Source organism: Brachypodium distachyon, chromosome 1, assembly GCF_000005505.3.
Source record: "Brachypodium distachyon strain Bd21 chromosome 1, Brachypodium_distachyon_v3.0, whole genome shotgun sequence".
Taxonomy (NCBI): Eukaryota; Viridiplantae; Streptophyta; class Magnoliopsida; order Poales; family Poaceae; genus Brachypodium; species Brachypodium distachyon.
The window spans coordinates 72782535-72902081 of NC_016131.3; the positions used below are offsets into that span (position 1 = coordinate 72782535).

The window sequence follows — 119547 nt, forward strand, 5'->3', positions numbered from 1 at the left end:
GCCGGCCGGCTCTAGCTCGATGGACTGATGAGAGAAAAAAGGTTGCATCCAAGAACCAATTAAGACCAGCTAGCTCGATCGTTCGATATAGCTTTGCACGCACCGTTGCACTGCTCTGCCTTAAATTGGATAACTCCTGCAGGCTGCAGGTGGTGGATTGGGTCTTGTTTGGGGTGCAGTACGGCAGCGTGCGGGTCCAAATCGAGATCGACCCGGTGTCCTGGAATTGATTGATTGGAGGGAAGCTTATCATCTGAGGGCCGTTGCAAAAGGACGCAATTTGCCCAAACAACCAGGCACACTACTCCGTGCCATTGTTCGTTCACAGTTCCTTCCTTCTACTGGTTCCTGCAATAATCCTACCCTACTGACTGACTGTAGTACTGAGTACTACTAGTACTATAAATCGTACTAATTGCGTACTGATCTATGTGAGTATATTGGTCGGTACGTTCACACTCTTGTGTGGCAGAAAAATCCGGACAGAGACATGTATGTACCCGTCCTTCTACTAGTATCTGACTGAATATCTGACCTTCTGACCACAGAATATTAATGCTGTTTGCCGGGTGAGTGCTCCTTCCAAGTTTCTGCCAATCTAGGTTTCCTCATTCTAGCTACTAGCCTAATTGCAAATAAGAAGAGGGAGCACCTCAAGAAGAAAAGAAAAAAAGGAAAAAAGAAAGAAGAAGATGGAAAGTAAAATCTTGCACGTACTGGAACTTCCGCAGATATATACGCAGTATATGGTTTGTAAAGAAACATACATACAGTGCAAGCTAAACAAAACATATACATGCACCGCCAACCTGTATATAGAACATTATTAGATCTATATACGTACATGTATATATGCCCATACGTCCATTATCTATTCCAGGGGAGCACGCACGCGTGCTACACATGCACATGCACACAGCTTGCATCACAACACAAACACACACTTAAGTAAACACTACACACACACTACACGTCTACGTTTTGTTTTATTCCGATAGAATGAACCAGCATTAACTAGCACGTATACGTGACACTTATGAGTACACACATTTCTATACGTACGTTGCATGTACGTGTCTGCTACGTGTAGCTACGCCCGTATACCTTCTTGCGGCTGGCCGAGACGTGTCGTCCACGTACGTACATACGTACCTATACGTTCCAGTCAAGAAACTAGCTTAGGCGCCACCATGCAGTCCGGTCCTCCTCTTGACCGTGACGGCGAGCCCGTTCTTCATGTGAAGTATGATGGACAGCTTAGGCTCCACGACGTGGCCCGGAACCGCCCGGACCACAAAGTTCCACAGCACGGCCGCGGCAGCAGTCTTCATCTGCACGAAGGCCATCTCCTTGCCGAGGCACGTCCTGGGCCCGGCGTTGAAGGAGATGAACTTGTAAGACGGCTCGTACCTCAGCCTCTTCTTCCCGTCGACGTCCTCGCTCACCCACCGCTCGGGCCTGAACTCCGCGCAGTCCTTTCCCCACACGCCCTCCATCCTCCCCATGCAGTAGGAGAAGATGAGGATCTTGTCGCCGGCCTTCATCTCGTGCCCGCTCGGGAGCACGTCGCTGGCCACTGCCGCCTTGTGCTCGAAGGGCACTGACGGGTACAGCCTCAGGCACTCGCACAGCGCCGCGTGGAGGTACACCATGTTGCTCAGCTCGCTCACGTCGAACACCACCATGTTGCCAGTGTCCGTGTCACCATCGCCGTCCATGGCTTTCTTCTTCTGGGAAGCGATCGGCGCGAGCTCGGCCAGGATCTTCTGCTCGACGCGCGGGTTCTGGGAGAGGAGGTAGAAGAACCAAGCTAGCGCGGCGCCCGTGGTGTCGCGGCCGGCTAGCAGGAGGTTCACGGTGGTGTCTCGCAAGAACTCGTCGCTGTACTCGCCCGTGTGGTCGTCTTGGCCGATGAAGGAGGAAAGCATGTCTGCGCCGTGGGCGGCAGACGTCTCGTGACTGTCGGCCCTGCGCTTGGCGATGGTCTCGGCGGCGAAGCGGTCGATGGTCCTGCGAGCCACGGCCATCTTCTTCTCCGGGCCGAGCTCCAGCCGGTACATGAGCTTCCAGCAGGCGGGCGAGATGAGGTGCCGGAGGAAGAGCGTCTCCAGCACGTCGTCCATGGCTCTCGCGAAGGGGATCTCGGGCAACCCGATGGCCAGGCACCCGGGGTCGACCCCGAAGACCAGGTTACACGTCATGTCGAACGTTAACCTCAGGAAAACATCGTGCAGATCACATGCCGTGCCGGCGTCCGCAGCGTGTTCGAGGAAAGGCAGGAGGCTCTTCTCCACCTTGTCGCGGCTGTACTCTGCCGAGAAGGCCCGGAAACGTGGCCCTGCCATGAGAAGCTGGGATTTCGCCCTTTGGCGGCGCCAGGACTCGCCGTCCGCGTTGAAGATGCCGTTGCCGAAGACGTCGAAGATCTCCGCGAACTCGTCGCCTTTCGGGTAGTTTGCGAAGTTTGAGGTGAAGATGTGGCGCACGTTGGCCGGGTCGCAGGTGACGAAGAACCGGACGCCGGTGACCCCGGCACGGGCCTCGAAGTTGTAGCGCGTGCCGGCCAGGATGCCCGTGGCCCAGTCGTGGAAGTCGTTCTTGTGGGCGATCATGCCGAAGAGATGGCCCAGTACCGGCCATTCCGTTGGCTCCCTCTTGCTGATTTTCTTGGATTGGAGGTGGCGGTAGTAGAAGATGAAGCAGCAGAGGAGGGAGAGCAGCTCCACGAGCCAGTATAGGGGATCCATGGCTAACTTTTGGAAAGGATGCAGGATTACCAGTGCAAGACTACGGGCTCCTTATATGCAACGCACTCTCGCATGCATGCGTGACCGGTTGATATATGTGTGCTCATAGGTAGGTGAGGCGTCTCACGTCAGTTTACAGTAAGATGATTAGGGTGGGTCATTCATGGTCAGGCCATCAATCCGATTTTTATCTAATTTTCTGCCACAAGACTTTGGTTTCTTAATTGTTTTCAATTGAAATGGTATGATGTGTGCTCTTACACGTATATATCTAATACGGGGTGTGATCGAGAATCGGATGGTCCATATGTTTTCTTTATCATGCATGGGAACTGTGTGTGGTCTATGTTTTTGGAGCAGGATCTGCTAAATTATCCCACGTTTATTTCTCATCCTGTAGCTTGTAACACACCATTATTGAGCAATAATGTTCCCGCCTTCGTCGTAAAAAATATTCATGTTGAACATCGGTTGATAATTTTGGCACTCTGCTCCTTTTTATCTTCTTCCTCCATTCGACTGAAACAAGTGAACAATTGCAGTTGAGTAGATAGTGAGAGGAAAAGTGAACTAAAACCAGCGCAAAATAGAGAAAAATTATACTACTAAAAATCAAGGCAGATGGGTGTAGAAACTAATTAATATAAAGGTGCAGTAGAAAGTAGTGAAAAATTGTAGTCAGCAAAGTACAGGTACTCCCTCCGATCCTAAATTATTGTGAGAAAACGTAGAACATACTGCAAAGGTGTTGCGGAAACTAGTGGAAAATTGTAGTTGAAATAGTGAAATGAAAACCATTACAAATGTGTAGTAAAGAAAATCGGTGTCAAAATGGCGGTGTTTGGCTCAAGAAATATTTTCTAGCGAGGGGAAAATAGATCTTATCGCACCAGGGAAACTAAGAAAAATTGCGGGCGTGCCAGTGTACTGTGTACACAAGAAAAAGGGGAGGAATCGTATATTTTATTAATCTGTTTGAGATTACAAAATACAATTCCTCGTGCGCTCCGTGGCCTGCTTGCACGGCTTGATTGACAAGGCGATTGTGGTCATCTCCTGGTTCACGGGGCCTCGGAAGGCTCCCACTTAATTACTCCCGCGGGGTTAAACCCGCGAGAAACCTCCGATTAAGTTGTTGTGGTCGTCTTCATGTCTTCGCTTCGCGTCACCTATGCATGTGTGGGTGGTGATGGTGTGGGTGCCGACAGAACCCGTGTACAAGACAGTACACGCGCCGTTGAGCGTGGCCTTAACCGTGGCCACGCCCACCCTGTCGCCGAGCATCGTCGGTCTCGACGACCTAAAAGTGGAGTTGGTGTAGACGCATGATGCCGCTTGGCTCGGACATGCCCACAATTCGGCAGCTTCGTCGGGGACGCGGGGAGTCCATCCCGCGGGAGTGATTAATTGGAGAAGACCTGCAGGCCGGCGGGCGCCTCCCGCCGACATGAACAACCTGCTGCTGATGACGATAGCGTTCGAGTGACCGCCTCTCGTGCTGCAGCAACCTGTACGTCGGCTCGACATGTTCATCAAGGTAATGCTCCGCGTGGAGCGGCCACTGTGTAGACGTCGCCCACGTCCGCACCGTCGCGCATGGTGGCGCTCGGGCGGACGTCGGCGGGTTGTCGATGAAGACGGCGCCCCGCGTCGCGCGGGCGCCATAACACGGCGATCCTCTTGTACCTGGCATCGACGGCGGCGCGCGATGACCATCATGATCACTTTGAAAAGCGACCAAGGACATCAGGTCGCCAAACTCCGTAGATGGCTGAGCAGGGCGACAGTGCTCGGGCTCTATAGCACCATTACCATGCTAGATGCAAGAGAGGATCGAGCCGAGGATAGGGGTAGGAGTAGATTAATACTCACCGTAGTCGTTACCTGAAGCCATGGAATTGATGTTGATGAAACTTGACGAACCTTTACGTCTCAGCTTCTCGCCGGCGTCCGGCCGTACGTGGTGTTGTCACCGGATGGCCGAGCGCTAGCAGTCTTCGCCTGTTCGTCGGATCTACCAGCGCCTCCTCTCCGTCCCTGACTTTTCTGCTCAGAAAAAAGCCCCTTGTGCCGTGTGTCGTGCGCCTTATATATAGGCAGGCTGCGGACGTACCTGGCCGCTGGCCGTTGCGATGCGCTCGGATACTTCGGACGCAAGTTACGCTGGACGTTCTTTTCTCCTCCGCCCGCACACGCGATCTTCCCTGTTGTGTTTACTCTCCCAGAGTTTTACGCGTCGACGTACGTGATCCCCGCTGTCAGGCGGTTCAGCCCGACTCGAACGAACAAGAGGACTCTTATTTGATTAGCTGGTTAGCTCTCCGGCTGAACTCGAGCGCACGCGCCTGCTGCCTTGCAGCCTGCCACCCAGTGCACGTACGTGCATGTACACGCTGCTGCATGTGTCTTATTCCCAGTTTTTTTTTCTTCTTTTTCTTAATATCCAGATCAAGTATTGAGCTTGTAAAAAATATCATCAAACAGGCGGCTAGAAAATGATCCCGATGATTGGGGAAGGTAGCTATTTTTAACTATGTTAACATCAAGTCTTAGGATAAGAAAATACTAAAAGTAGTACGAGTAGTATTGAATGTTCTGACACATAAAAATACTGGAGTACTATGTTTCCAAGACAAACATTCAATATATTTCTTTTTTTTTGACGCAATACTTCGTACTTGTTGTCAACCATCAACACATGTGTTGTTTCAAGAAAAAAAAGATATATACGTCGGCTCTTATCAATATGTCAAACTTCGCAGAACCTTTGGTTCGATCGTCAAATCCAGTAAGTAAGCAAGCAACTGGTGACACGAAATGTAAAAAAATTAAAATAGAATAAAAATATGTGGCCCGATACCTCCTTCTAGGCCGTAGCGGGCAGTATGCCGTCACGGGCCGGGCATGGTAGAAGCATACGAGACCAAAAGGAAATACCCCCAGAGAAGGCCCCAAGCTGCCAAGGCCCAGACACGAGACCAAAAGGAAATACCCACAAAGAAGTCTCCGTCACGCTGTGAGGCAATAATTGGCACCGTGCCGTAGAGCGAGCGCCGCTACTTAATGAAAGATTTTGGAGGGATGGAACTCGTGTCTGAATTGAATTCAAGTAATCAAGCCAGACTGCTCCTGATGCAGAGTGCGATATGCGCGCAGCAATCAAACAGGGCCACCCGTGTACGTCGTCCACGGGCGCGCGCCTCAATAATGAGAAGCATCGCGATCCGGCTGTACGTACTGCAGGGACACACGGTTTAGTTGAGCCACACACACTTTGCTGCCCATGCCGTGCTAGCGAAGCCTCACGCACCACGTGCCACGATTCACTTGCTCGACACGCACACGCGCGCGGGAATGACCGATTCTTTTGCGCGGAGGAGATGGATCTGGCCGGGGCTCTCTGCCAGGACAGGACAGAACGGCCCCGGGGATTGGGGATTGCACCGCACGTAGGGCCTTGTAGCTAGCCACTGCACGAGTGCGACGCGGTCAGTACGTGCCCATCTTTCCACTGGAGCGCCCCGAGACTCGCTCTGTCCTTGCCGGACTGTTTGGGAGTAGTTCGGGACATGCCTTTCGTCTTTCCGGACGGTCCCCGGGGAATCATCATGGAGCCAATCTTGACTCCGTCTCGAGATCGCTAGACGTTCTTTCGCTGCCAACGTGATCGAAAGCGATCCTAAGCTTCAGGACTCCATGTCTGCCTCGAAAAGGAGATCGAACCCTCTTTCAAAAGAAAAAAAAAAGATCCAAGTGGCTCGTAAGGGCACGTCCGGTGCGTACGAGAAAATATCAGGCGATTTCAACGTCCCAAAACAAGTGACGTCTGTGACGGAGGAAGTATGTTCTTTCTGTAAGATTATTATTTTCGCTACAAGGAGGAATGTACGCGCACATGTTACTCGAGGACGAACTCTATCACCGAGCCGCTGCATGCTCGGTTGTAAAGAATTTTTGGATTTAATAACCCTTTAGACTGAAGAAATGTTCTGACGTGCCTGCATGAGATTGGAATATTTTGCTCCAACTCTTTATTGCTGCAACGCGCTTGGAAAGGGGGAGGCTCGTTTTTGGGGGACAAGAGTACAGAGTGCTCGAGTAAGCACAGACTGCGAGTTACGACCGGCAATACAGACATCACCGCTAGCTAGTAGTAGTGGATTAATTTCAATCAATTCCTAAGCACCTAGCTGCCTCCTCTTAATCCTGGCCATGAATCCGTTCTTCATGTGGAGTATGATGGACACCTTGGGCTCGAAGACATGCCCGGGCACGGCCTGGACGTCGAAGTTCCACACCACGGCGGCCGCCACGGCCTTGAGCTGCACGAACGCCATGTCCTTGCCGAGACAAGTCCTGGGCCCTGAGTTGAATGCCAGGAACTTGTAGGACGGCACGTGCCGCAGCCTGCTGCTGGCCGATTCGTCTTCGTCCACCCACCGCTCCGGCAAAAACTCCTTGCAGTCGGCGCCCCACACGGCGTCCATCCTCCCCATGGCGTAGAGCGACACCATGATCTTGTCCCCCGGCTTCACCTCGTGCCCGCTCGGCAGCGTCTCCGCGGACACCACGCCCTTGTGCTCCATCGGCAACGGCGGGTACAGCCGCAGCGACTCGCACAGCGCCGCGTGGAGGTACGCCAGCTTGCCCAGATCCTCCGGGTCGAAGCTCGCCATGCCGTTAATGGCGTTGGCGCCGCTGGTGGGCTTGACGGTCTCGAGCTCTGCCAGGATCTTGGACACCACGCGTGGGTTCTTGGTGAGGAGGTAGAAGAACCAGGAGAGCGCGGAGCCCGTGGTGTCGCGGCCGGCCAGCATCAGGTTCATGGTCGTGTCCCGGAGGAACGCGTCCATGACAGCGTCTTTCTCCTCGTTGTCGTCGTCGATGTAGGAGGACAGCAGGTCGGCGCCGCCTGCAGCAGTTCTGGCTAATTTCACGGCTTCCCTTCGCTTGGCAACGGTGTCGGCAATGAAGGCGTCAATGTCGCGCCAGGCGGCGGCCATCTTGCGCTCGTAGCCGACACGGAGCCGCCTGACGAGCTTCCACCACGACAGCGGGAGCACGTTGCGGACCAGGAGCACGTCCATGGCGTCGTCCATGGCGCGCGCGAACGGCACCTCGGGCAACCCGATCTCCAAGCATCCCGGGTCGACCCCGAACACGAGCTTCGTCGTCGTGTCGAACGTCAGCCTCAGGAACACGTCCTGAAGGTCACACTCACACGCCTTCGTCTTCCCGGCTGCGACATGATCCAGCAGCGGGAGCAGGGCGTTCTCGACCTTGCCGCGGACGAACGTGGCCACGAAGCGCTTGAACCTCGGGGTCGACATGAGAAGCTGCGCCTTGGCCCGCTGCATGCGCCAGGAGTCGCCATCGGCGTTGAAGATGCCGCCGCCGAGGATGTCCATGATCTCGGCGAACTCGGGGCCTTTCGGGTAGTTGCTGAAGTTGGAGGTGAAGACGTGGCGCACGTTGGCCGGGTCGGCCGTGAGCAGGAACTGCATCCGGGAGCGCGGCGGGCCCGTGAAGCGGAAGCTCAGCGGGCTGGCCACGAGCACGGAGGTCACCCAGTCGTGGAGCCACGGGAGGTTGCCCAGGAGCGCCGGGAGCATGCCCACCAGTGGCCAGTCGAGTGGGATCACCGGGTTCTTGCGCTTGGATTTGATGTGGAAGTAGTAGAAGAGGGTGAAGCAGAGGATGGAGAGCGAGAGCTCCAGGAAGGAGACGGAAGCCATTGTTGCTGCTCGATCGTGCGGCTGAAGGCAGAGGACGGAACGGAGGAGCGCGCCAGTGGTTGTGGAGAGTGTGTGAACGTTCGGAGGGTCACAGAACTCACAGATGTATCATCTATACTGGGAATTCCTGTAGTCTCGTTCCTGTATACTGATCCAGATCAGTATGTTTCAGAGCTCTCGCACCTGTATCGTGGAAATTGAAGCAAATTCGAGTGGATTGCTCCATGCTTCTTTCGGGTTTGATTTGAACAAAGTTGTCGTGTTCTTTTTCAGGATCGATCGTCTCGTCATGCATTCGCAAGTCAGCTCTCTGAAACCATGACCGGTAGTCTACGTGAACTGGTGAATTTGATGCTTGTTCACGTCGCTTCAACTAAAAATACGATCAGGCGAGTACTCCTGTCAGTTTCAAAAACTTATAAGTCCATAACTAAAATTTGACGGCTCTTCACCAAAAAAAAAAATCGATGGCGTTCTAAGTGCGTAAATAAGATCTTCCAAATTAAAACAGAGAAAGACATGGCCCATGCATGCTCGAGCACGTTGAAGAAAACCAAAGTTCTGGTTTCTGACACGATCGAACTGCTTGGCACAAAATTCTACAGAGTAACAATCTGTCCCGAAAGATTGGCCAAATGCATGTCGAAATCCACGAAAGAGATCTCGTGGGGAAACAAAATCACAAAATAAATCCGACGCGAAACTATTTCACAACTCCTAATCCTTTTGCTCAACGCCCAACAGTAATGAGTTATGCTATGTAGCTCAGCGCCTCTCTCCTCGGCGCTATGGCCCTGCCAGCGTGGCTAAGCCAGCCAGCGTGGGCAAGCATGTCCCAGCCACTGTTCATGTAGCGCCCTTCCTTGGGACGCTATACCCAAGATGTTCACGCCTAGATGACAGACGCTATGCTGCAAAAACCTGTGGGCATTCGAGTTTCGGTCTCCGTTTCATCGAAGTACTACATGGTGCAAGTACTCTTACTTCTTCTCTTTTGCATGCACAACCATCATCAGGCTGCTGCCGGTGCATTTTGTTTTCAAGCCTGAACACTGCTGCTGCATGAAAAGATGAGAAGCACTTTTGGAACCACGAAACATGACACCATCAGAAACTTATAAACAGTGCTGGCAATATTCAACTCAATATACAACTCTAGTGGGCAACGCATCAAACACCTAACTATGCTAGCTAGAGTGAAATAACCACACAGGTCAATGCCATGCAGGTAAGGAACGATCATTGCAATGTTTCTATAGCAAAAGTGCGACCAACCTTACGCAGTTAATTAATCCTTACTGAAGCAATCAGATTTATATGCATGAAAATCAAACTCATGCATAGGGCCTCTCATCTAGGCGTGAAAATCTTGATTATAGCACCCCACGTGGGCGCTACATGACCAGTGGGTGGGGACATGGCTGGTCACGCTGGATGGCTTGACCACGCTGGCAGGGAGAAAAGGCGCTGAGCCACAGAGTATAACTCCTTGCTGTCGGGCGTTGAGCAAAAGGGTTAGGAGTTATAAAATAGTTTCGCGTCGGGTTCATTTTGTGATTTTGTTTTAGCAGGAGGTCTGCTTCGTCGATTTCGACCAAATGCATTCACGAATGCCACCCTATTTTTGCTATTGCGCGTTTACGCATGCAGCTCCATCTTTGATGTCACTTTCCGAGCAGTCTTGTGACTTGATCGCTCGCGCGTCTTGATAGCAAAAGCTAGAAAGGGGACGCCGGCCGTCACATGGATGCACAACGCAGTTGACAGCCGCCGTCCAAATCATGAACGGATGAGCCCCCCATGGAAGGTTGCCGGAACGAACAATTGTCTGGGACCAGCGGTTGGTGCGTACGTGCAGGCTCCTATATACGGCGTAGTACGCAGAACTCTCGAGCAATGTTCCGGATGGCTTGCCTAGAGTTGATCAATTACTAGATGATTTAGTAGTTTGCAGATTAGGGGGTATCCACAAACGCCTACGTGGCTCCTTATACGTCTCACTAATTAATCACTGACTACTATAGAGCATTACATGTATGTTGTATGTATACACAATCATATGATCGATCCTACTCGTTGCCTGCTCAACAAGCTTCAACTGGCCTCAATTATAGGCGCACTGTAGCCCGCTTCCGGCCTGATTAGTCAACAGTTCGGTATATACAACCAGAGGAGAAGCTAAGAAAAGGGATCGTTTGTGTGTCACTCTTGGAAATGTATCGGCATCATTGCATATTTGTAAGAGCAATTTCTTTGTTCCAAGGGGTAGATAGATTACTGATGAGAAGTCATTGACGGATCGTGCGCAGGAAAAGAAAAGGTGTACCGAAGCAAAGGGCCAGAGAAAATAGCCAATCCGAGGCTTCGAGTCGAGTCCATATATGTCCAAGAGCATTGTGTTGTGCATGCAGCACACGTACGGTACCTGTGATGTTTCTCGACGATCATATATGCGTGATCTCCTTGTAACGAGCAGATCGAGGTGGGGCACGCCGATAGTTCCAAAAGCAAAGGCATATGCATGCATGCATGGGAGAGATCGATCGATTGGGTATGTTTGCGATCAAGACAAGACATGTGTGGCAGTGGCAGGTCGGTCGTTCGGACAGCCGAACCCGGCCGATCTCACCAGCTGCTAGCTAGCTGCGTGCTCCCGCGCTGTCTAGCTAGATATGATCTCGATCTTCTTATCTTCAACAGTTCACCCTGTTGCAAAGCAAGCAAGGCTAGCTAGCTAATTCGATCCCATGCCATCCTGCTCCTGCGAGATCGATCGACGGTACATCTGCTGTTCCATTTCCCCACTTGTTTAACGTGCTGACACGGTGTGCAGAATATTCTGTTGTGTTTGCATTGCAGCACGTTGATAGGGCACCCATGGATCTATTAAGTTGTTCAAGGATCTCGGTGTCATGCATGCATGGATGAAACGAGATCGATGAGCAAGATGTGCCACCAAACCGATCGAGCAAACTAACGGACGAAACGTACCGATTCATAGCTCTGTATTACTAGTATATATACGTAGCTAGATCTTGACAACCTGTTGTTGTGCATGCCGATCGACAAGCCGATGGAGAAGTCGCAGCTGCTACAAGTTGTTCTTTGTTGTGGCCTGCTGCGTGCCTTCTTGATTGAGCCGTTGGATTGGATCCAGGTTTAGCACAAATTAAGATCAGTTGCTAGCTTGCTCTGCTCTTTTCGAAAAAGAAAAAAAGCTGGCTCTGCTGGAGAAACCTGCCGCAGAGGGATTTACGTCGTTGCCAGGTCCATAAATGAATTGAATTTCGTTGCATGGAACTAGATAGCCATATCCATTGGTCGAGAGCGACGTGCACGTACATGACCACACGAAAGAGGCTCTCCTTAATGCCCATTAACTTTGAGCATATCCAGCCCGTCAAAAACTTTGAGCATATATATCCATATACCCATCAATTGGAGAACCGCTGCTAAATTTTGTTTTGTTTTCAAGTAAGCGGAGAACTGTACGCAGTAATTCGGCTACAGATCAAGAATGTCGTGCTCTATACTATCACCGGGGTCCCTCTGTTGGCGCACTAAACACGGCAGATCAAATTAACAGAGCAGAGAGTCAGGCAGAGCAGAGTGCTAGTACTAGCTAATTAAGCAGACAGCTGAGCTTTCTTTCCAACCATGTCGCCTTTTGTTTCCGTCTGTTCCATGAGAGTGGACGTGATGTGATGTATCGGCAGGGAGCGACGGGTGCGTGCTAGCTAGAAAGATAGACCTTGCCGTTGCCGTCTTGTGAAAGCTAGGGCGCTTGTGGGCCGTGTGGTTTGGATCGATGGACCTGCAAGCAACGGGGCAACAAATCCTGCCGCTGATGGGTCGAGGTCTCTAACCAAGCCAGGATCGATCGATCGCCCGTTTGTGCTAGGCTGTGTACTGCGAGCTAGCTGATTCTCGTCCAACGTCGCCATTAACGAACGAGTTCGACCAGATGATGTTGGATTGTAGACGAGCCGAGTTTGATGTCAAAATCGTTGTGGTTCTCAAGCATTCTCGATCGCGGTAACGGCGGGGAAAGCGTCGCTGTAATCCGACGCTCTCCATTATTTTAGGCTGAGACCCCACGTGATGGAGGTGTATGTATGTAACATCCTGAAATGACAGCACCGTGGACCACTCGCTAGTGTAGTAAGCACCTATCGCTGTTTAACGGGAGTTAAGCGCGTACAATGGCGTCGAGAAAGACCGTCCCGAGTAGTTCCGAGAGTCGCCGTCTGGCATCGCACGGGGGAGGGACAAAATGGGTGCTGTGCAATTCCCTTCGAGTCCGGCCATGCGAGACGCCGCAGAGAGCCCGGCGTGCCTTCGGCGACAGGCCTGCAGAGGATCGGGGACTTTGGAATTTGGAAGTGCGCGCCCTGCCGACACCCGGTATGTGAGCACGGTGGAGGGCATGCGTTTGCTGTGATCTGCTCTGTTCTGAGTGTTCGTGTCCAAGTACATGCAAGTCTATCGTGAAACTCATGCGAGTCCAAATGGGCCAGCCCGCTGCCTAAGCACTGTCCGGAATATTGAATTTTGCAGGCTAAACGTGGCTAAAACGACGTTCAGAAAGCTAGGAACATTGCCGGGGGAGTGTAGGTGAATCCTTTCTTGAAATACTACACTTCATCCATGCCAAGGGATAGTCGGAAAAATCCATGCCGTAAGGCCGTCTGGAACTCTGGATAGTGGAGTTCAGAACAGTCGTTTCTACGTTCCACCGTTCATCAGGTGAAGGTGAGCACTAGAAACATCTGGTATTCATCTTCGATCTGTACCTCAGCTCCTAACTGTAATCCTCGCATAGAAGTGCCAGAAATGTTTACATACAGTAGGGAACGCCGCTTGCCGAGCTGGGGCCAAAATCCTGGGTGTCAAAGTCTTCTAAAATCTTTGGCACTTTACATATTCTCACGCAAATGCCACAAAAATTGTGTTGTGTTGCGAAAAACATGTGGCATTAACTCACCCCCACAGGTTTTGAATATGGCTCCGCCTCTTAACCGCTCTGCCCACTTCCACTGCGAGCAAAGTCCAGAACATGTATCATCTCTACTCACTGACAGGTGATTTTGCCTCTTCCATTTGTTCATCTCCAGGGAGCCCAAATATACGTAGATTACGATCCATGGAACCTACAGCAACATACTTGGCATCCGTCCCAAACTTCACAGATGTCACCTTCCCTGGAAAGGACACAACAATGTTAATTTCCAAAAAAAAAGAACGAACCTACAGCATTGGAGAAGAGCACATAAATTTCAAACCTGTGCCTGATAAATCTGGTAATGTCTTGACAAGATTCCATTCCATCTTGACGTTGGCTACTTGGTAAACCCTACAACCATGCAGAAGAGATTGTTTTCAGTGCGATTCGTTGTGAGAATGCTAAAAAGAACATTATTGTGAGCTGATCAGACTCCAGACACCCAGCCACTTCACTGGTTATAGTATACCTTATATCTGAACCAGCAACGGCAAGATAACTCCCACTAGAGTCAAATTCCACTGCAGGAGAAAATGTATTAGCCACCGATCATGTACATCAATTCTTCATGTAAACTGCATATTCTGGTACTAGGGAGGTCTGATTCCACATTAGTGAGGAGCCTACGCATTAATGTTTTTTGACCTAACATATCTGGAGTGAACAAAAATGAAACTAGGAATCTACTTCCAACATTCAATAAGTCCACATGTACAACTTGCAGCTCATGCCGAAACTCTGTACTTCATTATTTGTGAAACAATTAGAGATCTCCTTACCAGAACTTGTTGGTGTGTCTGGATCATAAGGAGAGATAGTCCTAAAATTTCTCAATTTCCTTAGATCCCAAAGCTTGACACCATCAACAGCTGCAGTCTGTAAAGTGTTGCTGAAAACATCAGTACAACAAAGGTATAAACCAGAACTGAATGTCTGATGAGTTAGTGTGCAAAAATCTGGACAGAGAAATAAAAAAAGAACACACCGCTAGGAAATAACCATTTTCTGAGAAGGACATGGCAGTGACCGCTCCAACATGCCCGTCAAACTTTGCAACATTTGACTGCAAACATAGACTGTCAATCACGAGGCATTGGAAGAGCATGGCATGCATGGGCATGGATACCTGAAAAACAGATGAAGAATACATTTCTTTGTCATACCTGAGTTTTCACATCCCAAATTTTGACAACCGCTTCAGACGTGCCTGTTCCAAGGATAAGACCATCTGGGTGGAAAGCCGCTGCTGTATATCCATCTTGTCCAGAAGCCTCACCAACCTGAAAAACAGCACAACCCGAAGCTGTGTAAATCTCTAGATGTGCATGCTTGTGGAAAATAGGAAACTCATGTGAAGTACAGGACCTGTGTGAGACAAGAGCCTGTTGAAATATCATAAAAGCACCAAGTGTTATCTCTGGAAGCAGTTACGAAGTACTTCTGAGTTGCATGGACAGTGACAGCTTGAACCTGTTATATTTTGAAAAGAAAAGTCAGAGCTAAGATAACAAAAATACCAGCACTGACAGCATGATTTATAAAATATTGAAGGGTTTACATAAGATGCATACTCCCTCCGATCCATATTAGTTGTCGAAATATTACATGTATCTAGACGTTTTTACGCATAGATACATCCATATTTGGGAAAATTTGAGACAATTAATATGGATCGGAGGGAGTAGGATCTACAAGAAATTACAAATTATCGAAATGACATCTTCTGCAAGCATCTCTACATAGTGCATGCATGTGAAATGCAATATGTACTGGATCTACAAGGTGTGTAGGGCCTCCAATGGTAATAGTGACAAAGATAAAGTTTTGTGGACACTAGATGTTCAACAGGTCACTAATCAGGGAGGGGATCCTTGTACAAAAGGTTGATTACACAATCAAATACGTACATTTAGCAGAAACAAATGTTCATGCAAACTAACCTCTGCATTATGATCTTTCAATGTGTGCCTGCAACCATAGTTCCCGTCTTCACTACCTTGCCATATACGAACAGTCTGCAGAATTTACAGACAAAACAGTGGAGCCCAATATAAGAATATGGTGTTATCAGATTATGGATCAATAGGGGTGTTTGGCTCCCGGATTTGTCTTCTTTGCACAGGGTACAGAACTTATCATTTTTGCATGAAAATTTACATGCCCTTGGAAAACTTGAATGTTGGCATGTGGAAACATGTGCTCCTGCGTGCACCTTCAAATTTCCCTTTAATTATTTTCTTAAGGTTCAAATGAGTGGCATTTACTCACTCTTTTTTTCTGCCAATAATTTTGCTCAGGAGTGACAAACTGACAAATTCAGAGCAACAAAGCAATCTAATCTTTCCAATCTGCCACTAGGAGGTTGCCAGGGAGGCTTAGTTAGCAGAACTGAAATGGATAGAGCTAACTACAATATCATACCAGTACATCAACAGTAACAATTTACATAACCACTATGTAGTTGGTGCAGGTGTTTCCTATTGAGTGTACCTTATCTGCTGATCCAGTTATCAAAAGCTCATCCCAGGGAACAAATTTCAAACTGGTAATCTGTGCATCAGAATAAGCTAATGTTATTACAGAGAGAGAGAGAGAGAGGATGGATGGATGGAGGGAGGGAGGGAGAGATAGAGATTGGCGAGCGACCTTCTTTGAGTGACCAGTGAGAGTGCACAAGACTTGACCAGATGGCCTATCGAAAAGAACTGCATTGGTATCAATACCCCCAGTAGCAATAATATCCTGGTGAGGAAGAACAGGAATCAGGAAGGTGAACAATCTAACCATTTGTGCAGTATCACTATTAGGGCATATAAAAATCACTAACTATAAAACTAAATTTTGTATACACCATAGCCAAACTGCAATTGATACTTCAAAGTCTTCTCAACTAGGAAAAATAGTAATCTAACCTTTGAATGATGAATATCAATAGATAAAATGCCCGGTTTGTTTGTCTTGTGAAGTGGATGACTGGAAACTTGAGTGTATCTTTCAAGTGCATCAATTGATGCCAAACTTGGAGGTACCTGATAAACACAGTATTTAGTGTACCATTTCCAAGAGACAATAATGAAGTGGGCAAAACCACAACTCTTTTGGCATAAAATCTGTATGTAACCAATATAGGTGGTGTGTTGTACGTATTAGAAAGGGAAATATCAGTTTTCTTATGAAATAAAACAGACAAGCTTTGGCACACAGCAATTTAGGTTCTTGTTTAACTAATAGTACGAAGCAAAATGCCGTACCTGTCGTTTCTTACGCTGTGCTGAGAGCATAGAATTACACTCTGTTAATTCATCGATCATAACAGGATTAATACCAGGACGCATCTTCTTCCCGTCAGGACCCACTTCATCATCCAAAGCTGCATACGCAACAAAGTAAAATGATTATAAGCAAATAAAAATAAGAAAACACAGGTTAGTTTTTGACTTTTTTTTAGTGAAAACCTATTTTCCCATTGGTAACAACAGCAACAGGTGCAGCTCCTGCAGCTGAAATAGGAATCTGCCTTTCAGCTTGAGCCAAAAGTGTCCTAGACTCATCTCTTTCCTTCTTTAGTCTGGCGATAACACGGCAAGCAGCATCATGCTGCAAACAAGCAAAAACAGCTAGTAAAGAGACAATTGGGTACATGATGATCATAATCATTCAAGTAAACTAATAAAAAAAAAGCATATCTAGCATTAATTTCAGGAATCTCCTCCTCTCCAAGTGGTCCACAAGCTATCACCATGTCCTAGCTATCCCTATCGCTTCAAAGCTCAAAACCCTCTAAACACATCCACAAACATCAATAGGCTGCAATGTCAGATATTTCACTAACTCCACAACTGTGCAATTATCAGGATCCTGACATGAAATGGCACAATATTTCCCCTTTAAATGAAAAATAATTTGTTGTTGAATACAACAAAAATGTGCATACAATTTAAGAGTGTTTGCAAAGATCTGATCACCTGATATAACGCGTGACTAAGTTCTTGTCTTGATGTATGTAGCTGCTGCTCCAAAGCAAAATTAGAGAGCATAAGGGCATCCCACTCCTGCAAGATCAAGGGCAACATATGTTAATCTACACTTGCAGCTCAATAAGAATCCACACAATTTGACTAATAGCACAAAAGTTCATTATAAAAAAAGGATATCCAGAGGCCAAATGCTTCACTCACTTGCACACAAGACGGAAATATATTAAGACCAGGATGCTTTCACATACTTTAGCATTTTCTCAAGACCATCACGATTTTTTATGGCACAATAGATCGACAAAAGGTCAATTTTAGCAGGCTTGCATAAAGAAAGAAATCATGAGCCTTCTTAAAACGTAACTGAGAATCAGGGAAATTGTAAGAGTTAAATGTGTTCACAGTTAAGTACAACTTATTTCTTCCTACAGAATTGGGATATAAGCATATGATATCTGGCTCAGATCCGTAGTCTTTACAAAGAGAACTCAACTTAGTTCTTAAAAATTTATAAACAGGGGAATGCAATACAAAAACATGCTACACATTGCACGGAACAAGATAAGAAAGATTATGAACTATGGTGACTTGAAAATCAAATATAGACTGGAAACTGAAAAAGGGAAGGAGTAGCATAAGTGAATTACTCCTGACAAACACTTACATTCTGAAACATACCAAGAAGTCCGGGGACGCTTGCAGCTTGCAGAGGTCTAGGCTTGGTAATCTGCAAACAGCAATAGTTCTTCAAGAACTTTGTATAGGTTTGACAACATTACACAACACATTAGAGTATGGTAAAAGGCTTATTTTTAACAAGGTATGAATGTCAAAGTTAAAAATAAAAGGAAGTGTATCTATTTGATGGCATTCCCTGAGTTAAAAGATACAGTGCCGCAAGTATTGGTGCATGGATAAATGTGGAACCAAGTTTAACAGTTTTGGATGAACATAGTACATAATCACAAAGATTATTGGAAGACCCTACCAAAGCAACCACTATTTCAATCACCTGGCGGGGAATAACTAACTTACTCTGCCTAATACAGTACTTCATGAAGTTCATGTTTTGTACAGAAATGGCCAGCACCTCTATGTATCATAATGAGCATTGAAAACACTAATGCCCGCTCAATTTTCTAACTTACTGGCATTACTGCAGAAGGTGACTTGTGCAAAGAAGCCAAAATTACAGTAAATCAAGATAGATTGCTTATTTTGAAATGTGCATACATTGCATTATTTAGTGCCCTTTCTCCATCAAGTAAGATCTAACTTGGTTTCAATAAGGCACGGCTGTACTTCAAGAAATACTAGGAATCAATCCTTCTTTGGTACTATCAGCAGGTTGCATGAACAAGCCCTACTATCTCTGTTTTCTTCAGAACAACAACAGAAACAATAGAATCGCACTGAAGAAAAAAGAGAAACAGTTTGCAAGCCTCACCTTGTTGGTTTTGACTGCCACGAGATCGTCCATGGCGAGCTCGTCCTTGGTGACCGGGCACTTCCCATGGTCCTGGACCACCAAAATAACACAAACTCAGTGCAAAAGCCCAAGGTTGAAGATACCCTAACACGAAATCTAGAGCGAGGAAACGGTGGTGACCTCGATGTAGCGCTCGATGAGCCTCCGCTCAAAGAGCAGCCCCGAATTCTTCGACACAACCGGTTCCTCCGGCACCTCGCCGGATACTTGAGAGGAGCGGATCCCGCAGCAAGAGAAGGCGAGTCAATTAGTGCTTGCGGAAGGAGAGAGCGGGCGGAGAGCTAGGTCTCGGTAATGGGGAGAAGAGGCAGATGCTTACTGGCACAAATCATGGCGTCTGAGACGGGAGCGTGTCGGCGGCTCCTCGATGCGGTGGGTTCTCCGGCGGTCGGCGGCAACGTTGGCGCCGACGAGGCGGAGGAGCGGCCGAGCGGGGGGTTAGCCGCTAGGGTTCAGCCTTGGATTTGGGAGGGTATTTTCGCAAAAAGGAAGGAATTTGCGTAAGACACCCTGAAATTTTTTGCGAGTGACATTTGGCTTGGCGCCTTGCTCGTGGGCCTCGCGTGATAGATTGGGCTGATCGGACCCGCGGATCTGAAACGGTCCAACAATTTGGGCCCACGACGTCGTGGAAGGTGGCGAAGGCAGCGGAATGCGCGACGAGGACGATCAAGATAAGCATGCAGATCAAACACAAGTTTAGATTCCCAGCCCTCTTTCTGAGATCAGGATTCCCCAACGCAGCCATTCCGTTTACCACATGCCATCCTTTACGTGGACAGCACAATCTCCATCTCACGGCACGGAGGAGCCCGCCCACGACGTATCTATCTATCAATCTATCTCCCCCTCTACCATGTCAATTTGACACTGCGGCAAATTAACTCTGTGTCACACTGTCACCCTAATAATTAAGTGCTAACAAACGCAAAACCCCGAAGCGAGGCCGGACCGGCCGGAGGCGCCCGCGATGAATCTTGCGTCTCGTCGCGCAATCGGAATATTGTCGGGCGGATCATGGATGGGCCAAAGCGGAGAGATCTTCCATGCGGTTCGCGCTGCCCCCCGGCCGGGTACGGTACGACCAGTCGTACCACCGCCCATTTCCGGGCAAAATGACGGAAAGGAACTCCATCCTCGCGCGCGACGAGCCCGATGGGAATCGTATGCAGGTCGCGCCGTGTTCCGCTAAAGCGGGGACACCCGCACCGCGGCCCAGATCAGTGTGCTCGATCGCTAGCTACTTACTTGTTGTTCTTGCAGGGTCGCCGCGAGAACCTCGATCCCAAAGCTCAAAGCTCAAAGCCGAAAGCTTTTGCGTTGCCTTCCCGTGGCAGGGCAGTGTAGAGGGAGGGATTTGGCCTAGCTAGCTCTCGGCCTACCTACGGCTACGGGATAGACAGATTCCTCTGAACGACGAGCTAGCAGCGATGTAGGGTGTGGTGGTGCCCTAAACTAGCTCTTTAATTGGCCTTTGTGTTGGGGGGCTTTTACGGGAGACTGGTGACTGATGGGCATTGGTTCCGTTTCGGTTGGGTGCAACTTGTGTGCACCAGGCACCGGCCGGCCTACACCTTTCGATCCGTCGTCGATCGCCTTTGTTCCCGCCTTACTCTAACCTGTCAGAACCATATACCAGGGCCCTGCTCTCGTCTACTCCATGCTGCTATCATGTACCAACCTTTTGCCCCTGCACTGCACGCACGATTGTCGGAATTTGCATTGTCAAGTTTTGGTACTGCCACCCTTCCTAAATATTACAATCTTTGTCCTAAGTCAAACACTCAAACTTCTTAAACTACTACCTCCTTTCGTAAATATACAATATAATCTTTGCCTTTAGTTGAACTTCTTAAACTTTGACCACTACCGGAAAACCTTACAGGCACAGATATACCGTGGGCCTAGACTAATTAAGTTTCTAGAGTATCAAAAGCTTGGTCTAAGTTTTAAAAGTTGGGTTTATGAAAAAGCTAGCACTTCTTACAGAATCCGAGTGAGTATTTAAGAGCATGCCAATGCCACTGGCTTTTAAGCGCGTCTACGATGCAGGTGCTTAAAGAAAAAAAAACACGGTTTATTATTCTTAAACACCATTGCTTACTCGTACGCCAAACGTGCTTAATTAAGACCCATCCTATAGAAATAGGAACCAGTGCTTAGATAAAAATAAAAATCAGTTTAATCATTTTTACTCTAGTCTCACGCACTTGGGACCGGTAAGCAACCCTTATATTCGACCCTGGGGTCTAGTTAATTATAGTACGTTGACCATGGAATCTGGAATATGAACAGCTAGGCACGTAGGCACGTACGTTACGTACGCACGCTTGGCTGTACCCCGCACAAACAGTGGCCGTCTTTTTTGGAACAAAAACAGTGACACTGTCTTGGCTCAAAGTAGAAAAAATTCAGTGATACAAAGCGACAGTGCAACATGCTACTAGTGCAGAATCGAACTCTATGCTGCTAGCTACCAACACCTGTCGATCATACGAGAGAGAGAGAGAGACGGACGGGCGCTGCCGCTGCATATTGACAGTGGAGATTATCGGTACGTAATTACTGGCCTGCATGCTGCTAGCTAGCTAGCACTGTTTGTCACGGCAGAAACATAACAAATCCGTACTGTACGTGCGCTGAGCCAAACCCAAAACTCATTTAGTTGATCAGCGAATTAAGCTAGGAATGCAGGGTCTAGCTAGCTAGTAGTTTTTACACTGCTGAGATCTCCGGCTCTGGACGCGAGATCGGAATCTGTCACGTACGCGATCGAGTTTCCGGCCGCTCGATCGACCCATGGATGCCCGATATCTTCGGATCCGCTACGTAAATCTCCGTAAACTGCAAAGGCTAGCAGCTAGCCCTCCATCCAATCCCAAGCAAGCAGTTCGTACGATCGATCTCGTGGTTAGTCCCAATTTACGGCCGCAGCTAGCTACATATATGCAAGTGGTAGCAGCTAATTTAAGCTAAGCCAGAGCCCAGAAGAAGCTAGCGGTGAAAAGCTCATCGACCCTTAAACCTGAAGATACATATATATGTGAAGTACTCCGTACTTCGTTAGCAGTAGCCAGTAGGGGTAGCTTAGCTATAGCCGGCACAGGCTGACACGAGGTGACCCAAAGCAGACAGCCACGCGACCAGATTCTATTCGGCGAGACCTACATTGTCGAGTCGTCCGTCCATCGATCGATCAGCTAATTAACTCGAGCCTAGCTGCACATATGCCTTCTTCCTTTTCCAAACCCTCCGTCACGGGTAATCACATCAGTAATCCCAACTGAAACCCACTGCATGCATGCAAATTAATCATTGTACTGAAAAAAAGGGGGTCTAGATATATTCGTCTTCAGCTGGGTTTTAACGACCAACAAAACAAATAATTAACCTCCGGTTCTTCTAGTACAGGATGCCAAATATAGCAGGGCTCCTATCTATAAATAACGGGACCGGTGCCTTGGCCATGGTCCGGCGCCGGCGACTTCCTTTTGACCTTCCTTCTTCCTCTCTTCCCCTTTGGCCCTCCTATATATATACACAGCTACCTCTCTCGCTTTCCTACCTAGCTAGCTTCAATTCACTACTCATTGACCGCCGCCGTACGTACGTCTCTAGCTCTCCCTTCGATCAGGTCCTAGGTTTCTTGCTGACGCCCGTCCATATATACACATAGCTGAGAGTTTGCATAGATCGATGATGAAGATGTTCGAGGAGGATGTGGCCGGGGCGGCAGCGGCGGCGTCGGATGAGCTATGCCGCCTATGCATTGTAAACTTCTTCAACCCTTTGCTCGATGATCTGTTTCGGTTCATTTCTTGCATTTCTTCACGTAAGCGAGGAATCATCAAGAAGCTCTCTTTGATCGATCTCCTTTGCGTTGCTTGTTAGATTCTGCCAGTTGCATCGATCGTACGTACGCGTAGTGTGCAGACATTAGTAAATATATACTCCGCATACTGAAACTGAGCATATTGTCCATGCATATATGCTTGGTTCGCAGTGTTGTTTCCTGAACTTTTTTCTGATGTTTATTTGAGTCTGTTTGTTTATTCTGAGAACTAAGCAAACATGCCTTGAGGATTGAGATAGAGATACCATTTGCTACAGCTTAAGATTCTGCATTCTGGATTGGAAACATGGGTATAAGTTCTTCCTTTGGGCATAAGCTCTAACCAGAAACTTGCCGTCCTTGTCCTCACTAGCCAGTGAAGTCGACACTTCAAGCGATGGATGCACATTTACAAACGACGATATGTCCACAGCATATATTGCACTTTATTGATCTTTTTCTTGTGTTCACAAATATTCCTCATTCGTCCGTGCATGACACAACCAAAGGAATAAGATACCTCTCGGATCAATCCATATATCAGAAGATAAAACCTACTATTATTTTATCTACAAATGTCATCAAATGCACTTGGTCAACAATAGAAGGGGAAAAAAAAACTTGGAGGAAAAAATGGAATCCTGAGCAAGGCAAAGTATGTGCGATTGAGACGGTCAAATGACTAAAATCAGATAACACCATGCAAATTCAAATGGCATCCTGCACAAGAATAGCACCCTTGCATTTACCACGTTGGTGCTGACTTCTTAGCTCCTGCCTTGTTTTCTATCCCAGTCCCTCTCCTGAGCGCAAGTGTAGCACAGAAATTTCCGGCGTCTGACTTGCATGGACACCACCTTATAAAAGGTCTCATTTGCATCTGCATGGAGAAACATGCTCCTTTTTGCCTCAATCCTCTTCTCATAACCATCTTCCTTGTGTACGTGATTCGGCCTTCACGCCCTGGGCAGAATCATTCTTCTTCTCGGGAGCCAATAGAACATTTTGGAGGGAAAGTAATTGCCCAGTCAAGCAGCGGAGCAAAACAATCCGGTCGTGGTTGAGGACCGACCATGCTCTCCGACGATGATTGCTTCACCGTAATTATTTCTCCAACACAGATCTTGCTCAGTTCTTTTTTATATGTAGCAGAAATGCTCCAAGACATAAATTCTTTCTTCCGATTCTTCTGGAAATGTTTCATGCTGCCATCTTCCTGGTGTCCAGTTCGTGCTTTTGTTCAATTGGATTGTGACTGAAATGGCCATGTGCTGCTTCATAGGCCAATTGGCACTTGCCTACATGTAAGATACAATAATTGTCAGGGGTGTGTCATGCTAAAGCAAGATCCATGTAAATAAACACTCAAAAGCATCCAGTCCAAATTAAAAATTTCAACTCATGCACAGTACCCAAAGTTCATTGTTTTTTATTGTTCATCTCCCTTGTTCTTTTTTTAGAATATCGTTTGTTCTTAATCTTGACAACTCTTACAAATATCCACTTTTGTGTTGCTTTTGCTTACAATATCCTTTGATGATTTCTATACAAACAGAGAAATAAGTATTCAGAGGATGGGGGTATGGGGGCAGAATGATGCAGTTCTTGATCCTCATTTTTATTTTATGTTTCCTCAGTTAACTATATAAACAACATTTCTGCTATAGCATCCTGTAGGCTTCTCTCTAGTCAAAGGCATGCATATTTTTACTGATATGCAGACTGACGTTTCCACAAAGTATGTTATTAGAACAAAACTCATGTGATAAAATGTACTTACATGTTCTTTCCCGTCTGAAATTTGCAGGAGGGCATCTCAAGCCCCATAGCTGCTCACATACTTGACTTCTGTGATGACGGCCTGGGTGATAACCTCTTTGCTGCAGTGACCTCTACCTCCGACCCATTTGCAGCCTCCTCTGAGGATGTTTCGTCTTCCTCCGCTGCCACCCCTCCTCTCTGCAGCTACAGCGATGACATCACAGCTGTTGCAGCAACAGCCTTCTCCCCATTACCCTTTGACTCTACTCTCTCAGCCCTACTTGATGAAGAGCAGAACCCTGTTCCCGATAACGAGTTCCTCCCCCCCACTGATGAGACACTTACAGCACCGGCATACTATCCAGCTGCCACAGAAGACACCAGCATAGAGCAATTTGGCCAGATACAACTTCCAGAGACTATAGCTGCACCCATGTCGGTAATGCAAATGAGCAGCATAGCACCTATGTTGATGTCTCTTGCTCCAGGGTATGGCGAAGAATGCATCACAGCGGCACTATCTGGAGGGTACATGAGCCTTGATGGAGCCCTGTATCAGCAAACAGGGGCAATGATTCCAAATTGCAATGCAGAGGCACCACAAGTAGGGTTCTTCAATAGTAGTAGTACTGATAACAACGGTATGGTGGTGCTGGATATGAATGAGATGGGTGAGTATCAGAGGATGATGGAAGGTGAAGGACTGACCACAACGTATAGTGACACAAATTCCATCCAAGGAGCATATAGTAACACTGCAGATATGCAGGTAACACTCAGGGCCTATTTTCAGAACAAAAACAATCACGATCGAGTAATATCATACTGCTTACCATAGTAGTACCAAATATACTTCCTTGCAGCGCTGATAAATAATAAGAGTGATTAACTCGAGAAATAAGCTGTCTAACCAAACTATTTTAATTAACAGATGGGAGGGAACAACCAGCAGCTGGTAAATGGATGCAACGGAAGCCCGCCAACATTACCACCAACAGAAATCTCAGGCTTAGAAGATTCTTTCAAAGTTGTGCGCCTATCAGCTGAACAGAGAAAGGAGAAGATCCACAGGTACATAAAGAAAAGAAATGAGAGGAACTTCAGCAAGAAAATAAAGGTAATATAAAGCATTCGGGCAAAGCAATACTTGCATAGGCATCTTACCGATTCAATTGCAATGACACACAACAAAATGCAGTATGCTTGCAGAAAAACTTTAGCAGATAGCAGGCCTCGTGTCCGTGGAAGGTTCGCAAAGAATGATGAACTTTGTGAAGTCACAAGATCAAGCTCCCAAAATCATGAACAGTACGAACAGAGCGTAAGTTTCTAGTACAATTACACAGTCTTATCAGAAACAACAGCCCCGTTTAGGTGAAAACTGCAATGGCCAACAAATGTCAAGGGAAAAGTTACTTCATGATTTTTAAAGACAATGCATAAGATATGGCCATATAATCATCTAATCATCTTTTCCCAATTCCCATTGCTCCAGTGCACTCATTCATTAAAAATTTCCATTGTTTGTACAAAAATCGTGTAGTTTTCTAAACCAAGCTGTGTGCTTGTCTTTTCAGGCAGGTGCAAATGCTGAAGACATGCTTGACTCTTCTGATTTTCTGGCACATTTGAGTGGGATAAACTCATATGAGTACAAGTATAACTGTACCATTGAATCATGGATATAATTACCACAGCTACACAAACTGATGTCAGCATGTTTGTGCCACCATAAACCAAAGTTTTCCTTTGATCCCAGCAAAATAAGACTACAGCTATAGTAGATCTGTCACAGGAGAAGTGCCTTAGTTCAAGTTATTGTAGACTTGGTGTATTGTATCAATATGTTCTCACTTGTTGCCATTTTTACCAGAGAACGTGATAGTTAGTTTCCAGAGCAGTGATTTGTATATGGAACTGTGTCCTTGTCATAATAGAACTAAACAGTACTTAGAGACTTAGACTCACCCAAACTTTTCATTAATCTAAGGTCTAAACCTACCATGTACCTAAAAGGATAACATGAATCGAAATTAATCAATTGCGAGCCAAAATCTGACCTTTTTACAGCTATGCATTTTGTAACATTAAAGGTGTGATGAGAAATTCTAGCCAATCCGAACATAGACTTTTCAGTTAGATAGTTTCTGCTTCTATTTGAGTTGTCCAACAACAAATCTACAAAATTGCAAAATCCACACACAGTGGTTAACGGCGGAAATCCTAATCTAAATTAGTTATTCTTTTTAATTCTTCTGAAATTCAAACACTGCCTGTCAGATTCCAGGGAAAGTTCCAACCTGAAGAAGACATAACTTAGGGAACTAAATTTGAAGTGCAATACACTCCAAAAGTAACAACAAAAGCTGGTAGCATTGCCACCTTGACGAACTACCATCAATACCAAAGTCCAAACCTACGGCTTACTGAACCTGAAAACCATGAATTCTAATCTAACTGAAAGAATATATGGATTCTCGCAAAAAAAAGAAAGAATATATGGAGACAATGAGTAAGCACAACCACCAATTTTATTTACTTTTACTTGGTGAAGGTGTGCATATATACAGTTTGACGAACCAAACTTAAACTGGCATACATGAACTAGGAGGCAAGCACTGGATCAAAATTGAAAAGCACGTCTACATATAATATAAGCAATTGTACAACAGTTGTGTGCTCATTGCTAACTCACTAATTTTGCCATCTCAGGGACGGGCACCGCAAGGCACAGCAACTCGGAGAACTCCGAGTCCTCCAACCAGCACCCCTCGTCATCCATCTCAACAGCCCCAGGATCAAACAGCAGGACCTGGGCCTCCGCTTTGCTACACCCAGCTAGGACGAGACCACCCGGTCTGGTAAAGCCAACGAACCGAACGCAGCGTTCGTGCCCACCATCGCGGCCCCAGCAGCGGCCGCCGACCCAGACGGCGAGCTCGGAGGCGATGACGGCGACCTTGACGACGACCCCGAGCGCGTCGACCCCGTTCCTGAACCCCTTGTGGACCTGCAGCCCGAGGAAGCCCTCGACGACCTTGGCGGAGTTCTTGGAGAGCTTGTAGCCGGACTTGAGCAGGGCGAGCGCGGCGAAGGCGGTGGGGGAGGACGAGGCCGCGGCGGGGAGGAGGAGCGGCGTGGCTGAGGCGGCCGCGAGGCGGAGGAGGGAGGCGGCGGCGAAGGCTGCCTTGACCCGCTTGGAGGAAGGCAGCGAGGGCAGGCGCGCGGCGGGGTCGAGCGCGCGGGCAGCCTTGTAGGACTTGGAGGCCGCCTTGGACGCGGCGAGGAGGGCGGCGAGAGGGGACGAGGCGGCGGCGAGCGCTCGCGGCGCCCTGAGGGCGGCGGCCGCGGCGGAGGTGGCGGCGGAGAGCGGCTTGAGCGCGCGCGAGCGGGAGAGGAGCAGGAGCAGGCGCACGCCGAGGGCTACGCCGAGGGCCGAGGCCGCCGCGGCCGCCGAGAGGGGGAGATGCGCATGCATGGGGCGCGGGCAGCACAGGCCATAGGAGAGCGGAGGGTTTGGCGTGGAACACGACGGAGCCGGCCGGCTGACCCCCAGGGGTGTTGGGGGAAAAAAGAGGGGTGAAGAAGATACGGGGAGAGTGACGTGGAAGCGGCCGCGATCGCTCGTTGGGAAGGGGACGTGGCGGATCGGGCGGAGCGTGTTGGACGAGCCAGATTTCCGCTGACTCGTCCGGCCCGGCCCAGAGAATCCGCGAGATGCTGATTCCGGACCGGGTCGGATATAGAGATATCGGTCGTGGCCTCGTGGGATATGCTCACGGCTTGTACTACGAATCTGTCCTCCACGATGCCTCGATCTTTCTTCCGGGAAGCAACGTCCCAAGACGCTGGGCTTTTGCTGCATTTTACTCTTGTTGCTTCGTGGGTGAGAAAGGAACCCCAAATGCATCACTGGTATACGTAACCACTCCCTTAATCCACGCATCGATCGCCGGAATGTGCATGCAGATGTGGATATATGCATGCTATACTAACTGATGACTAATCTGTTCTCATGTACGTGCCGCTATGGTTTCACCTAATAAAGCATCACGAGTCACGAACATAACATGCATTTAGCCAGTGCTATTAATCGTTCGCGGTACTGTTTTCTCCAGTGATATCTCATCTTATCTCGCACAATTAATCGTTGGCACGCAAGAGCACTTCTCCCGGACTCCCGGTACGATAATCTGTCCTGCCTTTGACGAACCTGCAACGTCCCTTTCCCTGAACAGTAAGTACTACTTCTACTTGCATCTCTTTAACAACCAATCTCCATCAGCCACTTGAACGCGCGCCAACCATGTTCGATCCACTTAATTCGTGCTTGTGCATAACTGCTTGCTGTCTCGCCCCACGAGCTGATGAAATATCAAACATCATATACACTGCTGCATGTTTGGAAAATTGGAAAGAGCTCGATGCTCATGCACATACAGTTGTTCCGGGCAAAAGTACGCCCGTCCTGTTTTCTCGTCTTGCCGGGAATTACGGAGCCATGCACGAGCGCGGCGAGCATCGACGGCGACGGGACAGCACATGGGTCTGGCTTAATCACTCAATCAGCCCGCTGCTTTGACCGGAGATCCACGAGAGCTGCAGTGCAAAGAGTACCGATCAGCAAATTCTCCGGGCCTTTTTTCCTCTTCTTTCCTTTTTCTCTTTTTTCTTGTTTTGGGTTCCGTTGGGTTCCGGTTTTTTGTTGGCTCGGTGTACTCGTGCTTTATGCGTTTTCATCTCAATGAAAATGACACGTCGATAGGCGTACTCGAGAAAGAAGAAAATTTACGAATGCATGATCGAGTCGAGGGCGAAATTTATGACATGCAGACGTACGTCACGGTCACGTCCAATTCGGACACTTGACTAGTGACCCAGGTTTGAAATCGCGTGTATCTACCGATACCTAACACAATCCATGCATGCAAGCAAACGTACAGGGGGCAGATCGATCAGGCTAACGGTACTACCTGCTGACCAACCTGCCCAGAATTTACATCATCCCCCGTCACCACTGCCTAGAGCCTAGCTAGCTAGGTCATGCACGGGTCAGTGGAGATCACCGTGTGATTTTTTTTGAGGAAAACACCAATTGCGTGCGAGCGTCTGCATCGATCCGGTGAAAAAGACTCGGCAACTGAGGCCACCAGCCATGGCCGAGAGTCAGTGTTCGTGGGACAAATCCCTTGGTCGGCACGTCCAACGATCGGCTAAAATGCATGTCACCGTCCTCGATCGATCGATGGCCAACTTGATTTGATCCACTTAATCCAGGATCGGTGGGCCGAATACGCGCGTGGCCGGCCGGGACGGGATAATATTCCAATCGGAAAGAAAGAACTCAAGAAAGGAAAATGCGCGCAAGCTGCAAACATTCTTCTCTCCTGAGTACTTTTTCCTCTTATCATGAATTCTTGGCTTAAAATTGTCTAAATATGAACGTATCTATTCTTAAAAATCGTCTGGATACATGTAATATTCGACAACAATTTAGAATCGGAGTGAGTGGTGTTCTGCGTACGTGGTACGTCTTGCAGAGGCAGAGTCGTCGTCTCTCGTCGGGAGTGTGTGTGTGAATCAACCGGACTGAAGTTGTTCTTCCAAGACCACACTCCTCTGCTGCCAAAACAACGAACGTACCGCATAATTGCTATCTATCCATGTTACGTCACGAGTTCTGTGCTCTGGATCATTCGTGGCGTCATCCTGCCAAGACGCGGTCCGAGGAACGGGCCAGTGAGCCGTGGCTGGCGCAGAGGAGAGCAGATAGAGGCTAACTGCATCAGCTACAGCCTACAGAGGCAACGGCATCTGCTACAGTGAACGGTCTCGAAGAATAAATTAAAGAGTGGAGAATAAACTCGTTGCAAAGCCATTACTCCGCGGGGACTTAGTCACTAACTAATCACTTGATCAGGGACATGCTCACGGCATTACGAAGTCAAGTGAAAATTATGTCCGTGCAAATTAACTTCCTATGTTCGTGCAAAAACTGGTCAGCAGGTTTCCTGTCCATGGTTAGGTTTCTTATGTTTTGTTCCTCCCCTACTTGCGTATTTGTATCACATTATATTTCCGTTAGCGATAATGGAAAAGGATATCCAAGGTGGTAACTTCGTAAAAAACACTTTCGACTCTTCGGTTTCAAAAAAATTCTAGAATAGACGGAAATTTAAGTGCATCCTCAGTTTTGTGTGAACGTCGGAAAGACAAGTATATAAACTTGCCTGTAAAAAATTCTCCGAGAATAGAACGAAAACTCAATTACGCGCGAACGTCAAAGATAAGTTCTCCCGTGACGAAAGGAATTTTATTGCCGTGACGAAAGAAGGGAGTATGTAAAAAGAAAGGATGGCAATACGGCACAAAGGTTAGCCTCCCCTCTCACGACAAGACAAGCACGAGTGAGTCACTGCCTTACAAAATCGGCGAGAGCGACCTCGACTTCCAGCTCAACAGCGGTCGCGCTTTGAGACAATTGAGCTTACGTCCACTTCATATATTTCTGAACGGAGGGTCATATTCAATCTGGATTAGTTTTTTTTTTCTTGATGCCGCAGTGACCCATTCTAATTTCGAACAAGCTTGTTGTTCGTGCTTTATAGACGAAACATAAGGACTCGAGTTTCTACAAGTATAAATTTACAATGAGCTTCTTGGAGTTTCATCGCAAAGTTGTTTCACGAGTCATGAGATTGATTTTTTTTGTAGAGATACGATATCTCATTTAATGCATACTCTTTATACGAGATTGTATCTCTACAAAAAAAATGTTATGCCACCTATATCTCACGTTAATTTTCCTCTACTCGTAATGGTCCAATTTAGAGCGCGACGGTTCTTCACGATCCCGTGTGGACCCAACCGATCCTTCTAATATTCTTGCAAATATTTTCCGCATTATTCATATCGCCACGAAAGGGGCGCTTCCAGTAGATCTAAATTCAAAGGGAAGGAGCAGAAAGGATTACAAGTGTAAAACCTAAATGGTCCAGAAAAAAAAGGATCAATTTCTGAGAAATGAGAAACAGAAAGGACCAAAAAATTTGGTCAACAAGATTTCCAAAGGTGAGTTGGACCCCACATTCCATTTTTGTTCTCTATATCTACAGGCTGCCAGGCGCCTCCTCGTGACCCCGTCTCCTTGTCCCTGTCCTCCACGCCACGCTCCACTACTGGCGCCGAGTGCCGCCGAAGTCCAAGCCGCAACGTTCGGCCACCAGCCATCACCATGGCCGAGAGAGAAGCGCACAATAACCACAGTGGGGGATGGAATGAATGAATAAATCCCCCGGCCGCAAACACACACAGACCTTCTTCCTTCTTCGCAAACTCCATGGAATTTAGCACCTCTCCCAGAACCAATCAACCGAACCCACCTGCGCGCCCAAGAAATTCACCTCGTGTCCAGACACCGCTTCTCGGGAGCTGCGATCCGGTCTGCTGCTAGGTAGTTACTCCTCCTATATCTGCTTATCGTGCTTAGTTTAGTTTAGTTTCAGTCAAGCAGGCTTGGAGTCTTCTTCCCCTTTTCACAAGGTCACATGGTCTGCGCGTAGCAGCAGCAGCAGCGCAGAGCCAAGCCGATCGATCTTCTTTCTTTCCTGCCGTTTTGTTTCCTCGTCTCTGCAGAAAGGCTGCCGAGCTCGCAATCAATCAAACCCATCTTCCTTCCGTAAATTTCCCCAGAACCTTTTTCAGATTTCCTTCTCCATCGACAGCAGCAGTAATAACTTCTTGCTGTTCTTGACGAGCCTTTAAAAATGGAGGGGAGTTACGCTGCCGCGGCAGGCCATTAAGGCTTCTCGCTCTGATCCGGCAGGCGTTATCCATCCTTTCGCGTCCCTGTTTCGCTTCCGATTCTTCTTCCCCAACTTGCCTTCTTGCATCTGCGGGCGCAGGGGGGAGGCAGAGCTGGGAACCGTCCGCGTTTATCGACCGAGGAAGAAGAAAGCCATGTGCGCCTCGATGACGAGGAGAGCGTGAGGAGTAAAAGGGGGACAGCTCTCGCCTTGACGCCTCCTCGCCCTCCCTCTGCTCCTCTCCGTTCCGGAAACCTAACTGCCCCACGGCTCAGGTCCCGTCTCCATCCATCGTCTTCATCCACCTCTCAATTCTTACTCTTGGGAATTCTTTTGGTGTTTTGGAGGTCTCTCTGTCTGTCTCTGGTGGCCTGTTTTAGGGGTGTTGGTGGTGCAGGAAAGCGGCCTCCTTTTGTCTCTTCTTCTCCATGGTAGCAAGTGGTGGTCTTGTGCCTCTCCTTTGATTCTTTCTTGCTGGCCCCTTTGATAGCTTCGGTTTAGGTCCCAAGTCCTCTTCACCTAATCTTAATTTTTTAGAGCCGGTTGGTGTGTCTGCCTGTTGGCCCAGTGATCTATCTCCTTATATAAACCCGCAGCCATTCTTGCTCTGTTCCTACACTCTTCAGAGTTCAGACTTCAGACCAGTCCATTTCACTACTCTTTTCAGGCCTTCATTTTTTCTCTCTGTCTGCTGGGTGGTCAGTAGGCAGTGCGTGCTTGCTTCAGGGAAGGGTTTGGGGTTCGGATGCTGCGTGCTGATCTCTGAGGTAAATTATCTAAATCATAGTATGATCTGAATATATGATGTCCTCTTACAGTTCTCCATCTTGTGACCAAATGATGATACATGAATATTCAGTGAACTTTGTTTTTTCAGCTTTAATTCGACTATGAAAACGAGCCTGTTTTTTCATCCTATAGAGTTTAATTGTTACTTTAACTTTGGTTGCTGCTGTAAAGGCTGTTCTGTTCTTGCTTGTTGCTTGAGAAAAGATAGCGTCAACTTTCTTGCTTCCTTTGTGTTATTGCGCATGGGCTTCATTCCTTTAGTGCCCGTGTTAAAACCCGCTACACAAAGTGACGTTCTGGTGAATAGGCTCTTTAAGCGGATGATGAATGCAATTAAGGTCTTCTTTTTGGGTTGGGCCATGGTAGTACTTTTCTGCAGGCTGCTGCTTTTGTTTTTATTTCTAACTAACCACTCCGCCTTTTCGCCGGTTGACTCTTCTTGATGCACCTCTTAATGAAAATTGGAAACAATTTCCCCTTATTTAATCCTGCCCTCTTTTGCTTCGTTCCTCCCAAGTTCTCCGAGGTCAGAACAGCAGTACTTTGGTTATTATCCTTTAGCTGTTCACCTCCTAATCCCACACACTTCAAAAGGATGGGAGCATGTTTAGATTAGATTGTCTTTCCTTGTACAGCATGTTTTCAAGTACCGGGTACTGGTATTTACTTCCAAATGCATACCCAATGCTTCAGGGGCAGTGCACTCTAAGCAATGGAGTACAGTTAGTACTGGCATGTTCTCTTGCTTCTATGGGGAAGGAAAGTCTTCATAATTTTGGTAATACTATTTTCATGGGTAGAGTATACGCGAGGGTCTTACGGAGGAAGCATTAATTTGTGGTACTATTGGTATCGGCGGTGAGACTGTACATGTGGGACTTTTTATAATCTTGGGAGCTGGTTAAGTCGTTTCCATTAGGGAGTAGAAGAGATCAAGAGAGGTCCTCTTGATGTGTTGTTTATACTAGTAATTACATAGCATAGCGTGTATAGCACTTGTGCACCACTATCGGTACAGGTTTCTTCGAATGTCCTTATTTTAGGCATAGGATGTTCCATAAGAAATGGCCATCACATGGACTTCTCCTTTTGAAAAAAAGAAGCTCACTTGGACTTCTCCCGGCAATTTGATGGCTATTGTATTGTTTATACAAGTTGATTGGCCAACAATGAAATGTTTGTTCCATGACCATGTGCATGATTTAGATCCTTGATACAAGTGATTGGATGACATATTTCGGGGAGCAATTTATTTGGTTTCTATCAGGGGAATCTTTTCACTTCTAGTTTCAATGCTTTCTGATCTGGCGCTGATAGCTTGCCTGTCATCAGGATAGGATGCCTGTAGTTTTTTAAATCACCTGTTTGTCAACCACACTTGATTTTTATGTGGACTAAACATTCCTGTGGTGTTACTTCTGTGCAGGTGATCAAGATCTTATTCACCTGATTCACTGGAGTTTTAGTCATTCAGCAAAAGATGGAACTTGTCTGCTTGGAAAGGAGAAACAGATTACATGGTAATAGCGCTACTCCAGAGTTCAGTGGGCGGTCAGAAGACCACCATCAACTCCAGCCCGATGCTGCTCCCGAGGTTCAGTCTGATTTGGTCCAGGTAAACTACAGGCAGCCATTGGCTACAGATGAGAAGAAAAGCATGAGTTGCCAGTCATGCCAGAGGTTACCGTGTTCTTGTGGTGACGGTGTGCCATGTTCGGACTTATGTCCGGCGCTTCCTGCCATTCCTGCCAAGATGATGATCTTGGAGTACCTCATCAGAAGCCTGAGGCACCCAACAAGAACTCACAATGTGAGCGACCTTGATGACATGATTAGTGGCAGAACTAGCACTGGGGATGTAACACTTGGTCCTTCAGAGAAGATGATGATGGACTCTTTACATGCACTGGTGAATACGAAGACAAGACCGAAGAGCCCGTCGTTCTACCTTTCAGGAGCTAAAATGAGAAAAACTCGGTCAAGATCCCACATCGTAACACAGTCGGAGATATTGAAGCTGATATCTCCCGAGACATGGGAAATCTCCTCCCTTGGAGTATCCCCATTGAGGAAAAGCACGGCCGAGCTGTGCATGGACGCGGAGATGGCGCCTTCTTTCTCAGACACAGCGCGTATGAGCGCAAGTGAGGCTGTTCTGTCCTCATACCCATCATCATCATCTCTTAGTGCAGGCCTTCTGCAGTGCATATGGAAGGACGGGCTCCCTCACTTTGAACTGTCGCTGGACAGTCCTATGGCAGTGTACGCTGCAAACCCTATCAAGGCACATGACAATGATAAAGCCCTCGACTACGTCTATTTGTTCCACTCAGGGGAGCCAGGGAAAAAAGATTGGATGGGGAACTCGAGCAATGTTTCGAAACTTGTTGGCAAGATGAAGGTGTCAAGCTCTCTAGTTCTGAGCTCAGGTCAGCCAAGTTCTATGCAAACTGAGTTTGTCCTGTATGGTTCGCCTGATGACTACCTGAGGCAAATGCAGAGCACCTATAGTGTTACAAAAGGCAAGGGGCTAGTCCAGAGAGTAGCAGAAATCATGAAATCTCCCAATGTTTACTCCAGTCCGAAACATGCCTGGAAGTTCAGCAAACCTTCACCGCAACAGTTCGACGACATGCGCGAAATGCTTGGAGGCGAAGTGACCAATATTGCAGAGTCAAGTTTGGTAAGCCTCACTGCCGATGATCTGCCGACCAACCAGGAGATAGCAGCGATTGTGGTGAGAGAACAACGGCATGAACGCCAGGAAGAGCCTGCTGTTGGTGGCTGGGGCCTGAAGTTCCTTGAGAAGGCAGGAGCCGTTCATTCAGAGGAGAGCAAGGACAGTAAGGGTGCTGCAAGGAGCATAACTGCTATTGTTCCCAGAGGCTACCACGGTGGTGTGGCTTCCAAGAATGGCCCGTCGGGGCTCATCGAGAGATGGAGGACCGGCGGGCGTTGCAATTGTGGCGGGTGGGATCTCGGTTGCCCCATCAGAGTGCTGAACAATGACGGTGGTGGATCATTGTCGCCTCAGTCTGCGGCATATTCACAGGAGAGCAAATCAGCTGAGTTGTCAATGATGGTAAACGACTATTCCGGGCCTCTTTCGCCACAAAAAATCTCTGTTGTAAAATTGTAATCAGATTTTAAGTGGTTTTTATGTTGCACAATTTTTTTCATCGCTCTTCCATGCATTTTTCAGGGCGTGAGGAGGAATCACGAGCCGGTGCTGAGGCTTGTGAACGTCGCAGAGGACCTGTACATCCTCTATTTCGAGTCGACCCTGCTCTCGCCGTTGCAGTGCTTCTCCACAGGGGTGGCGATGATCCACAGCCAGGCACCTCAGCTCTACCCCAAACTGTAGGATGTTTAAATTTTGTTTTTGAGGGAAAGGGCAGACAAATTGTTTTTCCTTGTGCTGTTAATCTATCAGTTTATTATTCGTCTGGATTAGCTGACAGCCTGGACCCTGGAGCCATGAGTAGGAATGCAAATTGCATATGTACAAAAGCTACTGATAAAAATATAGGAGTATAATTTTATAAATACTAGCACAATCGCATTGCTAGATAGACGAATGTATTGCGTCTTGATTTAGAACGTAGACCTCATGAACGGTAAAACTCTATTTCTATGCGGTTGGGATTATCTGAGATACTGACAGAAGTTCATGATTTAGCAAGGCAAACCACAAGTCACACGTAACATTCACGGTTGAGCATTATCTAAGCTAGGCACATCCCCAGATACGAATCGATGTTAGGTAATACATATGCCTCCGGTTTCTATGGTTTCTTCGTAAAAATATGGACATCCTCCAGTGAAAAGAAAATGCAGGATCCGGAGAAAAGACATCCCCGCCCACACAATCTCACGGATACCTTGTTGTCCGTGCAGAAACGACCTTTGTTCAGGGATGCTTCATGCTCCCCCCTGCGAGTTTTAATCCAAAGTTTAATAGTGGCACGATATAACTACAATCGCATGGTATTAATATCTGTACCGCCTACAGGTCACAGTAACAAAGGAAGAAGAGTACTCCATATGCTACTGAGAATATATCTAACCGATCCTAGCATATTTGAACACTATTAAACAGCATTATCCTAGAAAACATTGCCAAGCAAAGAACTAAAAACAATGAGGAGGTTACCAAGATGCTTCACCGGTGTCGGGTCGCTTCCAAAGTCCAATTTCAAACCAGACATGAGTGCTTTGCATGCTCGGTCATAATCCTCAAGCAAACATAAATACATGACCCGGGAATGTTTTTTTTTTTTTTTTTTTTTTCGCGAATAGCATGACCCAGGAATGTAACACAGTATGAAAACAGAATCTGACTAGAAGCTGCGGCCGCTTACCTTCGTCAGTATCAGAGCTGCTCCTTGCTCATAGCAGGATTTTGATACATCCAGCTCCATATCTTTGTAGGTGTTAGCATCATCCAAAGCCTTGTCTTCTTCATTCATATGCAGCCAGCAGAGGCTCCTCTTGGCATACAAGGTTGGATCATCATGGTCAGTCTCCATTGCTTGCAGAAATAAAACGATACTGCGTTTTCATCAAAGATGAAACTAGCTGTAGATAATACAACTAACACACTTTCTTTCCTTAAACAAACAAGTAAACATTGACTAGAATAGACATCTGATTTACAGATCCTTTTAACAACAAAGTTAGGACCTAAAAGGTGGTAAACTGAAGTACTTCTTTTAGAACCACCCAGTTCCCCAGCACTGGTTGATCGAATCTTTAGTTGCTTCCTTTAACATGAGTCACATCAAAATAAATATTAGTGAAGTGGCGGTAATCTAGGCCAGTATCTAGGAGAACTCTTTCAGAATTCAGAGCATTTTAGGCGAGAAAGGGATTGATATCAGCAAGTAAAGTGCTAAAAAGAACTAATGAAGGCATATATGATGCAAGAATTTACCTTAGTATAGAGAGCCACTGCATGAGCATAATCCTTTTGCTTGAATGCAGCATCCCCGTCCAACGAACATCCATCACTCTCGTCGAGCAGAGGATCCTAAGCCAAAGGAAGAACTAAAAGTCAAACAGAACATAGAACGCACATTTACTCTCGAACTCACGTAGTTGGCATGTTGAATCATTACATCACTGCCTGTAAATCTAGCTACAGGGCACATGGGAGGGGAGAGAATATCAACGCACTCCTTCCATCCTTGGATTGCAGCAATTTCTTTTGGCGTTCTACCAAACTGTCAAGAAGAATATCAAGGGTAAATTTAACATATAAAAAAAGGAAGGGCTTAGGAATGAAAAAATAATTAGGTTTGCCCCACAAACTAGTCTCGATGAGGATATCCTCAACGAGGGAACTATTAATGTACAGAAGAATATGACACAGCTTAGATAAGTGTATGTGCAACCAGATTCTGTTATGTCCTGGACATGTGAGTGAACAAGTGAATGAATGATTAAACCAGCCTCTGTTAGTTCCTTTTCTGTGGTAAGCAGTGACAAGAAGCAACTCACTTCATCGGGAATAGTTGCATCAGCACCAGCTTCCAATAAACACTTGATGCAATCAGTTAAGCCATAAGTTGCAGCTATTACTAATGGTGTTACAGGCCTACCAGCATTGACATCAGCACCAGCCTGGAACATGGAATATATAATTCAGAATGTTGAAGATAGTGTTTATAAAATACTGTCACAACTTGTGCTTACGTTAGAAATGACAAAACCAAATATGTTCCGCTCCCTCGGCAAAAACTTTCCAAGCAAAGTAGTAGCTTTAAAGGAACAAAGTCACTGACCTTAATAAGTAGTTCCACACATTTCAATGAAGAAGCGAAGAGAGCCAATGTAAGTGGTGTATAGAATAAGCGTACAACTCTGTTAGGCTGGAGAGAAGGCAAACAACAGATTACTTGCAGACCAAATAATGATAAAAAGGGATACTGGAGAAAAAAAACTATCAACATTTAAATTTGCAACTATTCGCAGAAAGTAAAATACACAAAGAAGTGTTTGACTAATCATTTAATTTTCCATACCGAAAAAAAGATGCAAAAGGGAAACAGTGATGCGTCGATGCCCTATCTTCCTTCCTTCCAACATACCATCTTATATGTGCACTAATGTCTAATAAGAGGCTTCTTCTTTTCTTTGAGGAAGACGGGGTAAAAAAGATCCCCACAGGTTGTTATATTACTTGAAAGCAGCTAGGCAGCCAAAGTACACAAGTGAGCAAGAGGGGAGAGGGGAAATTACAGAATGGCGTTGAGGTAAAGATCCCTAGCTAACAAAAGGGCTCTTTGAAGCCACCACATTAATATACCAAAAGAAGGGCAAAAAGGAAACAGCAATGCTATGCTTCTTTATGCAATTATCCACTACATGAACACTCAAACATCATGTCACCTATCCTCAATGGTTGCTGACGTGAGAGTAAGCTCACGCACAAACTACACGTTACAAACACTTGGAATGGCCAGTAAGTAAGCAGTTGTGATGATAAGGTCATGGTAGCACCATCACAGGGGTACAGTACAATAGTAGATGCATTAGAACTTGGCTTACAGCGACTTACCCTAATATGAATATGCAAGAGAAACAAGATTTTACCATGCTATTATCCAACACAAATCATAAGGGATTTACTAAATTTCAAGGAAAAATCTGAAGAAAAATGCATAAATGATATGGCAAAAGAAGAAAAGAACACTAAGAGTTACAAGATTAAAGCTAGCCAATAAAACAGAATTCCTGGCTCAGCATGCTCAATGAAGTAAAGTTAGCATCCATGCCACCCTGACAGGGCCAAATTCTTTGAGTAAGCAGGGTTGGGAAAAGGGAAAAAAATACATAAGAACACTGCGATGTCCAATCGAATTCATCCAGACATTTTTTTGAGCGGTCACCGAGGGGGGTTAGAAATCACCACCTGAATTTCATTAGTCAAATGCGATAGGGTAAATAATTCACAAGGCGCGAAGATAGGTAGTCTCGCCAAGATCCAGACATGAATTCTCGGTTATCATAGATAGGTAGGTAGGTAGGTAGGTAGATAGATAGATAGAATACTAACATAACACATTTATCCTCTTTTTAAATGACAACACATCTAATATTGATCAGAAAGCGCATAGCCTAGATGGGGGGAAAGAATTATTACATTTGCCTGGTGACGTAACAACAATTCCAACATTCTCACATTTCCATTTTCAGCAGCGACGTGTAGTGGTGTCCCTCTGTTGTTTATCGGATCAACATAAGCTCGTCTGGACAATAATAACTCAGCCATTTGACAAGGATCTGGATGAAATAAATGAAAATGCTCTCGTCACATTACAATAAAGGATTCAAGAATATATTAATGAACAGGTAAAGAGCTTACCACCCCGGGTGGTAGCTCCCCGTAACATGGTTGCCTCTGTGGAGAAATCTGCGCCTGGATCAGCGATTTAGTTTATTACTCTATTTCAGCATGATTAGGACTGCTAATGGAGCTGGACAGAGTTCGCAAGTACAGCTCTTCTTTTTTTGCCAGGATGCAGACCAGGTGCAGTGCACCTTTTGGCACATTTACGACTAGATTCTATTTGACTGTTTTCGCGCCATCATTTTTTTTATTTAAATTAGAAAGCCATCATGCTTCATGCACTTTTTATTTATATATATGCTCCATAAGTGAAATCTAACCATGTCCAAGCGCCAACTATTTAAAATGTATCCATCAAGCATTTATATAACGTACCCATATCTTAAAGTCATTACGTACGCAGTAAGAAACAGGAAGTGGTTTCATAAGTAGTAAGCAAATTGGGAAAATTATTAAAACATACACATAAGTAGGACTTAAAAAGGATCTTTCACAGCTGAGCAACAAAACCTGACCCAGCCCAGCATAGGCAACACAGCTCCCAAAAACAATCCTGACTGACTCCCAACCAGCCGGGTCAAAGTTAGATTTTCTCATCCGGGGAGGGACTGACATTTTCAAGCAATCTAGTTTAATTTAAGTCTTGCTTAACTTTGCTTGCTTGTATTGTTCAATGGAAAAGCTTTTGCACATAAGATTGGCATAGCTATCTGAAGATAGAACACATTGTATAACAATATATATAGTTCTATTGCCATTCCTCAAAAAGAATTAGTTTAGCGCAAAAACTGAATTACTAAAACGTTGTTGTCACCACCTTTAGTTAGTCACAACAAAAGTATAATATGCAAGACAAAAACAAAGAGAAGAGCAGAAATTTACTGTTGGCCATACATTGCAACCTGTTCTGGATTAAATATAACACAGACGAACAGAGTTGGCAGGATGAATAAAGCTACAACTCATAAAAACTGAAACAACATGTGCAAGGACAGGGAGAACCTAGCATTGCTGAAACATAATGGAGCGCGGTAGTCCCATTCTTATTTTCTTTGTTTGGATTAGCACCACGATCAAGAAGACACCTTAAAACTGATGTAGATCCAGTACCAAATGTTGCATATAATAGAGGTTTTGCACCTGGCAAGAGCACAAGAAATGGCAAAAGCTTGATCAGAATGATCAACAATTCTGGCTTCCAACCAACAAAAATATTAATAGATAAATAATATAATCAAGAGCAGTTGCACCAGCAAAATGCATACTAGAAAATCAAACAAGCAAGTACTACAGCAGTACAGTCTACAGGTGAGTTACGGCATAGATTAACACGAAGCGCAAGAATGTTCACTTGCAATGCATCATCATGTCAATGTGTTATCACGGAAGAGTGAATTTTAGATTCATGATTCAGCATGCATTTCACAGACGCAACCTATTAGCAAAAACTTTTTCCAGAAAACAAAAAGGGTAAAAATGCAGAAATACTTAGCTAGGGGCATCCCACCTTCCATCAACACCAAAACAAAGTTAAGAAACTAATGCTTGCATCATAGCGGCCATAGGTGGTCAGTGGTCACAGGTAGGCAGCCATAGGACCAGCCTCATGATGATCTCTGTCAAACGTCACCAGAGCAACGTTTCAGCAACTATTCTCTCTTACAAATACTCCTAGATCACTCCATGCCTCTCTGATGTGGCATTCATGCAACTCCCAGATGACACCGAGAAACCCACCACACCACGGATCAGGTTCTCCCATGCCCTACAACATAACCCCATGCTCCCCAGCCCAGCACCTGATAAGAAGTTTCGCACAAATCGCAATAGAGAGCAACAGCAGTACAGCACCCACCAAAAAGTCAAATCCAAACTTAAATTACTTTTGTCACCAGCTGGAGCGTTGACGTCGAGATCCTTGATCAGGAACTTGCACATCTCGAGCCTGCCAGCCCCCGCCGCTATGTGGAGTAGCCCAGGCTTGACGTCCTTTGAGCTATAGAGCTCCGCCACCGCCTCCTTCACGCCTTTCCCCGCCTTCCTCAGCTTCTCCGCAAGCTCTGCACGCACAATCACCCCCCACAAAAAAAAGAAGCAGATCGAAACCGCATCAGATCCCCGACTACCGAAACCGATCCGGCGGCGCGAGACCTTACTCTTCACGCGGGGGATGTCGCTGTCGGTCGCGGCGCTGACGATCTGCATGGCCACGCAATCATCCTTGCAGAGCACACGGTCCCCGATCTTGTACTGGGGCTGGCACTGGCAGGGGTCCATGGATCGAAGAAGCTGGGTAGGGGCAGGGAGAGAGAGATCCCGTGTCTAGGCTTCGGGATGGAATGGAAGCTTCGAGAAGGCTAGGGTTTGGCGAGGCGGAGAGGGGGAAGGGAACGGGAAAGAGCGGGAAGCGTGAGAAGGCGAATGCTTCCGAACAGTAAACATATACTCCAGCGTGAGAAGGGGAAGCGGGAGTACTATGTTGAGAGGCCAGCCCACGATGCCATTATATGGTGCCAGCCGTAAGAAGACCCATATATTAGCCTGCCCTTGTTTTCTCTTTTCCTTTTTCGCTTTTGCTAATAATGTGGTTTCGTTTGTTGAACTGTACAAAATAAATTAGGACGGCACTAGGCATTTGCCAGCTTTTCCATGCCCTGTCAAAAACATGAGAAAGTATTTCGGGGAAACTGCCCATTTCAGGAAACATGCAAACCAACATATAGCTGTTGGATCAAAGATCCGCGGACTAAGATTAAGCGCAATCATATGAATTATGAATGAAATTTCAGTGATATACCAACGATGTAGTATTAAATTATTTCAATGAAATAATATATGTGGATGAGATATAAAATAATATATGTTAATGAACCATCAATGATATATCAATGAAATAGTGATGTGGAATTGATATCATAATCAAATCTTACTGACATAGTAAACTATGTTAATGAGATACTATCGACTTTTTGTGAAGATGTGAATGAAATCAGAATGCTATTCCAATGAAATTAATGATATATATTTTGCGTAGCAAAACTAGAGGGTGTAAATGAAACAAAAAATGGATGAAAAATCCACATCCTAAAGAAATGGGTGGACCGCGGGTTGATTCCAAACAAACTTACGGGTCTAAGCGAAAAACCATGATTCATTTCAGTTCACACATCTTTGATCTAACGGCCAATTTTGGTTTGAATGTTTGCATGGGAAAAGGTGGTTTCCACATGATAATTTCTCCAAAACCTCCTCGCCACATGTTAGATGCATCTGCGAAACAATTTTTTTCTGTGCTTGCAATAAATCTCATCAAATTGTTGTGAAAATAGGTCACAACATATTCAACTTCGGAAACAAATGTATGCCACATGATTGCACTTTTTGCGATAATGGACTCCTCAACCATCACGGCATCTTGTCTGTATGTACGCAGGAAAACACGTGGACGGCAAGAGGCATGAAACAACGAGTTGCAGACGACAGAAAATGTTGACAAGAACTCGGCCATGCTGTCCACATCGACTGTCCACAGCGATGTCTTCCCCGGTTCGTGTCGGAGGACGGCGTCGTGCGCGCCCGCATGCTGCGAGGCGGCGGCCGGCTAGGAGTATCAGTGAAGGGCTTCTCGGTTGCTCCATCTGAGTGCTGAACAAAGCGATGGATCGTCTTGAGTCTTGACTCAGAGCCATGAGAGCCGCACGTTCGCATGACAACAAATCAGGCGAGGTGCCAGTAATGGTGAAGGACTAATCCAGGCGACCAGGCCTCTATAGCTCCAGAAAATTATGTTCCGAGTGAAGTCTTATGTTGTAAAATGTTGTTTTCACTTTGTGTGTGAGGTTGCAATAAAGTGACGATTTAGAAACAGGTCCCAATTTGACATTTAGCATTGGCCCATCGCAGCAACAAAATACAGGTCAGCAGTGTTTTCGTCATCTAGCTCCAGTTTGATTCATATCTGCAGCCAACTGGTAACACTTCGACAAGAATCAGTGTTGTACAGTACAACCTGAATAGCCCTGGCCTGCTATCAGGGGCTGCTATACTCAATCATACATAAAAATTCGGATCAGATCAAACCGAGAACACAAAAAACCCAGCACGCTTGTCCAGGACTAAATTCAGTTGCCAGCAGCAACCAAGAGGCTGTAGAGTAAAATCATGACAAAAATTTTTCACAAAAACAGTGCATATAACTGATAGACAAAGACTATACTGGTAGACAAACTTCTTCTGTTCACTACTAAACCACGAAGCCAAAACAAAATGTAGTAACACAGCTGTTCCAAAAAATTCCTAGCAGCACGGTTGCAAACAATACTGTCTCATCAGCTCTCAAACAATGGCATTTGCGTTGCTGGCAATCCTTGGCCAAAGGTCAGCACACTCCTTGCCAACGGGTCCAGTGATAGCAGATCCTGCAAAAGATGCATAATACCAACATTACTAACAGTTCAATGTACAAAGTTGCCTTATCTAACTAAACAGAGCCTTGGCAAGGTATTTGTACCTTTCATCTCACCCTTCGGATTGACAATCACTCCAGCATTATCTGCAAGTGAAATTTACAATAAACCATCAGTTTAAACAGCTACAACTTCAAGATAATCATTAAAGAGTACCTACAAAACAGCAGAACAAAAAACTGCAGACCAAGATATCCTTCTCCAGAAACTAAGAGATGAGATGAAATAACAGGGGTATGAGACAACTTTAAAATGGAGAAATTCTCAACAATAAAAGGATTACTTTGTGATGGTTCTGTAGGGCTATGTAAACATTTGCTCCACAAAATGGAAAAGGACGCGGATGTCCTTCAATCACTTAAAAAACCATGTTTGAATGTGAAAAACAGAAATGAGCCCACAGATTGCAATAAGGCCACAAAGAACTGATTGTCACATGGCATGTCCCAAAGTTTCAGTGCAGCAACGCCGCTACCTAGGGCAATGGAATATGAGACGGACTTAAGATGGAGAAATTCGTAGGAATAACTAAAAACATCTAGAGGCTTAATTTGTGACGTTCGCTTTGGAATATGCAAATATGTTAGTTTTGCTCCACATAAAGCAAAAGAACTCGGATGTCCTCCCGTCATACGAAATGGGTTTTATACAAGAAACTGAATGAACCAACAAAGTCATGCATCAGTATAAGACAGTAGCATCAGTAAACTGAAATAATGGCTAAGACAAATGTTTGCCTCATGGCAAGTCCCAAAGTTTCACTGCAGCGATGCTGCTACCAAGGGCAATGGAATATGAGACCGCCTTCTGATGGAGGCAAGCCTCAACATCAGAAAGCTTACTTTGCGACGTTGGCCAAGGAATATACAAACATGGAATGTTTGCTCCACAGATAGCCAGAGGACTCGGATGTCCTCCCGTCACACAACAGAATGTTCCATACAGCATGTAACAAAAGGACATGTGCAGAAGCAACAAAATCATGCAACCAAAGTGTGTAGTTGTAAGATAAATTATTGTTTGTCTCATGGCAAGTCCCAAAGTTTCAGTGCAGCAACCCGCTGCCAAGGGCAATGGAATATGAGACCACCTTCAGATGGAGGAATTCCTAAGAAAAGCTCAACATCCAAAGGCTCATTTTGTGACGTTTGTCCAGGAATATGCAAACATATATTGTTTGCTCCTTTGGAGGCTGAAGGACTCGGATGTCCCTCCATCACACTGCATTTTCACTACTAAACACAAGCAACATGCTAGGCACAAAGGTACACTAGTACAACGTATATGCACATGCAACAAAAACATGCAATAAAAATGTGTGGAGGTAAGATTTAAGTATTGTTTGTCTCATGGCAACTCCCAAAGTTTCAATGCAGCAACGCCGCTACCAAGGGCAATGGAATATGAGACCACCTTCAGATGGAGGATTTCCTAAGAAAAGCTCGACATCCAAAGGCTTATTTTGTGATGTCTGCCCAGGAATGTGCAAACATATATGGTTTGCTCCTCAGGAGGCTGAAGGACTCGGATGTCCCTCCATCACACTGCGTTTTGACTATCAAACAGAGGCCATATGCTAAGAACGCAGATACACTAATACAATGTATATTCACATGCAATAAAAATGCGTACTGTTAAGATAAATTGTTGTTTGTCTCATGGCAAGTCCCAAAGTTTCAGTGCAGCAACGCCGCTACCAAGGGCAATGGAATATGAGAACACCTTCAAATGGAGGAATTCCTAAGGATAGCTCGACATCCAAAGGCTTATTTTGTGACGTTTACCCAGGAATATGCAAACATATATGGTTTGCTCCTTACGAGGCTGAAGGACTCGGATGTCCCCCCGTCACACTGTGTTTTGACTACCAAACATAGGCCTTATGCTAAGCACAAAGGTACACTAGAACAATGAATATGCACATGCAACAAAAACATGCAATCCAAACGTATGGTGGTAGGATTGATTATTGTTTGTCTCATGGCAAGTCCCAAAGTTTCATTGCAGCAACGCCGCTACCAAGGGCAATGGAATATGAGACCACCTTCCGATGGAGGAATTCCGAAGAAAAACTCAACATCCAAAGGCTTATTTTGTGACGTTTGCCCAGGAATATACAAACATATATGGTTTGCTCCTTAGAAGGCTGAAGGACTCGGATGTCCTCCCGTCGGTCTGAGTTCACTAAAGAAATCACCGTAAAGCAATCATGTCGAAACAATGGACTAGATGTCATGAAATATGGTACTGAATGATCGACGAACGGCAAGGCGAGACGAGGAAAGTGATCCGGTCATTATTACCTTCGAAGTACATGAAGACTCCGTCCTTGCGGCGCCACGGCTTGCGCTGGCGGATGATGACGGCGGGCATGACTTTCTTACGGAGATCGGGCTTCCCCTTCTTGACGGTGGCCATGACCATGTCGCCGACGCAGGCGGACGGGAGCCGGTTGAGCCGGCCCTTGATGCCCTTGACGGAGATGATGTAGAGGTTCTTCGCGCCGGTGTTGTCCGCGCAGTTCACCGTCGCCGCCACCGGCAGACCCAGCGACATGCGGAACTTGTTCCCCGCGGAACCTCCCCTCCCTGGACCGGATCAAAGGAATCAAAACAAACAGAAGAAGATGATTAGCTCCAGGGATTGCAACGGAGAAGATGGATCGATGGGAAAGGGAGGGGGGGGCTAAGGGGGAGAAGGCTCACCTCGCTTCGACATGGCGGCGGCTGGAGAAGATCCGACTGGAATGGTTTGCCTGGGTCGCTACTTATATAGGTGGGCTAGGGTTTTGGCTGCCCTGAGTTTCCGGCGGCGGACGTTGATGGGCCGGACCGAAGAGAATGAATGAGAAACGTTCTGGCCCATTGGTTTCGGGGTTAAGAGCTAGAGGCCCGTTTAAAAGGTAAAGGCCTGAACGTTGAAGCAAGTATGGAAAGCGCCCTAAAAAAACAAGTTTGGAGTTTTACTTTCAAATTGGGAAAGTATCCTCTTCTCAAAAGAACAAGAAGAATCCGTAGTTAAAAAACAAAAATCATCGCTGGAGGATTTGTGCGCAAATTAAGTCTTTCCCACCACCAAACATGATGTACTTCGCAAACCGTCGCTAAAACTTGACAATCGTCTGATTTACATATCGCATCGAACGGAACTACGCGTGTGATACTCTTTGGCGCGAGATACTAGGAAGGCAAATTTGCGGTCAAACCACCCAAGCATCTTTGGTGCGAGTATCCTTGTATTGGACGTAGGTTCATAGGTGGACGCTGGACGCTCCATTTCACAAGTTTGGAACTGTTTTCTTCTCCCACACGAAATTAATGTTTAAATCTCACTTTGGCATTTTTCTTCCATGATAAAATTTCATGACATGGCAAAATAGTTTGCAGAGCAAGTGAGATGTAGCTCGACTAATTCTGTTTTCAGTATACATAAATTTGAAAATTCAAACAGTGACCACAGAAAGAGGAGAGGTGCTGCCGATGTTATGCACGGGCAAAGAAATGCACAATGCTATATAAGTTTCATGGGTCAGTTGGTCGCAATCTTGCACTGGAAATATGCACCGGAACTTGCTAGAACTGGTATCATCATACCACTGATACCGTACCAGTATCCTCTATCCTGAAATCACCTGCTGACTGCTAGTAATAGTTAGCTATCATCACCCTTGAGCTTCCTGACCTTGTCGAGGAACGCTTGCCGGCCGGGGAACGGGTTTCCTCCCTCGCCGCCTTTCCGCGGCACCACCGTCCGCTCGCCGAGCGCGTCACCGCCGCGGCTGCCCCTGCTGCCCAACCCCAGAATCTCCTTCTTGGCCGCCGCCCCAATTCGCGCCTTCCTTGGCGGCGTGCCCAGACCACCGGGGTTCACCCCGAGCACATCCAATTTGGCCGCCCTCATCTGCTCCTCCCTCCTCTCCCGCATCCGCTCCCTCCTCTCGTCCCTCTTCCCCCTCGGCCCATCCGTCTCACCCGCCCCGACCTCGAACAGATCGCCGCGAGTGGGGGAGCTGCCGCCGCCGCTGCTCCGGCTCCGGTCGCCCTTCCGCGGGATGCGGCCGCCGTAGGAGGTGCCGAGGAGGCGGAAGTCGAGGCGGCCCCAGCCGTCCTCGTCGGAGAGGTCCCAGCCGAAGCGCTCCGCCATCTCCTGCAGGGGCCCGTCCTCGCCCTCGCCCTCGCCGTCGTCGTAGGCGTAGTCCCAGTCGGAGTCGCCGCGGAGGAAGCGGTGCGCGTGCTCCCACTCGACGCGGTCGACGTAGACGGGGTCGCCGAGCACCTCCCGCGCGAGCGCCGCCCAGGGCGCGGTCTCCCCGTAGTCGAGCTCCGCGACGACCCACCGGAGGTACGCCGGCGGGAGCGTGCCCAGCATCCGCCCCTTGTGCTTGCCGAAGTCGATCACCCGGTCCCTCGCGGGTCGCGAGGACGCTCCCCGAGCGCCGCCCCCGCCGGCGGCCCTGAGAGTGGCGGGTCTGGGCAGGGAGATTGTAGGGCAGCCGCGGGGGTGGACGCTGGGGGAAAAAGGGGGGAAGAAGAGAGGCGCCGTTCGGCCGGTGGATTTGGGCGGCGCCGGGGAGGAAACGCGGGCTGCTGCGGCGGCGTGCAGGAGGAGCATCGTGCGGCGTGCGGTCGTGGTGTGCGCTTTGCGGCGGCCGGAGAGCGGAGAGAGGTGTCGCCAAGCTGCGTGTTCGTTGCTGCGGCTAAAATTATCCACTGGCCCAGTACTAGAAACTAGTAAAAGAAAGCTTGCTCTCGTCGTTGGGCCTCGTGTTCCTTCCAACGCATGAAGCTTAGTAAGGCTCCGCCGTTTGGGCCTTGTGTTCCTTCCAACCAAAGAAGCCCAGTAAAGGCTCCCCTAGCCCCCCTCACCCGGACTTTTCTGCTCTGCTCTGCTTCCTCTCAAGAAACAAAAATGCTCTGCTGTGCCGTGCTATGAGACTGACATGACTACCAGAGCGCCGCCTAGCTCTGCTCTCATTGTGCAAGGTCGGACAAACAATCGAGCAACGAAGCCAAGTGGAGGCTCGGACGGAGAGCACTGGAGTAGTGGATTCAACTGGGCTTTGATGCCCAAACCAGCAAAACTGTCATTTGAGCTGGTGACAGTGGGTAAACAGCAAAACATTTGCACCAGCCGGGAATCGAACCCGGGTCTGTACCGTGGCAGGGTACTATTCTACCACTAGACCACTGGTGCCTTCATGACTCGGCGTCCATCAGGCCTTACTTCTAATTACTGGTGATTTTAAGCTTGAATGGCATAAATTATTGTAAGTGTGCACCAAGCCAGTAACGAGCACTAACTGGAACGTGGCTGCTCGAAGGTTACACCCAAGCGTTACCGTGCGGGACAAAGCTACAACCCTACGATATAGGAGCAGGAACCTTAATTTATACGCGTTGGCAATCTAGAATTTCAGAAAGCCATCGGCACACCAAAGACAAAACACAGCCATTTGCTAAATAGACATCCCCTTTATTTATTTATTATTAAAAAATAATCAACACATTGGAAGAATTACGGTAGAATAGGGTGCAGGAAGAAGATCTAATGAAATGACGTCTGGCACGACATGCATGCATCGAGGGGACGACAATGGAAGACGATGGACAATCAGAGGCGAGGTCTGGCAGTGGCAGCAGCATGGGTGAAGCCGAGGTACTCGGCGTTAAGAGGCTTGAAGATTCGCTGGGGGTCGGACTCGAGCGCGGCGGCGAGACGCGGCCAGATGCAGGCGCTGACGAGCCACGTCCCAGGGTCCCCGGGCTTCGCCGAGATGGAGAGCATGGCCATGCACAGCCTACCAAGGCTCGACTCGGCCGGCATGGCGAGCGCGGCTTTGCCGAACCCGAAGTCGGTATCATCCTTGAACGACGACCACATGGTCTGCGCCAGCGTGGGGCTGCCCAAACCCACGGTGCTCGTCTCCACGAACCGCCCCGGCTTGTGCACCTCCATCCAGTCCACCATCTGCTGGTACATCTCGTCGTAGTCCACCTCCGCGATGGCGTCCCTCACCATGCCGGCCACGCCCGACATCGGCTCGCCCAGCACTCTGTCCGCCGCCGCGTCCGCCACCACGTAGGAGGTCACGTTGCCCGCGTAGTTTTGTAACCTGGCGCGGAGCTCCGGGGCCGAGAACCGGCGCCGGCCGTCCACCCACCACAGCAGCCGGCACCGCTTCTCGTCCTCGGACAACAGCTTCGACGTGGCCACGATGCGTGCGAGGACTTTCCACAGGTACGCCGACATGGCCTGGACCCTTGTCGCCGCGCGCTGCCGGCCGGTACCGGCACCGGCATCGGCATCGGCATCGGCACGGAGCCTGGCGATGTCTTGGGCCTCCACGTAGTAGAGCCGCCCCACGAAGCTCTCCTCGGCCGTCAGCGCGTTCACCTGGTGCTCGTGGTCCCACGGCGTGAACATGGAGGCCACCTTGGTGCCGTACGACGGCGGGTCGCGAGGCTTGCTGAAGACGGACCTGTCGTGGGTTGGGCCGCCCCAGGAGAGCGTCCCCGTGCGGGAAAGCTCGGAGAACATCCTGACGAGCATGACCCCGACGTTGCCGTCGCCGATCAGGGTGTTGGTGGCCCAGACGACGGCGAAGCCCCCGCAGGCGAAGGACAGCAGCTGCACCGACAGCGGCAGGTCCTCCGCGTACGGCACCTGGATCCTGCCCAGGGACTCCTCCGGCAGGCCCCAGTCCATGCCGCAGAGCTCCAGGTCCGCGTGTCCCACGACGAGCTCGGCGCCCTGGTTGAAACAGTGGAGTTCCGGGACGCCGGTGGCACGGTCGATTACGATGCGGCCGGCCAGGGAGAAGAAGTGGTTGAGCAAGGAAGGTAAGTGGGCCTCGAAGGCGGCCACGACGGCGGAGAAGCAGCCCAGGTCTCCATTTGTGGGCTTGCGGTAGACGCATCTCACGGAGGCCTGGGCGCAGTTGGTGATGAGGTCGAGGTGGGAGACGGCGGCCACGTGCGGCTGGATGGACGTGTCGGAGGCCTTCACGAGCCGCCGGCTCGAGACCTGGATGATGGACGAGGCACCGGCTGCTGCAGCCCGCTTATGGAACCCCATTGATGTAGTGTTTCCCTTGCTTTCTCGCAGGCGCCTGGCTGTGTGTATGTGTATTGCTTGAGCTCTTGGATGTATCGATCGAGGAGCAAGCAAAGTGTGCCTGGTACTGCCAAACTGCTCGCTGTATATATAGCTTTGGAACGACCAATGGCGTCTCGATCATAGACTCGTAGTACACATACTTGTGCTCGTGCACGCAGCAAGTGATGGGAAAAAGGAGACCGTGACAAAAAGTATTCAAGCGTGTTCATTTCCCAGTATCCTTCAAGGGAGTCAAAAAGGTAACAGAATTCAATCTTGTTGTGCCCGTCTATACTTCGAATGCCGTTCTCTCTCTCTTATTCGTTCGCATGCATCAGCAGCAGCAGCAGCAGCAGACCATGCGCGCATGACAACAAAAGTTCGTAGATCCACTCTTCCTTCAACTAGCTTGCTCGCTTATTCCAAGAATAGTGAAGGCCAACGGAGCTAGCTTCAGTCCGAGTCAGCGGCGGCGGGCGATCGAGGCTTCGCGTCCTTCTTCTTCCGGCCGCCGGTGGAAGAATTGGGCATTTCCTGTCACGTCCGGGGGTGCGCACGATTGCAGGTTGTTGGGTCTGTTCAGGCTTTGCTGCGCCGTGAGCTACGTCCTCGCGACCGGTCCTGGTCTGCACACCTGGGCGTGTGGGCCGGTCGCATGCGGTGTTCTTGTCGTCGTGTAGTGGCCAACGTGCATGGCCGCCGGTCTACTGCCACTCTGCCAGCATGGTCGTCTGCCATACCAAGCTCGAATGAAAGAGAGAGTTTGTATTCGTAACTTTTAAACCGACAATTTATGTCCGTTCAAAGTATGGATTTTCACCTGATCCGGGCCTATTTGACCCGTAGGATTTTATGTCGCATAGAACAAAGTTGGATCAGACAAATAACAATCTGATCAGACAAATAACTACTCACTCTGATTCATAATAAACGTCTTAGATCTAGTACAAAATACAATCACACTCAGTACAAAAAGCAAAACATAAACAATGGTCAGCGAGTACCGCTAGGATGGAATTACGAGCTGGAACTCCTCATGATGACGTTGGTATGCTGAAACATAATTTGCAACTTGTTTTATAATCTGTTGTGGTAAAATATACATGAAAGGACAGTGCTATGTGGCAACAGTATGGCTGTTAGCACAGGTAACTACATTAGTGTATCGTGAACATTGTGTAACTACATAGGTACCGGTAACTATAATGTTTGGCAAGTATATCATTTTTATGATGGCATGTGGTAACTTTGACGCAAACACCGGATAACTCCAAAAGCAATATGATGGTAACTGTACTTTTAAGTGTTGGGTAACTATATTATCGAAATGGTGGTTACTCTAATCTGGACAGCTGGGTAACTAAATCTGCTTTAATGCGGTAACTACACCCATCCCACATGCGATGTCGTAGTTGTTGATGTCCTGCCGGTCCTCGGAGTGTGTGGACGAAGAGTTGTTGCTTGACGCGGAGCTACGGGCCTACTCAGAAACTCTCTATTGGTGCATCCGGCTGCGGCGCATCTCCGTCCACGTCGCGCCGGACGCCCCAGTGTGTGGTGTTGTATGGCGAGTCACCGATCGATCTTTAAGGAAAGACTGGATGATCGATGATCGCGGGAACTAGAAACCTACGGGGGACACTCTTGCCGCAACAGTTGACAAGGAGAGAGAGAGAGGTCGACGGGGCCACGCTGAGGTTGATGCCCAGCATGTTTGCGCGCAGCGCTGTGCAGAGGCACACGACGGCCTCCAGGTCCACCAGGGCCTGGATGAGCGTGCAACACGGCTTCTTGGGCAGTGTCCCCATCTCTTGCTTTATCACCCTCTTTCAGCACGCCCGCGCACACCACCAGATTCAGCGCGTCGATCGGGCACTGACCTCCTCTGCCTCGTTTGCCCGATCTGCCGCCTGAGCCATCGCAGCCTTCTCTTCGCCTGCCGCCTCATCCACCGCCGCCGTCGCCGCAGCCAGGCCTAGGGCAGGAAACCGTCCCGGTGGCAGCTGCATGCGTCGGAGAAGGTGAAGAAGAGGATGTTCAGGACCAGCGGCTGGTGATTACCGCGCCTCTCTTCGCCATGGCGGCTGGGGAGGTTGAGGTGAGAGGAGACGTGGGGACGGTGGCGGTAGAGACGGGGGAGAGGAAGAAACTCGCGAGCGAGATTCTGGAGAGATGGAGATGAAGGCAAAAAGATACAGGAAAGAGGTTGCTCGTCCGTTGCGGATCGGTCGTTGTGAAGCGCGTCCGTGGGTAACACAATTTTCCAGCCGGCTGGAAAATAGATTTCCCGTACATGAAAACCGTAAAAATATTGGTTAACAAAACAGGCATAAACTGTTTGAAAAATTTGGATTATTGCCAAACGCAACCGTAAATTAGGCTCTCGGCTGTCCTTTCGACAAGGCGAGAGAAATCTTCTAAGCAACTTTCAAACAATAGCATTTGCGTTATTGGGCTAAGGAGTCATTTGTCTGGTCTGCAGTTGTACAGAGGTAAATAGAACAGAAAATAGTTTTCTTTAGCGGCCCAGGAAATTGGACTTTACCCGATCTATCGACACTGATGGGCCTTGCCGTTACATTAATTGGTGTCAGCCCACCTACCGAGACGACTAGCGGTTTCTTCATACGGGCTAAAATACTTGGTAGCTGGTCCGGCAGCTTGGAACCAGCCCGAATTTTTGGTAGGTGGAGACCAGATTCATGTGGGCTTTGAAGCCGAAACCAGCAAACATTCGTAAGAGCTACCACTGAGTGACAAGCAAAAAGTTGCACCAGCCGGGAATCGAACCCGGGTCTGTACCGTGGCAGGGTACTATTCTACCACTAGACCACTGGTGCTTGTATGTCTTAGCATTCTATGATACCTTACTAATCAGTTCAACTGGATGCCTACTCGATCGAGGTACGCAGGCTAGCAAAGCGTAGCAAGTGTGCAACTGCAATCTCAAACAATGCTCAGCCTTCTCGTTGCCAAATCTTCTCCTGCGTCCCGCTCCCAACAACACGTGTCTGCAAAGAACAGCAAGATATGGAGATGCATGTATGCATATACACCCAAGATAAAACCATAAACCATATCCATATCCCGTAGCTTCCCGTGCAGGTAGCGCTGACGTGCGCGGGCGCAAGACGTACGTCGAGCAGCGTTCTCCCTTTCCTGCGGTCGCCGTCCTCTTCCTCCTTCCCCCCAGCTCACGAACGTACGCAGCAGCACGTGATGCAGACATTGAGCAGTAGTGCGCGCAGAGCCGCAGACAGCAGAGCAAGGGAAGTAAAGAGGCGATTGGAGCCTAGCACATCTAGACCGCGAGCTCGCTGCACAGGTCAAGATCCGGAGGAGCTGTAGTCTGTTACAGTTTTGGCGCGATCCGTGTGGAGTGTGGCCACTGCCGATGCTGTTTATGATAAAGTAAGGCAGGCAGGAGAGCTTCGGTGTTTCTGTCCTGGCGACTGATTAGGCTGACGCTGGTTCCGCATCTTCAGACAGTTGCGTTTCGATTAGTCGATCGCCCCAGCTGAACCAGCCAGCCCTGGGTTGGCAATCATGCTACTAGTTTTGTTTGATTGTCCCATTTTATCTGATTGGCTTGATTTCTGAGAAGGACAGGGTAGCTATAGTATAGAGCTGCATGCAGAACGTGGCGAACGATAAGTAAACGACGCCGTCTTCTTTGTTTCCAGGTTTTATATAGGACTCTTAAGGATACGGCATCGCTGTGAACATTTCCAAAACATATCGTAGTACTACTCCAGCTTCGATATAATAGCTACAGCGATGCCTGATCAGTGGATCGATTAAGGGAAACTAGTTTAGGACTTTTGGGGAATCCAGTGGATCGTACAAACATCAAATATGCTGAGACAGGGAAGACCACATGATTTGTTTGGTTAGAGAAGATCAAATCAACCCTGGGTGGCAAATGGCAAGTCATGCTGATCGCTAAGCCACGCCGCCAGCAGCCCAGCACCCGGCCGGACGCGCCGCCCGCATCTTTGCCCCGGTCAAACTTGCATGCGTGATAGGCGTTGTCGTGTGCCCGCAAGTGCCCAAACCCACCGGTGGCGGCATCGGCATCGGCATCGCAGGTTTCCGTGGGCATATTGGCGACGACGCCGACGATCGGGATCAGGGCGCTCAGTCTCTCTTCAGGACTTGAGACTTGAGACTTGAGAGTCAACCGACCACCCGTGTACACGCCGCCGCCACGCACACTAATATGCGGCCGGTCTCCGTCGGCAGGGAAACGGCCGGGGAGATAAAACCGTGGCCCGTCCCCGCCACGCGTGCTCTCAGGTCTCGGCCAAGAAAAGTTCGCGCGCGGGAGGACGGGCTTGTGGCTCAGCTCACATCAAGGAGAGAACATCGATTTCTTCTCGCGGGGGTACTTTCGCTGTCGCTTGGCCAGTACAGTGGCTGCTTAATCGGACGCATTGGTCACACCGTCAAGCTGACAAGGCCGTGCCGCCCGCCGGTTCCCCGTGGAACTTGTCGATCGATCGAGGGCATATCAGTAAACGATCGATGCTGCTGCCGTGGTCCGTGGCAGGGGGCAGCACGTACGTTGTAACGTTAACAGGGCACTGTGCTAGTACTGCCTCTATAAATGCAGGTCCCGTCGTATATCATATCACTAGGGAGCCGTAGCCTTGCACACCAGCAGGCAGGCAGCTCGTTAGCCCAGCTCTGCTCGGCTGAAGGGTTAAGACGAGAGCTATAGGTAGGCAAGACCGCGCGAGCCGAGCGAGATAGACATATACTCACTCGCACGCCTCCGCTTTGCCTGCAGTCCGTACCAGAGCGAGTAAAGACTAACGAAAGAAGCGAGCATCGGCAAAAGGCAGTAGTAGGTGGCTGCAGCAATGGCGGTGGCCGAGAGCTTGGCCATGGAGAGCGGCGCCGGCGCCGCGGAGTACGCGCAGGACGGGTCCGTGGATCTCCGGGGCAACCCCGTGCTCCGGTCCAAGAGGGGCGGCTGGACCGCCTGCTCCTTCATCGTAGGTAAGTAATTAATCCTCTGTTGGACTCTCCATATCGCCCATGGATGCATGAACTATGGTTGCTTGTGTTGTTCGATCTGTTAATCCACGAATGGACGGCGCTCTGTCTGTCTGTCTGTCTGTGCGCAGTGTACGAGCTGTTCGAGAGGATGGCCTACTATGGGATCGCGGCGAACCTGGTGATCTACCTGACGGAGAAGCTCCACCAGGGCACGGTGGAGGCGTCCAACAACGTCACCAACTGGTCCGGCACCGTCTTCCTCACGCCCTTGCTCGGCGCCTACGTCGCCGACGCCTACCTCGGCCGCTACTGGACCTTCGTCGTCGGCTCCGTCATTTACTTCATCGTAAGTAATTTATCATTACCAGCCAGCTAATTAACATGCTAAGTATCGAGCATATATAGTAAATCTCACTCTTTCCTTAACTTAGCAAGCCAGCTAGTACGGCGGAGTCTTTGAGAGTTTAACTCGACTTGTCTATATCATAGTAAAGCACGAGAAGTAGTACTACTTACCTTTCTTGTCACAAAAGTTTAGAGGCGAGCTAAAAGACATCAATTAGTGCTAAACATAGGACTAGAACGTGCGTGCAGATAGATGAAGGAATGGTGCGATCGATCCGTTTTATTTTCCTAGTACGGACGAGTTCAGATTATTCCGAGCATATATAGATCAGACCGACCCCAATTAAAGCTACACATATGTTAACTCCAAGAAGTAAGTACGAGTTTGTCCCAAGCATAGGGACATCCAGCAGAAGGTCTCGATCAATCGTCAGCTATAGCTCTAGATTATTGCGGATCGATGATTGAGCTAGCGCTTCGCTGGAATTAACGACTTACTTTTTTTTTGCGCTGAGAATTAACGACTTACGGCGCCGTAACCGTAAAGAAGCTTGGATACGGTCTACGGACGACCTCGTAGATACGTTCGTTCTCGGTGATCATGAGCATTGATCGGTAGCGATTTTGACGTGTGGGTCGTATTTGATGACTCTATAGAGTGGACTAGGCACCACCGAAGCCATATATATCTCCAGTCACTCGAGCTGTGGAATTTTGACTCGTCGAGTGGACCTAGGATCTTAGCTGCCTAGGAGTACATATAGATATAGTCATATCTGCTTTTGGAGCACTGTTGATTTTGACTAGTCAATAGCGTTGATTAACTGGCCAAATCATTTTGATCCATACGCTCGCCATGATCCATCCCCAACTCCGTCATGGAATTCAATGGCATGTAAACATCAGTTTGAACGCAGCGCACGTACCCATCGTGCAATATTGTTTTTCTCGTCGATCCAAGAAATTTTTTGGGCGGTTACGACTGGTGGATACCGTGAAAGTCGTGTGTTGTTTGCCCACTTGGTGGCTTGCGATGCCGACCGTTCCTTCGGGATCCACCGGTGCGACAAAGAGTGTATAGCTTCATCTCGCGAGACAAAATTGGGGATATCGTGCGTTGAATCCGTAGTTTGTTCTCAGGATATTTGTATTTCTGGAGAGCGACATTCACATACAGGAGTTGAGATCGGTAACTTTTTAACTTCTAAGAATAGCCCCGTCACGCACGCTTCCAATTTTCCAAAGCCGTCACTTGAGAAATTTTGTGAATAACAATGAGTATCTAAAAGGTCCATAAATAAATTACCTGCAAAAAAAGGGTAAATAAATGAAGAAAATGACGCAGCACTGTACTAACTAACTAAGATATGGAAGCAGGTAATAATATTAGAAAAGGGGAAACAATTTTTTAGGACAAATGTAATGATACTATTTGCATTTGTATTGACTAATCTTAGTTGTTTCTAATTAATCACTCTTTCGTTTCACCAAATATTATGGTAGCATTAAAATTGTTTGTCTAGAAAAAAAATATACTACATGATTTTTCCTCTGGCAGCCTAACCACCCTGGTTCGAACCCTAGGATTGACTCATACTACACTAGGTTTTTCCTCTCTTTTTTCATGAGGAGGATTGGTGCTACCAAAATTTAAATCATATTACTCATATTTATAAAAGATGCATGCATAGTTAGTTGGTGTCGAGGACAAGAGAGATGAAATTCTCTAACATTTTTTCCGTGGGCACCGATTTCCTTACCTTTTTTGAAAAAAAAAGATACATGCTCATATAAAAGGAAACAGATCATCGCTCCTAATTTTTAGAGATAAAAAGTTTGATTGTTAACTATTTAAAGACCAACAGATTTAAGTCGTTTCTGATTAATTACTAGTGATCAGAGAAAAAGCTATATAAAGAATAACAAATTTTAAATGGATGGAGTATTTTGTTCGGAAAAGGACGGAAAATTGTCACGTCTTGTATGTCCTTTGCATCTTAGCCATCAATCATCACGATCATTTGGAAATTTACGCACCTAGACAGGCGGCATGGGCCAAAATGGATGCAAAAATAGATGGACACCATTGGTCCATTGCAGACAAGAACAGCTTCGCAAGATTCAGTGGACGGGAGAATGGTCCTTCCACCGTCTGAACAGAAAGAAAGAAAAATATTCTATTGCACAATCTTGTCATCTAATACGTCCAAGATTTCTTTGACCTGGATACTTACCAGTCATCAGGTGCTAGCAGTTACACGCTTACACTTACAGCTTACAAGCTACAGTCAGAGAGATCATCGTTAAGCAAAAACACATAAAGTCCAGCGCAAAAAAAGAAAAAGAAAGAAAAAGAAACAGCCAACCTACAGACACCAAATAAAGCGGTCATGTACCTGTCCTACAGACTACAGACACAGTTGTGCTAATTAATCACCATAAACTTTGAAGTGATGATCGTCTAAAATCACAAACAACTGCATCCGAGTTAGTACTCCATCTGACTGAATTCCTTAACACGGTCCCATTTTACTCTGAAAAATTATTGCTCAAAATTATTGCCGTTTCACTCTGCAAGTGTTGCTCAAACACCCCCGAAATGAGCTTGAGAAATGACGTTGAACAACATTGCTGCGCTGCAGGGGATGGTGCTGCTGACGCTGTCGGTGACGGTGCACAAGCTTCAGCCGGCGGAGTGCGCGGGCAAGGTTTGCCCGCGCGCCACCACACTCCAGCTCGGCATCTACTTCGGCGGGCTGTACATCATCGCGCTGGGCAACGGCGGCACCAAGCCCAACATCTCCACCATCGGCGCCGACCAGTTCGACGAGTTCGACCCGAGGGAGAAGTCCCACAAGCTCTCCTTCTTCAACTGGTGGATGTTCACCATCTTCTTGGGCATCCTCTTCTCCACCACGGTGCTCGTCTACCTCCAGGACAACGTCAGCTGGGCCGTCGGCTACGGCATCCCCACGCTCGGCCTCGTGCTCTCCATCTGCATCTTCCTCGCGGGGACACCCGTCTACAGGCACCGGGTGCCGCAGGGCAGCGCGTTCTCTCGCATGGGGAAGGTGATCGCCGCGGCATTGAGTAAATGGCGCGCCCAGGTCCCCGCCGACGCCAAGGAGCTCCACGAGCTCGACCTCGACGCGCACTACACCAAGAAGCGCAAGTACAGGATGGATTCCACGAGCTCCATGAAGTTCCTCAACAAGGCCGCCGTGAAGGACGCCGTGGACTGGAGGCTGTGCACGGTGACGGAGGTGGAGGAGACGAAGCAGATGGTGAAGCTGCTCCCTTTACTGGCGGCAATGTTCGTGCCGTGCACGCTGATCGCGCAGACGAACACCCTGTTCGTGAAGCAGGGCACGACGCTGGACCGGCATATGGCGCCCGGGAGCTCGTTCCAGATCCCGCCGGCCAGCCTCGGGGCCTTCGTGACTCTCACAATGCTGATCGCCGTGGTGGTCTACGACAGATGCTTCGTGAGCTTCGCGCGGAGGTACACGGGGAACCCGCGTGGGATCACGATGCTGAAGCGGATGGGCACGGGGCTGCTGATCCAGGTGGTGACAATGGCGACGGCGTCCGTGATCGAGAACCGGCGTCTGGCTTACGCGCGAGGCCACGGGCTGGACGAGACGGCCGACCCGCTGCCGCTGACCATCTTCATGCTGCTGCCGCAGTTCGTGCTGATGGGGCTGGCGGACGCGTTCCTGGTGGTGGGCAAGATCGAGTTCTTCTACGACCAGGCGCCCGAGAGCATGAAGAGCCTCGGCACGGCGCTGTCGCTCACGGCATACGGCGTCGGCAACATCCTCAGCAGCTTCGTCCTGTCCGCCGTGACCCATGTCACCAAGGAGAGGGGGAGCCCTTGGGTCACCAACAACCTCAACGCCTCGCACCTGGATTACTACTATGCGTTTCTGACCCTGCTCGCCGTCGCCAACTACGGGGTGTTCGCTGTGCTTGCCGTCAGGTACAAGTACAGGGCCGAGTCGACGGAGACGATCGACGTCGTCGCCATGGACCACGCGCAGGTGCAGCTCGAGGCTGCCAAGATCCACTCGGAGCCAATGGCCTGAGCTGAATTAAAACTCTGCAGATATTGCAGCTATGAAGCTTGTCCGAGCTCTTGGAACGTACGGTACAGCAGTATGTAAGTCTGCAGGTACACACGCGGTTTTGAAGGAAAATGTACAAACTTTTTCTTTCCCGCTAGTAGTATGTATCTGCTCATACAAGAAGGGAAACTCCCGCTAATATGTAAAGTCAGCCATAGGATTCTTCTGTCTCCATGTTCTGTAAAATTCGATCAGATCGTGTCTTCGAATCGCAGCAGTATTCTACTCGTAGCCTTTGAGGTTACTACAGATTCACTTGAGCGGCAGCAAAACAAGCAATTAGCAGGAGGCAGCACGGGCGCCGTACGTTCGTTCAGCTGGTCATGGCCGCTGTCAAAGGGCTCGAAACGCAGGCCAAGAATAGCCGTGAACAGGCGCCGGTTTCGGGGGGAATGGCCCCCGGGCATTCGTTCCTGCCCCCACGCAGGCAGGCGATCCGATCCTCTCTCTCTCCCTTTGTGGCGTCTCCCCCACCTCTCCCTCGGGCCGAGCTCGAGACCCCCGATCGACTCGGCCGCGACGGAGGGAGAAGACAAGCACTGCACCGAACCCATGGCCATGGGGGGCCCGCGCCTCCTCCTGCAGCACCACTACCGCTCCCGCTCCGCCTCCTCCTCCTTCGCGCGCTCCCCGTCCACCGACTCCACCGGCAACGACGCCGCCGTCCACCACAGCCTCGCAGTCCCCGCCGACACCGCCGTCGCCTGCCCCTTCGGAGGCCCCCTCGACGGCCTCGCCCGCGCCGACGTCCGCGAGGCCGCCTACGAGGTCTTCTTCATGTCCTGCCGCGCCGGAGGCGCCAAGGGCGGCGGCGCGCTCGCGTACTTCCCCGAGGGAGGCGGCGGGGACGTGTCGCCGACGGTCGGCGGGCCCAGGGGCAGCACCGGGATGAACGTCGTCAACAGCAGGGTGAAGCGCGCGCTCGGGCTCAAGGCGCGCCGGTCCTCGCAGCCGTCCACCGCCTTGCGGAGCGGCGTCGTCAACGCTTCGTCGTCCTCGGCTCCGGGCTCCCCCGGCCGCGCCATGCGAGCTGTGAATGGCCACCAGCACCCGTCGTCCGTTCCTGGATCCCCCAGGGCCAGGCGGCCCATGACCTCCGCCGAGATCATGCGGCAGCAGATGCGCGTCACCGAGCACGGTGACGCCCGCCTCCGCAAGACCCTCATGCGCACCCTCGTCGGCCAGGTTCGTCCATGCACGCATGCTGTTTGAGGTAATTAACAGTTAACAGATCTTTTTGAATGATCAGCCTGCATATGCATTGGAATGCAATGCAGGTTGGGAAAAGAGCGGAGACGATCGTCCTGCCGCTGGAGCTTCTCCGGCAGCTGAAGCTGGCCGACTTCGCCGACAGCGGCGAGCACCACCAGTGGCAGCGCCGCCAGATCAAGCTCCTCGAGGCCGGCCTCATCCTCCACCCCTCCGTCCCGCTCGACCGCGCCAGCAACGGCGCCGTGCTCAAGTTCCGTGAGGTCATGCAGTCCGCCGAGGCCCGCGCCATCGACACCGGCAAGGCTTCGGACGCCATGCGCGCGCTCTGCGATGCCGTGCTGGCCCTGGCGTGGCGGTCCGCTCCCGCAGGGGAGGCCTGCCACTGGGCCGACGGGTACCCGCTCAACGTGCTCCTCTACGTCTCCCTCCTCCAGGCCGTCTTCGACCTCAGGGACGAGACTGTGGTGCTCGACGAAGTGGACGAGCTCCTGGAGCTCATGACGCGGACGTGGGCGACGCTCGGCATCAACAGGATGTTGCACAACGTGTGCTTCGCTTGGGTCTTGTTCCAGCAGTACGTTGCCACCGGGCAAGTCGAGCCGGACCTTGCCGGTGCGGCGCTCGCCATGCTCACGGAGGTGGCTGCCGACGCCAAGCAGGAGAGCCGTGATCCGGTGTACGCACGTGTGTTATCTAGCTCTGTTGCAGCGATACTTGAGTGGTCCGAGAAGCGCCTGCTCGACTACCATGAGATGTACGGGAAGGGCATCTGCGGCGGCGGCAACAGCATCGCCGCCATGGAGTGTGCTATGTCTCTGGCGCTCGCTGCTGGGAAGATCATCGCTCAAAGTGTGCCTGGTATGGGCATCAGTGCTACCAACACCCACGGTGTAGGTTGCTTCGCCGCCAACCGCGTCGATTACTACATTCGTTGCTCCATGAGAAGCGCCTTCACCAAGGTCAGTGAAATTGACAAGTGTTTGACATCGGCCATGTTTGCAAAGAGATGACCTGATCTGATCAGGAACACGTGTGCAGATGCTCGAGAACGGGCTTGGGCAGGAGGACGGCGTGATCACCGACCGCGACGACGACACCAGCGAGATCCTGACGCGGCTGGCCAAGGACACGGAGCAACTGGCGCTGTCGGAGCGCGAGGGCTTCAGCCGGGCGCTGAGGCGGTGGCACCCGTTCCCGGCCGCGACCGCCGCGGTGACCCTGCACGGCTGCTTCGGCGTCGTGCTGAAGCAGTACCTGGTCAAGGCGGCATCCCTGACCAGCGAGCTGGTGCACGTGATGCACGCGGCCGGTAGGCTCGAGAAGGCCCTGGTGCAGACGGTGGTGGAGGACGTGGCCGACAGCGACGACGGCGGCAAGTCGGTGGTGCGGGAGGTTGTGCCCTACGACGTGGACTCCGTCCTCGTGGGCTTCCTGAGGGCGTGGATCGAGGAGCGGCTCCGTGTTGCCAATGAGGGCCTTCTCCGAGCCAAAGACACCGAGGTGAATTTGCTTGCTTGCATGTTCAGAATCCAGTTTCAGTTCCCAAAATGTCTGACACCAAGCCTGTCATGGACTCATGCCATGTATACATTGTTGTTGTAGAGCTGGATGCCGAGGTCCAAGACGGAGCCGTACGCGCAATCGGCGGTGGAGCTGATGAAGATGGCCAAGGCCACGATGGATGAGTTCTTTGGGATCCACGTGAGCGCGAGAGACGACATGGTCCGGGACCTCGCCGGCGGCCTCGGCTCCATCTTCCAGGAGTACATCTCCTTCCTCGCGTCCTGCGGCAACAAGCAGAGCTACCTCCCGTCGCTGCCGGCACTCACGAGGTGCAACCAGGACTCGACGATCAAGAGGTTGTGGAAAAAGGCGGCGGTGACGCCGTGCCGGGTGCCCCCGTCGAGCCCGCGTGCCTGCATGCCCTACGGTGCGCCGGCCGGCGCCGGGCACAACCCTCGGCCGTCCACCAGCCGCGGCACGCAACGCCTCTACGTCCGGCTCAATACGCTGCACTTCATGCTCAGCCACATCCAGGCGCTGGACAAGTCGCTCTCCTTCTTCTCCTCCTCCTCCTCCTCCGGCGCCGGCGCCAGGTGCGGCTCGCCATCAGCCAACCGCCGCCTCGCAGCACCACCGTGCCACTTCGACCAAGCCCGTGCGTCGGCCCACTCAGCCATCGGCCACGTCGCCGAGGTCGCCGCGTACCGCCTCATCTTCTTCGACTCGCACCACTCCTTCTACGACGGGCTTTACGCCGGCAGCGTCGCCGATGCGCGCGTCCGCCCGGCGCTCCGCACGCTGAAGCAGAACCTTTCTTTGCTACTCTCCCTCCTTGTTGACCGCGCGCAGCCCGTGGCCGTGCGGGAGGTGATGAAGGCTTCGTTCCAGGCGTTCCTAACAGTCCTGCTCGCCGGCGGCAACCACAGGAGCTTCAGCAAGGAGGACCACGCCATGATCGAGGAGGACCTACGGAGCCTGAAGCGCGCCTTCTGCACACGCGGCGAGGGCCTGGTGACGGAGGACGTGGTCGACAGCGAGGCGGAGGTGGCAGAGGGTGTCGTCGCGCTCATGGGGCAGACGGCGGAGCAACTCGTGGAGGAGCTAAGCATCGCGACGACGTGCGGGTCACCGCGGATGAGCTCCGCGCAGAGGCTGCCGATGCCGCCGACAACCAGGCGGTGGAGCCGGACGGACCCGGACACGATCCTCCGCGTGCTCTGCCACCGCGACGACGAGGTCGCCAGCCACTTCTTGAAGCGCGCGTTCCAGCTTCCCAAGCGGAGGTGACGGTCGGTTAGGCTTGCGTTTGTTGCAGCCAGGGTGTATGTGTGTGTTGCAGACTCTTAACTTGCAAGATTAATTAACATGGGAGGTGTGGATTATATCTTCAAAACAAATAATCGGAACAATTGTTTGCAAAAGTTGTACTGTATATAGTTGTTCTTTGCAGAGGAAGTTTTGGAAGCCATATCTGAAATTTATGCAGTTTCTGTAGCATTGCAGGTGTTATGGCACTGTGTCAGAGTAGAAAAATAGGTTCATAAAACTTAACAACAGAAACAATAGATGTAAGTAGTGTTTGTTCTTCACGTTTCGCTGTTGTAACTTGTAAGCTTGCCCAAATTTTCGTCAGGTAAGAAAAATTCAGAAAGGGGAAGCAGACAGACACGATTCAGAGAAATGCAGTAAATCATCATATCGACAAAAGAATACATCATATCGACAATGCCATCAAAGAATCACCATGCTATAGAATGACAATGTTTACAACACACAGACACACACTCACACAAAGAATATGATGTTCTCTGAAGGAACTTCACTGGCTTCACAATCTCAGAAACTCTGTATCTTCTTAAGCATCAAGGAGACCTGCCTTTTCCTATCTTCCAGTTGGAAGACATATTCAGCAGCGATTCAGCATTTCATCATGCGAAATTCTGCAAAAGGAATACGATAAGAACATAATTTTGAAGTTCGGATATGCATCAAAGCAGTTAACTCGCCGGAGCAAAAGCTCACCTGCCCAAATCTGCTCCTGGTCTTCATAAAACCCCCTCTTGTCACCGAATCACTGCCGCTGGAATTCCAGTAAGCCCCTACTGTCCCGAGGATCGGCATGTCGTCAGGGCTCGGGCTTGGGGACCTTGACCTCCTCGGCGATGAGTTGGCCGATGAAATCTTGATGTCCTCCACGGTCAAGGCCCCAAGGATAGGCCGTTCTTCTCGGCTGATCGGCGAGTAAGACCGGACTGAGTTGCTCTCCGGCGTCCCCGTGGAGCCCAGCCATGTCGAGAGGCTGGCGTCCACCGAGACCTCTTGCTTGCTTGGCGTGCTGGGGCTGTAGTCAGAGCTCACCGCCAGCAGCCACTCTTTCTTCTTGGCCGGGATCGCCGGGTCGGAGAGCTTGTCCGTCGACCTGTTCTCTTGCCCCAGCGTGACGATGTTCTCCTTCTCCGAATTCTTCGACGCGGCCGCGGAGGTGTTGGATTTGGCTTCCTTCCATTGGGTGAAATTCTCCACCGAGTTGAGCACGGGGTTCCCAAGCTCGCGCGTCTGGCAAGGCGGTTCTCCGGCCGCTTGCTGGCCGGCGCTCTCCTTGGTCTTGATCACCGGGAGCAGGAACAGCGACTCGCATGCTTCCTCCTCGCCACGCGCGATGCCGAGGAGCCCACCATGTTCTTCTTCGTCATCCTCGATCGCGCACTCGTCGATCCCGTCCACGTCTTCCTCCTCATCATCCTCATACCCTTCGTCCTCGTCCTCGTCGTCGTAGTCCTCCTCCTCGTAGTCGCTGTCGTCGTCCCCCGCAGCGCACTTGCCGTACCTGTGGTTCAGCGGGAAAGCCTCGGATTTCGCGCACTCTGGCCCCAGCATCCACTGCTCCTCGTCTCTCCCGCCGCCGGCCGCCGGATGGGCCTGGTCCTCCTCCTCCTGTTCCTCGCCCTCCGGGATCGCGGGCGCCTCGTAGGCGGTCACGTTCGGATCGAACGTCACCTTCTTCTTCACGACGGCCAGGCACATGTCATCCGTCGAATCCCTAATTTGAACAAACACGCGCACACACGAAAAAAGATTCAAATCCGAAATCCCCAAAAGGAGGAACACTGGAACAGCAATCGGGCATGCCCCGATCAGACAGACTGCATGAACCACACTAACCTGAGCTCGAGGAGCGTGGAGAGGAGCGGCGCGGCGGCGGAGACGACCTCCCCATCCAAATCGACCCTCCTGGGCGAGTGGCGGCCGCGCCCGGACGGGGATTGCGCGGGGGACCGCTTCCGCCTGCGCTGGCGGCGCTCCTTCTTGCCCTTGGCGCCCCCGAAGCAGCCAAGGAAGCAGCCCATGGTCGGCGAAGGCGAGCAGAGCAGGAAGCAGCGGGGAAGGGGGGGAGTAATGAAGAGAGGAAGAGCTAGTGGAGGCGCGGCGGCATTTGGGGAAGGAAGCAGAGGAGCCTGGATGAGGCCGTTGGGAAAAGGGCAAGCCGAGCGAGTTCCGGGAGTAGCAACGGTCGTGTTGACCCGGCTGGAATATGACCGTTGGATGACGGAGCGGATGGACGGCCAGGAAGAGGCTTGTGGGACCCGTGACCAAGAGGTATCCGAGGGCGCTGGTCTCTTTTGTTTTTGAGTGGGAGATGATGGGCTTCAGATTGCTCCAGAATGGGCCGACAATTCGAGTCTTGTAGCTGATGCCTGATGATGACACTGCATTTCCTCAAAACAAGAAAAAAAAAAGCTGATGACACTACATTGGCAACCCCTCGCATACTGGGAAGTAGTAATTATTTAGATATCTTGGTCAAAAAAAAAAGTGGTCAAGGAAAAGAAGTACTCCCTCTGTTTCTAAATACTTGTGGTGCTTTTAGTGCAATTATTTAGATATTACTGTGTACATAAAGTGTATAAAACAAGATGGTAAATTACTGGAGCTCTGATGAAGTGTGAATCAGCATATAGTCGGTATCTCTGTTTATTTTGACCGTAAAGAGGCACGGTCTCTTCCTTCAAAAAAAAAGAAGAAGAGGCACGGTCTCTCTAAACAGCGAACTGTTTAACAGGACACGAGGATATGACAAACTGCACTTTGGAATTAGAGCATCCATTGGACATCAAGTTACTGTGAAGAATAATAGTGTTGCGACAAGTGATGACAGTATCAGAAAGGAATATCAGCCTGTTAACGTGCCAAAAGGCAGATGCTACTGAACAAAAACCATCACAATTCTGGCCGTGCAATAAGAAATATTGGTGTCTGATTCTAAGAGCATTTAGCTTTTCTTATATAACGTTACTCGTCAGAAAAGCAAGGGTGCCGTCTGCTTTGCGGTCCAAAAATAAACCAAATACTGGCTTTCTTTCTTGGCGTCCTTTTTCCCTTTCTAACTGCTGTGCGGCAATTTCTCCAACAGGTTATGTGTGCTCATCGCCGGCCCCTCAGTCGCAGGGATGGTTGGCATATATGCCCTTGCTTGCATTATAAGAGATAACATGAGCCTGCTGGAGTGAACTTTTTTCTATACATGACTGTCAGGCCAACGTGTAACATTAAAGATACAGCTCTTGCTAAACATTCATAGACTCCACCTGCGCAAGATGCACCGGAGATTCAGCTCTGCGGTATTTACATGACTGTGCATATGCAAGTATCCAAATATTCATCGTCCGAGTCACTTGAATCACTGCAAAGTATTAAGAAAATAACCTCACAATTAGAGGAAGAAATCAGTTTCTTGCAAGCTAATAAAACAAAGTACTCACTATATATCTGTAATTTCACAATGCGTATAAAAGGTAGTGCTCATTTCCAAATAAAAAATAATTTGGAACTGGAAGCTGATCTAGAAGAACTACGAAGAAGACATATGAGAGATTGTTGGCAAGTGAAGTGAATATCTTGAGATAAAAAAGGCATATGCCAACAAGTTTCCCTGGGCCAATGTGTAATGCTGCTCCAATCATCATGGCCCATAAAACTGTGCCTGAGAAGACCACAGCCTAGAGTTTGCTTAAACAGTTAAACAAACATGTAGGGTGCCATCATGGCCCCTATCAAACTATAACTGTAACATGCATCCAAAAAAGATGTGGTGTTTTCCTAAATTACTCTCAGAGTAACAGGGTTTAGCACAGATTATTCAACTGTGATCAGATTACAGTTCTGAGCTCTGCAATTTCAAGGTTGTTGAAATAATCGTTGGGACTGCTGAAACAGCCTTGTGTAGGCAGTAATAAGATGCGCAGTTTTTGCATGGACCAGATGCTGGTGATCTAAGTCCTGATCGATTGAATGTAGATGTTACCCCAATCCAGCAATTAGAGACAAGGTCCACACATTGAGGATGGTCCCACAAGATGTATTTTTGGAGCTACTCTTTAAAACTGCTTCTCGGTATAGTAATATAGTTGGTTGACCTCCCAAAATCTGCTCTTCTTTTTGTGTGAACCCCTCCCAAAATCTAGTCATTTCATCAGATTCGTAGTACAGTAAGTTACCAAACAGACAAGCGATCAGAAGGTCATGCCATCATAGTGTAATCCCAACGGGCAGCTAATCAGATTGGGAAGGAGTTCTGCTCACCAGTTCTTCATTTTTCATTGCAAGCTAAAGCTTTGCGTGCAAGAAAAAACTAATCTAGTACTAAAACCTTGCAGACTCAAAATATGTACCTAAAAACTGATATGGAAGATTTAAACATTTCCTGTTCTGGTGCAGAAGAGGCAAATTTCTCCTCAGACATAGGCCTTAGGACAATTTATATAACTACGGATCCTATAAAAGGAAACACATGACTATCCTGTACTGCAAGTTAATCAAAGTTTAATTGGTAGGCATACATGTCATCATTTTTAATGACATGTGAGAATTAATGATGTTGGTAGCAATTAGTTTGACACTCTTTTGCTTCATGCTTTGCAATGGAAGAGGGCTATGGCCTATGAGCCTTTTACTCTAGAAAAAAAATGTCACCAATTTTTAAATATTAACTCATTCTATGTTATGAACCTTTATTTACAATATGGTAATCTGGGCAGGATAAGAGCCTGAAGGCCGGGCCGCTGGGCATAAGGCACTCACCCTGAACACCCAGCGACAGGGCTCATCCCTGACGTGGAAGAGAGGCTATCAGGCTTAGAGAACCCTACCAGTGGGCTGGGCTACCAGTTTAGCCCATAACTCAACTGGCCAATTTACTGTATATAAATAATAGAATTCATTGTTAATTGTCTGAACTCTAAATTACTTTTTGGATCTACATTTGTTAGTTGAAAAATGGGGAAACAAGTTTCCAATAATCTACTGCTAATTAGCGGCAACATGTGCTTCTCCACCTCCACATGCATAATCTATAAATGTATTTTGACTGAATCATTAAATTCCACTGATCATGGCTTGACTGGAAGTCCAGAACTAAAACGGGATACAGATTAAGCTATATTACCAACATTTGAAGTGCCAATTGAGAAGCATGTATAAGTTACTTCCCATATAACAGCACATATTATTGCGCCTGTAATATAGCAGAAGAGCATATCCAAAGTAAACTACGTCAATACAATGTTTTTCTTAGAGATTAAATGACACTTAACACTGCTACTGAGGGACTAGAAAATGTAGCAGGCTTCAGGATTAGAGATCAGAATTTTCCACTCCATTTTCAGTTGTAGTATCATTTACAATCCTTGATAATACATCAATAAAGACCATTCTCAACATCCAAAAAGGATGCCCAGATGCACACACGAACAATTACAGATTAGTTGCTCAAGGCATTATGCAAGCATTTTGTGAAGCCACTTCTTAACTTTACGACAGCAGAAACCAATATTATAAAATGTTTGTATGCTAGAGTTACTCAGGTTCACCGAGACCTTAAACTGAATTTATAGCTCCACTTTATCTCTGAGAATTTCACCAGAAGCATTGACCCCAGTTACTTGAATTAGATGTCCAAAAGCCCTCAGGCCCACTAATTCAGTTCACCTAGCTGATATTGGCTGATTGTGACACTCCTAACAGATCACATGATCGCATGTTCGAATGTAGTGTACTGCCAGAATACATGTCGATTGATAACTGAACCTCATCCCCCAATAGTTGCGGCAATAATTTTCCCTTTTCCAGCTTGACGACAGACGCCCTTGCAGGTGGTCTACCTATTCAGACAACTCCTACAAAGCTAATTTTTGTGGTTTAGCTAAACAAGGAAACACTGCACAGAACTCATGGAGCTCCATCGTATAGTCATCAAAGGAACTGTGCTAGCCGGTACAACAACAATCAATCTGATACAATTACAGCAGCACAAACAATGAAATGATGCGTGGAAGTTAAGCGGGAGTTTGTTTTACCTAGGCTGGAATTCCAAGACCTCGGCGAGCTTCTTCCCGTGGCTATCCTTCCACTGCACGCGCCGCTTGGGACCCTTCTGGCCCTTGCGCGCCGTGCCGCCTGGCAGATGCCGTGGCAGCAGCGCCTTGCGCTCGCCGGCTCCGGCGTCCTCCTTCGACCCCGCCGCCGGTGACGCGGACGTCCTGGACCCTGCCGCCGCCGGAACCGCGGACGTCCGGGACCCCGCCGCCGCCGGTGAGGGGGCAGGGACCGGGTTCTTACCGCCGCCGTTGCAAGAACTACTCCTGAAGCTGCGGCGATCCATCGCCGAGTGGCATCAACTCCGCGTCTTGCGGAGTTCAACGGCCCCTCCTCCGAATCGATTCGATTCGTGCGGCTGGTTGCTCGAGGCGCGCCTCGGGCTCGAACGCTACGCAGCAAAATCCGGATTGGATCTCGAGGCCGAGGAATTCCAAAATGCCCAACTGATAAACAAAAAAAATCAAAACGAGAAGGAATTCGATAAGAAAAAAAAATTAGGCGTAACCAACGAACGAGCCGAATCTACGGATAAACAGGGCAGGCGAACATTCGCGCAACGACAAGCAGAAGAATAACAGGAGACAAACCGAATTTGGCGCAGAATCGAAGCGAATTTCGGGATCGAGAGGAGGAGGAGGGTTGTTGCCTTCGGGCTCCAAAGGCAAAGGCGAAAGCGACGGAGGAGGAGGGGATTCGGATGCCGGAGTTGGATTGGATTGGAATCGGGAGGAGGGCGAATCCGGCGAGCCGGTATAGGGGCGAGCGGTGGTGACGGCAAACCCGCGCGCGTCCAACTTTGTTCCTTTGCTCCCTAACCAATAACCACCTCCCTGTTTGCTCCCTCCCTTGTTAAGATTTTTCCTTTTTGTTTTTGTTTTTAGGAATATCCTTTTGTATGAACAAATTTTTATACTGTTGGATATTATAAGGTCGAGCGACATGCTACAATCAAGCTCGTGATAGTGGCAATCATGTCTTAACTGGAATGATGGTGACAACAGAAAGTGGATTGTACATGGTCTTTATTAATGTGCAGGAGATATGTTTGCCGCGGAATTGTTTGTCAAAATAAAATTAAATATCCTTTATTTGCATCAACCTTAGCTGGTTTTAGACTCCGCTCTATCGTACGAGCCTGCGATGGGGGACTTCTGGCGGTCTCCCTCGCTTTTGACGGCTGTTGAAAGGTAAGGGAGGCCTTAGATTTGTCCAAGGTGTGATTTTGGCTCTCGGCGGCAAAACGGTGGCGGCAACGGTGGTTTCAAACTTTCGAATACGTTTCTCTTGCTCCGTTCCTTCCATCTCGGCGATACTCATCCCATCATCTTGCGACGAGGCTCATGAGGACTGATAAGGTCGGTTTTCGTCCGGATCCAGATGATTGTTTAGGAGTATGCTACGGTTGCTGGAAGCAAAGGACCAATCATGACGGGCATTTCCGAGAGGTTTTCTAGCAGGCAAATGTTTCTGATCCAGTCATCCTCTTTTATTGCGTTGCGGATAGGTCAAATCCATCGTGATAAAAAGTGTAGAAGTCTGTCGTTTGGAGGTTAGGTTTCCTTGGTTGCGTGATTGAGGTGGTGGCGACGCAAAATTGGTTTTTTGTTCTTGGATTTCAACCTCGTCCCGGCGACACTCCCTTGGGTGTTTACATGAATCCCGGATTATATACATTTGCGAGAGGATGTGGCCAACGAGTGGTGTACCTCGTTGTTGGATATAGATAAGTGGCTTTAACTTGCCCCGCCTGCGACTTTTTCTTCGGGAAGTTGGTTACCGTGGACCGTAAGTTTGATGGATTCCCGTCTGCAATCAACAATGTCGAGTTGGCTCCGATAGAAGAGGGGTAACGACGACACGCCATCGTCTCATGCTGGTGGAAGAAGACGGAAAGCTCGGCAACGACATTGATTACATTTTTCTTGTGTTTTATTAGAGGTTGTTTAATGAAGATTCTTGTTTTCTGAAGGAAAAAAGAAACTCATGATAGCTTTGGCTTCTGGTGTAAACTTATGCAAGGTGAGCCGGCCATTTTACGTCCATCACGGTTCACGGATACCCACAATCAGACGAAAACAATAAAAATGGCAAAATGCTAAAAAGAAGATGGGTATAGAAGACTGATTTATCGCTCTCGTGTCGAGATTTCCTTCATATCACATCACGGTCTTTGCTTGAACAGCCTTTTTGCTGCAAAGACGAGGTTTGTGCTCGAATAATAAGAGCCTATCATGGACTTTGTCCTTTCCATTAAGGTACAGAGTACAGACAGATGAACAAAACACTTGATCTAAACAGATAGTTACAGCCCTAGGCATGGCACGAGATATTAGAAAACATCTTACGGCGTTGCCTAGGGCAATTAATCAGGGCTACAGCCCTAGGCATGGCAGCTAATACAGGCACAAATCGTTAGTGATTTGGCCAAAAAAAGTTAACTCACAAAAGATTAGCCCCAGGTTTTCCTAATTGATCTTAGTAAAGCCCTAGACTTTGGATAAGCCAACGCATGCACACGAAACATGATGGAGAATGTAGCAATAAAAAATGAGATCATGCACACTTTTACACCTAAATTATGTGCAAATTTTAGGTTTGTAGGAGTAATAACCAGCGGCCGCACGATCTGACACACCTAAAGTTGCACGTATGCATATGCATGCTTGTTTTTTTTTTTTTTTTGAGAATAACATGCATGCTTAGTTACACGCTGGATTATTTTTTTTAGAAAAGTTACACGCTGGATTATTTTTTTTAGAAAAGTTACACGCTGGATCGGTGCGTAATTTCTGGTCGAAAAAAACCCAACCCGTGGCATCGCAGGCTCAGATCAGAACCTGAGGCTTGGCAGTTGGCATAGCCCAACCGTGGCAGTACGAGCCCAATCCACCGAGCCCGGGACGAGTAGCTTTCCACATGGTCTAGGCCCAGTTTCTCCCAGGCATCTCTCGTCTCACCTCACGAGTCACGACGAGCCGGGGCTTGTCCGGTGGGGGAAGAGAGAGAGAGACGAGGCGCGGAGAGGAGAGAGATCATCCAAAACCCCAATCCCCGCAGCCACCACCGACGCCAGAGCCCCGCGAGGCCACCGCCACCTCCGCCACCTGCCGCCGCTGCACTCTGCAACGCCCGGATTCGCCGTTGCTCCAGGTTTCCGCCGTTTGTCTCCCGAGAGGTACCTCTCCCCTCCCTGCAACCTCCTTCCTCCTCGCCGTCCGTGTTCCAGGTTCCACGCGGCGCGAGTACCGCGTTCCTGGACTGGATTAGAGGGCAAGTGTCGCCGGGTTTCGTATAGTTTCCGCTGCGCGTTATTGCTAGCTGCCATGCCCCTGATGCTGCTGCCTCCGTCTCCTGAGTGAGAAAATAGGTCGCGACATTTCTGACGTCTCTGCTGGTGCGATGTGCAGGAATGAAGAGCCGCATGCTGTGCCGGAACGCTCTTCGCTTCTCGTGATTATGCTCCCGGGTCAGATAATTTAGGATCTCGTTGTGCTCGGCGAGATATCCTGGTTCGAGGGGGCAAGATGAGTAGCAGGACAGAGAGTGAGAAGGGTTCCGAGCGAGACGCGAGTTTGACAGCTGCTCGCACGAGGCCTCTGAGCATTCAGGAAATCTTGCTGCGACGTGAGAAGAAGGCTGCTGCAGAAGCTAAGAAGACCAAAGAGCTCCAAGGCAATGATACCAGTAAACCTAATCACTTGGAATCAGGAAGAGGACACAAAAGCAGAAAGGAACTCAAAGATGCATCTGTGGAGGGTTCCAAAAAGGAGAGCATTAGAGATACACCAAGGGAGGACCAGAATAAGGATGATGTGAGGCGTACGTCCAAGGAAGGGAGCAAGAAGGAAAACATGAGATATGCACCAAAGGAGGTCTCCAAGAAGGAGAACTTGAAAGATAGGCGAAAAGACGGTTCCAAGATGGATGACTTAAAAGATACACCAAAGGTTACAAGGAAGGATGACCAAAGAGACGCACCAAAGAAGGGCTCCAAGAAATTGAAGTCCACCATAAGAAACGATAGTCAGTCAGCTGGTAAAGACGAAGTCACTCATGGTTCACAAAAAACTAGCACAAGCATGAGAGGCCTGGCTGATGAAAGCAAAGATGCAAACCATGGTAGAACCAGAGCAAGAAATGCTCATACAATAGGATATGAGTCTCTAAAGGGACCTGGGAAAAGATGGAATGGTGAAACTGTTGACAATGATAGAATCAAGGAGAAGAGCGAGAAGCCGCGGAATGAGACAAAGAGGAAATTCCATGGTTTTGATGATCAGATTGAGAAGAGTCAAGATCTTGATCGACCGGTGCTGAAGAAGCATGATTTTGCGCGATTCCGGGACTCCAGACACTCTGATAGAAATGATGGGAGGAAAGAGTATGGAAAACCATATGATGAAGAGCCCAGGTCAAAAAGGAGAAGGTCAAGAAGCAGGGATCATGATCGAGAAAGACGTGACAGATCTGTCTCACTATCCCCAAGGGAACAAAGGCGTAGCTACCGTGGACATGATCATGACAATTATCCTCCAGGTAGGAAGTATGCTGAAACCGACAGGTTTAGGACATCTGGGAATGGTGGACACAATGATGGGTCTTACCGGCGATATGAAAGTCGGCTTGGTGGCTACTCACCAAGGAAAAGGAAGACAGCGCCACAAGATGAACAAATGACTGCCAAGACTTCTTTTCCAGTCGTTCGATCCCCAGAAAGGAAATCAGCAACGTGGGATCAGGGTCCTGCAAAAGCAGACCAATCTAATTTCTTTACTAGTTTGCAGCCAATTGTTAGTCAAATGACCTCTTCTGTTTCGGTCAGTTCTAGTGCACCAAAGCAGAACTCTGCCACCACGCTTGAGACTATATTGTCAGGGAATAGTTCGTCTATCGATTCTGTCCAGCTAACACAAGCAACACGCCCACTCAGGAGGCTGCACATTGAGAATTTACCTAGTTCAGCGTCAGAGGATATGTTGATTGGTTGCTTGAATGACTTCTTTCTGTCATCTGATGTTAACCATATCCAGAAGTCTAAACAACCATGTCTTAGTTGTACGGTGAGTGAACTACCACCTCACCTCTTGGTACCGGTTTGCCACATTTTCTTCATGACATTCATCGATGTCCTTTGTTCCTACGCAGATAAACAAGGAAAAACACCAGGCCTTTGTTGAATTTCTTACACCAGAGGATGCTACAGCAGCACTTTCTTTTGATGGAAGATCTTTCAATGGGTCTGCTTTGAAAATTAGACGCCCCAAAGAATATATTGAAATGGCAGTAAGATCTTTATACCTTTCACATATCTTCTCAAATTATGGTCTTACCTTTTCTCTTACCAATTGCTTGGCTGTTGATTTAATCTGGATGATTCTCAATTTAGAAAGTTTCCAGTGGTATTTGCTGCAATAATCAGTTGTTCCATTTTCCTGTTATATTTTTGGAACTTGCCAGTTCAGATAATCGTTACTTGGCAAGACATTGATGACGTCTGTTTTTGGTTAGCCTTTCATTCATTAGATTTTTCTTTAAAGGTACTGTCTTGTGAGCTGAAGAAACACCTTAGCATTATCACGATTTAACAGCATATAGCCATTATATACTAGGCTGTGTGGTGCTCTAATTGGGCTACTACAAATCTGTCGAGTACTGTATAACATGATGCCATGCTCAGCATATTTTTAGGATACAAGAATATCCTTGTTGTTCCACTATGTTTCTATTTTTCTTTTACTGCTTGCCTTGTATGACATATCCAGCTTTGGATTAAGAATTCATTCTGCGGGTAAATGATTTGGTGTTACTTGATGTTCCTGATATCAACTCCCTCCCTCACATGGCAGCCTACTGACTGCTTGACTTTGTCATCAACCTTCTGCCTGCTTCAAATTATTGTTAATTACTTTCTACCTTCAATCATTTTCTTTACTCTTGTAATGATATTTGTTGGTGGCGATTTGTTTACCCTCGCTGAGATTATGTATCACCCATTTTATGTGGTTGACATATGTATGATGATCTCTTGATTAGTTGATTCGATTGATTTCATTTTGGAATAATTGTTTGTTCTGCACAAAGTTTGAGACTATGATGCGTGGCATAATTTTTTAGATAACTCAACAAAAAAGCTTCCGTAGCAATCTACATGTTTATATAGTCTAAGTAAGTACTTGTATGTTCCAATGGATGGACTTACAATTTTAGCCATGTATGTATTGTTTGATGTTCTTTTCTTTATATTCAAAAGCTTCATGAATATATGGAATTATTTGCAGCTAAGTGACTTTCCTCAACTTGCAGATGTTCTTTCCATTTTATGCTTGGATACTGTTTTTTAATGGCTAGGAAATAGCACTCCGAGCACCACTCTTGTACTAAATGATAGGTTTTCATAGGGAAGAAGCTCTTTGCTCTGCTTGTGCATTCTATTACTTGAAGATGTCCAGCCTCCAAACAGTGCAGTAATGAAATCATAGCAAAAACGACATCATGCTTACAATGTCATAGTCGCTCCGTGTTTTCAATTTGTGCATTTTCAATCTTGAAGTACCTTTTCCATAATTTTGTATTCTTTATCTAGATAGAATGCTGTGATTAATGCTGCTTTTGGTCCAGTGCTCTCATGAATTACTAAAGTAAAAATTGCTGAATAGGTTGGTTGTCAAATATCATGTTCAATTCTATTTGCATGTTTAACCTTGACATATGCATGCTTTCTTGTTTCTTTTGTTTGTATGCAAAAGTAGCCTAGAGTAGTAATTTCAGATTTACTCATGGTACGAAAATTATTCTAGACTGCTGTTTTGGATTTACTCATGGCATATATTTGTTGTATCCTTCGAGAAGTTTTTGTCTGACGGGCATGTTGGAATCTCTTAAATAGGGTATTTTAATTGGGTGTGTCATAATTCACGTTCAGGATCGTGAAGCAAAGGAATTGTAAATCAGGCTTCCTGGTGTAGTGCCTGTATTATGTGACTGCCACTTCTTCCAGAATACATTGGTTGCTGATTACAGTGCTGGCCGAGTGCTTATGGTGTTCAGTCCATGGAAAAATAGGAAGACTGCTTGTACAACATGGTTCAAGTAAATTTATTATTAGTGAAGATATGAACATGATGATTGTTAATCATAACCATCTAATCGTGGCTCAAAACGTTTATGATCTTAATTCATGATAGCATGAATGCGTTGTGGTAGTCTGAGCTGCCAATGTTTGAACCGATTCTGCATGTAGTTTAAGGTGACAATTAATTGTTGGCTTTACTTTCTATTGTCAACCATATCATTTCGCTGCTCAGCATTTTCATGGACCAGATGATGGCATATTTTGTCCCCCAGTCCCTCTACTTTGACCCTGGGTGCAGTTGGGAGTTTTTACTCTCCCAAAGAATTGATAAGTGTCTGTTTATAAAATCGATATAGTTAGTTCTTCTCATAACCACGACTGACAAGGTAAATGGCAAACTACTTCTACCGAACTGGAAGTGGAGGCATAATTTGTAGCAATCCAGGTGCTGATTTGACTTTACCAGTAAAATAGGTATTCGTCCTAAATGACAGGTATTGAGGTGGGTAGGTGGTCATTGGCCTTTTTATTTCTCCCTGGTGTCTTCTCTGTTCCTCAAATATATAAGCTCTGTCCAACACTTGCAGTGCAAGAAAGGACAGATATGGAAAAAGAAAATCCATATCTACCTCAGATGGAAATGTAAGCATTAAGCAAGAGAGTGGAAACGAACAAATCCAGAATAGACTAAACTTCAAGTTAAACCAGACTAGTTTTGAGCACTTTTAAGTGTGGGAATTACCAACCGATTCTCCACAAAACTCACTTAGCCAGCATACTTTAAAGTTCTTTCTGCTCCCCACACTGGCTCACCCCAGTTGCAATGATTGATTGCTTGGGTGCAGTTTTCTCCAGGTTTTATTTTGAGGGGTTGGGGATCAGTTGGTCCATCTCAGAGTCTGCACAGCTAGATGACTTTTTTTTGTACCCGAAAACAGTAGGAGAGGCTAGATGACATTGATGATGTGCTTTAGCCTGTTGGTTAGAGTTGGTAGATTGCAAAACCATATCAGCATTCACCAAATGCAATCATTGCTCCAACTGGGGAGGATACAGTATACAACCATGTGAATCTGCCACGATAGATTTTCCTATCAGGATTATGAATTGAAGTCTAACAGAAGGACCAAACATAACCAGGTTTATAAGTAAACCGATCTATTTGGCTTTAGAATACAAGTTGAGCACAAACCCTAGAGGAACTAGAGGGACTAAATATGCCATGATCCTGTTGTTTTTAAATGACTTTTTGGCTGTCTCGTTAGTAGATAACTTGTAAGATGCCAAATCATTAGTTAAGATGGAATTTAACTTCCATTCATTTTTGAGGCAGATATTAAATAATAATGTTTAGACCTCATTCAATATTTTTGATAAAATTATATTATTATTTGGCCTACAAGTTACACGTGGCTTACATCTGAATTCTATCACTAAATGTGAAACATGATTCTCACAAAAAAAGAACCTGAGAACAAATAAGGAGAAACCACATTTATATTTTATTTGCATGCTATGAACTGCATTTACTTCTACTGAACTGTATTTCAAATTTATCTGTACTTTTTTTCACCCTAGATTCCTTTTTATCTTTTTTTTAGGATGCTTACTCCTGAAATTCGTACATTTGCTATTTAAGACGTTTGGTGCTCTTTATTTGTTGTTACTTACAAAAATGTCCATCTAACCAAGAATGCATACGGTGCTTATCTGATGTCACCAAAATTGTTTTGAATGTCTGACTATAACACAATCCTTTGTACTGTCAATACATATAGCAATACAAAACACACTTCAACACTAGGATCTTGTTCAAGTTCTTACACATATCCCAACATTTGATGAGACCAACTCCTGAGTTAAAGGTTGTCGAAGTGCCTTATCTAATGATATATTTAGTAGCATAGGAACACTGGCTCAGGCCATGCACCTGCGCAAATATTAAATGATGACGAAATTATCATTCAAGGTGCTTGAAATGATGTTATTTTTTCTTTTGACGTAGTTTGCTTATATGTATATCAATACTGCACATAATTTGGTGCTGCACTTTGACTATTGTGTTCTTGTAATCCGATTGACTATCTTATATGATTTCTTCCGCATTCAAGTTGATTATAATTTCCAAAACCTTTGTTTATTGCACTTTGGATGTCAAGACCCACTGTTTGTTCTGTGCAGAATGTTGTTCCAAAGAAGACCGTTGAAGAGATTAAATTAGCATCTGATGTTGCAGATTCACCGCACAAGGTAAGTTGCAGAGTTAGAGGCTTGTATCTGTTTTTAACTCATCAGAATACGAGAGATTATATTTACAGAGAGAAATGTGGCGAAAAATGTTTTCACATTTTCAATTTGTACTTTCCTCCTCAAATATTTGATACATGTATGTATAACTGGTATCAGCTATTTTCAAACTTCTAGAACACAATAAGATTGGACTAGTAATTGTCTTTGCCTTTTCATGTCCTGGCCTCACCTTACAATTTTGCAGATTTTCGTTGCTGGTATTTCTGGTGTTATTTCATCTGAGATGGTAATACAGTTGTGCCCATCAGCATATGTGCGCCATATATTGCTCTGCATAGAACCGGCTATCGAAGCATACATTCCTGACATTTTACTGTACTTCCCAATTCTTTCAGCTCATGGAAATTGTTAGTTCTTTTGGCCAGTTGGCTGCATACCGCTTTCAAGATCATGAGGCCCTCAGTGGGCGATGTGCATTTCTTGAGGTATGGAAGTCACGTTGCACCAAAACTAGGGCTTATGAATATAAACTCAACATGCTCATCTGTGATCAATTTGTGTGAAACAGTACATCGATCACTCCATTACAGACAAGGCATGTGCTGGCCTCAATGGAATGAAGCTTGGTGGGTGCATCCTAACTGCTGTTCAGGTGTTTCCTAATCCTCTCGAGGTACACCATTTCCATGCCCATTCATGTACTGCTTCGTTCCGTTTGATTGTTTCGATTGAGATTTGAGTCATAAGCTCTTACATTTGAATTTCCAGGCTTGCAATGAAGCTTCCCCATTTTATAGTATTCCTGACAGTGCCAAAATGCTTCTTGAAGCACCAACAGAAGTCCTGCAGCTAAAAAATGTGGTATGCCACAGTTTTCCATGTCAAATAAACAACTTCATTTTACATCAAAACCATGAGTTTCCTTTTTTTACATACTAGATTGACACGGGGGTCGTTATAGAGGCTTAAGCACAAAAAAATATTTCCATTTGTGCTGGTTAAATTGGAATGATACAGCAGTCATCCTCATGTCACTAATCTATGATATAGTAAAAGTTATAAACGCGAGTATCAACCCATCACTCAATTGTTCACTTTGTAGTTATGCACTTGTGAATTATTGACGAACATGCAATATATGTAGTTTGACCGAGAAGAGTATTTGCTACTTTCAAAATCTGAGCTGGAGGAAATAATGGAAGACATACGCATGGAGTGTGCAAGGTATGTGATTCTGTGTTACTTTAATATTTTATTACTCACTGTGATGTGTAGTACCTTACATTATGGACACGATTCACAGATTTGGAGCAGTCAAATCCATAAATATTGTAGAGTATCCTGCTAGCAGTGACAGTACTCTACAGGATATCATCGTTGAGCCCAAAGATGGACCAGTAAAGCTTGAGCCCACTGAACATTGTGCGGAGATTGTAACAGAATGCTCTTCACCAAGTAAGAGTATATCAGTGCCTGGTCATTCTGATCCTGCAGAAACTAAAGATGTAGACCACCCTAGTTCTGAGAGCCAGGAACACAAAGAGCTTGACACACTTTGTGAATGTGATGTGCCTGCAGCGGTAGATCAGTATACTGACCTAGATCACATCCATGCTACAGCTGCTGACCCTGCATTGGATCAACATATGGAGGCTGATCATATGGATTCCAAGCAAGCCGTCCACATGGATTCCACACAAGCTGATCATCATGCTACTACAGTAGATGATGATAGTGCAGTAGGACATGCAGGCCCAAGAACATTGGAGATCTGTAGTTCTACCACACCAGGAGATGTAGTGGACACATCCGAAAGGGAGAATCAGCAACAAGGCACTAATGACGTGAGTGAAAGTGGTGCGGAACAATTACCTGAAGCTGGCACCAGAGACGATGCATTGGTTTCAGGCACCATCATGCTGGAAGCTGGCTCTATACTGGTAGAGTTCATGCGGAAGGAGGCTGCATGCATGGCCGCACATTCTTTACATGGACGGAGTTTCGGCGACAGGTCCTTGTCTGCTGGATATGCCCCGCATGATCTCTACTTGCAGATGTATCCGAGGTGATTTCTGCTGTGATGAGATCCTGATGTTCCGATGACACCTGAAGCTTGCGTAAGGCCTTGTAGTTCTGAGCTTCTGGGTGAGTAGGTTAATTGTCAGTCAAGTAGATTTCAATCAGGATGATGTACTGTTAGTTGGGAGGAAATCTAGGAGATCCATAGGACTAGCCCTTTTGGGCTGAAAACAATAGAATACCAGTGATCATAAACATTTTGTTCTTAAGTTGCTACATGTGTTTTTGCAATGAGGGGAAAGAACCTAAACACTTTAATCGTTGTTGACTAGGATTACATGGGTACCGAGTCTTTTTTCATATGAAAACAGACATGCATATACTCTCACTACACTTCCGGGCTTCCGGCAGGGTAGTGATAATCAACAAGACAGTTCCACTAGCCGCACAGGCATAGGCCCCTGGAGAACTCAGCCATCGACGAGGCCTTGAGCACAAAAATTCCATGAATCCTAAAAGGGCCTTGAGCTAAGGAATGTCATCACGTGCAGCGCTGAATGCATCTGCATACGTACTTGTACACACACGCCTCAAATTTGATTTGGACACAAAAATCAATGAACATATTATATGCCTTATTCGAAGGCTTATGTATATGTTAAAAGGAATTGGATATTAAATTAGCAAACAAAATGAATGTGCTGCTCGATTACAATGGAATTTATGTCTCGGTTTGGCTTTGGCTTTGGCTAGCATGCCGGTAACAAACTCCTCGGCTTGTAATGTGTTGCTCAGTGTGGCCTGTCAAGTTTATGGATTTGGTCATGGTTTTACGGCATGCAATAAACTCTGTAAAAAGTTTGGTTGTATGCTCCTATGATGGAGAGGTCAGGGGTGATAGTTTTCTAAAAAGAAAAACTCAATATAAACAAGACAAAGATTTTTCTAGTAGCAAGACTTTTTTTTTAAAGGCTAGCAGGTGTAAAGTGAACCTTTTTAAAACACCACCACACCATATATGAACAAGACAAAGATTTCATTTGTGCAAGCTCTTTCCAAATTACAGTGAACCTTTTTAAAACACCACCACGCCATATAAAAATCACAAAAGCAACAAGTTGGCTGTTATACAAGAACTGACAGGGAAGTGTGTCATGCTATAATTCCAAAATGGCTGTATAATGTGTTTGTACTTTTACTATTTTATGTACCGTGTATACTATACGTCTTTTGCACAATCCACTAATCATCCTAAATGTGTGATCTACATGCTCGCAGTTTTATTATTTCCTCAAATAATACGGTTGTCATCTGAAAGATTCAGCTGGGGCAGTTTCTTCGAGAAGAGCAGCAGCCTGAAAACATTCAGCAGCTTCAAGTGCTGCTGACCTGCCCTCTTCATCTTTGTAGGTCAAGCCGAGGTTAAACCACGCAACGTGGCTTGTTCTCTCCAGTCTCAACGCGTCAGCCAAGAAGCACCTTGCAGCAGGCAAGGACCTGCCTCCACGCTGTCCAAGAACAACAGCAGCTGATATCATACTCGGTACATGCTTGGATTCGATGTCTAGTGCTCTGGAGTATGCTCCAAGAGCTTCCGTCAGGAAACCTTTTGCTTCGTGTAGCTTTCCTGCATTGGTAAAAAAAATCTTGTTGAGCAAGGGTTCTTGAGAATGAAGAACATGAGTGGTGCTAATAATGTGAAGCACCTGTGGCATGATAGGCCAAGGGAGAATATGGATTGATAGCTTTTATTTTCGATACACAAAGCTCTACATCCCTCCATTCTGACAAGCTTAGGTACAAAAGGGCCAGATCATACCATGTCTCTGTTTCCATAGTTCTATCATCCTCCGTGCCCTGCAAAAGTTGCACAACGGTATCAGAGGGTTCTCCACTCCTTTTTCAAATGGAAATCCCATAACTACATGTGACTAACAAAATTAGGCCCCCCTTCATTTCAAAAACTATAATTTTAACATGAGCATTGTGTTAACAAAAAAACGAACCACATCATATATCAACTAGGCATACATGATTCAAATTCATAGGATACACGTCATTCCAGCTGTCATTGATCAGGACATGATAAAAGTTGTCATGTCCTGCTTTAAAAAATATACTAACACATACAGATTTTTATTTTCAATTTTCATGAGATATGCAAATAGATATAGTATAGAAATACGAGAAAAATTGTAAACATATTAAACATATCAGGTGTTTGCTTGTAAAAAAACATCCAAAGTAGCTACCTGCAACATGAAAATCCCAGCCCCGGAACTTTTCGTCCTAAGTTGGATGACAGCAAGAAGCTTGGTATAAGTCTCAACTGCCTTCTTAACTTGCCCCTTTGAGGCCAGTATTTTGGCTTTGGTTTGCAACAGCTCACCTTGACACCACTTCCCAGTCTGATCAAGGGCCGCATTCACAATGGATTCAGCGTCGTCAAACTGTTTTTTAGCACTCATTATCCGAGCTATAAGAAGCCAACTCTTCAATTCTGATCCAGCCTCCAATTTCAGTAGCTTCTTCGCATAAAGAGCTGCTGCATCCAATTTCCTCTGCTCAGCATTTTCTAGGCTGAGATTGTACAGTACCCTGAAATCTCTGCATTGCATCTTCTTTCTAGCAACACCAAACACCTGCAGTGCTTCGCGCTGCCAAGAAGCTCTCTGTGTGTCATTCGAAGCATATCTAGCTTGAGAGGATAGGGAAATGCCAAGGAAAAGGTCTGCGACTACCTCCAATTGCTCACAACCTCCATCTAGATTAGCGAGGGCTCTGCGTGCATATGAGACACCTTCTTCAGCATATGCACTGTTCTCACTACAAATTTTTGAAGCTAGAAGAAGTTCTCTGAGACAATTGGAATCCTCTCCAAACTTTAAAATCCTTTTGAGCAGATTAAGGGCGGATAGATCATCTTCTTCTGCTAGATAGCACAATGCAACATTGTACAACCACTCTGTTCCGTGTAACACACCAGGTAATAGTTTTTCAAACTGAGAAGCTAGAGGTTTTAACCGCCCTGACATGGACAATGCAAATGTCAAGTGATGCATCACAGTTGGATCCCTCTCAAGCCTCTTAAGGTTGAATTTCAGCAATAAAATCATCAAAAGAAGAATAGCTTCTTCTAAATTGTTCCGAGGTACAAATGAACCGTCCAGCTGGGATCGAAGAGTTGGAGTGCAGGCCTCACAGCCACTGTATAGGAGGAAAATAGCATGCTCCTTCTGTATTCTACCAATGGTCCTTGCATCGAGGTTCCAGTTACAAAGAAGAGCCCTCCTATATGAAGAGAGAGCTTCAGGATAAAAATCCCCTAATTTCCATAGCCCAGGAAGCAACTCGACGGCACTGCATATTGTTGCATTCAGGTTACTATCTCCAAAGTTGGCCGGTAAACCCTTAGGCAGTACCGATTCTACAACGTCCAGTATTGTACTACACTCCTGCGCAGCTTCTGCAAAACCAAATTGAGTTTTCGTCACGTATTTGCAATAGTATCACACAACTGAGGAAAAAGAGATTTAATTATCAGCATGCATATAAAATAGAGAGTGGGCACTGTACCTTTGAACTTCCCAAGATCGCGGAGTGCTACAGTTTTGAGATATGCAGTCTCCATTGTTAGATTAAGCAAGGGCATTGATGGATAAGTGGAGTATGGATCAGCCCTTTCTAGTCTACTGATAAATAATTTCACCTTAGGAAGTAATGCAGGAATATTTATCCCATCCAGCATACGAAGTGCTTCCTGAAAATGCCCCTGTTGGTATTCTACTCTTCCTAGGCCTAGCAATGCCCTTGCTTCCTGAAATTGTTGGTACTTAAACTTATGAACTACAAGAGGAGACCAATTTGAAACATTCACACTGTGACCACTATCAAGCTTATGATCATAAGACATCTTAGACATGTGAAAGAACTTAAATTGAGCATACCCGGAAAAAATGCAAATGATGTGCTCATCTAGCCTACAGGATGGACATATCCAGGGTATGTACTGTGTTGTGGTGATTGTGACAAAAATTTCAAAGCATCATAAAGCTCATCATATAATTATAACAAAGAGAAATGACAGACAAAGGCAGATATTTTCATAACAGCATGTAGAAGCTGATGATGACAGATGTTTTCGACAGAGTATCTTACCGGATAGACAACAAGTTGTTTATATATAAGGCACCTTTGTCAAAACATAAATAGTTCAGGCATCACAGAAAATGAAAAAATAATAATACATGCACTAGTCCAATAAATGAATAAATAGTCCAAGCACTCCAGCTGCGACAGTATCATTTGGCATGAAATAGATTGTACAAGGAAAACTTAAGGTAGGCACCACAGTAGACAGTTCCAAACAATGATCACATTCAACAGAAATACTCTGTTGGGCTCAGTATATTACTATATTTTGTCTTGAGAAGATTTAACAGGACGAAGTAGGAACCTCATAGTTAAGGGAACCGCCCTCCTGAAGGGACAACTGAGCTTCCTCAATATCTTCATTGTTGCCTTGCAACTCGACTTCACCATTTGACCGGACCACCTCATTCATCTGCTCCCCGGTGCACAGGCATTGCATCGCCATCCCGCGAAACACTTTACGAAATCTTCTACCCCTCTTTTCCTTTCCCTCCATCATGCTCCATTATTTATATTCGCCTTTGCTATTGCATTTCCCTGGTAGAATCAAGTATTAAGATCTAAATCATTGTTAACCATGATGTCGGGTAACTTTGGTGCTATTTGAGAAATTTTCATACAGAAACTACTGATTTGTACCTAATTGGATTAAAACATCACAATTTGATGCTATCAAGTTGGAATTACCGCTCCAGTTTACTTGTATATCAGCTATAGAATTACCGTTCCAGTTTACTTGTATATCAGTTACAACTTACAATTTACAAATATGAAAAATAAAACAACAAATAAATGGTTTTTGAAGTTTGCTCTGGGACAGCACAACATCAGTTTTTGTTTTTACTGTACGACAGCATCAGTCAGAGAGATTTGAACAAAGACTACAGAATTTGCACATACTACCCAAAAGAACATCCATTATTAAGAGTAATCCTAAGTTCTATCGAACCTGGGAATTTTCAACAGAGCAGCTCCACAGCTAAGTGCTAGTACTTCTGCAACAACTACTAAGTGCAGAATTGATTTTGATTGAGAAAGTCGCTCACCTGTACCATGCGTGGAAGGCTCAATTTCCGATCGAAGAACTTCCGCCCAAACAACTCAACGAGCTAATAAAAAAACCCGATTCGACCCTTGTAAGCACCAATTCGGCCCGAATTCGAACCGAATTGGGCGAATCGGGGAGCTCAAAACGATCAACGGGGTGATGGCAGCTCCGGGGGAAGCAGACGAAAGGGCGATTGGATTGAGATTCGGAAGGCCCGCTTCGAATTCCTCCGGAGCCGATTCCAAGAAACGCGAGCGGGCGACTACTAAATCCTCGTCGCCCACTCGAATTTGTTTACTGCCTGTTGGCTCGAGAAAAACAGGGGAATTAGCGAACCGCGATATTGAATGGGACACGCTACGCGTCCGCCAGGGCGATCCGATTCACCGACCGGCCGCCCGGACAGCCGTCAGATGCCCTTGGCTTTGACCGTCCAGCGTTCAATCTCCTCCCCGAGACCATCTTACAAATACGATTAAGACAACTGGTAAAATTGTTTGGAACCCTAATTGATTTATCGAATCCGATTTTCAGTAGGATTTTGTTGCGAGCATTTATTACTGAAGATTTTGTTTTTTTTGCGAAGAAAAAGATTTTGTTATATTGATCAAGAAATAATCCAGAAATGGGCCACGCTAAATTTACGTGAGTTCTTAGGATTTGTCACTTGTTCCATCAAAACCACGAAACAATGTACGTCTTGTTGACAAAATGTGATGTGTAAATAGTTTTTTTTAAGAATGTGTAAATTGTTTTCTACTTGGCCTTCCTTTTCTAGTCTAGTTTTCTAGTTGGCCTTCTTAAAACATCTAATGTCGTGACTCGTGAGCCCCGGGAAGACCACGCCTTGATTTATGAAACAAGGAACTGAATGATGGATCCACTTCACCAGAATGACAGGGTGTACACAAGTGACAACAACCTTTTTTAAAAGTTCATCTAAAAAAACTTTTTTTGAAATAGAAAGAAGTCAATATTTCACCCTCAAATGTGACCCTATAGGCGGATAACCTCCGAACTGTAAAACCGGTTATTTAGACCCTAAATTCCGTAATACCATTTAAATCACACCCTTAGCGGTTTTGGCGTTGACGTGGCACATTTGGAGTGGTTTAGAGGCTAAGTAGGCAAAGTTGCCTCTTGTTTGACCGATGACGTGGCACACGAAGTTGAAGATGGTGCTTTGGCCGGACAGGCGGGCGAAGTTTGCGCGGAACGGGAGCAGTGCGGAGGCATCGCTCCAGGCGAAGGTCTTGTCCCAGAAGTAGGCGACGAGAGGGGCGCCTGCCTTGGCGTGCTGCAGCGCGAGCTCCGAAGCGTCCGCGGCATTGAACACCTGCGCGGGCCACCAAGGGTGGCTCCGCACCTTGCACCACCCCATCTCCGGCGGCGCGAACTCGCCCTCATGCTGGAAAGCGCAGTCGTAGCGCGCGAGAGAGCCGCCGTCAGCGTCCGCCTCGTCGCCGCCCCCTTCCTTGTGTTGTTGCTGCAGCTTGGATCGGCCACGGTGAGGGCTCCTGAGAACCTCCTCGACATCCGGGCGCATGACGCGGAGGCGCGAGGGGCGCGCGGGGGTGGCGTCCTTGTTGTCCCCAGGAGCCTTCTTGGAAGCTTTGGAGCGCGTGGCCATGGCGGTGGCTGGACACGAGGCAACACGAGAGAGAAAGGGTTAGGTCAGGGCTCTCGCTGGGGTCTGTTTGGGACCAAGAAAACGAGGAGAGAAAGAGAAGGGCGGACCGAAGACTCGGGGAGCTTACAACTGAGGACGCGCTTGCTTCCCGGACGGGCTCGAGGTCGCCGGAGATCTCGCCGTAGGTCGCCGGAGATGGGGAGTCGAGTGGGGAATTGGAGGAGGAGAATGGGTTGTGTTGTGTGGGGAGGAGAAGAAGATGGGCCGGCTTTAAGAATTCTGGTTAAGACGGTAGACGCCGTCGTCGTAGATGCGGGCATGGTCGGGGAGAGCCAGCACGAGCTCGCAGAACAAGAGACAACTTTGCCTACTCCGTCTCTAAACCGTCCCAAATGTGCCACATCAGCCCCAAAACCGCTAAGAGGTGTAATTTAAATGGTATTACGGAATTCAGGAGTCTAAATAACCGGTTTTGCAGTTCGGGGGTTATCCGGCTATAGGGTCACATTTGAAGGAAATATGAACTTCTTTCTTTGAAATAAACTCTAACAGCAACTGAATTATCCTAGTCTAGGCCCGTTTAGTTTTTTTTTAGAATAGGCCCGTTTAGTAATTGAGGCCGCTGCGAGCGGCCATTGGGAGCGGGCCGCAAAGATCTGGGCCTCACATTGTTAAAGAAAACCTTTGTGGGCCTCAGGAACCCAATAGTTCATAGACCGCTAAAAAATGGACCGCAAGGCCTGCTCGGTTTGGAGAGGCAAGGGTCCTGCTAAAAACGTTCAAATTTCTCCAAAAAAAAAGTGCTAAACATCCATTTGGCGATTTATCTTTTGGTGACCAATATGTTCAAGAATTCACCATTTTTACGAACAAAAAAAGAGAGTTAACTTTCAGGTCCGGATTCAACTCGTGCCAGAGCCCAGAGAGGAACGAAAAAACAGAGGAATCTCTGCCTAGGGACAACCGTCTGCGTCCGTCCTTTCTCTTCCATTTTTCTCGACTTTGATTTCAGGGCTCTGGAAAAACCTATGCCTGTACGGCACCGTGCCGTACGCCAACCGTAGAAAAAACAAGCCCAATCCATCCTATCCTACGCTTGCTACTTCGAGCTACCGCCAGGATGAAAACAGAGAGTGAGACGACGGGTTCGAAACCCCATGGCAATGATGCGTCTGCAAGCTACGCAGGGATTTTTCACCGCTCTCGTGATGGGCCGTAGTAGCCAATATACGCAGGAGCAGCAGCCTTTGAGTTGAGGACAATCATCAGACAGTGCAGCAAATGTAACAATCAATGGGCTGCGTACTTCTTCTTCTTCAGGTTCACGGCGACAGGGAACGTACGCTAGCTTCAATTCTGCCCATGCTGCTGCTACCTCATCGCCATGGCCGGCCGGCCGCCATGCTTCTTCACCTTAGGAAAAACTACAGGGGGGCTAGCTCAGTAGCTGAGCTACCAGCCTACAGGAAGCAGGAAGATGGTGATTTACATGCTACATGTAAAAGCATTTTATACTGTATCTCTTTTTCGATTCTTCAGAATCTTGTCAGTATGGGCCTGCGGTTCTTTCTTTTTTCCAGGGCAAAAGTAAGGGGGGGACGCTAAATTTTACACGAGATCCCTGGTTCGTGTTGTTAATGCACTCGAGATCACTGTGTCCCTGGTACCTATAATTGGTACTGGAGCGTTTTCTGCAAAGAATAAAACACCAAGAGAAAGGCCGGCCGGATCGATGTGTTATCTCTCCACTGCTCATCTGAACCTCGTGTTTAATACAAGCAATCCAGTACCGTAACTCTTCTTGTCAGATACTAGTATCCCAGGTCTTCAATGCAGCACAGTATCCACATTTCCCTAGAGGCGAGGCCTGGTTATCACTGTCGTAAAAACACCTGCTCTGATGGGGTCAATTTTCTTTTTTACACAAGCATCCGCTATTTTACCCTACTTGGTAGTGGAGTATTGTCAAAGATGTGCATTGGGCATCTGGAGAGGAAAATAGTCAATAGTGACGCTCAAGAAGTTTTTCGAAACGGAGTGACGCTCAAGAAGTGAAAGATGAGCAAAGGAAATCTGGAGAATAGTGAAGTTCAACAAGTGAAGATCATGATCAATGGACATCTGGAGAAATACTTGAGCTCGTAACTGCATTAATTGTCAAAACAAGCTTTGGGGTTCGTCATGTCAATGATCGATCGAGACAACAGCTCGCCAAAGTTCTGCTCAAATCTCTTACCACAGTCACCTGTCCAGCCTAGGAGTTAGGATTAGCATCCAATGATCAGTAGCAACGCGGTGACAGAACTGGTTGGAGTAATAATAAAATATATTTATAATGGCTAGCTTGGCATATCCAAAAGCGGGAGCAGCTCCAGCTACGAGCCGTCTCATCACCTGATCGATGGCATAAACAAATGCTACCAGCAGCTCGCAGTAGGACGGATTGGATTCCCATGTGGGCGGCCATGTGTAGCAAGCCACAGGCAGCAACGGAGCTGCAGGACGTACTGTTTCGGATAACAATCACAGACGGCAGCAGCAGGATTTGACGATGCCTTGGCTGGCCTCACGCGTCCATCCGAAATCCCCCGTCTTCCACCAAAGTCTTGGGCTCAATCAAACTGTTCTTATTGTTTGCGGTTCTGTAATAGGCGTTCTGAATCTACAGTCCTCTCGTCAGTATATTTTCTTTGCTTTAAAACTTCTTCTTACTTTTTTCTCTCCAATTCACCACCGTGTGGCCGGATTATGATCAAGCAATCCAGGAACAGCAAATGCGTTAGTTAGACACTGTTTTGCACTGTTAGTGCATGCATGCATACATGATCGATGGACCAGCTCGGAAGAAGGAAATGGTGGATTGGGGCGCAGTGATCTTTTCCAGCGTTTGAGCAGGGTTTTGTCTGTCTGCATCTTTCAGGATCAGATGTCGCCAACTGCTGCAGTCCGTCCATCCGCGTGCTGTTGCGTACACGGGCGCTGCCAGATGATGATAATGGCCACAGTAAAGCATTGGAGGCCGTGTGGTATTCTGGAACGGAACACACTGGTTTTACATTTTTACAGTCGAGCCGCAGAAATTGTCGGTTTATTCGACAGAGGAAGAAGAGTACTCAAAAGAGATTGTAATTACTCTTCCTGGATACTTTATCATGAGTAGTAAGATAAAGCAGTGGGTAAAAAGTAATCAACAGGACGCGCAACTGCTTCCTACTGGATACTTTATCATTACCAATGTTCCTGGGAACTTGGAACTTGCGCATCCTTTGGACGAAATTAAGCATCGCATAAAGGATTGCAAGCAGGACAAAATTAAGCGTCCATTAGCAGTCAGTTTTGTCTGAAAAGACCAGGCAGAACAAGTTACCCGCAACACGCAGCAATTCCAGGCAGCGTTTCTGCTGCGTGCCAACAATTTTATAACTAGTAAACAAAAAGTTGGCAGAGCAAGAATGCATTTGGAAAGGGCACCCCTAAAAACGAAACAGGTAAAAGGAGCAAGTTGGCAAACCTCTCCCCACCAGGGCTAGTAGGCCAAAAAGAAGAACTTTACCAGTTTACCACTTTACCTGGGGAGTAAAAAAAGAGAGATACTGCAAGGTCTGCCAAGAAGGATTCAGCACGACCATGATGAGCACCATCATCATATCTCCACATCTAGTCGCCACACAGTCCAACCAAATGGCAGTTCATCAGAGTGAGACCACCATCACCCAGTCACACAAGTGCACAACAGTAACCTCAAGAGTCCCATCACAGTATCACACTACGGAGCTACTCCCAAGCTAGCATCAACTTCCGAATAAAAAGCAGGATATGTTGTCCTGGTGGTGGCCTCATCAGCTTTTGAGGCAAAGACAAGTTTCACCATGGACAAATCACAGAAACAAATCTAGCACCAATTCATAGACTGGATAAAGAACTGGGAACATATAATTAAAATGCTAAGACTACAATTAAGCTGCCAGGCCCAGAGAGTCGGAATGGGATGTTAACGGTTACAGTGAGGTTGGTGCATGGGATCATCAGGGTGTATACCTCAGGCAGGCAGCCGCCATTCCTGTTGGTTACACAAGAGGATCGCTGAACTACAACGGGATAACTCTAAATTTTTACAACAGAGAAAGAAACCTAACGCTATTGCATTTGCATTGAGCCTGCCACATGATGCTTTCATTTGGTGTACATAGATCAATGGAGCTCCTGGATGTTTCGAGGAGCTAGCAGTCTAGCCTAGCCCATTCGTACCGTCCGGGGAGCGGGCAATCGTTGACAGGACAGAAGTTATACCTGATTAGACAAGAGCAATTAAGTGTTAGATGATGGAAATAATATATGTGTACCCATGTTTTAAGAGACAAGGAGAAGGAAGCATGTGCGTACTTGTCCCTGAAAGTCTGATGCTGCTGCTGTTCAGCAGCTGCAAAGAACTCTTCCATCTCAAGAGAACTCGGAATGTAACTACAACTCCGGGTCTCTATCCTGCGACGTGAACTTGTCGGGTTGGAGGTTCTAGTTGCGGAGCCAGGGGTGCTCATCATACCCGGGCTCTTAATCAGACTGCAAGGCGTTGTCTCACGGGTGCTCCTGCAAGCAACAGCAGAATATGAAAAAACATCCACAGAAGGAAAGTTCAGGCCTAGAAATGCAAAACAAAATCTTGTATTGGTGAACTAACGTGACAACAAATGGCAAGTGATTCAGCATAACAGCTTAGTTCTTAGCATGATCTTGTTCATTCCTAACAAGTACCCCCAGAATGAGGCCTATAACAGCTCAGTTCTAAGCATGATCTTGTTCATAGCATGATTTTGTTTGTCAGTATCCAGTCATTCAGTGTAGTACATAATTATTGGTGCAGCACACTGAATGACAGGATAGTGACAAACAACAACTTGGCCTAACAGAGACAAGCAAACTAAATAGGCGATTCAACATGCATATGCCGGGTAAAGCTAGGGGTCCACGCCAACCAGATGACACGATTAAAATAGTTCGGATCCAAATAGTAAAATTAGTTAGTACATGATTGTGAAACATTTTTCAAAAGAATTACTGAAGCTAGGATGATAGCGTTAAACTAGAGAGACCTCTGGAGACACGCTGTTTGCCCCAGTAATAACGCAAGAAGGCATAGGAATGGAGGGAACTTCCTTTCACTTCTACAATTCAAGAAAGGTGGTCCGGTCCACTGAAGGTCCAGCCATCCCAAGCAAGGGAGGCAGCTAGCTAACACAAGCCAGGAAGCATTTATAATGGTGATGAGTGCTGACAATCTGGTGCAAGGCTAATGATGAGCAGCTTGCCAATGACATGCCATTTTACCCAGGCCTGGCTGGCTGGCTGGCAACTGGCAAGCGAGCAACCGCGCGCGCAGGGAATGGGATCTTGAGTGCGACAGGAGGGGCGCTTTTGGGGATGTGTGGGGAGGATTGAAATTTCTTGCGAAAGAGTAGGAGATGAGCATTTCATTGCTAGAGAAAAGATTGAGGTCCCTGCCAAGTGCCAACCCCACCAGGCAGTCAGGCACCAGCAGCAAACGAGATAACGCGAGGCCAGCCAATGCAGAAAACAGAGGGCGGCTATGCGGGAGAGGAGGAAAAGGGGGCAACTTTTAGCTCCCACTATAGGAAAAGGACGAGGCCACGGCCAGTTGAGGAGGCTCCACTAATTTGGAGGGTCATCAAGCACCGCCACTTTAATTGGGCTTGAAGCCAGGCAAGCCTGGACGTATTATTGGAAGTGCGCCTTGATGCAGATTACCACCCTTTTTTCTTCCTACGCAAACCTATGGGGATTTTTATGCATCTAATTCCAGCTCCAACCAACAGTTAAAACCTTCTGAACAATAAGGCTAAAATAGGTTGCCTCTTGCGAGATTGCGAGCATCAGAGCACAGCAACGAGCTCAAGAAATTAGCAGAAGGAGCCGTTGTTTCAGCACTTCAATCCTATGAGCGAATCCACCGAACCAAAGGGATTTGGAAGCTTCCAATCCGAGCGCTCGACGCTCGTTGCAAGATAAACCCTGACCGAAGAATAGTGGAGTAGCAAGGATTAACGAAAAGAGGATGGGGGTAATCCTTTCCGTACCTCTCCACGGAGTCCCAACTCAACCCTGAGTCCCAACCCAGAACGTTGTCCCCGATATACACAGTGCAAGTGCGAGATAAACCCTAACCCCCAATCCTCCCTTTGGCAGCAGAACGAGTTGACCGAAGAACAGCAACGATTAACGGAGAGAGGATGGGGGGAATCCTGTCCGTACCTCTCCACGGCGTCCCAATCCAGAACGTTGTCCCCGAAGGACGGTTCGAGGTCGGCGGGCTCCGCCGCTTCCTTCCGCCCGGCGGCGGCGGCGGCCCTCCTCACGGCGGCGGACGCCTCCTTCTCCTTTCTCGGCGGCGGCGGCGGCTTCTCGAGCCTCCTGTTCCTGAGCTCGAGGTAATCCCCGGCGCTCGGCTCCTCCTCCCCCTTGCCGCTGTGCGTCCGCTGCAGGGCAAGCGTGCGGGAGCGCGTGCGGACCCCGAGCAGCGCGCCGGAGACCTCCATGACGGCCACCTCGCCCGACGCCTTGCCCTTGCGCATGTACTTGCCCATGGCTCCTCCCGCCTCGGCTGCCTCCTGTGCTCCTCCAGCTGGTTGGTGGGTTCGCTCGCGGCGGCGGCGGCGGACGCAGGGCACGGGTATCGCGGGAATAACGGGGGAAACGACCGACTACTCGACGAGAGCCGCGTCGGCTTAGGTAAGAGAGAGAGGGAGATGTGGGGAATTGCTGCTGCCGCCGCCGCGTGGGGTTTTTGGCGCGGGCTTGTTTTGTGGGGGCTATGGACGCGTGGTCCTCCCCCCCTGTTTACAATCGCAGAAAAGACTTTTTTTAGAAAGCCTGAAATAATCAACAATAACTTTTAAATATCTGAAATCAGAACCTGATTTTTTAATCTATGTCAATTCTGAATTAAAAGATAGCACCTCCAATCTTAAATCAGAACAAGAATTTAGTATCGGAGAGAGTAGTTTCACACCAGGAAGACACGATACTCATCAAGATTAATTTACATTCCGGACCCGTCATATCCATCTTCCTTCTCAATCTCATTTTCTATCGTTTCTTTTTCTTTCTGAGTTTTCTAATCTCAATCTCTATCTCAACAGTTGCTGGTAATAACGCTTCCTCAATCGGAATCGTTTGATGAATACATGCAAAATTATCACGGTCAACTTACTTGGGAGTCAGGAGCATCAATTTGCATATGCAATGGACATCGTTGCCGGTTGTGATGTTAGCATGCATACGGACGTCTGGGTTGACATGGGCTGCTTCCCTCTCCTATGTCGACATCAACGTCGTCTCCTTTGTAAGCATTGATGCATCCCACACGCACCTCATCTATGGTGTCAACATTATGTTTAACTCTAAGGAGCTTGCTACTCAGCTCCTAGCGCTCGCATGAAGCCACGGATAGCGCGAATGCTGGCCACCGCAAGACCTTCTGACTGCACAATAATTACTGTTGGAACAACATGCGAGGCCCCATGAAGTGGGAAGTGTGTGCGGTACCTATTGGGCTTGGCACACGAGGTGATGAGGTGTTGCTTGACCCCCATGCCACGGTGTGACCGCGTGGCAACCGTAGGTGGCGGCTTCAATTGCTACTGTGATATCCCGCTCATAATTTTTGTGCTTCTAGATTAGTAACGTGATGACGATCCAAAGATGGTAACGATGACCCCATACATCAAAGCCTGCACAATTTTCCCTTAGTTTCGGTTGAGATAACAAAGGAAAGAAATAATAGAAAGAAAGATTGGGCATGAATATGGATATGACATGTGGACCCAAATTGTCCATGAGAGTAACGATAAATTCCCAGCTAGAATCATCTTTTTTCTGAGAAACACGATAAAAACTCGGACGCTCACAAACACATGCGTACAGTCATTCGTATTTACACAAACACCCTATCACTATGAGCAGAGCATCTTTGAAAGACTGAGCCGGCCGGCTGATATTGAGAGATTGATGAAGGGTAAGTTATCTACCATTGAAAGAATAGCACGTGTTAAATATGAACATCCATGGCAAGTCAGTACACAATACTTATTTCAAGACAGAAGGGGTACTTTTTTTCTTTCTAAAATACACCCAAACAGGTGTATCATATATTAAAGGAGAATTCCACGATGCGAGTACATGGCCGTAGATGAAAGTAAAACGACTTGGCAAACAGTGGGCTAGGGCTGTACTTGAAATCTGGGTGGCTGGGTTGGCAGAACCATACTTATTCTGGCACGCTAAAGAGTTTTAAGTTTAGAATTGATCAAAACTAGCAAGTCAAGGTCTAGATTCTAGGAATTATTAAAAAATCAACCTCATCTCAGAGTTGCTCTAGGAGATCAGGTTTGAAAATAGATTTTCTCGAGACTCATGGAATGCTCCCCTCTCTCTCTCTCTCGGTCAGTTCGCGCTTCTTTTGATTTTTCAATTACGAGTGCTTTCCAAGGGTAGCGATATGACAGCTTTTCGGGAGATTAAAATGCAAGAATCGCCCCCGGCAACGTGTCTGCTGTATTCCAAAAAGGATTCCGCAAGACCATGATGAGCAGCAGCATCACCTAGTCACCACACAGTCCAAGGGATTGAGACCAGCATGACCAGCGTCATCCAATCAGCACGATGGAAAGGAAAGGAGCACACAAGTGCACAAACAGTAACCTCAAGAGTCTCATCACACGACGGGCTCTGCATCAACTTGCGATTAGAAAGCAGCGAGCATGGTAGATTGGTAGTGGCCTCATGAGCTACTGAGAGACAAGACAAGTTTCCCCATGGAAACAAAATCACACCACCTCAATCTCAATGCAATGCAACACGACGCAGAGATGAAATCTAGCACTAATTCATTGATGACCGAATCAAGAACTGGAACAGATAATTAAGCTGTTGAGCCTACAGAGATGGCTGCAGATAGTTAAGCTGCTAAGCCTACCCAGATAATTAAGCTGCTACGGAATGAGATGTTAACTGTTACAGTAAGGTTGGCAGGGATCATCATCAGGGTGTGTAACTCAGGGCAGGCGCCACTCCTGCTGGTTACACAAGTAGATCACTGGGCCGCTAATGGCTAACTCTAATTTTTTTACAACAGAGAAAGAAACCTAACGCTATTGCATTTGCATTGCGCCTCCCACATGATGCTAGTCATTTGGTGCACTAAGATCAATGGAGCTCCTGGGATGCTTGGAGGAGCTAGCAGTCTAGCCTAGCCCATTCGTACCGTCCTGAAAGTGGGCAGTCATTCGCAGGACAGAAGTTATACCTGATTAGAAACAGAACAATCGAAGTGTAAGATAATGGAAACCATAAATATATGCTGTAATTAGCACAAGCAGCATGCTTGAGTGGCGAGGAGAAGGATGCGAGCACGTACTTGTCCCTGAAAATCTGATGCTGCTGTTGCTCGGCGGCTGCAAAGAACTCGTCCATCTCGAGAGAACTTGGAATGTAACGACAAACCGGGGACTCCATCCTGCGACGGGAACTCATTGGATGGCTAGTTCTTGTTGCGGAGCCAGGGGTGCTTATCGTATCCGAGCTCTTAATCAGACTGCAAGGCGTTGTCTCCCTGGTACTCCTGCAAGCAGCACAGCAGAATATGAACAACCGCCAACACAAGGAAAGTTAAGAGGTAGAAATGTGCATAAGAAATCTTGCATTGGTGTCTGGTGAACTGATATGGCAAAGCCCGGTCAAAAAAACAAAACTGATATGCAATAAAATACAAGTGACTGAGCATAACAGCTCAGTTCTTAGCATGGTTTTGTCCATTCCCTAACAAGTGCCCCCACAATGAGGGTACTTGATTATTGGTGCTGCCACACTGAACAATGACAAACAACAACTTGGCCTAACAGACACAAGCAAGATAAATTGGGCGTTCAACATGCATATGCTCGGTACCCCACTCCTGAAGCAGTCTTAGTTGTTGATGTGCTCATGCACCAGGCGTAGAAATGGAGGGACCTCCCTTTCACTTCAACATTAAAAGAAAGGTAATCCGGTCCATTGAGCACACGCCAGGAAGCATATTCCAGGGTGCCGAGTGGTGACACTCTGGCACGGAAGACTAATCATGAGAGGCTCGCCGGTGGCAACTGGCAAGCGAGCAACCGCGAGCGCAAGAAATTGGATCTTGAGTGCGACAGGAATGGCGCTTTTGGGAATGTGTGGGGGAGGATTGCAATTTCTTGCGAAAGAGCAGGAGATGAGCCTTTGATTGCTAGAGAAAAAGATTGGAGGTCCCTGCCAAGTGCCAACCCCACCATGGCACCATCAGCAACGAGATAACGCAAGGCCAATGCAGAAAACAGAGTGCGGCTATGGGGGAGAGGGGGAAAGGGCGCAACTTTTAGCTCCCACTATGGGAAAAGGACGAGGCCACGGCCACTAGAGGAGGCTCCACTGATTTAGACGGTAGTCATCAAGTGCAGCTCCACTTTAATTGGGGCCTGAACGCAGCTATGGACGCATTTGAAGTGAGCTTCGTTGCAGATTACCAACTCTTTTCCAAACAACAGCAAAAGCTGAGGATTTTTTTTCCCCAGGCACACGAGCGATTCATGAATTCCTTTTGGCGCTCGAGTTCAAACTCCCAAACCAACTGTTAAACCTTCTGAGGATTTAGGCTAAAAAGATCAACGAAGGTGATTCTTGCAAGTATGAGACCACTGCTGCAGAGTTGTACCCCGAGCTCAAGAAATAAGCAGAAGGAGCGCTTATTCCAGCACTTGAATCCTTGGGGGAAAAGGAAAACACCACGTAACCAGTTACCAGTGGCCTAAAAGTGAATTTTGAAGCTTCCAAGCGCTCTTTCAAGACCGTGCAGCGGCGGGGTCAATGGAGTCGAACGAAACAATACGAACGGCGCAAGCTGAAGACAAACCCTAAAACCCCAATTCCCAAGCGCGAAGGAATAAATTGAACCGGAGAATAACGGAAAGAGGAGGAAATCTTGTTGGTACCTCTCCACGGCGGCGTCCCAATCCAGAACGTTGTCCCCAAAGGACGCTTCGAGGTCGGCGGCGGCCTCGAACCCCTCGGCGGCCGTCGCTTCCTTCCGCCTGGCGGCGGCGGCGGCGGCGGCCCATCTCGCGGCGGACGCCTCCTTGTCCTTGGTAGGCGGCGGCGGCGGCTTCACGAGCCTCCTGCTCCTGAGCTCGAGGTAGTCCCCCGTCCCCGCCGGCTCCTCCTCCCCCTTGCCGCCGTCCGTCCGCTGCAGCGCGAGCGTGCGGGAGCGCGTGCGGACCCCGAGCAGCGCGCCGGAGACCTCCATCACGGCCACCTCCCCCGACACCTTCCCCTTCCGCATGTACTTCCCCATAGGCCCCCGCGCCTCGGCTGCCTCCTCTGCTCCGCCGGGTTGTTGGTGGGTGGGTCTCTCTCGCGGCGGCGGCGGCGCAGGGGAATCCCAGGAACAGTGGGGGGAACAAAGAAGGGGGCGAAGCGGGAGAAGGGAGCCTGGCGATGGTGCGGGAGCGGGAAAAGCGCGGCTGGGGCGGGGGTTTGGCGGGCTTTGGGCGCGCTCGGGCGAGCGATGCTGCTCTATTTACCGCGGCCGGCGGGCGGCTGAGGTAAGAGAGAGAGAGTCAGAGAGGTGGGAAGATTGGGGATTCTCTTTTGGGAGAGCTGGTGAAGCCGCCGCGTGGGGTTTTGGCTTGGGGGGCTTTCCCGAGGATGGGGCCACATGGCATAGGGAGGGGTCTGTGGTCCACATGGCATAGGGAGGGGGATTGTGGTCCTCTCGTCTGCTAAGTAAACCGAGGCAATGAGGAAAGCAGAGGTATTTCGTCGGCCAGAAATGGAAGGAGGGGTGGATTTATGGGGGGGTTTTAGTGCTCATGGACCAGGAGGAATGTATTTATTGGGCGTTTTATTAGTGGTGTTCATGGACCAGGCATATTTTCTGATTCATTCGGTGCATGCCGTTTAGTGTTCATGGACAGCTTAGTAGAATAGCACTGTAATGTGCAGAGAGCTAATTTTTGTGTTTGGGCTTGCTGCATTTCGGATCATGTCATTTGACGCTAAATCTGTTAGCATTGGCCAAAAAATGTTAGATTCTAGTATTCTTTTTCCTCTACACTAACAAATTTAAAATAAAGAATCGATTAAAAGCCAACTTTTGCGCATGTCTCAGGTTCCTTGTTCAACACGTCCCAAGTCCATGGTTCACCCCAGCACGCTTTCGACCGGCTGTATGCTTTTATTGCCGCTTGGAGCTCGTTCGTCCATGGTTGGGCTTTGCTACAACTTGACGGGCCATCAATACTCTGCCTCCATGACACCTCTTTCAATAGGAAAGCTATTTGATCTCCCGTTGACGTTGTTTTCTCTGTCCGTCGGCTAAATGTTGGACGAGTCTCAACAATCTGGTTACGGTCGATTCCACTGCACCTGGCCGCTTGGGTTTTGGGGCTGGGAGAAAAGCACTAATCATGCTACGAGTCTACGAGCGCGTGAGTGGTCGACAGAGTCCAAAACCACACGAAGGACCGCAAATAATTAAGCAGTCAGTAGAAACTAAGCTAAAGGTTACTTGTCTTGTCAACAGAGGCCGTGCCGTGAGTATTATCGTTCCGTGGAGTCAGTTGGCCAATCGGGGCACGGGGCACCCTAAATTCAACGCATGGTAAGCCGGTGCAACGTGACGCGCCGGTTAGTTGACAGGCGAACGAACAGTGTTCTGAAACGACCGGCCGTACAAATTGCTACAATTGCGCCTTTCGCACCATCAGCAATTCAGCATTGATCGGTGCACCGGATTCCCGGTCGATACGACACCCGGGCAGCTACGTGCCTAGCTCGTCCTGCACTCCTGCTCGCGCGCTGGCTGCGCTCGATTGATATCTTCCAGCCTCCCAATTAACTCCTGCTGCAGCGCTGCAGGCCAAGCTCGTCGCAGCTCGTTCGTTCCAATTGGGGGAGCACTAGCAGGCCGCAGCACAGAGCTAGCTAGGCAGAGGAGGTGTACCAGCAGTGACGTCGCCTGGCGGCCTGGGTTTCTCTCCGTCGCGCCCACCCTATTCGTTGGCCAGTGCTATGCATCTTTGCTTAGTGTGGTTTGAAAAACGGAACACTAAAAAAAAATACACGATAGAAAAGAAATGCATGTACAAAACAAAAGTTTGGAAAAAATGTGTGAATTTTATCCAGAGGTGTTTGATTCGCGAGAACAGAAGCAAAAATAAGGATCCTAATATGCTTGCATGGTCAATTACAGTCAACCTAGAGCTTTGCTGTCACAGGAGTCAGGACATATGTGTTCCGTTTCTGAAGGGGGGTAGATGGCAGAATCATGCTAGTCATATCCTAGTACCTAATTTTGCTGGCACTGAGCAACGCACGGTTGTTTGGCCGGTTCTGGTCCATCCTTTGTGATGGCTGCGGTTCTCTAAGATTTTAACTATTTTGAGTCTTAATATATCTTCTTTTTACCCGAAAAAAAAAACAAGAAGCGGAAGTAAAAGATTCTTTTTTAAAGGAAGTAAAAAATTCTAATGTCATTATGTCACTGGATACTATTGTCTCGTTGTTGTTTTTCATGAATAAATTGAAAAGAGAGGTCCAAGTGGATTGTTCCTTTATCTTTCCTTCGAAACTAAAATTAGAAGAAAAAATTATGTGTTGAACTCCCTCCGTCCCATATTAAGTGCCGAAATATTACATGTATCCAGACGTATTTTTGTATATAGATACATCCATATTTAGATAAATTTGAGTCCCTTAATACAAGACGGAGGGAGTATAATTCTTTTGAGTGAAACAGACAAATGGTGCTATCAAAAGAAAACTTCTAATTCATATGTTTATGCTCTATTTTTTCTGCGCTTCAAGAGGCACTAACTTGCTTCAAAGTGAGTAACCTCATGACAATTTCAACAGCGAACTGTTTTTTCCTTGGGATTTTGACAGTGCTTATCTTCTACTACATGACACTTTTATAATCGTGTGTGCACTGAGGGGTACATTTCTTTTTCTTCTACTCACTCCGTCCACAAATAAGTGTACTTATAACTTTATCTTAATTCAAACTTTTTAGGTTTGACCAACATTGTTAAAAAGAGTATCAACATATATGACATCAAATCGGTATATTATGAAACTACATTTTAAAACGGATCTATTGACACTTACTTAGGATCATAAATGTTGATACGTTTTTCAAAAATATTGATCAAAGTTTAACATGCGGACGGAAGAAGTAGGTTAATTACTTAATTTGAACCCCACAAAAAGAAAGAACTCGCCGATAACATTTCTTCGCACATCAGCATTCATGCATTTCATTCTCAACAGAAAAAGAAAAGGCTGCAGCCCACGGCCGGCGGGAAAAGTCGGTGACTTCTGAACAAAGGTTAATACATGTCCAAAGAAGTGAAGAACCCAGTCCTGCTTTAACGTCGCCGTGTCCTGCCGGCAAATACTGGAACTCGTACCGCGCACCTGCAAACAAAACTCCAAATTCAAATGCATGCATGGGATTGCAGGCCACTGGCGCCATCTCTCTCTCTCTCTAGATCTCTCTCTCTCTGATCTTTATTTGCACGCAGTACATGCACTCCGTATTTTTTTTTCCGTACTTAAACGTCGCCACGCTCATTAAGGACATGCACGTTTAATAAATTACTCCAGTATGATGCAGGGCAATCCATACGGTCTCGACCGTGTCAGCATACGGCTCTGTCAGTACGTACCCGAACACAGGGGCTTGTCATTAAGCAGGGATTATGAATGGGGAAGCTAGATACGGCACTCGAGTTATAACTTCTCCTGTCAAAAATAGTTGCCTCTAGGTATCGGAACTTTTCGCCAAGTCGTGCATGGATGAATGCATAAGTAGCACCACAGTAAGTTGAGCCGAGGGCCAAAACACTCATATTTAGCCTGATTTTAACCTTCGTGGGTATGCAACTACAGTATGTACTAACTCCATGGAGTCTACACATACATAGACGTCTGGTCGTATGAAGCAACGGAACTACCCCTAGGTAACCGTGCGGTGGGTAATCTCTGGCGGGTCAAACAATACAAGTGCCACCAGCAAACACTTTGTATAATCTGCATTTGTCAGGTACGGAAAGAGCTTAATTTTTACGGAGTACTACTACTATACTAAAGAAGCATGGACGTACGGAGGTACCACCTTGCAGGGAATCCCGGGATCAACCGCGCGCGTTCCCACGTGCACAGCACAGAGCACCCTGCAGTTTTCTCAAATCATTCGTGTTACCATCCAAAATGGTACTCACTCCGTCGCACGTCCCACGTCTCGCGTTAAGTACATATGTATATGGATGTTTTTAGCATAAATACATTCATATTCGGTTAAATTTGAATGTCTTTAATATTAAGACGGAGGGAGGATGCTAGCACTACTGGTACGTACTAAATGATGGAAAATTCGCGTCTGGGGAAAAAGAGAGAGGAAAGCACCAGCAGGTATCGATCAGTAAGGTACCAAGCACTGCAGCTCCTTTGATTATAGCGTTTGATGCTATAGCTGATGCATGCTTGGCGCGGACTGTGGTCGATCGATCAGGCCATTTTGAGGTGATTGCGTCTAATGGGAGGGAGCACTCAAGCCAAGAGGAATCTACACATTGGCTGCCACCCCCAGCGCTGTAAAAATGCAGTATACTCATGGGGATCACAAATTCACAATCAGGGCGCGGGTAAATTAGGGTACAGAGAGTAGAATTGGGCATTGCCTGCGTGGGACGACACGCGGCGCAGCGGCCGAATCTCTTCGCCGTAGAGTCGCCGGGCAAATTATCGCCACGGTTCCCTACGCACACGAGACGTTGTCACTCGTCACAGGTTACTGTGAGGCGAGCATCTCGGGGTGGCCTCGCCCCTGTCAGCTTCAGGGCAGGTATCCAATGACCCCAACCGGGCCTATACGGGCTATACTATACCTTTGTCTCGTGATCCCATCACGTTGTTTCTTTCGCTTCTCTTTCTTTTTTCCATTTTCAGCGTGCTCCTGCGAGGAGTCACGCTCTAGCCTAGCCTGCCTGCCATTTATCGCTCAAGGCAACTGTTTGGGTCGGTGTTTCTTTCAAAATGTACTGTAAAAAACTTTGTAACAGTAACGTACGCTGACCGGACCGGCGCGTGTCTGGGACGATCCTTCCCCCTTTTTCCTCGGTTTCTGCACCCATCCAATGGGTTAAGTTGCAACAACCGGGAAAGTGATAGCAAATTCAATCACACGTACGTCTGTCTTGTTGGGAACTATAAACAGGAAGATCGATGAGCTAAAATAGCGCTGCACGGTGATGCTAATTAAACATCATGAATATGATCAAGTGATGACATTGTACTCCGTACTAGTGTTCGATCGTTTGAACGGCTCCTGAGATCAATAAGTTGTGAGTGGAAGACATATCATATCACGCACTGTCGCAAATGATTAAGCAATACTAGGACAAAGCAAGATCGATCAGTCGCAGTAAATTGTGAGTGCTAGACATATCATATCATATTGTCATGCATGTGTCGCAAATAATTATGCGATGCCAGGACAAATTAAGCTAGCTTGTCGACGTGCTATAACGCAGCATGCAGTAGCTCAATCGATTTGGTTGGGCCAAGCGCTAAAACGCACGCACGCTGGTGCGGCGGCGACGTACCAATCGTCCAATCGATAGGCGACAGCTTGAGTCCTGAATCTCAGGTCGATGTACGTACGAGAGCTCCTCGATACGTAGAGCTCCAATTGGACCTCTCGATCGTGTCAGCATCTGTACGTCTTATACCTTCGATTTCAGTTCCCTGACGACGCCCGGGGACAGCTACCAAGCTCTTGCACTTTGCCCTAGACAGCTACAGATGCCCCGCGCTCTCTCTTGATCTCTGCCGTAGCTCGCACGGCACGGAGCCTGGAAAGAGCACTGTCACGCTGATGCAATTAAAATCACACGCACGCGCAGAGCCGCAGGGCCTGGAGAAAATCATCAACAGAATCAAGTCGATCCATCAGAGCCACTCGTGCTCAGCTGGGAGCTGACCAAGGGCTACGGGTACGCGCGGACGGTCAGGTGATCTATGCCATTGCGTGCAAGTGCAATGGGTAGTGCCAGTGCGCAATCTAGCTAGCTCTTCGGATGGGCGAGAATATATGTTCCGGCAATTAAACAACGCAGCAATCAAGCAAACGCGGCGGCGCAACGCGCGAGCGCTTCTGCTCTGCACAATAAGACGGAGGAAATTCTCAGATCAACAACGTTTCCAATCTTCTGCTCTGCATGTGCGACTCCAAATATCCATAGCTAGAGCTTATACGTGCGGGGAATGCATGGAAGAACAGTAGGTAAAGCTAGCCACGCCTCGGCCACCGTGGCAAAGTTAAACTAGTCCAGCAACAGTTAATGAGCTGCCAATTGGCGGGTCAAACAATACAAGCGCCGCAGTATATACTCAGATTGACTCGGACGGACCGTGGTATAGCTGGAGGAGCAAGCATGCACGTACGGGTCCCGGCAGCCCGTTCCCATGTGAACCACAGGCTTCTGCATCCAAAGTAGCTACTGCTAACACCTGAAATTGCAGTCCTTCTTCGTATTCGAAATGTGTTTGCAGTCTGAAAACAAACAATGCTAGATATATAAAATGGCCTAAACGCGATCGAGCTTTTTGCTCGACAAAGTTTAAGAGAGAGTTGATGCCTGGAGATGAATCCTCCGTCAACATCAACAAGACAAGTCCCACAGGCAGCTAGCTAGTAAGTACGTATGGTACTCTCTCCTTCCGTCTTATAATTCTTGTCTCAAATTTGCCTAACAATGAATATATCTGTTTCTAATATGCGTCTAGATACATGTAATATTTTGATGAGAATTATGAAACGGAGAGAGTACATGTCAGAGGATGCAGTGACACGGCACACCATACTCCAACTCCGTCACCAAAGCAATACCACGTTCCTTTGAAAATCTTAGACCCTGAAAAAAGAAAGTTGTCGCTGCCCGACGAGGGGCACTCGAGGCATCTCTTGGGGGGGCGCGGCAATGGTAGCACCACCTGGGTCTGTGATAATCTGATTTATTTTGATTAAGAAATGAAAAGACCAATATACCTTTTTATATCAGCCGTTGATGCTTTTGTTATTTTCATATATGTTTTTGGAGTACCACCGTACCGTAAATTTTCTATGTCCTCGTGGGGATCACTCAAACAAAGGGCCAGCGTGTGGCCAGGGCTCTCGCATGCAGGCCGTCAGCGCAGGCAGGATTGATTGATTGGCCGAGGGCCGGAGTACGAGCACGGAGCACCGGACGTACATTCGCGGCCAAGGAGAAGGCCCGTAGAGTACTAGAGTAGAGTCGCCGGGCAATTATCGGGGACGTTCGTACACGCTTCCCCGGGCAAAGGAGACGTCACAGGTTGAAATGCACCCGAGCGGAACATTTGATCCGTGCTCCTGCATGCACTTTTGATCCGATCGACCACGTGCGGCTCCCGTCAGCGTCGTCGTCCGTCCGGGGTATCCGATGACAGCGCCGGCCAGGCCTATACGTAGCTTGTCACCACGTGCGCGCCGTATTCTATGCCTGGAAGAGGAAGGTCGCTTCCGTGTGCCGCGCGGGTCCAATGCTCCACGCACCTTCTCTTTCCCCATTTTTTTAGCGTTGCAAACGTTACGTAGTAGTACTTCGTGGAGGTTTCCGTCGCGTGTGCTGAACGGGGATCGATCGCCACTGCGTCTGCGTGCGCACGCAATTTCTCGCTCGATCGCCAGGGAACCACACCGGAACTGTAGTGTTCCTCCAAGCGTAAGAATAGTAGTAGTATTCCACAATTTGGGCGTCGCCCACGCGAAAATGCGCGGGCTGGAACTGATGATCGTTTTAGTATTATTTTTTTAGCTGATGACTTTTTCTTACTTTATACCTCTTTTACTGGTATATTTTTTTGTCGGGTTTATAAGTCTGCACGGGATTTTATGTGGGACATTACCGAAATATTACTTGGTAATATCGTTATATTCGTATTGTAAAGCTCTATCGATAGTATAACGTTTATATACCAACGTTCTTTTATACTTATTCGTCAAAGTTTGGCATAAAATTCAATGTAGCCCTTATAAATCCGGATGGAGGAAGTATAATTCACTGATATTGGATTTCGTCCGATATGTATCTATTCATCGCATTTTTTTATTGTAAAACCAAAGACATGAGATTTGTATACCTAAGAGCCTCCACAGCGTGCCAAAAGCCAAATTTGCAACATAGGTCCAATTTGGCATTGATGCTAAATTTTAGTTTTCCTGCAGTGTTGATGCTGTCAAACTTGAACGTAGATGGGACCCACAAAACAATGAATAAATTACTCATTTCTCTTATCTCTTCTTGTTCCCCAACCTCACCTTCCCATCAAATCCTCGGACCCCACCTCCGCCAGTGCCCCGCTCCTCCTCCGCTCCTCCGCCGCGCGCCCTCTGCCCCATCTCCGCCCCTCCTACGCAGCCCTGCGCCGCCTCCGCCCGCGCCCTACGCCGCGCTCGCCCAACAGCGCCTCCGCCCCAGACGCGCACCCTTACACTGCCTCCCCTTATGCCCAACGCCACTGTGGAGGCTCTAAAGGATACCTAAATTGTGAAATCCCTCCCGTGAGCCTCTCATTCCCCAAAGCCCCTATGCGGCAAGACCATATTAGGTTGTCATTATATTTTGTAGAAACATATTTGTATTTTATTAACATCATCTGCAATATAAAAGTGTTCAGCTTGAATAAGTAATTATGTGTTACTTTGTGCGATTTATTTTATATACTTTTAAATTTTTTGTTTAGACATTGATCACAAACTTATATAATTTTAATATTTAATTATTATTTTGGACGGAGATGCGGCAAGCATTCCTTGCGAGCGGGCACATAGTGCAGCGAGTGAGCGAGGCGGCGTCCGGCAGCAGTCTCGACGACGACGGATCACGGCAGAGCGACCGATGGCGTTGGGACGGCCGATCACAGTAGCGGCAGTGTGGGCCACGCGGTGCTTTGAGCACGCGCGTGCAAGCTGCAAGGTCACCATGCTGCAATGCTGCTAGCATATGGGCCGCCCGCGCGGAGACGAAGATTAGTAAGTACCACCGAACTCTTAGATGACACTTCGTTAAATCGCTAATTACCACTGAATGTAAAAAAGTCAGTTAATTGACACGACACCAAAAGTGTACATGCAAGACTTTGTTGTAGTATTAATTTGTTTGATCTCGATGAATTGTTTGATCCGTAGGGGTTTTTCATCATGTATGTGGCCTTGACAATTCCCTTCCAAAGCTTGGCCTACCATGTGGCGGACGCTCCAGCAGCGAGCGTGGCGGCTCCAGCGAAGGCACACGGTGCGGACTTCATGGAAAATAAACGTGGCACGTAAGAGTTTGTTTAGGTTAAAAAAGATACGTCCGTCGTCTCGTTGCTTCAACTTAGCAAATTTACGTGTCACATATATGTAACGCACGATTTGAAAGAAAATTTATGTGTCACGTAGATCTACGGTCGTATTTCGGCAACTCTCATGTCCAACAATCAGAATAATTAAGGTGACGTGGATTAACATGAGGCCTCCCTCGGCACCTCTCATATTGCTCTTAGTACATAATAAATCTATTTGCTCTTTTCCGTGTTTTTTTTATTATCGGAAGATATTTTGTTTTGTGTTTTCATCTAACTAATCCATCGTGCATGGATGCATGTATTTTTCATGGATTTGATTCTTTGGAGAAAAAAAATACCTGGCCAGTGGCAAGCATGATTGGGAGTTAACACGGATTTGACTGAGAGCGGTGGCTGGTGCAATCTTGTCTCCACCTCGGTCTAGGCGAAATGGAGTTGATTTTACCGTAGTATAATGGCCCTAGCATGCTAGGTTTGTCTTAAACCAATTGAAAGCCCAATTAACATACACCTTCATTAAATCTGAACCATTAAACCATTATGTATAAGATCCAACGGTCAAATTAATTGGGATGGTGTGGCTCAACGTGGAACCTCCCCTCAACCTCTCATATTGCTTTTTGCACTTTCTCCGTCCAACAAAAGATGTCTCAAGTTTGTCAAAATTTAGATGTATCTAGACATGACTTAATATAAAGATGCATTACAATTTGGTCAAACTTGAGACATCCTTTGTTTGACGGAGGGAGTATATATAAGGGTAGGATGTAGCATTCAAATTGTAGACTTGGCATGGTTGATTTATTCCAGGGTTTTTGTATGAGTAAATTTATTTTTGGGTTTACCCGATGATGTTCTTTCAACGAGTGTCGTATCCGTCCACTGTGGGATAGGATGCATCGTCTGTGTTTGTAATGTGTTTTTCCAAAAGAAAAATGCTCATAAGTATTATTCGCATAGCTAATGTTTTTTCTTCAAAAGATTAGTTCAATGAAAAGAGTGGAGATCGGGATAGGTAGGTGTGCAGCCTGTGCTTGGGTCAAGACTCGAGAGTGTCGATAGGAACGTTGCTTGACAGCATTGGAACGTGTGTGTACGACCAAACGTGCTATGGCCTGTGGGGACGTCCCGAGACTGAGAGGAGGGGGTCAGCGCAAGGCATGCGGCCGGTGCGAGAAAGAAGCGTGCGGCCTGACAGAGCCGGTGCAGAATTTGGGTCGAGATAGACCGCATAACGTGACGTGCCGCAGACCAATCCCATAATTAGAAACTAACCTTGTGTTACATAGATCTAACGGCTGTGTTTAGATATACTTTAGATCTAATGATCAAAACAATTAGGATGATGTGGATCAACGTGGAGCTTTTTCTTGGTACCCCTCGTATTGCTTTTAGTATATAAATAGATAGGAAGCCGTGCATTAAAAGTCTAAAAGTTTGCAACAAACAACGGCGGCGCACCTAGCTTCTCACCGGCTTTGTCGGTTTGGCTCATCACAACTTCTCCTTGCGTTTTGAGTAACTAGACCGATGTCCCGCACGTTGTTGCGGAAACTTTTACTTAACATATCCGAGTCAAATTGTTTAGCAACGAAAAATTATCCAAAATTAAAAACATACGATGAAATTCTATTGTAGAAACTTGATGTGAAATAACTTACATGCATGTGCAAAAAATATAAGTTTTTACTTAATAGGTGTGAATACATTAATGATACGATGATGTGGCATGATTGTATGTTGAGAGAAATTAAGTAGATATAGAAGATGACCACTGGCTTTGCTTGACTCTGAACCCAAAGGCAGACGAGCAAATCAAAAGCATCTCTAACGTATCTTGGAGCTCAGCCGAAACACATCGAGCTATCTCATAAAAAGAAAAGCAAAGGAACACAAGGTGGCCCACGGCGCACTATCAGGTTAAGCAAGTATGGCCTCGAGGTAGCTGGAAAACGCCGGCTGATGTCGCTGACCATGCCTACGGCGACACGGCCCCTCCTGAATCCTGATCTACTGCTCTCGGCTGCATGAACAGAACGCCCCACCCTTGTTAGCTTCTTTCTGTTCGTTCCCATGTTCAAAAGTGGTAATCTTTCGCGGGCTAAGCCCACAGCCCCGTGCGCGTAAAAAGTTGCCCTTCTCGTTCAACTAGCTTTCGAACTTGAGGGCTCTAAAATAAATCGATCTGGGTGGTGCAAGCCCTGGTAGGGAAGCGTGTCTCAGCTCCTGCAGGCTTTGGTGTCTATGGAATCCAATGCAGCCGCGTGAAGTGGCATCCACCAAACATGTTTGCGCCAGCAGAACAAAGATGGCAAGTTTGAACAGGGACAAGATCGACTTGGGAGAGAAAGATTGGTCGCTTTTGAGGCGTGTATACACACATGACACCTTTGTTTGCGATATACGCAAATATCTGCATCACGAGTCATAAAGTATAGCAGCGTAAGTTTGGATGATGAGTATCAGTACTGCCAGATGTTCTTTTGCGCGGTTAAGTACCAGTTGTACCGCATCTTGAGACGGTAAAACTCCATAGTAGCAGTGTGCGAAAACAAACAAAGGACCCTGCAAGAAGGACAGAGACGATGGTCGAAAAAAGAAACGACACAGAGGCCTGAAAGAGAGAGAGAGAGAGACGGAGAGAATCTTTCCGTTCCGCTGCATATTCGGGCTCCTCCCAACCGCCAAAAACGAAGCCTCTCTCCCGCCAAGATTTCGCGCCAAGGCGCCGCCGCAATGCTTGACAGACACGAAGCGGGTCAAACGAACAGCCCAGTCCTTTCCTTGGCTCGGCCCGGTTCACCGGAACGCACTCGCTGGGCCATGGTCGATCTGGATCGAGGTCTGGGAGCGCGTCTCCTTTTTGACAGAGAACGTACTGGTACTCCATAATATCCTCAGCAGTTGCCGTGGACCACGTTGCTGCTGTTGGGCCAGGCAGAGATAAGGCCTGTGACGGTGCTCTGTGGGCCGTGAAGGAGTGAGTGGGTAAATAATTAACGGCCAATTGATGGAGCCTAAATCTGAAACCACACAGCGATGGTGTTGGGTACCTGGAATATACAGTCCGAATCTTGTTTTTCCCTCATGATAAAGGAGGGAAAATCATAGCCACGTATCCGAACATTAATTGGGCTTTTTTTTTGGACCATTACAATAATTGGGCTTTGTTCTACTTCTGGTTTTTATTCTGCTTCTCGCTACCATACCGTAGTAGTATAGGCAAGAGCATTTCCATCTGGCACAGACAACAGTCGATCCACTGCAGTTGCTAACAGAGACGACTATTGTGATTCATTCATAACGGGATTCTTGTCATGATAATAATCCTAGAAGAGAGTACATGTTCTATCCGACAAGTGCGTAGACACGTAGTAGCCGATCAGAGCCACAGAGAAACAAATCCCCAAATCCTCCGGTCCAGCCACAAGCCCACAACCTAGAAACTGAGGCCAAGCTGCAGCCCGAACGCTGCATGGACAAGGAACAGCGTCATGATGCCGCTGCCGAGTATTCCATGCGCGCCTCTGATCCCAGGGTTTCCCTGACATCAAAACACATCCCAAGTTATTGCACACACTCTTCTTATCTAATACTTCTATGTAACGGCCATGTTGTATCGAAACTCAACCAGTTATTACCTCAAACAGTGTTGGCAGGAGAGACTGGATGGTCAGGAGTGCAAGGCCAATGATTCCGGTGACCGCATGAGGACTGCAAGAGCCAAAAAGGCAATGGCAACGGGTAAGGTGAAGCAAAACTAGTGCACATACTCTGAATTCTGAGAGCTAGCTATAGCTGTACCTTTCGAAGATGGGTTTACCGGAGGTGAGGAGAGCGGTGACCCCGCCGGTGGCGCCGAGGGCGAAGAAGAAGAACATGCCGCCGAGGAGCTTGGGGTGGAGGTCCTTGGCCTTGGTCTTCTCTTCCTGCGGGTGTCGCGTCCAAATTACATGTGTTTGCAGTACAGGTAGAAACTGGGCAGCATTATAGGCACATGTCATGTAGGTAAGGCATATGCTGCTACTTACAGGGTCATCGGACAGTTTGATCCTGAAGCCCAAATATGAGCCGTACCCACCCATTGCGAAGAGCACAACAGCCTGAAAGAGAGAAAGAAAGAGAGAACAGCGATTGGCATGAATGATTTATTTCTTCATCTTGTGATTTCAGGTTGTGTTTGGTGCAGGTGAGATGTATACCATGTTGCCGGGGTGGCCCCAGTGGACGAGCCAGTCGGGGAGGCTGAAGGTCTTGACGATGTCCACGAACGGCGCGAACGCGGACGCCACGGGCTCCGCGCCCGGCAGCAGCGCCGCGAGCAGCAGCGGGTACGGCGCCACCGAGTAGAGCCGCATTGCCGACGTCGTCTCGGCAGCCGCCGGACGCCGGTCTGGCTCCACGGACGCTGAGAGCCTCCGTAGAGTATTCTCGGTGGCCGGGCGCCGCCGGGCGGGCAATGCCGCCGCGTCATGAGGAGGACGGGACGGCGGCGACGATGACGATGCCGATGCGCGCGGGCGGAGGGCGAGGGAGCTGCTCGCCATTGTCATGGCCCCCATTACCGTTGTGTGTGATATGGTCCTATGCACAGCCAGGGAGCTGAAACCTTCAAACCTTTTGGGGGTTTGGGACTTGGCAGTGTGGGTACTCCTGTGTGTGATGGGGTTGGATCGGGAGGGAGGATAGAGTTGGGGACGAGGAGAAAGGGGCTGGAGGGAGCGGAGCGTGGAAGGAGCCGGGCCAAGTGACGCGAGGAGACCACACGCGCACTCGCTGGTAGTAGGTAGGAGACACAGGGATGACAGGACCAAAGTCACGGAGAAGCGATGATTTTGTCACTGGAAAGGTTGTCCTCGGTTCGTCACGAAACCCCACACAAACGGACGAACCACTGGTAGAGATGTATGCCTTGTCCTGGTCCTGGACATCACAAAAAAGTCGCAAACGTTTACAGGAAAAAAAAAGACAGATGACCCATCTCGGTAAGCAATCTCCAGTTACCAAGATTAGCTTGGCAGATAATGCAGGTTTAAAACGACAATATTTTGGATTCTCAGTTGCTCCCTGCTACTCCCTCCGTTCCTAAATTCTTGTCATTTTTTTTATAAATTTGAACTAAAACAATGACAAAAATTTAGAAACGGAGGGAGTACTGCCAAACAAACAAAATATGACAATCTGCCACTCCTCAGGCAGCTGAACCGTATCATGTTTGTCATGGTGTAAAACGGCACTATTTTGGAGGTGTGCACCCAGACTATCATTTCGGGAAGAGTAAAGCTATAGTGCCGTTACAAACCTCTGTATATTTCCAATTCTTGGACTGATAATGCATAGTGGAATAATCGGGGCATTCTGCAAAACTGATTACAACACCTAGGCAATGTTTCCCAGGCCAAAAGGGGTTAAAATCATCGGAGCTTTGGCAAGTCGCTCCAACGTATATATGATTACTTAACATTGGCGCTGTTGTACAGGAGGTCATCCAGCTAATCAAGGCTTCAGAGCTATGGCCACACCAAATCTTGAAGGGGAACTAACCAATTTGGGGTCATATTCCGCAGAGAGAGTCACAAAGGACTTGGGCCTCCATTCATGCTGGCAGAGAAGCCCAGCTTTCCCATTGTTGCTAAATCTTGTCTTCAGCAGTGTGGAAGAATCAAGAGCATGAGAGCTCCCAATGGTGAAGTAATTCTCTTTTGTTTTCAACCTGTGTGTTGCCTCAACTGCCACAGCACTGGTTGGGCTGAACAAGTGAATATAAGAAGCTTTCAAAGTCTCGCCTTTATCAGCCCTATATGTAGCAAAAACATTGCAACATTTGTTAGTTTAGGGTGAGAGATAGCTTCCTTAGCAGAATTGCATTTGTTCATCGAATTTGCAAGACTTAGATACAACAAAAGACATCTCAATACATAACAAGATACCACTCTAAAAGAAAATGTTCACGATACTGGAGTGGAGACAGACATCTGAATGTCTATGGTGTTTGATGCCCTAGTAGCTAGTACCGGTATAGTGTGTTACCCAGCAATATTTTTTAACGAGCCATCAATCATAAGTTCAGCTCAACTTGAAGCTTCCTACTTCAGAACAAGTGATTGCATAATTTCAGATCAAGGAGTGGAGTTCTTGTTATATTGCAAGAAAATACAGAACAACAATCTGGGTAAATTTTGCAAACAGAAAGATGTAATTGACTAAATTTAAGCAATGCAGATTCTTGTATGCCTAAAACAAAGCAGAAATTTGAAAAACTTACAACAGTAAGGCAGCAGATATATCATGTTTGTTATAGCTGATCCCTGAGTTGTACTTGGTAACAGAAGCTGAAGTACTGTCAAACCCAACCTCGGCACCCACAGCAAGTTCATTTGTGCCTACAGTTGCTGCCAACTCAACCAAAGGTGCTGACGTCAAACCAATGGTTGAATTCAGTGCGAATCGATCATGAAGGTATTGCAAATCAAGCTGTCAATGAACAATAATAAGTACCAGAAAAACAATCAAAAGTCTGGAATATTACATAGAACTGATGGGATTGAGTGTTGGTAATAACCTACATACAAGTGATCAATAAACACGACATGTATCCAGTTCACCTACACTAACTGAACGTATTTCACTAACTCTACAGTTCCAGTAAAACTGATGTTCCTCCATATAAAAAATATACCAACCTTCCCTGACATTTGATCAGGAACCCTGAAGCTTAATTTGGAGTTCAAACCAGAGATCACTTCATTAACAGTGACTGTGGTTGACACCTGCAGTAGAAGAGATTCAAGTAAGATATACATATAGACACCGCCAAATTATGCCATGACATAAGTTAGGACGATTGCAATCTAAAGCGAATTCAGAAATAAAACACTGGGCTATTATGTATGGAACATCACAGATGCATACATATGATGTAGCAGCACGAGTCTATCTAAATCTCACGTTCATAAAAACAATTGGTTAAGTCAGCAAATTCTTTGTAGCCTAAAAGGCCACCCCAGTGTATTTTATTCATCAATGGCAGCTGTCTCACAATAGCAAAGTTAAAACCAACGTCTACTCATTGTTTTGGCACGCATGTAGTATACATTTATCCCAGGTTCCTTAACAAATGGGAAGTAATCTTTCAATGCCAAGAGAATTCATTGGTAACACTCTTAACAGTACCAAAACTAACATCTCTGTTACAGTAATCGTAACCAATATTATATTGTAAGTTCTGTACAAAAATACAGACATACTCCACAAAGATATTACAGAAAATAGAGAACCAAAGTTTACAAGGATCTTACTATTGAATCAGAATCTATTTTGACATCAACAGTTGTTCTACCACTTCTATGTTGTGTCTGTATGTCACCAATGAAGAGTTCATCGATCTTCACGCCAGTGGCCGTGAGACCCTGAAAGAATAAAATAAAGGTCATAATAAAGAAACAAGCGATATCTTGGAGAAAATCTTGAGGAGCTAAATGGAAACATCGGCAACTGTATTACCAAACCAGTATTGCTAGTTGTCGATAAAGAAAACTTTTGGTCAAAATTGTAGTCCTTGTACAAAAGATCTGTGTAGTAATAAACACACGAGTTAGTGGACAGCGTTCATAGATTAAGATGACAGAAAGCAAAACCAGAGGAAAGCTTCATAACACTGAAAACAAGAATCAACCAGGCACAATATTAATCTGTATTGCCAGACAACAAAAGATAATTGCACAAAACAGCTATTACTTATTACTACAATTACTCCATATAAGAAAGAGTGGAGATACTACAATGAGTTGAGCAATAAACATCCCAGATCCCTCCCTGTAGAATGTATATACAAAGTTCCTTCGGAGTTTAGCTGTTGTTTTTTAGCATAATAATACACCGATACAGATCAAAGGAATGTCGATACAGTTTATAGTTGACAGCTCTGTATGGGAGTACACTAAATTAATGCAATAACTGAAAAAACAATGGGAGCATCTAGCAATCCAACCATCATACCAAGAAATACACTGCATTGTGACGACCAATGGCAACAAAATTGAATCACCAAGGCATGCAGCATACGGGGAATTGATTGGCAAAGTGCATAAATAGGATTAGCACGCAGACGACAAAGTATTAGTATTGGGTCTTGGAGAGGAATAGGAAGATGCTTGCCTTTTGCTCCCTTCCCAATGTGAATGAATGGTGCTGGGCCTTTGCCCATCCTTCCTAAATAGCAACTCAAGTCCTATCTGTGAAAGAAAAAACCAACACCATGAGCACGGGCGGAAGGACCCAGTAGGGCAAGGTAAGGCGGCCGCCCTGCCTTGATTTTTGCCTTAGTTACGAATTGGGGAAGATTAAGGAGATGAAACGGGGAGCTAAAGGACTGAATCCGTTCGTGGGGTGATGGGAGGAGAAACGGTCGGGAGCGAGAGAATCGAAGGGGAGATCAACCTGCGGTGGAGGCGCTCGCGCGAGGAGGAAGACGAGCTAGGGGGCTGGGGTGCTCGGCAGCGTGATGGGAGGGAGGGGAGGCGGCGCTCGCGCTAGGGGGCTGGGGCGCTCGGCAGCGGGATGGGGAGGGAGGGGTGGCGGCGCTCGCGCGAGGAGGAAGACGAGCCAGGAGCGACCGAGCGAGGGGGAAGAAAACCCTACAGACCTGGTCTGGTCTAATTGTCGATCAAGAAGATAGACCCTTTTTACTTTAACATCCTGGCAATGCTAATCTCAAACCATCTGGTAACGCAACCCGTATTCTATCACCGTGAAAAGGACACGGATCTTTCCTATGGACCAAGTTTTTCCTCTGTTTTGTAACAAACGGTATATTCCTCTTCGAAATCAAAGTCGGATTGATCACTTGGTGAAATATTGAAGGACGAGATGCTTCATCTTGAAACCAAACACCATGTCTGTCATTGAGACGGTAGTTAGCTGTTGCTTCCACGATCCAGGCTCCAGACAACGCGTTGATAAAAAAAAAAGATGATTTGGTACTTTGTTTAGGATTAAGCGATGTTGTTCTATGCACCGGAAGCGATTGAACATCATGTGAACAGTCTGTTTTTGACATCGAACCAAGATATCGGGAATTGGGAACAACCGGAGAGAGCAAATGAGATTCTCATTGTGCTTTAAGATTTGCAACGCCACATATCACAGATGTAAGAAGATCGTGCAGGATGGAAAATTAAACTCGTATCGTAAGATCTTCTTCCGAGGCTCGCGGAGTGCATGGCAGCAGAGAGGGAGGGAGAGGTGTGTCGCTCGCCAACTGCACGATCCGCTATTAACCGGGGTTAGTCCAGCCCGGCCCCTAGGCTCAC

The 119547-nt window shown here is 47.5% G+C and overlaps 20 protein-coding genes, 2 long non-coding RNA genes and 2 other non-coding genes across 33 annotated transcripts; 6 read left to right on the plus strand and 18 right to left on the minus strand.

Annotated features, from left to right (window-relative positions):
* Positions 1-714: 714 nt before the first annotated feature.
* Positions 715-2829, minus strand: LOC100837311 (noroxomaritidine synthase). Its single transcript, XM_003558796.4, has one exon. The coding sequence runs from the start codon at positions 2745-2747 to the stop codon at positions 1179-1181; it is 1569 nt and encodes a 522-aa protein (XP_003558844.1). The 5' UTR covers positions 2748-2829; the 3' UTR covers positions 715-1178.
* A 3862-nt stretch (positions 2830-6691) lies between these two features.
* Positions 6692-8759, minus strand: LOC100837612 (noroxomaritidine synthase). Its single transcript, XM_003558797.4, has one exon. It carries the CDS (start codon positions 8480-8482, stop codon positions 6926-6928), a length of 1557 nt encoding a protein of 518 aa, XP_003558845.1. The 5' UTR covers positions 8483-8759; the 3' UTR covers positions 6692-6925.
* Positions 8760-12730: 3971 nt separating this feature from the next.
* Positions 12731-13496, plus strand: LOC112269827. Its single transcript, XR_002961965.1, has 2 exons — positions 12731-12886; positions 13040-13496. It is a non-coding gene; the product is annotated as an uncharacterized LOC112269827 (long non-coding RNA).
* Positions 13221-19428, minus strand: LOC100837922 (pre-mRNA-processing factor 19). The gene is made up of 18 exons (XM_003558798.4): positions 19267-19428; positions 19068-19153; positions 18906-18977; positions 18123-18185; positions 17450-17536; positions 16940-17081; positions 16736-16854; positions 16397-16513; positions 16131-16226; positions 15975-16034; positions 15425-15499; positions 14850-14954; positions 14648-14764; positions 14470-14547; positions 14264-14360; positions 13954-14005; positions 13765-13835; positions 13221-13683 (listed from the first exon to the last, which is right to left on the minus strand). The coding sequence occupies exons 1-18, from the start codon at positions 19277-19279 to the stop codon at positions 13550-13552; spliced, it is 1584 nt and encodes a 527-aa protein (XP_003558846.1). The 5' UTR covers positions 19280-19428; the 3' UTR covers positions 13221-13549.
* A 2985-nt stretch (positions 19429-22413) lies between these two features.
* LOC100838223 lies at positions 22414-26450 on the plus strand. Its single transcript, XM_014896310.2, has 5 exons — positions 22414-22718; positions 24587-25309; positions 25472-25657; positions 25739-25861; positions 26118-26450. Exons 1-5 carry the CDS (start codon positions 22644-22646, stop codon positions 26226-26228), a joined length of 1218 nt encoding a protein of 405 aa, XP_014751796.1. The 5' UTR covers positions 22414-22643; the 3' UTR covers positions 26229-26450.
* Positions 23204-24693, minus strand: LOC112269828. The gene is made up of 2 exons (XR_002961966.1): positions 24560-24693; positions 23204-24077 (listed from the first exon to the last, which is right to left on the minus strand). It is a non-coding gene; the product is annotated as an uncharacterized LOC112269828 (long non-coding RNA).
* Positions 26451-27053: 603 nt separating the features above from the next.
* Positions 27054-28117, minus strand: LOC100822615. The gene has a single exon (XM_014896312.1). The coding sequence runs from the start codon at positions 28016-28018 to the stop codon at positions 27227-27229; it is 792 nt and encodes a 263-aa protein (XP_014751798.1). The 5' UTR covers positions 28019-28117; the 3' UTR covers positions 27054-27226.
* Positions 28118-31676: 3559 nt separating this feature from the next.
* Positions 31677-36680, plus strand: LOC100822928. Of its 3 annotated transcripts, none has more exons than XM_024456989.1 (4): positions 31677-32620; positions 33013-33112; positions 34561-36216; positions 36337-36680. In XM_024456989.1, the coding sequence occupies exons 3-4, from the start codon at positions 34615-34617 to the stop codon at positions 36496-36498; spliced, it is 1764 nt and encodes a 587-aa protein (XP_024312757.1). In that variant the 5' UTR covers positions 31677-32620; positions 33013-33112; positions 34561-34614; the 3' UTR covers positions 36499-36680. The 3 variants fall into 3 exon arrangements, with proteins under 3 accessions (XP_024312757.1, XP_010229236.1, XP_003558848.1); XM_010230934.3 differs by having other exon boundaries at positions 31677-31993; XM_003558800.4 differs by lacking the exon at positions 33013-33112 and having other exon boundaries at positions 31677-31993.
* Positions 36568-42950, minus strand: LOC112269799 (tankyrase-2-like). Of its 6 annotated transcripts, none has more exons than XR_002961933.1 (10): positions 42369-42950; positions 41488-41625; positions 40501-40554; positions 40279-40418; positions 38918-39004; positions 38634-38756; positions 38252-38356; positions 38068-38163; positions 37496-37665; positions 36568-37067 (listed from the first exon to the last, which is right to left on the minus strand). XR_002961933.1 is itself a non-coding variant. In XM_024456991.1 (10 exons), the coding sequence occupies exons 1-10, from the start codon at positions 42760-42762 to the stop codon at positions 37056-37058; spliced, it is 1278 nt and encodes a 425-aa protein (XP_024312759.1). In that variant the 5' UTR covers positions 42763-42950; the 3' UTR covers positions 36568-37055. The 6 variants fall into 6 exon arrangements, 5 of the variants coding, with proteins under 5 accessions (XP_024312759.1, XP_024312761.1, XP_024312758.1 ...); XM_024456991.1 differs by having other exon boundaries at positions 37496-37624; XM_024456993.1 differs by lacking the exon at positions 36568-37067 and having other exon boundaries at positions 37077-37624; positions 42369-42545; positions 42642-42950.
* A 1588-nt stretch (positions 42951-44538) lies between these two features.
* Positions 44539-47786, minus strand: LOC100838831 (60S ribosomal protein L23). The gene is made up of 4 exons (XM_003558801.4): positions 47657-47786; positions 47255-47539; positions 44996-45037; positions 44539-44903 (listed from the first exon to the last, which is right to left on the minus strand). Exons 1-4 carry the CDS (start codon positions 47667-47669, stop codon positions 44821-44823), a joined length of 423 nt encoding a protein of 140 aa, XP_003558849.1. The 5' UTR covers positions 47670-47786; the 3' UTR covers positions 44539-44820.
* Positions 47787-48269: 483 nt separating this feature from the next.
* On the minus strand, positions 48270-49671 carry LOC100823233. Its single transcript, XM_003562069.4, has one exon. It carries the CDS (start codon positions 49560-49562, stop codon positions 48603-48605), a length of 960 nt encoding a protein of 319 aa, XP_003562117.1. The 5' UTR covers positions 49563-49671; the 3' UTR covers positions 48270-48602.
* Positions 49672-50073: 402 nt separating this feature from the next.
* TRNAG-GCC lies at positions 50074-50144 on the minus strand. The gene has a single exon. It is a non-coding gene; the product is annotated as a tRNA-Gly (tRNA).
* A 385-nt stretch (positions 50145-50529) lies between these two features.
* LOC100823544 (anthranilate N-benzoyltransferase protein 1) lies at positions 50530-52025 on the minus strand. The gene has a single exon (XM_003562070.2). It carries the CDS (start codon positions 52023-52025, stop codon positions 50562-50564), a length of 1464 nt encoding a protein of 487 aa, XP_003562118.1. The 3' UTR covers positions 50530-50561.
* A 2790-nt stretch (positions 52026-54815) lies between these two features.
* Positions 54816-54886, minus strand: TRNAG-GCC. The gene has a single exon. It is a non-coding gene; the product is annotated as a tRNA-Gly (tRNA).
* Positions 54887-56593: 1707 nt separating this feature from the next.
* LOC100839445 (protein NRT1/ PTR FAMILY 5.2) lies at positions 56594-61747 on the plus strand. Its single transcript, XM_003558803.4, has 3 exons — positions 56594-57047; positions 57176-57393; positions 60035-61747. The coding sequence occupies exons 1-3, from the start codon at positions 56909-56911 to the stop codon at positions 61475-61477; spliced, it is 1800 nt and encodes a 599-aa protein (XP_003558851.1). The 5' UTR covers positions 56594-56908; the 3' UTR covers positions 61478-61747.
* On the plus strand, positions 61583-65728 carry LOC100824157. Its single transcript, XM_003562072.4, has 4 exons — positions 61583-62701; positions 62794-63687; positions 63767-64228; positions 64331-65728. Exons 1-4 carry the CDS (start codon positions 61619-61621, stop codon positions 65516-65518), a joined length of 3627 nt encoding a protein of 1208 aa, XP_003562120.2. The 5' UTR covers positions 61583-61618; the 3' UTR covers positions 65519-65728.
* A 174-nt stretch (positions 65729-65902) lies between these two features.
* Positions 65903-67710, minus strand: LOC100839750 (eisosome protein SEG2). The gene is made up of 3 exons (XM_003558804.4): positions 67394-67710; positions 66254-67271; positions 65903-66171 (listed from the first exon to the last, which is right to left on the minus strand). The coding sequence occupies exons 1-3, from the start codon at positions 67576-67578 to the stop codon at positions 66160-66162; spliced, it is 1215 nt and encodes a 404-aa protein (XP_003558852.1). The 5' UTR covers positions 67579-67710; the 3' UTR covers positions 65903-66159.
* A 593-nt stretch (positions 67711-68303) lies between these two features.
* On the minus strand, positions 68304-72465 carry LOC100840053. The gene is made up of 3 exons (XM_003558805.4): positions 72193-72465; positions 71584-72048; positions 68304-68912 (listed from the first exon to the last, which is right to left on the minus strand). The coding sequence occupies exons 2-3, from the start codon at positions 71886-71888 to the stop codon at positions 68855-68857; spliced, it is 363 nt and encodes a 120-aa protein (XP_003558853.1). The 5' UTR covers positions 71889-72048; positions 72193-72465; the 3' UTR covers positions 68304-68854.
* A 2097-nt stretch (positions 72466-74562) lies between these two features.
* On the plus strand, positions 74563-83277 carry LOC100840355 (splicing factor U2af large subunit B). 2 transcript variants are annotated; one of them, XM_024457663.1, is made up of 11 exons: positions 74563-74780; positions 75013-76665; positions 76751-76888; positions 80859-80927; positions 81172-81213; positions 81323-81412; positions 81496-81600; positions 81696-81788; positions 82072-82151; positions 82231-82382; positions 82548-83277. In XM_024457663.1, the coding sequence occupies exons 2-11, from the start codon at positions 75130-75132 to the stop codon at positions 82994-82996; spliced, it is 2754 nt and encodes a 917-aa protein (XP_024313431.1). In that variant the 5' UTR covers positions 74563-74780; positions 75013-75129; the 3' UTR covers positions 82997-83277. The 2 variants fall into 2 exon arrangements, with proteins under 2 accessions (XP_024313431.1, XP_003558854.2); XM_003558806.4 differs by having other exon boundaries at positions 74565-74780; positions 82231-83277.
* Positions 83278-83965: 688 nt separating this feature from the next.
* LOC100840666 (protein NPGR2) lies at positions 83966-88612 on the minus strand. Of its 2 annotated transcripts, none has more exons than XM_003558807.4 (6): positions 88145-88612; positions 87403-87635; positions 86523-86763; positions 85199-86412; positions 84653-84803; positions 83966-84573 (listed from the first exon to the last, which is right to left on the minus strand). In XM_003558807.4, exons 2-6 carry the CDS (start codon positions 87595-87597, stop codon positions 84254-84256), a joined length of 2121 nt encoding a protein of 706 aa, XP_003558855.1. In that variant the 5' UTR covers positions 87598-87635; positions 88145-88612; the 3' UTR covers positions 83966-84253. The 2 variants fall into 2 exon arrangements, with proteins under 2 accessions (XP_003558855.1, XP_010229237.1); XM_010230935.3 differs by having other exon boundaries at positions 87403-87658.
* Positions 88613-93659: 5047 nt separating this feature from the next.
* LOC100840967 (cyclin-dependent kinase inhibitor 5) lies at positions 93660-96594 on the minus strand. Its single transcript, XM_003558808.4, has 3 exons — positions 96044-96594; positions 94160-94363; positions 93660-94066 (listed from the first exon to the last, which is right to left on the minus strand). Exons 1-3 carry the CDS (start codon positions 96373-96375, stop codon positions 93997-93999), a joined length of 606 nt encoding a protein of 201 aa, XP_003558856.1. The 5' UTR covers positions 96376-96594; the 3' UTR covers positions 93660-93996.
* A 2061-nt stretch (positions 96595-98655) lies between these two features.
* LOC100841374 (cyclin-dependent kinase inhibitor 5) lies at positions 98656-101459 on the minus strand. The gene is made up of 3 exons (XM_003558809.4): positions 100798-101459; positions 99207-99410; positions 98656-99095 (listed from the first exon to the last, which is right to left on the minus strand). Exons 1-3 carry the CDS (start codon positions 101154-101156, stop codon positions 99026-99028), a joined length of 633 nt encoding a protein of 210 aa, XP_003558857.1. The 5' UTR covers positions 101157-101459; the 3' UTR covers positions 98656-99025.
* Positions 101460-113387: 11928 nt separating this feature from the next.
* On the minus strand, positions 113388-115123 carry LOC100824467. Its single transcript, XM_003562073.4, has 5 exons — positions 114439-115123; positions 114268-114339; positions 114041-114165; positions 113878-113950; positions 113388-113780 (listed from the first exon to the last, which is right to left on the minus strand). The coding sequence occupies exons 1-5, from the start codon at positions 114796-114798 to the stop codon at positions 113676-113678; spliced, it is 735 nt and encodes a 244-aa protein (XP_003562121.1). The 5' UTR covers positions 114799-115123; the 3' UTR covers positions 113388-113675.
* A 289-nt stretch (positions 115124-115412) lies between these two features.
* LOC100842281 (mitochondrial outer membrane protein porin 6) lies at positions 115413-118939 on the minus strand. Its single transcript, XM_003558812.3, has 7 exons — positions 118676-118939; positions 118394-118470; positions 117740-117807; positions 117535-117645; positions 116920-117006; positions 116502-116710; positions 115413-116033 (listed from the first exon to the last, which is right to left on the minus strand). The coding sequence occupies exons 2-7, from the start codon at positions 118440-118442 to the stop codon at positions 115733-115735; spliced, it is 825 nt and encodes a 274-aa protein (XP_003558860.1). The 5' UTR covers positions 118443-118470; positions 118676-118939; the 3' UTR covers positions 115413-115732.
* Between the last annotated feature and the right edge of the window lie 608 nt (positions 118940-119547).

What these genes read in the sequence shown, in the direction of transcription:
- LOC100824467 (XM_003562073.4), bottom strand. Translation starts at nt 114,798, where the DNA reads ATGGGGGCCATGACAATGGCGAGCAGCTCCCTCGCCCTCCGCCCGCGC. An exon ending in GGGGCCACCCCGGCAACATG is followed by an intron (nt 114,340 to 114,438) that starts GTATACATCTCA and finishes TCTCTCTTTCAG; the next exon opens with GCTGTTGTGCTCTTCGCAAT. An exon ending in GGTAAACCCATCTTCGAAAG is followed by an intron (nt 113,951 to 114,040) that starts GTACAGCTATAG and finishes TGGCTCTTGCAG; the next exon opens with TCCTCATGCGGTCACCGGAA.
- LOC100839750 (XM_003558804.4), bottom strand. Translation starts at nt 67,578, where the DNA reads ATGGGCTGCTTCCTTGGCTGCTTCGGGGGCGCCAAGGGCAAGAAGGAG. An exon ending in TCCACGCTCCTCGAGCTCAG is followed by an intron (nt 67,272 to 67,393) that starts GTTAGTGTGGTT and finishes TGTTCAAATTAG; the next exon opens with GGATTCGACGGATGACATGT.
- LOC112269799 (XM_024456990.1), bottom strand. Translation starts at nt 42,762, where the DNA reads ATGGACCCCTGCCAGTGCCAGCCCCAGTACAAGATCGGGGACCGTGTG. An exon ending in GGGAGCTACCACCCGGGGTG is followed by an intron (nt 40,419 to 40,500) that starts GTAAGCTCTTTA and finishes TATTTCATCCAG; the next exon opens with ATCCTTGTCAAATGGCTGAG. An exon ending in CAGTGGCTCTCTATACTAAG is followed by an intron (nt 37,625 to 38,067) that starts GTAAATTCTTGC and finishes TTGTATGCCAAG; the next exon opens with AGGAGCCTCTGCTGGCTGCA.
- LOC100838223 (XM_014896310.2), top strand. Translation starts at nt 22,644, where the DNA reads ATGATGAAGATGTTCGAGGAGGATGTGGCCGGGGCGGCAGCGGCGGCG. An exon ending in AGCTATGCCGCCTATGCATT is followed by an intron (nt 22,719 to 24,586) that starts GTAAACTTCTTC and finishes TGAAATTTGCAG; the next exon opens with GAGGGCATCTCAAGCCCCAT. An exon ending in ACTTCAGCAAGAAAATAAAG is followed by an intron (nt 25,658 to 25,738) that starts GTAATATAAAGC and finishes AACAAAATGCAG; the next exon opens with TATGCTTGCAGAAAAACTTT.
- LOC100837311 (XM_003558796.4), bottom strand. Translation starts at nt 2,747, where the DNA reads ATGGATCCCCTATACTGGCTCGTGGAGCTGCTCTCCCTCCTCTGCTGC.
- LOC100839445 (XM_003558803.4), top strand. Translation starts at nt 56,909, where the DNA reads ATGGCGGTGGCCGAGAGCTTGGCCATGGAGAGCGGCGCCGGCGCCGCG. An exon ending in CGCCTGCTCCTTCATCGTAG is followed by an intron (nt 57,048 to 57,175) that starts GTAAGTAATTAA and finishes GTCTGTGCGCAG; the next exon opens with TGTACGAGCTGTTCGAGAGG. An exon ending in GCTCCGTCATTTACTTCATC is followed by an intron (nt 57,394 to 60,034) that starts GTAAGTAATTTA and finishes GCTGCGCTGCAG; the next exon opens with GGGATGGTGCTGCTGACGCT.
- LOC100822928 (XM_024456989.1), top strand. Translation starts at nt 34,615, where the DNA reads ATGGAACTTGTCTGCTTGGAAAGGAGAAACAGATTACATGGTAATAGC. An exon ending in CAGCTGAGTTGTCAATGATG is followed by an intron (nt 36,217 to 36,336) that starts GTAAACGACTAT and finishes TGCATTTTTCAG; the next exon opens with GGCGTGAGGAGGAATCACGA.
- LOC100837612 (XM_003558797.4), bottom strand. Translation starts at nt 8,482, where the DNA reads ATGGCTTCCGTCTCCTTCCTGGAGCTCTCGCTCTCCATCCTCTGCTTC.
- LOC100824157 (XM_003562072.4), top strand. Translation starts at nt 61,619, where the DNA reads ATGTATCTGCTCATACAAGAAGGGAAACTCCCGCTAATATGTAAAGTC. An exon ending in TGCGCACCCTCGTCGGCCAG is followed by an intron (nt 62,702 to 62,793) that starts GTTCGTCCATGC and finishes AATGCAATGCAG; the next exon opens with GTTGGGAAAAGAGCGGAGAC. An exon ending in TGAGAAGCGCCTTCACCAAG is followed by an intron (nt 63,688 to 63,766) that starts GTCAGTGAAATT and finishes ACACGTGTGCAG; the next exon opens with ATGCTCGAGAACGGGCTTGG.
- LOC100840053 (XM_003558805.4), bottom strand. Translation starts at nt 71,888, where the DNA reads ATGGATCGCCGCAGCTTCAGGAGTAGTTCTTGCAACGGCGGCGGTAAG. An exon ending in GTCTTGGAATTCCAGCCTAG is followed by an intron (nt 68,913 to 71,583) that starts GTAAAACAAACT and finishes AATACTTTGCAG; the next exon opens with TGATTCAAGTGACTCGGACG.
- LOC100842281 (XM_003558812.3), bottom strand. Translation starts at nt 118,442, where the DNA reads ATGGGCAAAGGCCCAGCACCATTCATTCACATTGGGAAGGGAGCAAAA. An exon ending in CAACTAGCAATACTGGTTTG is followed by an intron (nt 117,646 to 117,739) that starts GTAATACAGTTG and finishes TTATTCTTTCAG; the next exon opens with GGTCTCACGGCCACTGGCGT. An exon ending in CTGATCAAATGTCAGGGAAG is followed by an intron (nt 116,711 to 116,919) that starts GTTGGTATATTT and finishes GTTCATTGACAG; the next exon opens with CTTGATTTGCAATACCTTCA.
- LOC100840666 (XM_003558807.4), bottom strand. Translation starts at nt 87,597, where the DNA reads ATGATGGAGGGAAAGGAAAAGAGGGGTAGAAGATTTCGTAAAGTGTTT. An exon ending in GCGGTTCCCTTAACTATGAG is followed by an intron (nt 86,764 to 87,402) that starts GTTCCTACTTCG and finishes CAACAATTTCAG; the next exon opens with GAAGCAAGGGCATTGCTAGG. An exon ending in CTGGGATTTTCATGTTGCAG is followed by an intron (nt 84,804 to 85,198) that starts GTAGCTACTTTG and finishes CAACTTTTGCAG; the next exon opens with GGCACGGAGGATGATAGAAC.
- LOC100840355 (XM_003558806.4), top strand. Translation starts at nt 75,130, where the DNA reads ATGAGTAGCAGGACAGAGAGTGAGAAGGGTTCCGAGCGAGACGCGAGT. An exon ending in AACCATGTCTTAGTTGTACG is followed by an intron (nt 76,666 to 76,750) that starts GTGAGTGAACTA and finishes GTTCCTACGCAG; the next exon opens with ATAAACAAGGAAAAACACCA. An exon ending in GGCGATGTGCATTTCTTGAG is followed by an intron (nt 81,413 to 81,495) that starts GTATGGAAGTCA and finishes TGTGTGAAACAG; the next exon opens with TACATCGATCACTCCATTAC.
- LOC100841374 (XM_003558809.4), bottom strand. Translation starts at nt 101,156, where the DNA reads ATGGGGAAGTACATGCGGAAGGGGAAGGTGTCGGGGGAGGTGGCCGTG. An exon ending in TGGGACGCCGCCGTGGAGAG is followed by an intron (nt 99,411 to 100,797) that starts GTACCAACAAGA and finishes TGCTGCTTGCAG; the next exon opens with GAGTACCAGGGAGACAACGC. An exon ending in CATCAGATTTTCAGGGACAA is followed by an intron (nt 99,096 to 99,206) that starts GTACGTGCTCGC and finishes GTTTCTAATCAG; the next exon opens with GTATAACTTCTGTCCTGCGA.
- LOC100823233 (XM_003562069.4), bottom strand. Translation starts at nt 49,562, where the DNA reads ATGCTCCTCCTGCACGCCGCCGCAGCAGCCCGCGTTTCCTCCCCGGCG.
- LOC100840967 (XM_003558808.4), bottom strand. Translation starts at nt 96,375, where the DNA reads ATGGGCAAGTACATGCGCAAGGGCAAGGCGTCGGGCGAGGTGGCCGTC. An exon ending in GATTGGGACGCCGTGGAGAG is followed by an intron (nt 94,364 to 96,043) that starts GTACGGACAGGA and finishes TGTTGCTTGCAG; the next exon opens with GAGCACCCGTGAGACAACGC. An exon ending in CATCAGACTTTCAGGGACAA is followed by an intron (nt 94,067 to 94,159) that starts GTACGCACATGC and finishes TTGTCTAATCAG; the next exon opens with GTATAACTTCTGTCCTGTCA.
- LOC100822615 (XM_014896312.1), bottom strand. Translation starts at nt 28,018, where the DNA reads ATGCATGCGCATCTCCCCCTCTCGGCGGCCGCGGCGGCCTCGGCCCTC.
- LOC100837922 (XM_003558798.4), bottom strand. An exon ending in TGAAAGATCATAATGCAGAG is followed by an intron (nt 14,955 to 15,424) that starts GTTAGTTTGCAT and finishes AAAATATAACAG; the next exon opens with GTTCAAGCTGTCACTGTCCA. An exon ending in TTTGGGATGTGAAAACTCAG is followed by an intron (nt 14,548 to 14,647) that starts GTATGACAAAGA and finishes CTATGTTTGCAG; the next exon opens with TCAAATGTTGCAAAGTTTGA.
- LOC100838831 (XM_003558801.4), bottom strand. An exon ending in AGTCTTCATGTACTTCGAAG is followed by an intron (nt 45,038 to 47,254) that starts GTAATAATGACC and finishes TTTCACTTGCAG; the next exon opens with ATAATGCTGGAGTGATTGTC. An exon ending in TCCGAAGGGTGAGATGAAAG is followed by an intron (nt 44,904 to 44,995) that starts GTACAAATACCT and finishes CATCTTTTGCAG; the next exon opens with GATCTGCTATCACTGGACCC.
- LOC100823544 (XM_003562070.2), bottom strand. Translation starts at nt 52,025, where the DNA reads ATGGGGTTCCATAAGCGGGCTGCAGCAGCCGGTGCCTCGTCCATCATC.